The sequence below is a fragment of the Hoplias malabaricus genome, chromosome X1, assembly GCF_029633855.1.
Source record: "Hoplias malabaricus isolate fHopMal1 chromosome X1, fHopMal1.hap1, whole genome shotgun sequence".
NCBI classification, from domain to species: Eukaryota; Metazoa; Chordata; class Actinopteri; order Characiformes; family Erythrinidae; genus Hoplias; species Hoplias malabaricus.
In genome coordinates, this window is record NC_089818.1 from 16,880,607 (window position 1) to 17,009,691 (window position 129,085).

General features: G+C 38.7%; 2 protein-coding genes and 1 pseudogene across 6 annotated transcripts; 2 read left to right on the forward strand and 1 right to left on the reverse strand.

Annotated features, from left to right (window-relative positions):
• Positions 1 to 2,836: 2,836 nt before the first annotated feature.
• On the forward strand, positions 2,837 to 34,778 carry LOC136675461 (polymeric immunoglobulin receptor-like). Its single transcript, XM_066652014.1, has 14 exons — positions 2,837 to 3,095; positions 7,121 to 7,435; positions 7,538 to 7,828; positions 7,983 to 8,010; positions 8,274 to 8,365; positions 10,631 to 10,677; positions 11,054 to 11,104; positions 12,553 to 12,624; positions 12,727 to 12,744; positions 26,687 to 26,999; positions 27,102 to 27,433; positions 32,033 to 32,189; positions 32,392 to 32,517; positions 34,669 to 34,778. Exons 1-14 carry the CDS (start codon positions 2,837 to 2,839, stop codon positions 34,776 to 34,778), a joined length of 2,211 nt encoding a protein of 736 aa, XP_066508111.1.
• Positions 34,779 to 44,939: 10,161 nt separating this feature from the next.
• LOC136675463 (polymeric immunoglobulin receptor-like) lies at positions 44,940 to 54,346 on the forward strand (annotated as a pseudogene).
• Positions 54,347 to 73,250: 18,904 nt separating this feature from the next.
• Positions 73,251 to 101,759, reverse strand: LOC136675641 (putative transporter SVOPL). Of its 5 annotated transcripts, none has more exons than XM_066652303.1 (16): positions 101,621 to 101,750; positions 96,525 to 96,691; positions 95,798 to 95,889; positions 95,566 to 95,664; positions 95,362 to 95,433; positions 91,626 to 91,750; positions 91,418 to 91,481; positions 91,196 to 91,321; positions 89,469 to 89,597; positions 89,315 to 89,379; positions 87,544 to 87,740; positions 80,898 to 81,009; positions 80,339 to 80,420; positions 76,806 to 76,895; positions 76,597 to 76,710; positions 73,252 to 74,988 (listed from the first exon to the last, which is right to left on the reverse strand). In XM_066652303.1, the coding sequence occupies exons 2-16, from the start codon at positions 96,670 to 96,672 to the stop codon at positions 74,977 to 74,979; spliced, it is 1,527 nt and encodes a 508-aa protein (XP_066508400.1). In that variant the 5' UTR covers positions 96,673 to 96,691; positions 101,621 to 101,750; the 3' UTR covers positions 73,252 to 74,976. The 5 variants fall into 5 exon arrangements, 4 of the variants coding, with proteins under 4 accessions (XP_066508400.1, XP_066508401.1, XP_066508399.1 ...); XM_066652304.1 differs by having other exon boundaries at positions 73,254 to 74,988; positions 89,306 to 89,379; positions 96,543 to 96,691; XM_066652302.1 differs by having other exon boundaries at positions 73,254 to 74,988; positions 89,306 to 89,379.
• Positions 101,760 to 129,085: the final 27,326 nt, after the last annotated feature.

A 129,085-nucleotide genomic window follows, 5' to 3' on the forward strand; every position in this document is an offset into this window, starting at 1 on the left:
TCACTAAGACAAAGATTTTTTTTAAGTATTTGCATGAATAACTACCCTTGAAAATTTCCTTTGATAACAATAATATTTCCTAGCTAACAGGCACTTTTAAAGTAAGGTGAACACTCATACCAGCATATTGGATCAAGTCCAATAAAGGTTTATTCCAATATTAAATAATCCCAGAAAGGTATCAACCCTGAGTGTATGAGCGAATGTCTCCATTGACCTTACCATAACCATTCATCTCCATATTTTTTGGTCCGATATTTTCTGAGGGAAAATATCAAATATATGTAGTGGATATGATGAATGTGTATTAATTTCTAATAAGAAATTTTGACTTTCTGAATATGTGATTTTAAGTACCCAAGCTTTCGCTAGTTTTCAGAGACATCTCCAAACCAAGATTGGAATTTCAGATTAGCATCCAGAGCAGGCTCGTAAAACCTCAGGACGTTTACGACCCAAGGTCCCAGGGTCAAGAGGAGAATCTTTGCAATATGCAGAGAGACACACAGACTCAAACTTGATTAAAACTGTTTTCTCACACATTTTGAAAGATTGTTAAACAAAACAATCACAAACCTCAATTCCCATTGGTTTAAAACAATTTGAAGTTACATATGTGCACAACTGTTTGAAATTAATTCCATTTGGACAATCAAAATGGGTGGGATTGAATTACATGTGTTTAAAGTCATTTTTGCTTTATATGAATTTATGTAGAACCAAGATAGCCACATACTATGTGTGTAGTTGGTTAATAATTGTGTAGAACATAGTTGTCTTAATGATATTACTTTGTGTTAACATCTAATCTTTTATATTGCAAAAGTATGATTCAAAGTCTTGGACATTCATTCAAAGGAATGGTCTTCAAGCCTTTTGTCTTGTCAATGGTCATAATTTGTATGTGATGTCACTACCAAGGTACAGGAAGCAGCCAATCAGGAGCAAGAGATGCTCCAATCTTATCCAATCGGTAGTAAAGGCGGGTCTAAACTCTGGTTAAAAACCTGTGGCACCAAACGACAAGGGCTTCTTCCTGCTTTCACGGCTGCTCGACTCTTCACTTCAAGGCTCCAGACACTTCGGGCATTTGAATCAATTTTCGAAATGACTCTGCAGGCCCCTTTGTAGACGTCAGACTCGTGGCTTTCTTAAACAGTCTTGGGCCCCTTAAACGTAGTCCAAATATACAAAAGTTCTATATTAATTTTGTCCAGATAGAAACTATAGATTAAGAAAAGCTATAGTTTAACCCTAGCGAAATTTCAATGCCACACCCAGAGCATGGAAACCTTATACCTCTGACACTCAAAAGGACGACAACGCCTCCGGACCAGTGACGGAGAAGGCTGCACGCACCTTCAGAATGACCTTCTGAGATGAGGAGAAACCTGCCCAGGAGAGACCTGCATGTATGTGTCTCTCTCTCACAAGGCGGCAGATCAGCGACGACGAAGAATCCCCACAGAGACCTTCAGAATGCCACCAGCTCTGACGGCTGCGTTGGAAAGTTGGTACTGAAATGCTTGCTGGGATAAACAATACCCTTTCTTAGAACTTAGAGTAATAATTATCATAGAGAACTTCCCTTATACATTAATCTCCCTGTTCCCTCATGTATCGCAGTAATCCATTTCTTTATATGAAGGTATAATCAATATTCATTATCCTATTTTACAATTAATAAACCAATTGTGTGATAAAACCAATCCTTGGTTATTTGTTTGTGTGTTATTTATTTGTTATCTTTCTTGTATGGAATTATAACTTTTAGTTCAGATTCAATTTCAGAGTCAAGAACCCACAGTGGGTCTATGAGCAAAATTCATTAATAATAGTTAATTCTAACTAATTATGCTGTATAATATGTGAAGATAACCTTATTGTCTAAACTAAAATTAGACTGTTAAAGACACTGCATATTATTTAATGGCTCCCAAACATGGAGCTTAGCAAAATGAATTCAATAATTAATTATTATTTTATTATTTATATATTTTATTAATTATCATTGACTCCACAATGTAGTGCTTATGCCACCGCAATGTGTGCATAACTATTTCCGCTAAACCTGTCTCTTCAAGTAGCAGACTAATTACATTGGCTCCAGAGTATGACACAAAAGCCCAGCTGATACGAGTTGGTGGATGGCTCCGCAGATGTGATGCACTGGATGAAGAGACACTACATCCAACTGTGCTGGACCCTCATCATACCATCACCAATCATTCAGGACTTTGATAGTCGGCTTGCAAACCCAGGACCTGAGAAAGTGTATGCTGAGCTACGTAGGTTCTGGATACTGCAGGGGAGATCAGCCATCAGAAAGCATCAGCACCAATGTCTTGAGTGCCAGAAGTGGTGTGGGTTCCCAGTGATCCCCTGGATGACTGACTTGCAACCGTCCTGCTTGCGCCTTCACCACCCAGCTTTCTACTCCACTGGGGTAGATGGTTTCGGACCATCTCGGACCATCTCGGTAAGGGTGTTTCGGACCATACCTCATTAAGATTGGTCGACGCACAGAGAAACGGTGGGGTGTCATTGTCAAATGCCTGATGACTCATGGGGTGCACCTGGATCTCCTAACCAGCATGGACATGGACGCCTTCCTGATGGCGCTCCGATGCTTCAATGCTCGATGACGCAAGCCACACAAATTGCTTTCTGATCAGGGCACAAACTTCAGAGGTGGCAACTCAAAACTCCGGGAGACATTTAATGCTCTCACTCAGTCTCTACAAGACACTCTAGCCAGTCAGCAAATACATTTCAAGTTCAATACACAGTAACAGAAGATGTGCTGATGACAGTGTTGATAGAAGTAGTAGGCATCATGAACTCAAAGCCACTGGGATATGCTTCGTCTGACATCTCAGATCCAGATCCTATCATACCCAACATGTTGCTGATGGGGCGGCGGGTTCCAACCACTCCTCAAGTTGTCTACTCAGAAGCAGAACTACTCAGCCGGCGCAGATGGAGGCAGTGTCAGGTCCTTGCTGACCAGTTTTGGACCAAATTCATCAGAGATTATCTGCCTTCACTCCAGATCCACTCAAAGTGGCAGCAAGAGAAAGAGGATCTCGTCCTTGGTAGTATTGTTATGATCGTCAACCATCTACAATTACATCGGGCCTTGTGCCTGGTGGGCAACGTCTCAGCTGTCTTTTCTGGAGCTGATGGCAAGATACGGACTGCGCAGATCCAAGTTAAGCACCAAACCTACACACGGCCTGTTACATGACTCATCAGACTCCCAGCTCTACCTCAGGACACACATGATTGACTTCATTAACAACTTTACTCCGCAAAGTTGGGGTCGGCTGTTCAAAATGCAGTCACCCTAACTTGCAGTGCCCAGCTGCATAGCCCTTGTTGTGTGGATAGTGGATAATATGCACTGTTCACGTGCTGAGCTGGTGGTCGGACACTGATCAACTAGAGAGAACCAATAAGAACACTCTGTCGGATGCCTCGTAACTGAGTCACCTGGACCTGCTGCTGTGCGGAGTTGGGAGCAGTGCAGCGGAGTGAAGGATATTAGCACAGTGTGCTCTTGGATACTGCGGGCTTTGTGACGGAAAATTTATTTATCATTGTTTCTACCGTGCGTCCATGAGACTGTAAGTTTTATGTTAACGTTCTTTACTCAGTTTAGCATTAATAATCACTGTTTAGTTAGCGGAAAGAGAAGGAGAGTCAAACTTGTTTTTTGTTAGCCACTCTGTGCATCTGTCGCAGCAGTACGGTGCTTCCTGTGCTGTTAGAGAGGTGGCCTTTGTGGGATTAATGCAACATAATGACTCGTGTAGTCTTAAATGGACAGTATCGTATTTAGCACTTTAGCAGTAATTATAATAGTTCTGTATTTCTAATGTTAATAATTTACTAATATATCTGCAGCAGGTAAGCTTTCTAGTGAGTGGTTAAAAAACGCTGTTTATTGTTATTGTATGTGCACAATATTATTTCCATATAATTGTTTATTGCACTGATTGATACTTGTGTATATTCTGTTGATTTCTGTTCACAGAAACCACAGGTTAGATTTAATCACAAAGCTTTCAAACTGATATTGGGTGGCATGCATATAAGAGCGTGTTAATAAACCAATGGTTTGGAAATGACATCTCCTTGTTCTTACCGGACAACCTGAGGCTATTGCTTAATAACTATATCAGCACTAGTCTACATCAGTTACTGGTCGGACTCAGTCACAACACCCTCCAAAACAAATACATTTTACTGGTTTAAATAATGATTTTACAACTACGGCAGTTCACACTCAGGCCAGCAGGAGGCAAAACACTGATGATATGGTCTTAATTGCACATACATGTCAGTTCTTGTCTGTGGTGTGTTGGTAATTTGGGTGCTTACCTTACCTTCATTACCTTCATTCATTATAGAATGATTCATTCAACCTGACCCTGTGGTATGGAAGGCATGTGATTTATATGATCATGTATATGTTGTATTTATGATGATCAACATCCGTAAGTATCAGAATGAGTCTTGATGCTTTTACAGGGTATAGTATCATAATTATTTATCATGTTGTTATATAGATCACTGAATGTCACAGCACTAAAAGCACTCCAGTGAAAGGTGTGGCCTGCATTTCCTGAAAGAGTCCCTTTTAGTAAACAGTGAGCTTGAGCCTGTGACAATCTCATACAAGCTCAACAGAATATCTCATCCTTCTCAAAATCACACTTAAGGCACATACCCTCTTTCTTTCACTTGCCCCTGAAACATAAAGCCATAGTCATCACTGTTGGGAAGGAAGTAATGCTCAAAACTTGTAGAAGTTTACTTAGCTCATGTCATACAGTTGAAAAATACTTGTCAGTTCTTGTCTGTGGTGTGTTGGTAATTTGGGTGCTTACCTTACCTTTTTTTTTTGAGGAACTATGAATGGAACCATGAGTCATTCAACCTGACCCTGTGGTATGGAAGGCATGTGATTTACATGATCATGTATTGTTACGACCCAGTCTAGGGTTGAGCCGTAACAGAAAGAGGGATGTGTTGGAATTAATATATGTGAAGGAAATAACTGTAACAGAGATGTAAATGGTGAAACAAAAAGGACACAAACGGAAACACAGAATGGATAATGAATAGAATATATATTGTAAATGTGATATATACAATGAAACCAAACACCAGTGAACTTCAGGATGGCCTTTAGCCGACAAAAACAACAAACAAACACCCCTCCTAACTGACCCACAAACAACTCTAACTTAAGTGTAAACAAAAGACAACACCTTTCCTTCCTCCCTGTCTATACACAAAAACACACACAAAACCCACTCCCAAAACAAACGGCAGCCAACCCTACTCTGGTGAAATATATACACAGTGTTTACAATAATTTACAAAAGATATATCTAGCGTCAGTAATCAAAAAGGGCAAAATCAAACTCGTAGTCGACATAGGAATGGAGCAAAGTCAAAACCAGGTAAACAGAATTCAATATACACAACACAAATCACAGCACAAAACAAAGCTTCCTAACAGCGTACACAGACTCGTATTTATGACTCCCGCCGAGATGACCTAGACGAAGTGGTGACAGACACAACACATGGACTGGATGACGGACCGGACTCTGGACGATGTACAAATACACAAACTGGAATATGGAATGAACTCTAGACGGATGAACAAACATGGACTGAGAGAGAGAGAGAGAGAGAGAGAGAGAGAGAGAAAACACACACATACACAGCGCACCATAACAGTATATGTTGTATTTATGATGATCAACATCCATAAATATCAGAATGAGTCATGATGGTTTTACAGGGTATAGTATCAAAATTATTCATCATGTTGTTATATAGATCACTGAATGTCACAGCACTAAAAGCACTCCAGTGAAAGGTGTGGCCCGCATTTCCTGAAAGAGTCCCTTTTAGTAAACAGTGAGCTTGAGCCTGTGACAATCTCATACAAGCTCAACAGAATATCTCATCCTTCTCAAAATCACACTTAAGGCACATAACCTCTTTCTGTCACTTGCCCCTGAAACATAAAGCCATAGTCATCACTGTTGGGAAGGAAGTAATGCTCAAAACTTGTAGAAGTTTACTTAGCTCATGTCATACAGTTGAAAAATAACACTTGACTCATGAAGCATTTTTATTGGTCCATTCATCAAGCAATTTGCACACAACATAAAGGGCAGCTCATCCTTCATTCATTCATTGTCTGTAACCACTAATCCAGTTCAGGGTCACAGTGTGGCAGGAGCCTACCTGGAATCTCTGGGTGCAAGGCAGGAATACACCCTGGAGGTCCCTGGAGTTGTGTGACTGCGACACTACCTGCTGCACCACCGTGTAAAGGGCAGCTCCTAAATTTAAATTAACATGAACATTAAAAAACAAAAACGGACATTAAAGATTTTGTGTGGACAGTTTGTAAACTGGATAACACTGAGTGCGGCTGTATCTGCAATCATAGAAGTACCTGCTGATCATAGAAGACTCCAACAGATGCAGAAAACAAAGTAATAGACATAGCCAAAGGCTTAGGTTTGCTCTTGACATTGGTGGTGATCTGTGAATCATGTTTATGAGCCCTATCTTAGTTAAATAAGTCAAAACCATTGATAAATAATATTTTTCCAAATAACAGAAAATCTTATGAATTAAATCTAATTATTAGAGACAACTAGCACTTAAGTATTTTTAACCAATCTATTCAGAGCAGGAGAGGTTCAAAAACAGGAAGGACACTTCAGTCAAATGTACTTCACTCAGACGCAGGAAGATTATTTGTGTCTGGAGACTCTTACAGAAAGATGCACATTTACTCCCTAATGAGTTCTTTAATTCTCTCTGTGTTCTTCCTCTACATCTCAGGTAAGATCAATGCTGCATCATTCCTGTGCACTGGAGGTGTGTTCTTCACTCTCTCACTGCTTTAAATACACTTTGATTAACTCACCTGCTTCAGGGTGCAGAGTGGATACTGAATAATAACATTTAGGACGAGGGTGAAATGTGTTTGCTCAGTTTTGACCAGTTTATTCCTCTGATATAGTTCTGAAGCAGTTCCTGAGTCAGAGTAACACTGTTGTACCATTTGACTTCTTCTCTGTAGAGTCTGAGAGTGTGAAGACACTGAAAAATTTAGCTGTAAAAAGAGGAGGATCTCTCACCATTCCATGTTTTTATGATGAACAATACAAATCAAACCCTAAATACTGGTGTAAGGGGTCTCACTGGAGCTCCTGTGGAATAGTAGCCCATACAAACACAAGTGGAAGAACATCAGTCACTGATTATCCGACCCAGAATATGTTTACTGTGGAACTCAACAGTCTCCAAGACTCTGACTCTGGAGATTATTGGTGCGCTGTGGAAATCAAAGGCGGTTCAGATGACGGTGATTATTTGTACCTGACGGTCAGTGCAGGTAAGAAGTCTCTCTGTGTAAAGTAGAACCTGTTCACTGTGACTTAAAGCTTGTTTGATGGAGGACGTGTTTACAGCACTCATTCTCTGCCTCTTTATTCAGATCCTGCTGTGTCTGTGATAAACAGCATAGTGAGTGGTCAGGAAGGGAGCAGTGTCAGTGTCCAGTGTCTCTACAGAACTGATTATAAGAATAAACAGAAGCAGTGGTGCAGATTTAGAGACTGGCGCTGCTTAACATCCCAGAATTCAGCAGTGCAGATCAGTGATGATGGGAGAGGAGCGGTCAGTGTGGAGATGAGTGGACTGAAGAAGAGTGATGCTGGCTGGTACTGGTTCAGTGCAGGAGAAGTGGGAGTTACTGTTCACCTCACTGTCACTGAAAGACCTACAAGTAAGATCACATCTATCAGAAATACTGCCCATATCTGCTGACCGTCCTGCTGTAAATTTTCTTGAATTATAAAGCCAAAGTGACTATTTTGTGTGTTGCAAAATCATTAAAATACTGTAATTCATTTGTGTAATTGGCCTTCCATATTCTACAGCTACGACAAGAAAATCAGGGACTACACTGTAAGTAATGACCTTCTTTATGTGACATTTACCTTTAAAAACAGCTGAATTTCACACTTTCCCTTTGTTTGCTTTTAACTGAAGAACAGCCTCCTTTTCTGCAGTGACTTCTGACAGAGTAAATGACTCGAGCAAAAGCAAAACAAAGCAAAACAAGTAATTCACTCAAAGAAAAACAAAGATGTGTTTCCTTCAGGTTAAATGTGCCCAGGATGTGTAAGCAATGCTAGTTTAATCATATCATGTGTCTTCATTCATTGCAGAAGTGGAAACACCATGTTTCTCTGGATTCTACTGGCTGCAGGACTCGGACTTTTGGTCAGCGTTGTGACCTACCTTTTGAGAAGAATGTTCAGTAAGTACTCCCTGTCTTCTATTGTCATAGGAGCTTTTGAGATTTTACCAAAAGCATTCCATGAATAGATTTCTGAATCCGGTTTGATCTGTATTTGAACAAAAATAGTACGACATTTATCAACTTTTATTTGGAAATCTCATTCTGAAATCGATGCCTGCAATACATTAGACTAATTGTGGAACAGGGTCAGTTCTAGAAAATAATGCAGCTAACCCTAACACCTGCTCTGTGGGTGGTGGTGGGGGTTGGCATTGCCCACCAAAATATCCTCTCTGCCCACCCACAAAGCACGCTGAGCCAGCTGAACCTTTGCTTATTTCTGATTGGCTCTTTGAGTCGACAAACTGTCACCTGTAGCTCAGCAGAGCAGACGAGTTCTGACACTGTGAACAGGAGAGGAAGTGATGTAATAGGACTGACTTTAAGCTCAAACCCGCATGGTAGAGTTGGCTTAATTTTTGGTGACATTTTGCTTGTTATTTCTTTCACAATATCATTCTGGTTTCTTAGTGGCAGTTACTCTCTGTTAGTTCACATTGTAATTGAAGTATTTTACAATTTATTTAGATTATGCATATAATCTATACATTTAATTGAATTATAACAACAAGAAAACTTCTCACGTGTTCCCAGTTCAACTACAAGCACCCTATTCCTGAGTCTGTGTCTGTGTGCTCTCTCAGGAGCTTGTGTTGAGTCTCTGCTTTTATTAGGATCCTTTCTATTTAGAAACCTGTTAAACTGTCCAGACTGTCTAATAAAAGTATTATGGGGCCAATTCTTTCAAGGTTTGTTTTCTGAATCATTTACTTTGTGAAGAAAAACTCGAGTGTGTTTAGATAGAGCTAGCTAAAGAAATATTATGTTGTCAGCTACAATGTGTGATGTAAGTCCTATTATGGATATGTAATGCCCGGATTTAAGGTGGAAACCAATAGAAGCATGTAAACGTGTTCTTTTTTAGTCACAAATCATGACAAAATTTTACATGTCTTTCATAAGAGAAACACTTGAAACATATACGCACATGAAGCGTGTCTGCCTGTATAGTGATGATTTAAACAAACTTTCTGATACACAGACACGAAAAAGACTCGATTTTTAAAAATGGAAAAACGTGTTCAGAGTAAAAGAAAATGGGAAATGGTTCTAGTGCAGTAGTTTTTCTTGCTTGTTGTGACATCTAATGACGTGTACACTATTTGCAAGGTCTGGATGGATTTTTTTTTTCTTGATAGTTTTCTCAGACACAGAATTACAAACAATGGCGGATGGTAACACTTTACATCCTGCTCTTGCATTTGTGTCTAAGCTCTCCTCAGTGAACCTCGTGTACTATCGATACTGGTCAATACAAACCTTCTAAAAAAATAATCCTAATGTAAAGGCTGAGGTTTTCTGCTTAAATGTAATCTATTCTGGATGCATTTGTCAGCCACATACGAAGGAGTCATGGAAATGGAACAGAATAACTACACTCCTTTGACCCCAACCAAAGCAGTCTAGAACCAGGCCTGAGTAAAACAGACTGCAGTGGTGTGGCAGACTGTCATGGAGTCACTCAGATTGGCAGAGGACCATCTTCAGTGATGAGTCCTGTTTTTGTCTTGGTGGAGACAACCAATCAATCTGTGTGTGGAGGCAGCGTGGCCAGTGCCAAGCTGAACGTGTCACATGTCCAGAAGGTCTGGTGTCATAGTGTGGGGTGCGATAGCGTATGATTCTAGATCACCTTTTTCTCTGATTACAGGCATGGGATGGTGCAGTACACCATTAGGTATCTCTACAGTTCCATGCAGAGAAGTCTGGCATAGTATTAGCATACTGAGAGACACTAATTCTGTATGTGTAGCTCAATAAATATTGCCCATATCAGTCTAAATACTTAATAATGTATTGCTCCTGGTTTTCTTTATTTTCCTTCAGAACATCATTGTAATCTGACCCTTCTTGGGAGAACAATGTTTTTTGATGATGAGAATATGTAACTTTCCAAATTCTTAATGGCACATGAATCGTTTCATATGATGCTACACATTTTCATGCCACCTTTTTTGAAACATGTTGCAGGAATTATATTGGGAATTTATTAGGAGATATATTTACAAAAATCTATGTTCATGAGGATAATAGTCAAATATTTGTTCTGATTTTAATCCACACATTTCAAACTGTACTAACCACTGCTTATAATAATAAACTTTTCTATTCTATATTATGTACTTTATTCCGTTCCATCACTACTTCACCAACTACAAACAGATCCAGCCGAGACCAGAGAGAGGATCAGTGACATCACAGTTCACAAAGTCAGTATTAATGCTGATAAGTGGCTCTTTTGTGCTCTTGTTGATTCTCTTGGATACTCCCCTGCTCAGATAGATTTATTATTTTTGAGCTATGCATCTTGCTGGTGTGCTTTCCTTTGCCATGTCTTTGTTCTCTTTTTTTCATGTTATTAAAGTTTATTAGCTATAAATGCAGATTGATGTAATGTTTACAGCTTTTCTGTGTGTATTTGCCTTGCTCTCAGCTCTCTCATAGATTTGTGCTGTCACTGCTGTTCTTCTCTGGCTTTAGATTTGCAGCTTTTGAAGCCAATGATTTTGTTTTGTTTAAACAATAGTAAGGCTGGTGTTTGTGTGTGTGTGTGTGTGTGTGTGTGTGTGTGTGTGTGTTTAATAGCCATCTGAAGATTCAAAGACATACACTGAGATGAAACCCAAAAAAAGGAAGGTAAGACCATTAATCTGCCTTTAAACTTTATTTGATCACTGAAACATTAAGAGACTGAGAAAGGTGTCTGTGACTTTATTGTATCATGTTTTTTTCTGTTATTGTGGTTTTATGCATGTTTTTTTTTAGAAAAAGCCAGAATGATTCTATAAATTATCTTTGGCCTGTTTTACACTGAAAAACCATTAAAAAAGCACATTATTTCATATTATACCTAATTAAATATGTTGTGTTTTCAAAATAAACTAATTTAAATGCTACAACAGATTATAGAAAAAGGTTTGACAGCAAAGTGTTCACAACTTCAGAAATCTGCCTTTCTCTTCCACAACAGCTGAAATACATGCAGTAAATGGCACCTTGTGATAAATTGTTTCAGGTGTTGGTTTTGTGTTTCCTGCAAACCAATCTTAGCCTATGCAGCAGTATATAGATCTTGCTTGTCTTTTCTTGTGTTTCAGAATGTGTCACACATTCTCTTTTGGGAACAGATCAGTTTAAAAGAAAGTCAAGTCAGCCCCTGCACCTTCTTCTTTCACAGCTGTGGCTTTGAGCGTTGTGTTGTTGAAATGAGCATTGACGTCCTTAAAAAGATCTCTTCTAGGAGGCAGCAGTTTGCATCTTTTAGCATTACAGTTAATGCTAGAACAAAGTTAATGCTAAAAAAAGAGTGGTTATATCCACTCTTAAAAACAATTCTTGTCCCTCTATACTCTCCCTAAAATGCCCTAATCACAGAGTGGATGCATGAAATAGTAGAAACTAAAACATGGATCTTTTGTTCACAAAGTCTGTGCAAATTTAAAAATGACATGGTTCTTATTTTGAATTCTCCACCCAGTGCCAGCTTTTTCTGATTTACAGGTGTATGGTAGAGGACAGTAACCAGAATGAACTTTGATCCAGTTCTGATAATAATTGTTCCTCACAGGCATCAGACTAAGAGCGGCATGGTGGTGCAGCAGGTAGTGACACAGTCACAGGTTGTGGGTTCAAGTCCTGCTCCGGGTGACTGTGTGTGAGGAGTTTGGTGTGTTCTCCCTGTGTCCGCATGGGTTTCTTCTGGGTGCTCTGTTTTCTTCCCACGGTCCAAAAACACACGTTGGTAGGTGGATCAGGACTCATAAAAGTGTCTGTAGGTGTGAGTGAGTGGTCTACAGATTGTAGGATTGGGAAGGAGCAAGGCCAAGCAGTTAGTGAAGTACTGCTCTGTCTTAGCAGTTACAGGGAGCCTGTGCTGTATATATGGAGAAGACAATGTTACCTCTATCCATGAGAAATGTGTATTGTGAATTTAATCATAAACTTTGTAAAGGTTTTGGATTTTACAAGTCAAATCCAAATTAAGTATTAAAATGTAACAGAATTCTGCAGTTGACACCTCAATAATGTATATGATTACTGAAACATTATCAGACTGACTTATCAATAGTAATAACTATCCACAGCCTTCATATGCAGCAGCTCAGGAATCTGACTATATCTACATCAATGTAGCCTCAGCTTCCAAAAATACAACTGTAAGTGACTTTAATGTCATAAATTAGATTTCAGTTTAGATTTAAAGCAAGCAGAGAGATCCTTTTATTCCTAAAGCGTTTCCATTTTCCAACTCTCTCCAGCTGCCGGGGGACGATGCAGTGATGTAAAACTCTGTAAGAGGTGAGTCAAAATACAGTACAATTTATTATCTGATGAGTTTATTACACTTTTTAGAATTGTTCTAATTGTTTCTGTGCTGATTGCAGTTGTGCATGGCTATATTTCTGAACAAAATACCAGACCACATCATTTGCAAAGAAGAAGGATGTTGCAGTTCAGTTCAAACAAATCAAAGAATTCATCACAAAACACCAAAAAAACATCAGTGAAGTGGATGTAAAGATTACTATGATATACCCATGTGTAATTTTCATATATTAAATTAAATATGTGCATTGCTGAATACATTAATTCATCACATATTTTAGGAGAGCCCATAGTCATCACCTTCTATTCCTTCTGACCACTGCAGGGTCTTGAAACAGTTTTCTGTAAATGGCCCATTGCCTCTGTTCCGCAACTCTAGTTTTAAATTCTGTGAACTTTGTGCATTTATCATTTTTTAAAACTTGCTTTTAAAATAATTAATAAAATATTATTAACATATTTATTCAGTACTTGAAGCTTACATTAAACAAAGTTTAACATTAAGTGTGTAAATGTGTAGAAGTGTGCTTTCTATTCCTCCTGAGATGTGAACACAGGGAGTGCCAAACTCAACAACTCAAATACTATCATTTACATAAAGCTTCTCTGCTCTTTACCTACTGCAACCAGCAACTACACAGCTGTTAAGGGAAGTGCAGCTGAATTCAGAAAAACACAGAGAGATTTGAAATAGAGATGAGGTGCAAAAGAGCAAAATATAAGTAACAGTACAAGCAGGTTTTGATGGCTGTTGATTTGTCTCAATGTTGTTGCGTCCAGCTGCTGCTATTCTGGAGATTTCCACACTCAGGTACAAACACCTCAGAGAACACTACATTACGAACATTTGTTGTTCACAAGTTAATGTGCTCCCAACATCACAATGTTTTTAAATTTCTGTGAGAAAACCAGCAGTAATTTAGTGAGTGAGGCAGAGGCATTTTTCCCCTTTTTAGCTTCATTTAACACAGAGACCAAAATAAACATAGCACAAAAAGTAAGGAAATTTGTGTTTAGTAGATTATTTCTTTATTGAAACAATGCTTCTTGGCAATGAACCTGATACCTTTGTAAAGCCTGTTAATTTCCCTAAATGGTGCCACATTTGTAAGGAACATGCATTTGTGGGATGAACAGCAGAGCTGAGATTGGGTTGCTAAATCTTTTCTGCCAATGCCAAACATCTTATTAGTCACACGCACATTTTTTACCCTATTTTTCAATAGTAGGGACCCCAGAAGACCACCACAGAGCCCTCGTAATCTTTCAAGAGGCTACTCAAGGGCTGGGCTGACTGCTATGCTGTCTTTGGCCACCAAAGATCGACTCCCCATTAATTGTGTTCTTCACCTACACCGGATCACTTCCCTATATAAAAGCTACTTACAACCCCTTTCGTGGTTGCATACAAAGACAGTCATTTTGGGAGGTAACTTTAGTACGGTCTCTTTAGCCTCTTTTCTTACACTCCTAGTGCCTTTTCTCTCCTGAGAAGATAGAACCAAAAACCAAATTGTTCATGGGCTCATCCCACAAATGCATGTTCCTTTCAAATGTGGTGCCATTTAAAAGGGAAATTAACAGGCTTTCCAACGGTATAAGATTTATTGCCAAGAAGCATTGTTACAACAAATAAATAATCTACCAAACACAAATTCCCTTAGTTTTTGTGCTATGTTTATGTTCCTGTAACGAATGTGTCACAATGTGGTGGGATGGAACCCAGCTTTTTAAAATTGAGGCTAATCATCAGCAAATTGACTGGCTCAAAACCAGACAGCAAAAGAGAACTAAAGCTCTTTAAAGACCTACTTTCACAAACAAAAGTCCAGGCTACTACTAAAAAAACATACACTCTTTTATGGAAGCAAATCTGTCTCATCAGACTTTGAAATACTACCACCTTTGAATTTGTAGCACTGAATATTTTTGCACTGAAATTATGCATCTGAATTTTGTTGCTTTTTAAGTCTTCAGATTTCTACCTTTGAATATTTTGCTTTGCAATTATGGGTCTGAATATAATTGCTATTGAATGGAAGTTGAATTGAATTTCAAGAACACGTTTACACTATTATTCAAGGTTAATGAATTCAGATAAAAAATTCAAGCTCAAAAAAATTCAAACAATATATTTCGAAGTTGTTCAAATTCGATAGACCAAATTCAGATGCCAAAACACGAGTTACACTTCCGGGATACGAAAGATGATCAATCAATTCATTTGGATTTTCTGTTTCACCTTAAAGGCTAAGCACCAGCTATATGAAAAGTGTCAAACAAATAAATAGAGTGGAATTTGAGTTTCTAACTTGTGTTTATTGATAGTCAGAAAACATGTTATTTCTTACTAATTCAAGGAATAAGGTTTAAAAGACCGTTGGTCGCCCCCTCAACGGTGTTCGGAAACTCTAATAGGCGTCTTGCCTGTGACGTAGATGGTGGACAACAACTCTAGAAGTTGCATTTAATTTAATGCAAAATGACAAAAATGTGTGTTGTTTTTGGCTGCAATCATTCAATCTACAGTGGGACATCTGTGCACAAATGGTCCAAAGATCCCAAAATATCCAGAAAATGGACTAAAATTGTCAACTTTAAACGGGCACTTTGGAAAGGACAATCCGCTCACTCCGTTATCTGTAGCTCATTTCACTGGCGCTTTTCCAACAATATGGGCATGACTCGCTAAACTTGGTGACTCATTATACTATAGCAGGCTGCGTAGCTGCATTACGGAGGTTTATAGTGTCGGATGAATTCGATTTCGGCTTCGATCACATTTACAAAAATAACGGTACCTCTAAATTTGAGTTTAGCTTATTGCTAGGCTATTGTCATGAATAATGTTGGTTATTTAGCTAGATACTGTCATAACAGTCAGTCATAACGGTGTTTTACCGCGGCGTTGTTCAGCTGTTGTCCACCAGTGACGTCACGGTTGCGTTCAAGAATTTCCGTAGCGAGCTCGGGTTTTTTCGTCAATTTAATAAGATTGTCAGTTTTCAAGCAAATTAAGCATGCTATTTTTATTTTAATTCATACTCATATTAGTCAGTAACTAAAGTAATGTGAAATATTGTGAATATAGCAAGTGACATTATGAATAGGAACAACTTCGAAATATATTGTTTGAATTTTTTTAAGCTTCAATTTTTTTATCTGAATTTATTAACCTTGAATAATAACAGTGAAAACGTGTTCTTGAAAATTCACAAGTTCAATTCAAGAGCAATTATATTCAGACGCATAATTGCGAAGCAAAATATTCAGAGGTGTTAATCTGAAGACTTAAATTCAAAAGCAATAAAATTCAGATGCATAATTTCAGTGCAAAAAAAATTCAGTCCTACAAATTCAAAGGTGGTAATATTTCAAAGTCTGATCAGACAGATTGCTTCCATACTTTTTCTTTGATTTTTGGTTTTTATCTTCCCAAGAAAGAAAAGGTGCTAGGAGTAAGAAAGCTTATCTGCCTCCCAAAACGACAGTCTTTGTATGTAATAAAGGCCAAGCACGAAAGTGGTTTTAAGCAGCTCTTAAATAAGGAAGTTATCAGGTGTGGGTGATGAACGCAATTACTGGGGAGTAGACCTTTGCCTCCCTTTAGTGGCCAAAGTCAGTCCAGCCCCTGAGTAGTAGTGATGAGAATTTCGGCTCCTAAATGGCTCTTTGTTTTACCACTTATTTCCACTGGTACAGAACAATATTACCTACATTTTACATGACTATATGGACAAAATATTATTGTTCAATATTAAAAATAATAAATAGTGTTGCAATGGCCAATTGTTTTTATGGCTGTCTTGTAATAACTCACTGATTGCACTCACACATTCAATTGTTTAAATAACTGGATTTTTATTTAAACACCTTAATAAAAAGTCACTTGTTGAAAACTTTGAAATATAGCCAATGGAATCCAACAGGTAGGTATTACAAAATAGCTTATTAAATTAAATAATCATCCATTTCTGGGTAATAAAATAAACAAATACTCTGCAAAGTGCAAAACAGCAGCATTCAACGGTAGTGATTAAAACAACCACAACTGTCAACAAACATTTAACTGACTTAACATATTCTTAAACTATTTTTTGGAAGGCAGATTGGCATTCAGGATAACCAAGTGTCTCAGGTTGTAGGGTTGGAGCTTGTTTGTTGTTCTCTGATTGGTTGAATGACAAGCCTTAGAAAAAAATGGCTCGGTCTTAGACGGGAACCGGCTCTTTCGTTCACTTACAAGAGCCGGCTCTTTGAACCGGTTCGTTCGCGACCGACTCATCACTACTGAGTAGCCTCTTGAAAGCGATCTTGAGGAGGGCAGCGCCCCGGCCACGAACATCATGCCCGCTCTGTGGTGGACTTGTGGGGTCACTGCTATTGGAAAAATAGGGTAAATACTGACAAACAACCTGTGTGTGACTAAAGGTCCTGTGTGATCAGTGAAGCTGGGAGTATGGACAGAGTGCAGAAACAGGAATGTGTTCATAAATTTATTAAGATAAAATATATTTAATTTCACTGTATGAACATGATGAGACGTTGTGTGATAGTCTGTAGATTGTTATTGAGTTACATAAATAGTGTATATATATTTATAGTCATTTGCACATCACTTTGTTAAAAACATTGTGTTGTTCAGGACAACGCACACACATTTTTAACATAAATCTCATGCTACAAACTATTAAACCTCCTTTTTAATTTGCTCACCTCATGTATTCTGCCACTGTGACTCTATTGGTGGCAGAACTGCTTTACAGATACTTCTTTTTAGAAAATGAGTTATGACGTCCCTCTGTAGATCACTATATTACCAAAAATAACAATAAATAATTTCAACATGAGAAAAAATATTTTTGCATGAGTGTACAAAGGGGAACCAGGCTTGTGCAGAAATATGTACATTAAGAAGTATGATCCAGTATGCCCCTCCAGTAGCTTTATTCACACTTCCTTTATTATTAACCCTTTATTTATTAGTAAAACCACATCAGTGTCATTTCACAGTGAAGAGTATGGATCTGTTAGACTGAAGCAACACTGCAATAAAATGTTTATGAAGCACATTTAAATCAGTGAAAGACTGAAAAACACAAAGAACACCTCCAGTGCACAGGAATGATGCAGCATTGATCTTACCTGAGATGTAGAGGAAGAACACAGAGAGAATTAAAAAACTCATGAGGGAGTAGAAGTGCATCTTTCTGTAAGCGGCTCCATAGACAAATACACTTCCTGCCTCTGAGTGAAACAGCTCCACTTCAGAACTCTTCCTGTTTGCAGCTACTGAGGTTCAAACAGGGTCCAACACTAAATGACCACTATGTTACATTTTCACCCTAAAATTACATCTTCAAAATCATTATGATGCTCCACTGAACTGTAATAGGGCGAACAGACCCTGATTTCTCATTGCTACTCTGGCCTCAGCACTGCAGAAACTGCACTGTGTAACTTTTGGAGGAGGTTAACATTGATAATCAGTTCACAGGGCTTACTCGCATTTATACACAGCATTCAACTTCACATATCAGCTACAAAATACACACTTGTTTAATACAAACCGGATTCCAAAAAAGTTGTGAATAAAAATATATATATTCAGAATAGAACACAAATCACAGATTAAACTGAGAGAATGTATCATTTTAAGGGAAAAAAATATGTTGTTTCAAAATTTCATGGGTGTCAACAAATCCATTATAAAGTTGGGACAAGGCCATTTTTTACCACTGGTAATCCCCCTTCTTCTTACAACGCTCACAGACGCCTGGGGACAGAGGAGACCAGTTTCTCAAGTTTAGAAATAGGAATGCTCTCCCATTCACGTCTAATACAGGCCTCTAACTCTTCAAGTGTCTTGGGCCTTCTTTGTCGCACCTTCCTCTTTATGATCCGCCAAATGTTCTCTATAGGTGAAAGATCTGGACTGCAGGCTGCCATTTCAGTACCCGGATCCTTCTCCTATGTAGCCATGATGTTGTAATTGCTGCAGAATGTGGTCTGGCATTATCTTATTGAAAAATGCAGGGTCTTCCCTGAAAGAGATGACGTCTAGATGGGAGCATATGTTGTTCTAGAACAGGGGTCCAACCCGCGGCTCTTTGATCCCTCTGATGCGGCTCAGCTTTTGAAAATAATTACTGATTATTTAATTAAAATGTATTTTATTTTAGTTCGTTCATTTTCAAAATGTAATTCTATGAAGATTATGGCGATCTTGTAACATCTAAAACATTTTAATATTTAAAATATTTTGTCGCTCTTAATACACGTCACAACTTCCAACGTGCGACACCCGCCAGTGTGCGGTTTCTTGAACTGTTTGACAGCTGACTGACTGGAGTCAAGCTATCCGCACTTTGGAAACTGACGGTCAAGCCATCCGCACTTCAAATCCGAATGCACGTATAGGCGCGTCATTACGGTTTTTCATTGCGGAGAACACCACGTCCGCTTTGGGACAGATAGAGAGTCTGAAAGCCGCGTTTGAGCAGCGATGTCTCTGTTACTAAATAAATGCACGCAATGCTAAAATGGACTAAAATGAACAAGCCATTAGGAATATATTTCGTTTTAAATCACTTTAAAAAGGCAAAACATGCTTTGATTATTTCATATATTTACGTATTTTTTACTTTTCTATAAACACTTAACTGGCTTTGAATAGTAATCCTGGTGGACATGTAGAAATACAGATTATATTTTACTGTCATTAAACAGAGGGAGCTCACTATAATATTCTCATGGATTTATACTGAATACTTAGCAATATGGATTTCTCAAAAACTACCCATAATGCCTAAACCATTCCACTGTCATTAAACAGAGGGACCTCTTGGTTATTACCTGTATGATTTTGGTAGAATTTCACTGTGTACTTTTCTCATAAACTCATACTGAATATTACTAACATGGATTTCTCAAAAATTACCCATAATGCCTAAACCATTCCACTGTCATTAAACAGAGGGACCTCTTGGCTATCAGCTGTATGATTTTGGTAGAATTTCACTGTGTACTTTTCTCATAAACACATACTGAATATTACCAATGTGGATTTCTCAAAAATTACCCATAATGCCTAAACCATTGTACTGTCATTAAACAGAGGGACCTCGAGGCTATTACCTGTTTGATTTTGGTAGAATTTCACTGTGTACTTTTCTCATAAACACATATTACATACGTACTGATATGGATTTCTCAAAAATTTCCCATAATGCCTAAACCATTATACTGTCATTAAACAGAGGGACCTCTTGGCTATCAGCTGTATGATTTTGGTAGAATTTCACTGTGTACTTTTCTCATAAACACATATTACATACGTACTGATATGGATTTCTCCAAATTTACCCATAATGCCTAAACCATTCCACTGCCATTAAACAAAGGGGCCTCCTGGCTATCGGCTGTATGATTTTGGTGTAATTTCACTGTGTACTTTTCTCATAAACTCATACTGAACATTTACCAATATGGATTTCTGAAAAATTACCCATAATGCCTAAACCATTCCACTGTCATTAAACAGAGGGACCTCTTGGCTATCAGCTGTATGATTTTGGTAGAATTTCACTGTGTACTTTTCTCATAAACACATACTGAATATTACCAATATGGATTTCTCAAAATTTTCCCATAATGCCTAAACCATTCTACTGTCATTAAACAGAGGGGCATCTTGTCTACCAACTGTATGATTTTGTTAAGATTTCACTGTATACTTTTCTCATAAAGTCATACTCAATATATACCGATATGGATTTCTCAAGAATTACCCATAATGCCTAAACCATTCTACTCTTATTAAACAGAGGGACCTCTTGGCTATCAGCTGTATGATTTTTACAGAATTTCACTGTATATGCTTCGCATAGATAAGAAAGATATTTTCTGAAGCCCATGGGAAAGGACCTTGTGCATTTTCATATCATATGGCAAAAGCATTTGAGTTACAGTTGTTTTTCTGTGATGCTTGGAAGGCAGACTGCACAGCTGTTTTTAAACAGAATCTGGAAATACACAGTAATTCAAGTTCTTCATAATTTTGATAATTATTAACGTTCAAGTTGTTAGGATGTTGGAGTTGGGGGCGTTAGAGGTGGTTTGGTATTGGTTGGAAACTAACCCTAGCTGTCTATGTTTTTGAACATAACCTACATGACAACCAATCAAATGAGAGCATCCATCCGCTACAGAGCAACCCAGAGTACAGCATGCCATACTTATGTAACTGTAGGGAAGAGACCACTGATGCAACAGCAGAATATATAGTGCCTTGCGAAAGTATTTGGCCCCCTTGAACTTTTCAAACTTTTGCCACATTTAAGGATTCAAACATAAATATATGAAATTTTAATTTTTCTGTGAAGAATCAACAACAAGTGGGACACAATCGTGAATAAAATAAAATATCAAATAAAAAACTGAAAAGTGGGGCATGCAATATTATTCGGCCCTCTTAATAATATTGCATATTTTATTTTATTCACGATTGTGTCCCACTTGTTGTTGATTCTTCACAGAAAAATTAAAATTTCATATATTTATGTTTGAATCCTGAAATGTGGCAAAAGTTTGAAAAGTTCAAGGGGGCCAAATACTTTCGCAAGGCACTATATATTCTGCTGTTGCATCAGTGGTCTCTTCCCTACAGTTACATAAGTATGGCATGCTGTACTCTGGGTTGCTCTGTAGCGGATGGATGCTCTCATTTGATTGGTTGTCATGTAGGTTATGTTCAAAAACATAGACAGCTAGGGTTAGTTTCCAACCAATACCAAACCACCTCTAACGCCCCCAACTCCAACATCCTAACAACTTGAACGTTAATAATTATCAAAATTATGAAGAACTTGAATTACTGTGTATTTCCAGATTCTGTTTAAAAACAGCTGTGCAGTCTGCCTTCCAAGCATCACAGAAAAACAACTGTAACTCAAATGCTTTTGCCATATGATATGAAAATGCACAAGGTCCTTTCCCATGGGCTTCAGAAAATATCTTTCTTATCTATGCGAAGCATATACAGTGAAATTCTGTAAAAATCATACAGCTGATAGCCAAGAGGTCCCTCTGTTTAATAAGAGTAGAATAGTTTAGGCATTATGGGTAATCTTTGAGAAATACATATCAGTACGTATGTAATATGTGTTTATGAGAAAAGTACACAGTGAAATTCTACCAAAATCATACAGCTGATAGCCAAGAGGTCCCTCTGTTTAATGACAGTACAATGGTTTAGGCATTATGGGTAATTTTTGAGAAATCCATATTGGAATGTATTCAGTATGAGTTTATGAGAAAAGTATACAGTGAAATTTTGCCAAAATCATACAGCTGATAGCCAAGAGGCCCCTCTGTTTAATGGCAGTGGAATGGTTTAGGCATTATGGGTAATTTTTGAGAAATCCATATTGGAATGTATTCAGTATGAGTTTATGAGAAAAGTACACAGTGAAATTTTGCCAAAATCATACAGGTAATAGCCAAGAGGTCCCTCTGTTTAATTGCAGTGGAATGGTTTAGGCATTATGGGTAATTTTTGAGAAATCCATATTGGTAATATTCAGTATGAGTTTATGAGAAAAGTACACAGTGAAATTCTACCAAAATCATACAGGTAATAACCAAGAGGTCCCTCTGTTTAATGACAGTGGAACGGTTTAGGCATTATGGGTAGTTTTTGAGAAATCCATATTGGTAGGTATTCAGTATAAATCCATGAGAATATTATACAGTGAGCTACCTCTGTTTAATGACAGTAAAATGTAATCTGTATTTCTACATGTCCACCAGGATTACTATTCAAAGCCAGTTAAGTGTTTATAGAAAAGTAAAAAAAAATACGTAAATGTATGAAATAATCAAAGCGTGTTTTGCCCCTTTAAAGAGATTTAAAACGAAATATATTCCTAATGGCTTGTTCATTTTAGCCCATTTAGTCCATTTTAGCATTGCGTGCATTTATTTAGTAAGAGACATCGCTGCTCAAACGCGTGCATTTATTTAGTAACAGAGACATCGCTGCTCAAACGCGGATTTCAGACTCTCTATCTGTCCCAAAGCGGATGTGGTGTTCTCCGCAATGAAAAACCGTAATGACGCGCCTATACGTGCATTCGGATTTGAAGTGCGGATGGCTTGACCGTCAGTTTCCAAAGTGCGGATAGCTTGACTCCAGTGCTGACTGCACGGCCCCAGTAAAAGGATGACGGCACGCAGAGAGAGGACAGCATTTTTTGTTTGCTGCCAGTGGATAATTTAAGTTCGGCGTTTTTTCCCCATTACTACAAGGACTCAAATAGACATTGAGTTTTTTACTTAACCGTCAACCCAACGTCTTTTTTTCGGAGTTAAAAATGTTTTGTTGCATGTGTTACAGGTACCGTATAACAGCACAGAAGTAACAGTTAATTCCTGAAAACAGGAGAGAAATAATGAGGCAGGGAGGCAGGTCTTAGCGTTACCGAGTTCTCTTGAGCTATGCTTTATTAAATTATTATATTTTCTTCACGTACATACATGGTCTTAATCCCTCAATTCACTTAATCTTCAAAGCGTCTTTATAGAAACAAAAAGATATTTCCAATATTCACATTGAATGCAAAAATATGAAATCGATTCTAACCACACGTTCATGTCTTTGTTCTTTTTATCACATATGCTGTGTACTATTTTAATACATTAAGTGACCATCCGGTGAATTCACCAATTATCTAAGCTCTATTTAATATACAATTATGAACTGTACTTTTAGCACTTAAATATTCAATGTTTTTCATACACTTCAGATGTATTAAGATTAGTTTAACAGTGTACTGCAAGAGATTCTCTGTACTAACATTGCTTCTGTAAAATTACACATCAAATGTTTTTTTTTATATTCTACATGAAAAACAGTTTTCCTATAAATCTCACAAAATAGCAAGAAACATATAACGTTTGGTGGGAGACTCGTGACCTATGCTAACTTCAGATTCTCTAATAAAAGAAATTTGTGGCGCCATTAGCCAGCTACACTCGGCAGAGCTTAGTTTTCTCATTCCAAAAAGAAGCGTATATTGCAACAAAATGATCTAAATGCAAGTTATTCCATGAAAAGTGCTGGCTCACAACTCAATGTGTTTTTTATGGCATCTTTAAAGAGATATTTCACATGACCAACCCGAAAACAGGAGAGAAATAATAAAGCAGGGAGGCAGATCTTAGCGTTACCGAGTTCTCTTGAGCTATGAGAGAATTTCAGTAATAGTGATGTGTCGGTCGCGAACGAACCGGTTCAAAGAGCCGGCTCTTGTAAGTGAACGATGAGAGCTGGTTCCCGTATAAGACCGAGCCATTTTTAAGGCTTGTCAATTAACCAATCAGAGAACAACAAGCAAGCTCCAACCCTCCAACTCCTCCGAGCTGAGACACTTGGTTTTCCTGAATGCCAATCTGCCTTCCCAAAAATAGTTGAAGAAAACGTTAAATCAGTTAAATGTTTGTTGACAATTGTGGTTGTTTTAATCACTACAGTTGAATGCTGCTGTTTTGCACTTTGCAGAGTATTTGTTTATTTTATTACCCAGAAATGGACGATTATTTGGGTTCCATTGGCTGTATTTCAGAGTTTACAAGTGATTTTTTTATTGTGTTTAAATAAAAATCCAGTTATTTATACAATTGAATGTGTGAGTGCAATCAGTGAGTTATTACAAGACAGCCATAAAAACAATTGGCCACTGCAACACTATTTATTATTTTTAATAATGAACAATAATATTTTGTCCATATAGCCATGTAAAAATGTAGGTAATATTGTTCTGTACCAGTGGAAATAAGTGATAAAACAAAGAGCCGTTTAGGAGCCGAAAGAGCCGACTCTTTATGAAGAGCCGAGCCAAAAGAGCCGAAATTCCCATCACTATTCAGTAACGTGCAACTCTCCATGTCACACTGCCCCCTACTGTCGCTGAGTTGGATCTACTGGCAAAACCTTCAAGCTAGAAATGCTCACATTGCTGGCCAAACATTAACATATGAATAATGAGAATATGACCGTATTCTCCCAAATTAAATACGTTCCACCCCACAATTCAGAGGAGTACAGCAAATAAAACATTATATACAAAAAAATTTAATTATTCACCAAAATGAATGTGACCACACTTTTGTCGGTGTCACACATGCTGAAATGTTATTTCATTTTTCTGCAGTTGTTCATTAATTTTATAAATGTAACACAGTATAGTTTGTTTATACATAGCACAGAGGCAAAAAAAAACCCTGTTATATGCAGTGTTATTTCATGTAAAATTTAAAAAGGATTTTGTGGCTCCCAGTGTTTTCTTTACTGTGTAAAACGAGTTCAAATGGCTCTTTGAGTGGTAAAGCTTGCCGACCCCTGTTCTAGAACCTGAACATAGTTCTCTGCATTAATGGTGCCTTTCCAGACATGCAAGCTGCCCATGCCACAAGCACTCATGCAACCCCATACCATCAGTGATGCAGGCTTCTGAACGGAGCATTGATAACAACTTGGTTTATCCTTGTCCTCTCTGGTCCGGATGACATGGCGTCCCAGTGTTCCATAAAGAACTTCAAATCGTGACTCATCTGACCACAGAACAGTCTTCCATTTTGCCACACTCCATTTTAAAAGACCCCTGGCCCAGTGCAAACGTCTGAGCTTGTGGAGCTTGCTTAGAAATGGCTTGCTCTTTGCACTGTAGAGTTTCAGCTGGCAACGGCGGATGGCACGGTGGATTGTGTTCACTGACAATGCTTTCTGGAAGTATTCCTGAACCCATTCTGTTATTTCCTTGACAGTGGCATTCCTGTTTGAGGTGCAGTGACGTTTAAGGGCCCAGAGATCACGAGCATCCAGTAGAGTTTTACGTCCTTGACCCTTATGCACAGCAATTGTTCCAGATTCTCTGAACCTTTTGATAATGTTATGCACGGTTGAAGATGATAACATAAAAGTCTTTGCTATTTTACGCTGGGTAACACCATTCTCTTATTGCTGCAGTTTCTTTCTGCGCAACAATGGTGGAATTGGTGATCCTCTTACCATCTTGGCTTCAGAGAGACACTGACACTCTGAGAAACTCTTTTTATACCCAATCATGTTGTCAATTGACCTAATAAGTGTTAATTGGTCTTCCAGCTGTTCGTTATATGCTCAGTTTCCTTTTTTCCAGCCACTTATTGCTACTTGTCCCAACTTTTTTGGGATTTGTTGACACTGTGAAATTTTGAATCAAAATATTTTTCCTTTAAAATGTTACATTTACTCAGATTAAACTTTTGATCTGTCAACTATGTTCTATTAAGAATAAAATATTGACATTTGCCATCTCCACATCATTGCATTCAGTTTTTATTCACAATTTGTTTAGTGTCCCAAATTTTTTGGTATCTGGTTTGTACATACAAAGCAGAATTTAATGCATGGCAGAACTCCTAGTAAAATCAGCATTTGCATTTAAATGACTGGTATTTTTAACCAGTCTATTCAGAGCAGGAGAGGGTCAGAAACAGGAAGAACACTTCAGTCAAATGTACTTCACTCAGAGGCAGGAAGAGTATTTGTGTCTGGAGCCTCTTACAGAAAGATGTACTTCTACTCCCTCATGAGTTCTTTAATTCTCTCTGTGTTCTTCCTCTACATCTCAGGTAAGATCAATGCTGCATCATTCCTGTGCACTGGAGGTGTGTTCTTCACTCTCTCACTGTTTTAAATACACTTTGATTAACTCACCTGCTCCATAACATTTAGGATGAGGGTGAAATGTGTTTGCTCAGTTATGACCAGTTTATTCCTCTGATATAGTTCTGAAGCAGTTCCTGAGTCGGAGTAACACTGTTGTACCATTTGACTTCTTCTCTGTTGAGTCTGAGAGTGTGAAGACTCTGAGGAATGTAGCTGTAAAAAGTGGAGGGTCTCTCACTATTCCATGTTTTTATGATGAACAATACAAATCAAACCCTAAATACTGGTGTAAGGGGTATTACTGGAGCTCCTGTGGAATAGTAGCCCGTACAAACACAAGTGGAAGAACATCAGTCACTGATTATCCGACCCAGAATATGTTTACTGTGGAACTCAACAGTCTCCAAGACTCTGACTCTGGATATTATTGGTGCGCTGTGGAAATCAAAGATGGTCCAGATGGCAGTGATTATTTGTACCTGACGGTCAGTGCAGGTAAGAAGTCTCTCTGTGTGAAGTAGAACCTGTTCACTGTAACTTAAAGCTTGTTTGATGGAGGACGTGTTTACAGCACTCATTCTCTGCCTCTTTATTCAGATCCTGCTGTGTCTGTGATAAACAGCAGAGTGAGAGGTCAGGAAGGGGGCAGTGTCAGTGTCCAGTGTCTCTACAGAACTGATTATAAGAATAAACAGAAGCAGTGGTGCAGATTTAGAGACTGGAGCTGCTTAACATCCCAGAATTCATCAGTGCAGATCAGTGATGATGGGAGAGGAGCTGTCAGTGTGGAGATGAGTGGACTGAAGAAGAGTGATGCTGGCTGGTACTGGTTCAGTGCAGGAGAAGTGGGAGTTACTGTTCACCTCACTGTCACCGAAATACCTACAAGTAAGATCACATCTATCAGAAACACTGCCCATACCCAGAGGGCAATGAATTTGGCCCAAATGTGGCCTACATCTGCAGATCCCATTCATTCATTCATTATCTGTAACTGCTTATCCAGTTTAGGGTCGCGGTGGGTCCAGAGCCTACCTGGAATCATTGGGTGCAAGGCAGGAATACACCCTGGAGGGGGCGCCAGTCCTTCACAGGGCAACACAGACACACACACACACATTCACTCACACGGATACTTTTGAGTTACCAATCCACCTACCAACGTGTGTTTTTGGCTTTACACTAGAGAGAACATTGCTGTAAAAACGTGATTTCCTTTAGTTACAAGAATATTAGTGAGGTCATGTTCTGATATTAGATTATTAGTTCTAAAAAACAAATTCCACTTTAACATATCTATTTTTTTTACCTAATTAATAAAACATTTGTGCAGGGCAGTCTTTTTGTTTGTTCGTTAGTCTTTAAATCCTGTATTTCATTCACACCACTGTACACCACTTTTTTCTTGCAGAACAACAGCTTTTTCTTCAGTAAAAATGTCCTCCTCTGCAGAAGCAACTGCTGAACATATTAACCACTCAACTAACAACAAGAGCGTGGACAACAAGTAATTATCACATCATGAGACATATTTATTAATTGTGTACTTTAGTGACTGATAAAGCAGTTTCTTTGGCATGTAACTCTTAATAATATGATATTTTTGTGTGTTAGTGACTCTTATATGCTTCATGGTGGGCCTCCTTTTCTTAATTAATAACTTACACAGGTCATGTGACTTAACTGACTGCAGCAATGGAAACTCAAAGCTTATCTGGAAACTACACAATTCCTTATTATGTAATGGGTTTATAAACACCTTTCAGCCAGTTTTATTTCTGTTCTGCCCGATCACTGGTGTATGCAGCCCTATTTATTCATTCTTTCATTGTCTGTAACCGCTTATCTAGTTCAGGGTATTCTTGGGTCTGGACCCTACATGGAAACACAGCGTAAAGCAGGAACACTTCCGCGCCAGTCCTTCACAGAATGACACACACACTGACACATTCACTCATACCTATGGACACTGTTGGGCAGCCAATCCACCTACCAATGTGTGTTTTTGGACCGTGGGAGGAAACCAGAGCAGACAGAGGACACCCACACCGACATGTGGTGAACACACCAAGCTCCTCACAGACATTCACCCGGAGTGTGGCTCGAACCCACAACTCCAGGACCCTATTTCTAAACCAAAACCAGGCCAGACCAAAATGAAGACTCTGCCCTTGCACTTCAATAAAACATACTCACTTGAACAAAAATGACTTTAGTGAGGTTTAAAGCTTTATATATTTCTCATCTTAGTGGTCAGTAGGGGAACTAAACAGTACGGTAAACCCACATGTATTTCTCATACACTGATGTAAGTACGTCATATCTGCATTACTGACAACCTTGCTCTAATTCATTGGATGTTTTAGGAGTCACCTTCAGATTCCAATTTGTATTCTCTCTCTGATCACTGTATGGTCTTTTATCAGTTTTTTACAGTTGGCCCATGATTTTGTGCTGCAACTGTATTTGTAATATGTTTTAGTTTTGTTCATTTTTCATTCCTGAATTAACACATGCTTATAATAAAAATGTTATTAATATTATTATACTAGACCAGACTTTCTTAAATAATAATGTTGAGTTTAACACATTGAGGGAAAGGTATGTCCTCTTTCACAGCCCACATTTAGGGTTTGAGCAAATAAATATGGAACAGTGCATTAAGTGTAAATATGCAGAAATGTTCCCTGTAGAGGGTGTGAATTGCATTTGAGCATTTGTCTTTGTACAAAATTGTAAATGTCAAATATTCCACCTTAGAAGGGAAGATGTGTGTCACATTTCACGTGTGCTGAAACATGTCACATGACTTGCGTGCCCCACCCCCCCAACTCACACACACACACCTATATCTGATAGTCAGAAGGCTAAGCAGAACACTTTTCAGTGACCCCCAGGATGACACTGAGTGCTTCTCTTCAAACTTTATGATTACCGGATGACTAATAAACCAAAAGATTACTCACCAGAGCCTTGGGAACGGGATTATAAAACTCTCCCAGGGGGAAGACCCCAGGACCCCCGGGCATTTTTATCACCCTCATCATCGACTGTCGATCCGCTTATCTTATCGCAAAATCGGCAGATGGCACCGGACTGCCTAATGATGACCTCTTTCAACTCGAGTTCAAACCAAAACAACAGCATGGACCAACATGCTGTCCCCCAAGTGGACGTTGGCGAAATCATATACCACCCTAATCATTTTCTCTCTCTCCCTCAAAAGAGAATTATCTTCTGTTTCTGCTGAATCTAAGCATGTATTATGCAATGTGTCATTAATGTTATCCTCTGTTATTCTCAGGTGACTGTCTACTAAGTAATCGAGTGATGTGAATTAATGTTTTAATCACGAAGAAAGATTCCTGTCTCAATTTAGAAGAATGAATTAATCTCTAACATATAGAATAGATGGTAATATACTCGATATATAGTTGATAAATATACTCCAGTATACTCATTATGTTATATTCAAGTATGTACAAAGTATTAATTCTAGGATGTTCTATTTTCGCCAAACCATAAGTGATCTTTATTTCTCTGGAACTTGAGACGGTCACGTGGACTCCCCAAACCCAGGAACCAATCAGAGGATGGCGACCTCCCAAGTGGGCGTGACCGCGCCACCTATCAAAAAGGAGTCGCTTGGCTTTTGGACTCGCTCGTTTTTTTCTTCTGATACTCTCTCGGTTTTTTTCTGACACCCTCTCTCTGCTTTTTCTTCTATGCTGATGGAGCTGACTCTCCCAAAAGACACTTAAAAGGACCGATCTTCATGCGAACTAACAGGGGATGCCTTGTGTCAGTTAGCATTGCAATACAGAAGTTAAAAAAGTATCAAGGTCGATTAACTGTCAGTAACTTTCAACTTTTAATTTGTGTTTGTTGTTTTTGTAGCCCAATCAAAGTTTAATTTTATGACTGAACAAAGCAGGTGAAACTTATTTTGGCCAGAATAAGAGCCACCGCTGAAATTAGTTGGAAATTAGGAGGACATCGCTTCTGAGGATCGGAGGAAACAGCACCGTCTAAGGACACCGAAAGTGTCTGACTCATCTGGGAGGGAATCTCCTCCCTAATAAGCCTACCTTCATCTGTGACAAGTCAAGACCCGGAAGAATGGAGATTAAAAATCTGCTGGACCCATCGGCTTGGTAATAATAACAACAAGAGTAAGCAAGTAAATTCCTCATTTTCGGAAGCTGATGCCGAATTAAGTCATTAATTAAATCATTTAGCATTTAGCACCTAGTATTCACAAGTCATATAGCCTAGCCAAATATTAAATTTGAACTGGTTTCACCTGCATTGATTCCATGAGATTTTTATGATTTTCCTATGTTTATCAACTTATTATCATTCCTCTTAATAAAGTATTTCCATTATTTGAAATAATATAGTGTATGGAGTTTATTCCTAAGAGTCTGAAAATGCTGAGAACTCACCCCTAGCGTTGACAGTATTTCAATCTCTGATAAATTATAAATATTGTTGTCATCTAAATTCAATAATAATAATAATAATAAAAATAATTATAAGTGATAATCACCATTAAACATAACTAACTCAAATACTGTTACTATGCTACAGCGTGAATGCAGGTCATTTTTACAGTGCACAATTAATAATAATTTTTTTTTTTTTTCACACACGCAGTCTGTGGAATGCAGGGTCCTGTCCCAGGAAATCCTTATCAAAGGGGGAGAGTCTTTTCATTCAGAACCTTTCATTCAGGACACGTTCCTGTGACCCCCTCCGTCGTCTTCAGAAATGGAAAGACAACAAACCCAGTTTATGATGCTCTTAGGCAAAAAAGATCAAACAAAGTGGTGAAGACTATGATTAACCATCCAGCTTTATGGCCTTGGCGCCTAAGTGGCTCGGTGGTTATCTCTTGTAGAAATCAACAGATGGCTAACAGGATTGACCTCGGTCTGAGCTCCTGTTAACCCACCTGCACAGGACGAACGGCATGGACCAACAGCGACCCCAAGTGGACGTTTGCGAAATCATGTTTCGCCCTGCTGCCTTCTAAATGCATACCGAACGCAACGAGTGTTTATGAACATGTTTTATGCAAATATGTATTAATATCACCCCCAGGTTATTCTCAGGTGAACGTCTACCAACCAATGAAGTGATGTGTATTACTGTTTCAATCATGAAAGAAAGTTTCTGTCTCTGATTAAGAAAACGAATTAGTATCTTCTAGCATAATATTGTAGTGGGATGTAATCGTAAAAAATACCCAAGATATATATACGTAGATGTTTGATATTAATAATCCAGGACACTCATTGTGCTATACCACAAATATGTATAAGTAATTTTTGTGTATACGTGAATCTTTTCTCTCTCTCTGAAACGTGAAACAAGTCACGTGAGCCTCAGACCCAGGATCCAATTAAAGGAAGGATATCTCCCAATTGGGCATGACCGCGCCACCTTTGAAAAGAGAGTGCCCGGCTCACGTCGCACTCTCTAGCTTCCGCCCTTCGCTCTCTCGCTTCCTCTTCTCGCCCTTCTAGCTCTTCTCAGAGCTCTTCTGCCGCCCTAAAGCGACCTCTTCACGTTGCGCTCACTCTCTTCAAGTGCAACGCTCTTCATTCTTCCTTACGCCGACGAAACGACTCATCAAAGACTCTAAGAAGGACCGCACTCAGCTCCAAGGGACGCCTTGTGCCAGTTAGCAGTGTGAGACAGAAACTACAACGTAACGTCGAGTAACTCTAAGTAATCTTTGTGTAATCGTGTTTATGTTTGATCGTTAAGTTTAATCTCACGACTGATCAAAGCAGTTGAAACTTATTCGTGGCCAGAGTAAGAAACACCGCCGAGATAGAAGGAAATCGTAAAATAAGTATAAGCCTATTGACTCGATTTTCAGTTCTGGAGACTGAAAGAACCAGCGAAAACTTCTCGTCCAAAGCTTCCATATGGTTTAAACCTCCCACTCAGGACAGTGAGCCAGAGGGAATCCTTTCGTCTACGTCACCACGCTCTGAGTACGCCCGTGAGTGACTAACTCCACACTGACCCAGCCTGAAAACTTCCACGGAAGAACTGCGGGACTCCTCTTTTCCATAACCTCACAGAGCCTCTGTACCCGTCGAGTGGTTGAGATTGACGAAAAGTAAGCTAAAACTACGCACTTCCAGAGCTGAAAATTGAATTAAATCTCTTGATAAATTTATACGTTAAATAAATCTCAGTTAGCAACACATTAGTCACAAGTCATATCGCCTAGCTTATCTTTAAATTCGAATCGGCTTCACCTGCATTGATGCCGTGAGATTTTGAGATTATGCTATGTTAAGTAAATATTCTTTTTTCCTAATAAAATATTTCCAATATTTGAAATAACAGTGTGTGGAGTCTGTTCATTAAAAGTCTGAAAATCCTGAAGAACTCACGTAGCAATGCCGGGAATTCCCTCTCTAACTACTTGTTAATGTTTTTGTCATTTAAGTCAATCATAACAATAACAATTATTATCATTAGTCAAAACGTCAGTAATCAGAAGAGTTTGAATAAGGTCAAACGCTACAAACACAATATATAAATATATATAATATATATTTATATATATATTACAGTGTATACACAACATACACTACAAAATCATAGATTTACCTTACAAATATGTTTGTTAAATTGGATTTAACCACGTTGTAATGAGTCATTCTTATATTAATGGATGAAAAAAAAGGATGTTCCACAAACTGAGCTGAAAGTGATCATAGGAGATTGCAGTAACCCTGAGCTGAGCCGGTGGTCTTGATTATAGCTGTTCTAAAGCATAAACAGATCAGTAATTTATGCCAAAGACAGGAGATTATGAAGCAGTTGAGTAGTTTACAAAATCTCCCATTTTTTAAAAATCTTGACAGCTCTATTATCACAGCGTGTGTGGAATCATTTGTGTGCCACACAGAAGCACTCTGACGCCCTGAAACAGAAAACACACCAGGGATAATAAAGTAGTGAACCAGCATTCATATCAGACTTACATCAGTTTAAAATTATAAACTCTATAATGTTATGAAAGTCTGATCTCTTCAATAATTAAGGAACCAGTGAAGAATATGGGCTTATTTTAATAAATATTAGCATGTTTCAGAACATATAAATGTGCTGTAAAGTAATAACAAACCCTCGTACTTACACATTGACACCAGAACATGTGTCTGATGCTGTCAGAAGAGTCGAGAAATCAAAACAAGTCAAAATGCATTCTACTGTTTTTAAAACACAAACAATATTTATTAATATTTATATAGATATTATAATATTTATTACAGGTTCAGGTTTTGTTGATCAAAGAAAATTGTTTGTGATCGTACCTAGAGTGTCCATCATTCTCTCAGTTTGTTTGCAACTGAAAGATATATTTTTAGCTGCTTCTGTTAACATAAGAAATCAGAGTAACCCTTTACCAAGGAGGAAACAGGACGCTTACATATCATGAGGAGCTGAAATATACCTCAATAAACATATATAAAGTTTTATCACAATTGGCCTCGACTGTCACAGCAGCTGCTAATATCCAGTTGAATGTTAATATTTAAGATAATTTTTAGATTTCTTTCCAGCATTAAGTTATAACATTGCACTTTGTGGAGTGGAGTGGAGGTGTCTTATAAGCAAAACTGAATACATAACAGTGTTATAAAATATGATACAAGATACAGCTGTTAGAGTTGAACAAGGACACAGTGTCACTGATGTAAACACTGCTCTCTCAAAGCACTAAAATCTACATGAGTTCTAACAGTGTCAGTGGTGTCCAGATTTTTAGACTCATTGTGAAAGAAAGCATTAACAAACATGTTTAATAAATCAATATTGGACTCAGGTATGAAATACAGAAGAAATGTGTTATTATTCAATTGTATTACAACAACAGATCAATTCTACTGCCATGTTTCTGTTCGTAAATGTTGTAGAAGGTCAGGGTTAGTGCCAGTTTATTTAACTGGTTTATTTCTAACATGCTTTGTGATCATACCCAATGTGGTCTCACTGATGCTGGGTTTCTCAGACGTTCCTGGATGTGAGTTCAGAGACTGTTGTTGCTGTTGAAAAGAAATAAACTGGTGCCAGTAACACAGTTACAGCAGGACGGTCAACAGATATTTTCTGATAGATGTGATCTTACTTGTAGGCCTTTCGGTGACTGAGGTGAACAGTAACTCCCACTTCTCCTGCACTGAACCAGTACCAGCCAGCATCACTCTTCTTCAGTCCACTCATCTCCACACTGACACTGACTGAGCGCCAGTCTCTAAATATGCACCACTGCTTCTGTTTATTCTTATAATCAGTTCTGTAGAGACACTGGACACTGACACTGCCCCCTTCCTGACCACTCACTCTGCTGTTTATCACAGACACAGCAGGATCTGAATAAAGAGGCAGAGAATGAGTGCTGTAAACACGTCCTCCATCAAACAAGTTTTAAGTTACAGTGAACAGGTCCTATTTCATGCAGAGAGACTTCTTACCTGCACTGACCGTCAGGTACAAATAATCACCATCATCTGGGTTCACATCCCCTTCAATTTCCACAGCGCACCAATAATATCCAGAGTCAGAGTCTTGGAGACTGTTGAGTTCCACAGTAAACATATTCTGGGTCAGATAATCAGTGACTGATGTTCTTCCTCTTGTTTGTACGGGCTACTATTTCACAGGAGCTCCCCTGAGACCCCTTACACCAGGGTTTGATTTGTATTGTTCATCATAAAAACATTCAATGGTGAGAGATCCTCCACTTTTTACAGCTACATTCCTCAGTGTCTTCACACTCTCAGACTCTACAGAGAAGAAGTCAAATGGTACAACAGCGTTACTCCGACGCAGGAACTGTTTCAGAACTATATCAGAGGAATAAACTGGTCATAACTGAGCAAACACATTTCACCCTCGTCCTAAATGTTATTTTTCAGTATCCACTGACAGACACAAATACTCTTCCTGCTTGTAAGTGAATCAGCTACACTTCAGAGCTCTTTCTGTTTTCAGCTCTTGCAGGATACTGACTGTGGATTAATGCAGAGTTCTACACTAAATCTGAAGAATGGATGAAAGGATGGATCAGTTTAAACACTCATAGGCACAATGTCACAACACTGTAATAATGGGGTAAGGAAGGGTCACCATTTAGCATATAGTAGGGTAACATTGTTGCCTTTGATACAGAAGACCGAGGTTCAATTCTCAACTTTTGAGGAACACCATGTCATTGAGGAACACTGTATTAGCCAACATTTGTAACTTCTTGAACTTCCTTAACTCCAAACATAACTGCATTACAGCTGCAACCATTCCAACAGAGGGCAGCAACAGCATTGTGGTAGATCACACACACGCTTTTCAACCTACTGCCGTCTGGAAAAAGGTATCGAAGCATTTGAGACCTCACATCCAGACTCCGTAACAGCTTCTTCCCACATGCTAACAGACTCCTGAACATCTAGAGTCTGAGACTGGACTGAAGAAGCACACACACACACACACATACACACACACACACACACAAACTTCACAAAACACTGGTTTGATGGACTGAAAATGATATACTGAAAATGAGTGTACTGTTTACACATATCATGTTTACATCATGGTTACATCCAGTTACCGTTTACAGCACAAATACACTTTGCAGTGTCTCTCTCCCTCAGCCCCCCCTATTTATGGTTTTTGTATTGTCTTGTATTATCGTGTTGTATTGTATGTATTTTGAATTGGTATTTTTCTTAGCCATGTCTTTTGCACTTTAATGTGTGTGCACTGTTTTCTGTTTTATGTATGCACTAGCTTTGCACTAGTTGCACTTTAATGTTGTGTATTTCGTTTCACTGTGTACTGTAAACACTGTATACTGCTGAAATGACAATAAACATCTTGAACTTGAATAGTCTATAATTTGTTCATCAGCATAATGAATAGGGTGATTGGTTCAGCTGCTGCATTTTGGACAAATGCCTGTTTTCTGCAGGCACCTGGATGGACTTGTGTTTTTAAATCAGGTAAAGCAGTCTCCTACAGCAGTGCAGTTCAAAGTCAAGTCGAGCACATCTCAGAAACAAGTTCAGTGTTCAGTTCATAAACAAATATATATGTATTTACGTTTTATTACCTTTCTCCCCACCATGTTGTTCAGAGAGCTACAAACAAAACTGTTCATCTTGATTGGTCCTTGCATGCGGTTCATGGAGCTTTGAATAATATGTCTCTGCTGAGCCTGGGTCTTTGCAGCTCTCGGGTGTACAGGTGCCCAGAAGGCGGTCCTGACCACACTTTAGAATACTGGGACACCTTAAGGTCAGTGGCGGATGCTGGTCTTTCAAGGAGGGGAAGCTCAATTTTGGCCTACATCATAAAATGTGTCGGTTTATTTATACGTAAATTCTACCCTCTGTTCCTTTTTAAGAAAATGATCTGTGACCCTGTCGTACCAACAAGGCGTCTTTTCCAGGGACTTGACTAGTGTCCTCTCAATGGCCAGCAGAGCTAGGCTGCTTAAACAGCCTTGGTCCATGTGAAGTGTGTCCACCTGTGAGTGATTTGTGACGGTGGAGGGGCTCAGCAGCACCCGCTGGACAGAAACTGCGATAGAAGTCAGAAAGAGTGATAGAAGTCAGTCTCCAAACACAAGCAGCTACAAAAAAACCCACCAAAAACAGAAGCTCGATTTGTCGCTAGTTGTTTTTAACAAAGAAAATGCCGCTAAGAGGTTTAAGAAAATCTCCGGTTCAACTCAGAACAGAATGAAAATTTAATGCTCCCACGGATCTTTACACCAAAGGATCACTGATTCGCTCATTTCGCTGCCAATCAAAATGGGATTCAGCCTCAGACTGATCATCCAATCATCATGCAGAAGCTGAGCATCCGGGCCAGCCGAGGCCAGCCCACTGCCCCATAGACTCCCAGAGATGCTAAGCGTCTGATGGGCGGGACGAAGCCCAGCATTTTTCCAATGACTCGTCTCGTTTCGCTGCAGGAATGATTGAGAGGAAAGCCGCGTCTTTACCAGTGATAAGAAGCTGATTCTGAACAAAAGTTGAGCACGTTGTAGTGCATATTTATTCAATGACATGCACACACAACAGTATATATTTGATCACTTATTTTTTGACATTTTAGGGCATTTTAAGCTGAGCTTCCCTTGCAGTCTTAGAGCAATCGCTTCTGCTTGAGGTTCTCAGGGACATGGCCTGATATGTACTGCCAGATCAAAAGTTCTCAAGTTTATAGTGCCGCAGCAGTAATGTAATAAGGCAAACAAAGTTCAACAGAGTACAACCTTACAGATGTAGTCTCAAAGTGTTAGTCTTTCCTAAGGACTCATATTGGTGTAGCATTTTATTACTGCTCTAGCTGGAAACTTAAAATGGAGTCTTATATATGGAGTGTTTAATCAGCCTGTAAATGATGATCCCTGTGATTTTGGGCTAAGAATCTACTTTAATGTAACAGGTGATGACATCCAAACTTTGTATACTGAAATGAAACAATAACACTTATTTTACTGGGCTTATTCTCACTTCTGCACAGCCATAAGCTTCCCATTTTCTAGTTTTCTAGTTTTAAAGTGTCCGTAGGTGTGAATGAATGTGTGAGTGTATGTGGCCCTGTGAAGGACTGGCACCCCCTCCAGGGTGTGTTCCTGCCTTGTGCCCAGTGATTCCAGGTAGGCTCCGGACCAACCACAACCCTGAACTGGATTAAGCGGTTACAGACAATAAATTAATGAAGTACTCTTAATAAAATGTCATCTTCTCATTTGAAGTAAAATTAATAAATAAACCAATGCTTTTAAAAATGTGCATATTAAAATAAAATGCCTAATGACTTGTAGTTGTGGTTGACTTTACTGCTTTTCCCTACAGGCTTCACAGTGTCGTCAACCCTCATCCACTCATAACCAGCAAACTGATCATCTTTTTTTGCTAAAGAGCAGAACTTTATCTGTAAACAGACTCCATTCAGGTAATATTTCTTGTTTTACCACAAACAATACTGTCAAAAAGCATTTATCTCTTTTAATAGTTGTGGACTACTTTTATTGGCCCCAGGACAGCAGCGTCTGGAGCTTTTTTTGGGCTTTGAGCTTTGCATTCAGAGGAAAATCAGATGCAGGTTCCACCTGTTCACTGCAGGTTTTATCTCCAATATGACCCACATATGACAGTGGGTGGTTGACAGTAATATGACAGTGTATTTATAATTAAGTCTAGCTTATCATGTCCATTAAGAGAGAACAAAGTTGACCATGTAGAGGAACAGAGTGGGCTGCCTTTAGACAACAGGTCTTGAGCCAAATTCAAAAGTGGCTGACTAGTTGTCACATTTGGTGTTCTGTTCTGCCCCTGTTCTGTCCATCTCTTGTTTCATTCCTGTTTTTGTCACATCATTTCTCCCGAATTTTGCTTTCCTTGTTCGTGTGGCTTTGTGGTTTGTACGTTCACCTCAGCCCTGAGATGGTTTCAAGTTCCATCTGGGTGGAGTTTCCTCTCCCTGTGTCTGCATGGGCTTCCTCTGGGGTCTCCAGTTTCCAAAGACAGTCCAAAAATATAGAGGTTAGGTTAATTGACTTAAGAACTGTCTTTGTGTGGGTTTGTGTGGATGAGTGTGTATGTGAATAAATGTCTGCATGTGTGTGAATGAATGTGTGTATGCCCAGATATGGATTGGCTCTCTATCCTGGGTGAAACTCTAGTGCCCAATGCAGTTCTCCAGGTGGATGGTCGTTTTTGGTTGAGGATATGCTGTGTACATTTGGTTGCTGCTACTCACCAGTGTGTGTGTTTGTGTGTGGATTAAATGTTTAATAGAATTGTGTTCTGTGCTGTGTTAATTGTAAAGTGGCTTTGGGTTTCTAGAAAGGTGCTATATAAGTGTAACAATCTATTCAGAGCAGGAGAGGGTTAGAAACAGGAAGAACATTTCAGTCAAATGTACTTAACTCAGAGGCAGGAAGAGTATTTGTCTCTGGAGCCTCTTACAGAAAGATGCACTTCTACTCCCTCATGAGTTCTTTAATTCTCTCTGTGTTCTTCCTCTATATCTCAGGTAAGATCAATGCTGCATCATTCTTGTGCACTGGAGGTGTGTTCTTCACTCTCTCACTGCTTTAAATACACTTTGATTAACTCACCTGCTCCAGGGTGCAGAGTGGATACTGAATAATAACATTTAGGACGAGGGTGAAATGTGTTTGCTCAGTTATGACCAGTTTATTCCTCTGATATAGTTCTGAAGCAGTTCCTGAGTCGGAGTAAGACTGTTGTACCATTTGACTTCTTCTCTGTAGGGTCTGAGAGTGTGAAGACACTGAGGAATGTAGCTGTAAAAAGAGGAGGATCTCTCACTATTCCATGTTTTTATGATGAACAATACAGATCAAACCCTAAATACTGGTGTAAGGGGTATTACTGGAGCTCCTGTGGAATAGTAGCCCGTACAAACCCAAGTGGAAGAACATCAGTCACTGATTATTCAACCCAGAATATGTTTACTGTGGAACTCAACATTCTCCAAGACTCTGACTCTGGATATTATTGGTGCGCTGTGGAAATTGGAGATAAATGGACAGTAGATGACAGTGATTATTTGTACCTGACGGTCAGTGCAGGTAAGAAGTCTCTCTGTGTGAAGTAGAACCTGTTCACTGTGACTTAAAACTTGTTTGTTGGAGGACGTGTTTACAGCACTCATTCTGCCTTTTATTCAGATCCTGCTGTGTCTGTGAACAACAGCAGAGTGAGTGGTCAGGAAGGGGGCAGTGTCAGTGTCCAGTGTCTCTACAGAACTGATTATAAGAATAAACAGAAGCAGTGGTGCAGATTTAGAGACTGGAGTTGCTTAACATCCCAGAATTCATCAGTGCAGATCAGTGATGATGGGAGAGGAGCGGTCAGTGTGGAGATGAGTGGACTGAAGAAGAGTGATGCTGGCTGGTACTGGTTCAGTGCAGGAGAAGTGGGAGTTACTGTTCACCTCACTGTCACTGAAAGACCTACAAGTAAGATCACATTCATCAGAAACACTGCTCATATCTGCTGACCGTCCTGCTGTAACTGTGCCACTAACATCAGTTTATTTCGCATTTTCAACAGCAACAAAAGCAGTGACTACAACTTCCTCAACTGAGAAAACCAGCATCAGTGAGACCACATCAGGTTTGACCAGAAACCATGTTTGAATTGATCAAATTAAATGAATTAACAGAAAAAATGAATGTTTGTCTTTTTAGATTCCACAAGTCTGAGCAGAAATTCAGGGTCAAAAACAGCTAATCAGTAAGCACTGAAGTTCTACTACAGCTACACTTTCATACCTTAGTATAGCATGCTTTGCCCCTTGCTATTTGCAGAAAAGCAACTCTAAGTTCTACAAAAATACATCTGAGAATGTACAAGGTCCAACCAAGTGTGAGATGAAGCATGATAAATATGAATATGCAAAACACTCCCCTTATTTTCTCACTGTCCAGTTAAAAAAAATACAATGATCTCCCCGTGAAAGGCAGCTGCTGTGTTCAAATGATGTAATTAAATAAAAATCCGCAAAATGGAGATATGGACCGTAAGGATTTTGTAGTGTATACTCTCACAAGCCAAAGACACATTACTAGATAAAAATGCAATGTGTTCACTTCTAGTTCAGTGAGTACAGAAAATACAAGCAACTCTAAGTTATATTTTGTACATCTAAACTTTGTAGACCACTTCTCATCCAGTGTTTCTCCTGAAATCATGTTTTTGTTGTTGTTTGTTTGTTTTAAAAAGGTGTTTGTTTTCTGGGAAACTTTTACAACTAAAATAAAATTGCTCTGCATCAAGCTTTTTTTTGTCTAGGGCCATTTTTGTTGTTATCTTTTAAAAATTAATTTTAACAATTTCACTTTCACATCTCAGAATATCACTGCTTCCTCTTGCTACTTGCAGAACAGATCCTGTTTCTACAGTAAAAGAGGACTCTGAGCAGGTCAACAACTCAAGTGGCAATGCAACAAAGCAAGACAAGTAAATAGAAAAAAAGCACATTCCTATTGTTGTTCAGATTCTGGAGAAACCAAAAGATTTATTATAGGTACAATTATATGTGTGTGGGGGGGGGGTGCGTGGGGTGGCGGGGCGGAGTGCTTCATGGTGTCTTCCTTTTGTTTAATTAATGGTTTTGTTGAATTATTTGCAAAAAAACATGTGCCTACATTCACTGCAGCAATGAAAATGCCAAACTTATCTGGATTCTACTGGCTGCAGGCCTCAGTCTGCTGCTCCTCTTGGTCTGGGTTATGACCTTCATATTGAGGAAAAGGTCTGGTAAGTGTTAGTCTGACATTTCCTTAAAGGCTTTTCAATCTCATTTACACTGATTTACACTTACCTCTCTGTATAATGTGCTCCACTCACTCTCTCACGTCTCTCTCTCTAACAGAGACCAGAGAGAGGAGTAGTAACTCTACAGATCAAACTGTAAGTGCTGTGACTGATGGGTGGCTTCATGTTGTGTAGAAATTGTATCCCAGACTGGGATTAAGCCTAGCCCTGGACTACATATTAAAGAGGATATACTCAAATACTAAACTTAATCCCTGAGAAACCAGCCCAGAGTGCAGTAGGTAGTATTGTGTAGACACCGGATTTTATTATCTGTGTTTTGTGTGTGTGTGTGTGTGTGTGTGTGTGTGTGTGTACGTGTGCTTGTATCAGGAACCAACACCTGAAGATGCCACACCATACAGCACTGTGATTAAAAATAAGAAAAAGGTAAGACTTCCTTATTCACATTCACCTACGCATCATTGGCACCAAAGATTATTATGAAAATGATTTACCCTCTCCATAAGTCTCGTGTTCTTTCTCTGAAAATTAGTACATGTGAAAAACTTTGTTTCCATATATTCTCCTTAATCATATGTAATTGTTAAATCAACAAAACATTTGATTTTTAACAAGGTCTTACTGCCCAGATAAATAGATACATTGTGTATCTTGTTTTCTCAGGTGCCTAAAATGTGTGCACAGTACTATAAACATAAAAAACTATTTCATTACTGAAACCAGACTAACTTATCCTGAGTATATAATATCCACAGCTTTCATCAGAAGTGGCTGTGGAAACTGATGCGATCTACATCAATTTAGCCACAGATGCCACAAATACACTTGTAAGTGAACTCTTGAACACAAGCTGTTGTCAGTCACACCTCCTTTTTACCCAAAGGAAGTACCGTTGACATCACATAGCTGAAAGTAGTGCTTTTGAGGTTCCTCAGCCTTTAGTTTACGTGCTGCAGGAGCTGAGACCCTCCTTTATTTCTAAAATTGTCCCATTTTACAGCTCTCACCAGCTGCTGGAAATGATGCAGAGATCTACAGCAACATGTTTTGCTAATAATCTGTGAGTCACAATACACCATTCTTTATTATTTGTAACACTTTTATGCATTCTGCTCATTGTTTCTGTTTTGTCTGTGTTCATTCCAGATGCATTCAGAAAACCACAATATAACCATTTGTTAATAGCCATGAAATATGTTCAATAACAACGCTGTCACATGTTACCAACATCTTAGTGTTTTTAACATTATAAAGTCAAATGTATTAAATATGATACATGATCTTTAGAGGTGGCTCTTTCATCATCTAATGAAGAGAAATACCAAAACAATCTTTTATCCTTTTGGGCGAAGAGTTCTGAGTTCTCAACTGAACTGTGAATGAAGTGGAATGAAATGCTTTTCCATGCATTTACCAAACCATTACAAAATTGTTGCTATCATCATGAAAACACAGGAGAAAATATTAAGATATACTTTTTTGCTCATCTGAAGCAATTCCATGTATGATTTCACAGATGTAGTGTATTCTACCTGTCAGATGCTAATCAATAATAATAAATATTCAGAAAATTCAATTTGTTATTTACAGAAGGAAAACACATTTAGACAATTTCACCAAGTCTTTTTATGAAACCAAAATGTATTTTTAATTTTCTGAAAGCCTTTTTTGTTCAAAATGTTTTGGTTCAGTTGTCGACATAGATTTTTTGAGACAGATTTAGAGGAAGATGATGATGATGATACAGGAGTGTGGGAGGTCTGTTGAATGATTTCACACCTAAAGCCAAGTTTCAGACAGTAACAGAAACAACTGCAGTACCTCTGAATATGGAAACATGGTTGTGCAGATAAACAAAAAAGAGCCTTTGTGGTTTTGGTGTTTTATTACCACCAGTATATGAAATGTAAAAGGTCAGAGAGAAGAACAGAGTACTCATAGACCAATGACCTCTGGAGTTTCCCATCAACTCAATGTCATGTTTTCCTGAAAAGTTCTGAACAGAGATAATCAATTGCTATCGAAAAAAAATATTGGTAAATGTCTAAATATGATGCATTCAGAAATTATATGATCCAACATTTTTTGTTTGATTTTTTGTTAAAGAGCCACATAACATGTGATTTTCAAACAAATCTGTTTAACTGTATTATTATTTTATATGTCAGGCTTTAAAGGGTTAAAATCCTGTGAGAAAATGAGCAGTAGTTTTCTGAGTGGCATACTTTAACCTGGTTTGTGTTTGTAGGGTAGAAAATGGCACAGTTTGTTTGTACTGTAATTTAACACACAACTCAGATGTTCTGTTATAAAAAGAAAACAATATTGACAGAATTTCTCAGAAATGTTCAGTATGTTTTTACTATTTTACAAAGTACAAATATTTGATACATGCCCCAGTTGTTAAATGTGGTCCTTTTGTGGAATAAAACACTTTTAACCAAAGAAAACTGGTTACGTTTCTAAACTCAATTAAGAAGATTTATTTTCTGGAAAATGCATGAATTTACTATGATATATACAGAGCGTCAAAGTTTAATTATTGGTTTTATTTTTGGTAAAACACACGCACCTGGCTGCCCACATGATGTAAAAAATGTCAACTCATTAGACCAGGCTACCATCTTCCATGGACAAGTACTGGAGGTCTGAGTAAACACTTTCAGCAGGGTCAGAGGTCAGCACAGGGTCTGTATATTTGAAATAAGGTAAAGTGACTTACTCTATTTACTCCCCAACTTTTGTATTTTGAGGGCAATAGGGAAGCGTGGGTTAAGATGAGCCAGTGGGTATGTTGACTCTCCCACTTTATCTAGAGCTGCTTTTTTTTGCAAGGTGAAATAGGAGTGGCCAGGTAGAACCAGAATTAAAATGCAGGGATATGTATCCATGCATTTTAATTGTCATGTGACCAAACATTTCTTCCAATCTGTGAAAAGAATAAGCACAGGGGAGCTATGCTAGTAGGTATGGTTGCTACATAAAAGTGAATGTTTTTGGTGATTTACTAATGCTAAAAATCATGCATATCGTTTAACTAAATATTAGCCTGAACTGCTAACAATGTTTTTTCATAATGATGGCTATGGAGCAAAGTGAGTGGTAAATTGAGCCAGTGGGGTGTTGTGCTGAAGATCATAGCAGCAACTCAAATGCTGGAAGCACTGCAAAGATGGCAAACATTGATTGAATGAAATATTGAACAGTCTTTTTCACTGGTCTTCAAACTGTAGCTATTGGTTTGTTGACAAGTTTCCAAAAATAAACAAGGTTGGTTTATATTTCACAATCATCGTGGCAATGTTAATTTTGGCAGCAATGTTAATTTTTGTTTAATTTTAGTTTTACACTTTATTAATACTAATTCACTTCTTATTTAGTTTTATTTAACAAATATATCTTATTAATCAGTTTCTGAGAAGGTTAAAACGTTGTTGTTATACAAATATTTTCAGAAAAGCAAACATTCATTCATTCCAACTGCTTATCCAGTTCAGGGTCAGGGATGATCCAGAGATTACACGGAATCATTGAGCTCAAGGCAGGAACATACTCTGGACATAGCGCCAGTTCATCACAGGGCACCACACACTCACTCACACACTCACATGGATGCTTTTCCACAACCAGTCCATCTATCTGCGAGTTTCGAGTTCTACCTACAGCCAGTTTCAGACACCCATTTTAAACTACGCAGCCTGCGGAATTCACCTAAAGAAAAAGAAAACACACAAACATTGACAGTGTCATTGATGCGCTGCACAATAGCGTCCCCGTGTGGAGCGATCCATAAATGTGTGTGACTGTGAGAAATGCAGCCGTTATGTTGCCCGCCTGCAATAACACACACACATATAGACATTATCAGCACCGAGTGTACACGAAGAAAATACTTTTATTATTTAATGTTTCTCTTCCACTTTAAATTGTACAGAATTTACTTGCTATATTATTATATATGGAAAGATATATTAAAATAGAGAACAGGAATGTAAAATGGATTCAGTCTCCTATAAAAAGCCACCTCAGCCCCAGAATGTATCCAGAAGGTGAAAGTTAAACACTGATTAAAATGTCAAAATGCTGCACCATTTAAAGCGGAAGTAAATTTAGCAAATCTCTGTAAATATTGAAGCACTAAGCTGTGGAATATCAGCTTCATTCAATAAATCAGTTCTGCTAATGATATTAAAGATTTAAATTCACTGTAAATCTGTTCAGTGTCGTAAACATCCATGATTAAAATTTTATAAAAATAATATAAAATATATGTAAATTCTCTGCAAAACATAAACTGGAATATTTTGATTATTCTGAACATTTTAAGGGGGCAAAACATTGGTAGCAGGTAGTGTCGCAGTCACACAGCTCCAGGGACCTGGAGGTTATGGGTTCGATCTGTGAGGAGTTGGTGTGGTGTCCGTGTGGGTTTCCTCCCACAGTCCAAAAACACACGTTGGTAGGTGGATTCGCAACTCAAAAGTGTGTGTGTGTGTGTGTGTGTGTGTGTGTGTATAAAACAGAACACTACAGGTGAAGATGCAGAAATGTACACTACTGTGTGTAAGAAAAAGAAGGCAAGTCTTCATTTTTCACATTGACAAACATATAAACATGGTTCTATTACTGAAACATTACCAGTTTGACTCATCCTGAGTAAATAATGTCCATAGCCTTCGTCTGAAGTGGCTCTAGGAACTGATGTCATCTACAGCAATGTAGCCACTGATGCCACAAATGAACCTGTAAGTGAACGTTTATAAAGCTGTTGTTAAAAAGCACACCTCTATTTTAACCTGAAGTAGGTGAGATGTCGTCATGTATCTGAGGACAATAAGTGTTACTTTGATGGAGGTTCCTTAGTCTGACCATGACTTTAGCTGCTGAAAAAGCTGAGATGCTCTTTTATTCCTAAATCTGTCCCATTTTACAGCTCTCACCAGATGCTGGAGGTGATGAAGTGCTGTACAACAACATTTTGCACAAATAAGAAGTGAGGCAGAATACACCATATATTATTATGGGATTTTTAACACTTTTCAGCCTATTGCTCATTGTTTCTGTTCTGTCTGTGTTGATTCCAGTTGTACTCAGCTGTATTTCTCAACAAACAACCTCATGAGATCAACAGCAAAGACACAAAACAAAGTATTCACCTCAAAATAATGTCCTTTTGTGTGATTTCAAAGGTTGGAAAAATAATCCTTGTTAATGTAAATATGTCATATGTGCACTGCTGAAAACGCATTCATCCTATTTTGAGATCATAAGAGATCATTAGTCGTCCTGTTGTATACTATCTGCTTTAAAAGGAGCAATATATTATTTATATATTATTTTTAGTAGACCAGTCTTTTTTAAATGCTCTGTTGCATTCCACATACTTTTCTACCAATATGTTCCACATTTCATGTTTTAAATTCAGCCAATAAACTGTAACCGTGCTTTAACTGTGTAAACATTCAAAATATATTGGTTGTGTATTTATTAGCACTTAAAAATCACAAAAGAATTTGATTTTTCCACACCACAGTAACATCAAACATTCCTCCTAATGTGAACACAGTGAGTGCCATATTAACCCAAATGCAGTAGTTTACATACTCTGCTCTTTACCTAACCATCTCACCTTACAGTCACTGGGGACAGATTGCCATTTCTCTGCTCTCATCCCCTGCAGCGATATTAATCCCAGGTTCGCTTTATAGATTTTTCGTGAAGTGAAGCAACAGCAGGGGGAGACACTCCGTGTACAACTAATCCTGTCCAAACAGGGAGTCGGACAGACATTTGGACTGCAGCCTTGGATTTCACCCAAGAAACCAACTAACAAATAAAACATTGACACAGAGTCATACATTACCTGTACAATACCGCCCCCTGGTGGATCAGTGAGAAATAACTAGGAAAACATTTTTCTTCCCCATAATCTCCACATAATCATGCTACATAGTAACAGATTTGGTCTTGATCTCGATCCCACTTTCTTCATCAGAAATCCGATAAAGAGTAAATTCCCGTTTTTCTTTCCATTTTCTACACAGACCCTCGGTCCTCCATGTTTGTTTTCTGTATGAGGCGCTCAGTCACTGAACCCAGACAGAACCAGCATTTGAGACTCGTAGCCACATATTCGAGCGGGTGTAATCATTGACCTGTGTTTGTGCGACAGATATTCCCTTAAAAAAACCTAAATAAATAAATAAAATAAATAAATACAGGTGTGTAACTCGCATTGCACAGATTAATTTCCGAATGTGCAACTTTTGTGCAGGTTTTATACGAGTGTGTGAATGTGTTTTGCACCATATTCTCTGCTGCAACTCTAGCAAAACTGATCATTTTGCACTGGTGTGTGTAGAATTGGATTTGTGCACCTACAATGAAGAATTTGTGAAGGTGTAATTTTCTACAACTACAAATGTCACTGTTGTGATGACTTGAGGGGAAGTTACAGATGAGGCAGAGAGAGACTATCTAGATTTATTTTCCCTGGAGCTATGTGACCGTGACACTACCTGCTGCAGTTAAAACATATTCTTTAAAACTTTATTAGATTTTTTATGTAACATTAGCCAACATTGTTTGTGCTCCAGTATTATCCCTTACACCAGTATTTAGTATTTAATTTGTATTGTTCATCATTTAAAAAAACCTTCACTTTTTACAGCTACATTTTCAGTGTTTTCACACTGTGATGCAGTCAGAAGTAAATTTACACAATTATACAACAGTGCTTTAAAAATGTAGAAAAAAAATATCTTCAATGAAATTGTAAATATTTAAACCTTTAGTAAGGTTAGATACTGGTGTTGAATGACTAGTTATGGATCACAAACACCACTTCAACACATCTGGATGGTGCTCTATCCACCCAGAGTTCCACTGCTCCTCAGCCCAGAACTGATATACTGGTCTATTTGACCACTTGACTTGAGCTACTTTAGACAATCACAATCTGTTGGTAGGGACGAATGCAACAGCATCACAATTTATTACAGTCTGTCAATAGTCTAAGACCGTTTCATCAGTACAATGTCTCTTATTTCATTAAACAGCTGCAGTTGTCTTGTGAGCACTGACACTGGTCAGAAACCTTTATGTATTGCTTTACTGATAATATTTTAGAACATGTTTTATTACATCTCTCTGTAGATTGTCTTTAAACACAGTGCTACCAAAAACAGAAGTTTCATTCACTATATAATTGTTCTAGGAATATGTTTATGGGAAGCACATTTTTGAGGTCAGACAAGGTCCCAAAGGCTATCTGTTTGAGGTCATGACTCTGTGCAGGCCAAGTTCTTCCACACCAAACTCGCTCATCCATGTCTTAATGAACCTTGCTTTTTTCACTGACCTGTAACAGGAAGAACACAGCCTCTGTCATTGCTATTCTGGGCTCAGCACTACAGAAACTGAACTATTTACATTTTGGAGAAGGATACACATAACTGTCCTAAAGTCAATCTCATGTCAGTTCACTAGTTTACTCCCACTTGTGCACAGCCTTATACCTCACATTTTGTATTTTTGTCAGGTACAAAATACACCAAATACACACTTTCCTGTTTTAATACACACAAAGTAGAATTTAAAGCATGATTCAATTCTTCCTAGAAAAAATTATGAAATCATTTGCATCTAAATGGCTAGTACTTAGCCATATGACTTATCTATTCAGAGCAGGAGAGGGTCAGAAACTGGAAGAACACTTCAGTCAAATGTACTTCATTCAGAGGCAGGAAGAGTATTTGTCTCTGGAGCCTCTTACAGAAAGATGTACTTCTACTCCCTCATGAGTTCTTTAATTCTCTCTGTGTTCTTCCTCTACATCTCAGGTAAGATCAATGCTGCATCATTCCTGTGCACTGGAGGTGTGTTCTTCACACTCTCACTGCTTTAAATACACTTTGATTAACTCACCTGCTCCAGGGTGCAGAGTGGATACTGAATAATAACATTTAGGATGAGGGTGAAATGTGTTTGCTCAGTTATGATCAGTTTATTCCTCTGATATAGTTCTGAAGCAGTTCCTGAGTCGGAGTAACACTGTTGTACCATTTGACTTCTTCTCTGTAGAGTCTGAGAGTGTGAAGACACTGAGGAATGTAGCTGTAAAAAGAGAAGGATCTCTCACCATTCCTTGTTTTTATGATGAACAATACAAATCAAACCCTAAATACTGGTGTAGGGGGTCTCAGTGGAGCTCCTGTGGAATAGTAGCCCGTACAAACACAAGCGGAAGAACATCAGTCACGATTATCCGACCCAGAATATGTTTACTGTGGAACTCAACAGTCTCCAAGACTCTGACTCTGGATATTATTGGTGCGCTGTGGAAATTGGACAGGGTGAGACCCTAGATGACAGTTATTATTTGTACCTGACGGTCAGCGCAGGTAAGAAGTCTCTCTGTGTGAAGTAGAACCTGTTCACTGTAACTTAAAGCTTGTTTGATGGAGGACGTGTTTACAGCACTCATTCTCTGCCTCTTTATTCAGAGCCTGCTGTGTCTGTGATAAACAGCAGAGTGAGTGGTCAGGAAGGGGGCAGTGTCAGTGTCCAGTGTCTCTACAGAACTGATGATAAGAATAAACAGAAGCAGTGGTGCAGATTTAGAGACTGGAGCTGCTACATAGTGGGGAGGACCAATACATCCCAGAATTCAGCAGTGCTGGTCAGAGAGGATGGGAGCGGATCGGTCAGTGTGGAGATGAGTGGACTGAAGAAAAGTGATGCTGGCTGGTACTGGTTCAGTGCAGGAGAAGTGGGAGTTACTGTTCACCTACAAGTAAGATCACATCTATCAGAAACACTGCTCATATCTGCTGACCGTCCTGATGTAACTGTGTCAATAACACCAGATTATTTCCCTTTTTCAACAGCAACAACACCTGTGACTACAATTTCCTCAACTGAGAAAACCAGCATCAGTGAGACCACATTAGTTATGACCACAGTGTGGTTTGATGATTGATGAAATTAAATGAATTTGTAGAAAGAATGAATGTTTGTCATTTTAGGTTCCAACAACAATGGAGACTCCAAGTTTATCTGGATTCTATCTGCGTCAGGTCTTGGTCTCCTGCTCCTTCTGGTCTGTGTTATAATTTTCATACTGAGAAAACAGTCCAGTGAGTATTAATCTGACATTTTCTTATGGGACTTTTTAATCACATTTACACTCTTTTACACTCATCCATCCGTTTAATATAGGGTGACCAGACCTCCTCTTTTATCCGGACATGTCCTCTTTTTTAGACTTAAAAAAAACGTTTCACAAACGTTGTGTTTTTCTATAGCTTACATAGAATTTCGAGAGGCGTTTCGTCAACAAAGTAGTCCCGTCCTCCCCTACTCCGATTGGTTCGCTTGAGTGAGAAGGGGGCGTGGTGAAGTAGCCTAAAATCTTCTGATTGGACGGTCTGACTGTAGAGCTACCGTTACTGGTCGATAACCTTCTCTGTAAACATTTAATTGGTCAGTCAGCACGTCAGTAGTCCTTGTTTACGTCAGGCAAAGCTCATGTACCTACCCTCATCTCGAGCACGAAACGTAAATGTAAGTTCTCGGATGAATTAAAAAAGACATTTCCATGTTTTGTGTAGCAAATAAAGGTGTAAAGGACTTCAAAACACACACAGGTTCAACTAAGCATACAACGGCAGCGAGGGACGTGACCTCATCAGACCACCCTCCAAGACGTGTCCTCTTTCTCACCATCTCAGATCTAGACACCCTAGTTTAATATGCTCCATTCTCACCATCTCTCTCTAACAGAAGCAAGTCAAACAGAGAGCAGAGAGAGGAGCAGTAACTCTGCAGTGTAACTGTCCTGATATTTTGGTATTTTCTTTACTGTAAATTGGTTCATAAGTGTTTGTTATTTTGCTGCAGCGGTGACGCGGCTGGTGCTTGAAAGGGCGTACAATAACTGTGGAAAAACGCAGCAGCAGCGCGAACTCAGGTGTGCAGAGAGAAGTTGTGCTCCACGATTAAGGTTGTAAAACGGGATTGTTATGGAGTAATTCTGCATTGCTAATGGTTCTTTAGCACCTGGTTGATGAGAGAACAAAGTCGGTATTTACGTTTTGTTGTGGCATTGCATGTTTAGTTATATTTCACTGAGCATACAGGTTATTAAATGATGTAATTACGTTCGCGCCCATCAGAGGGTGCTCATGTAAATATCTCATGAGTAGCGATACAGATGCTCATTCATTCATTCATTATCTGTAACCAATTCAGGGTCGCGGTGGGTCCAGAGCCTACCTGGAATCATTGGGCGCAAGGCGGGAATACACCCAGGAGGGGGCGCCAGGCCTTCACAGGGCAACACACACACACGGACACTTTTGAGTTGCCAATCCACCTACCAACGTATGTATTTGGACTGTGGGAGGAAACCGGAGCACCTGGAGAACACACCACACTCCTCACAGACAGTCACCCAGAGCGGGAATCGAACCCACAACCTCCAGGCCCCTGGAGCTGTGTGACTGCGACACTACCTGCTGCGCTGAGAAAACAGTCCAGTGAGTATTAATCTGACATTTACTTACGGGACTTTTTAATCACATTTACACTGTTTTACACTCATCCATCGGTTTAATATGCTCCATTCACTCCATCTCTCTGTAACAGAAGCAAATCAACCAGAGAGCAGAGAGAGGAGCAGTAACTCTGCAGTTCACACTGTAAATGCTGTGAGTGTTGGGTGGTTTCATGTTGTCTGAGTTTGTGTTCAAACACACAGAGCATTTATTAGTATTGTACCTCTTTGGCATGAGATTTTGTCATCTGGGTGTATGTGTGTGTGTGTGCGTCAGAACTTTACTGTTTAAGATAGAGCAACGCACTATAATGTACATACCATGCAAAAAAAGAATGTAAGATTTTATTTTTCACATTCACACATATGCACACAATACCATTACTGAAACATTACCAGACTGACTTATCCTGGGCAAGTAATGTCCACAGGTTTTGTTTGAAATGTCTCAGGAAACTGATGTGGTTTACAACAGTGCAGACACAGATGGTATAAATACACCGGTAAGTGAACTTTTAAAAATAAAGCTCTTGCCCTGAATCACACATCTGCTTTGACCACATGAAACAGAGACATGGGTTGTCTGAAGACCTACGTGTTCATGAGGGGTTCAGGTTTTACTAATGCTCTTTAGCCTTACCAATCATAGAGTTCAGCTGTTGAATGGCTGAGATCTCCCTTTATTTCTAAAATCGTCTCATTTTTCAGCTCTCTCCAGCAGCCGGAGATGATGAATTAGTTTCACATGTAATAGGTCAGTCAGAATTTCCCATACTTTATATAATTCTTTATTATATGAGGTTCTTTTCACACCTTTTGGGTTTCTGCTTATTGTTTCTGTTCGGTTTGTGTTGGTTCCAGGTGTAAACAGCTGTATTCCTGAACAAACAGCCTGACCAGGCCAAATGCAAGAAGAAACTTCACCAAAGATCAAGCGAAACAAAGCCTTCTCTAAAAAAACATTTAGTGATTTCAGCACTAGAACAATAGAATCTTCATATTGGCCAGTGTAGGTCACTGTATATAAATGCACATTGCTTTAAAGTTTCCTGTTATTTATATGCTTTAAAAGAGCCATTATTCACTCTCAGATTCAGTCTTGTTTTCTATTCTTGACAAATATATGGTGTAAATTGTTTTTCTGTAGATTGAACTGTGCTGCAACAGAACTTTTATTTAAAATATAATGTATTTCATGTTCAAATTTTGACCATTTATTTTCTTTCATTAACGCCCATTATTAAATTGTTAATAAAATATTAACTAGTTATTCAGTAGAACAGAACAGGAGAACAGGAGCAGAGGAGGGAGGAAAACACTGTTTTACAAATCACAATAAATCATTTGATTAATTAATTAAAACTTTGGCATCAAAATGACTTTGGTATTTTTGACAAATCTTTTCAGAGCAGGAGAGTGTGTACTTCACTCAGAGGCAGGAAGAGTATTTGTGTCTGGAGCCTCTTACAGAAAGATGCACTTCTACTCCCTCATGAGTTCTTTAATTCTCTCTGTGTTCTTCCTCTACATCTCAGGTAAGATCAATGCTGCATCATTCCTGTGCACTGGAGGTGTGTTCTTCACTCTCTCACTGCTTTAAATACACTTTGATTAACTCACCTGCTCCAGGGTGCAGAGTGGATACTGAATAATAACATTTAGGACGAGGGTGAAATGTGTTTGCTCAGTTATGACCAGTTTATTCCTCTGATATAGTTCTGAAGCAGTTCCTGAGTCGGAGTAACACTGTTGTACCATTTGACTTCTTCTCTGTAGAGTCTGAGAGTGTGAAGACACTGAAGAATTCAGCAGTGCTGGTCAGTGATGATGGGAAAGGAGCGGTCAGTGTGGACATGTGTGGACTGAAGAAGAGTGATGCTGGCTGGTACTGGTTCAGTGCCACTCCTTTTCAACAGCAACAGCAGCTGTGACTACAATTTCCTCAACTGTGAAAACCAGCATCAGTGAGGCTACAGTTATAATTACAATTCACACTTCTTGCAGAACAGCCGCACACAAGTGACAAGGAGATTGGGCCAAACAAGTAATTGTGAATATAGTGAAGAGTTTACTGATTCTGTATGTCAGAGACTGGTTAAACTGTGTGTATGGCAGCGAGTGCTTGGAAACACTTTAGTTAAAAATAACATTAATGTTTTTTCATATTATAGGCTTCAGGATGGTTCTCACTTTTGTTTAATGAATAACTTACAAAGGTCACAGGTCATTCACTGCAGCAATGGAAAATCCAAGCTTATTTTTATTTTACTGGCTGTAGGCCTCGGACTACTGCTCCTCCTCTGCGTTATAACCTTCAAGGTGAAAACAACAGTGTTCAGTAAGTGTTCATTATAAAGTCATTATTTTACAGGCTCTTCCATCAAAACTAAACTGTTTACCTCAGACGTTATAAATCAGCCATTTTTTTATGCTTTGCATTTTTATTTTAGTGATGGGGTTTGATGCTAATGTTGCTAAACTTAAACATGCGTTAGTATTTATACAATTCTGTTTATGTCTAAGCCTTTAATTGGTGACTAATAATGTGTAATGTGCTCCACTCCATCTCTCTCTAACAGAAGCAAATCAAACAGAGACCAGAGAGAGCAGCAGTAACTCTGCAGTTCACACAGTAAGTGCTGTGACGGATGGGTGGCTTCATGTTGTCTGAGGTTTGGTGTTTTAACACATAGTCCAGTAGTAAGTATTGTGTATTTGGCTTTGGATTTTGTCCTGTGTGAGAAATAGACCCCCACAGCTGAAGCAGAAGACTCAGTGACATACAGTACTGTGACCCAGAAAAAGAATGTCAGTCTTATTTTTCACATCTATCTAATTTAAACTGTATTTGATCACTGAACCATTAAGACACTGAATCAGGAGTCACTGATGTGATGGTATTTATGTTTATATCCATGGGTTGAATGTGTGCATAAACAATAATGAATGACATTAACTGTTTTGGATCATAGAGCTTTGAGTTAGTAAAATCATGTGTGTGTCCATAGCCTTCGTCTGCATCGGCTCAGGAAATTTCTCAGGAACAGTGAGTCCAAATGCACCTTAATTTCTTTTTTTTTTAAAACACTTTTCAGCCTTCTGCTCTTATTTTGTTGTCTGTTTTGATTACAGATGTATACAGCTGTAATTGTGAGAAAAAAAAATTGTGACATGAGGCAAGGTCTAAACCCACAACTCCAGGACCCTGGAACTGTGTGACAGCTATAAACCTGTGGCCTATTTTACATACATCAATGGAAATGTGTTATATATACATTGCTAAAAGCTTTACTCTTTGTTTAATTATAAACTTGGTCACCCTCAGAGCTCATCGTTTATTCTTCTTCAGACCACTGTAGCGTAGTAACAGTATTTGAATGTTATGTTTAATGGTGATTATCACTTATTCATTCATTCATTCATTATCTGTTACCGCTTATCCAATTCAGGGTCGCGGTGGGTCCAGAGCCTACCTGGAATCATTGGGCGCAAGGCGGGATACACCCTGGAGGGGGCGCCAGTCCTTCACAGGTGATTATCACTTATAATTATTATTATTATTACTGAATTTAGATAACAACAATATTAATAATTTATCAGAGATTGAAATACTGTCATCGCCAGGGGCGAGTTTCAGGATTTTCAGACTCTTAGGAATAGACTCCACACACCATATTATTTCAAATCAGGAAATACTTTATTAAGAGGAATAATAATAAACTGATAAACACAGCAAAATCATCAAAATCTCAGTGGGATCAACGCAGGTGAAACCATCACGATTTTAATAATTGGCTAGGCTATATGATATGGCTATATGTGACTAATATGTGTTGCTAAATGAGATTTAACTAATGTGTAAATTTATCAAGAGACTTAATTAGGCATCAGCTTCTGAAAATGAGGAATTTATGCTTTTCTTACTCTTGTCACTGTTATAACCAAGCTGATGGGTCCAGCAAATTTAATCTCCGTTCTCAGGTTCTTAGCTTTCTGTTCTCCCATATGTCACGGCTGAAGATAGGCTTACTATGGAGGAGATTCCCTCCAGGATGCGTAGGCCACTTTCGGCGTCCTTGGATCAGTCGGGGATTCCCTTCATAGAGAACTGCTGGCTTGGCTGGATAGTCCCCGGAGTGAGGGGGTGCGTCGAAAGGAAGCTCACTCTTTCCTCAAATTCTCAGAAGCGATGCCCTCAGACGTCAGAGTATAACGCTAACATATCAGGCATCAACTAATCAACTATCAACTAATCTCATCTTATTCTGGCCAAAAATAAATTTCACCAGGTTTTATTAGTCATAAAAATAAACTTTGATTGGGCTACAAAAACCACAAACACAAAATAAAAGATAAGTTGGAAGTTGCTAACAGAGCTAATCGACTTTTTCGCTGTTTTAACTTCTATATTGAGCAATGCTAACTGACCCAAGGCTTCCCCTGTTTGTTTGCATCAAGATCGGTCTTTTAAGAGTCTTCTTGCGAGTCGGCTCCATCAGCTTCAGAAAAAAGGAAGAGCGGAAAAAGTGAAAAAGAGGTGAGGTCAAAAGGAAGTAAAAAGAAGAAGTAGTGGGTCCTTCCGATCGAACTCCTGGTTTCATAGGTGGTACGGTCACGCCCACTTGGGAGGTCGCCGTTCTCTGATTGGTTCCTAGGTTTGGGGAGTACAAGTGACCGTCTCAAATTCCAGAGAAATAAAAATCAGTTATGGTTTGGCGACAATGGAACATCCTATAATTAATACTTCGTATACTGATATAATTACCAACTATTCTAGTTATTAGAGATTAATTCTTCTAAACTGAGACGCGACCTGTTGTGTCAGACAGTAGATGCAGTCCCTAGGGCTGACCTTAAGGTGTTGCAAGCGGCTGACCCATGTATTGCCGCGTTCTTGCAGTATTGGAAGCAAGGACGGAAGCCTAAGGTACTAGAGCTAAGAAGGGAGACAGAGGGGTTGAGGGAGTTGGTTAGGCAATGGCCTAGGATTATAGAGAATGAGGGTGTTTTGTACAGACAAGTTAAATTTCCATCAGCAACCAACCCAGTCTTTCAGTTGTTGTTGCCTAAGGCACTGCAGGGTGAGGTGCTCACCGGGCTACATGACCATCACGGTCACCAGGGTATAGAGCGCACTACGGACCTTGTGCGGCAGAGGTGTTACTGGCCTGAGATGTGGCAAGATGTGAGGGATTGGTGCCTTCAGTGTGACCGATGTTCCGTGGCTAAGACCACACGCCCTAAAGTAAGAACTTTATGGGTAGTTTATTGGCCACTCGAATCGTTCTTCATGATTAAAACATTAATTCACGTCACTTGATTAGTTAGTAGACAGTCACCTGAGAATAACAGAGGGTAACATTAATAACACATTGCATAATACATGATTAGATTCAGCAGAAAACATATGTGTCCGAGATAATTCTCTTTTGAGAGAGAGAGAGAGAGAGAGAGAGAGAGAGAGAGAGAGAATATTTCGGGTGGCATATGATTTCGCAAATGTCCACTTGGGGGCACTGTTGGTCCATGCTGTTCGTCTGGGTTAAACTCGGGTTGAGAGTTCACTATTAGCGCAGTCCTCGGGCCATCTACTGATTTTACGATAAGATAAGCGTTTGACAGTCCAACGCTGGAGGGTGATAAAATGCTGGGGGGTTCCTAGGGTCTCCACATGTGGTGAGTTCTTATGACGAAGTTCTCAAGGCTCTATTTGTGTTATGTTGATTTAATGATGCTTTCTGGAGTCATAAAATTGGGAGTACCACATAGTGTCGGTCTGGATTCTTCTTTGAGCATCTCAGGGTCACTGACGAAGAGGGTTTTATAATCTTTAGTCTTCGACAGACTAGGTATGTGTGCGTGGCTGCTAGCAGACACACATTCTGTGGAATGTGGGGTCTTGAAAAAGAAAGTCAAAGTTTGAATCTTAGCGTTTTTTCATTTCTTGATCTGGATCCATTCTCCACTACACCACTCTTTGGTTTTTAATGGGTTTCTGTAAATGGATCATGAATTCTGTTTTGAAAATGTTGAAAGATTGAACACAATAATTAACAAAATATTATTAATATATACAGGGGTTGGAAAATGAAAATGAAACACCTGGTTTTAGACCACAATAATTTATTAGTATGGTGTAGGGCCTCCTTTTCTGGCCAATACAGCGTCAATTTGTTTGGGAATGACATATACAAGTCCTGCACAGTGGTCAGAGGGATTTTAAGCCATTCTTCTTGCAGGATAGTGGCCACGTCACTACGTGATGCTGGTGGAGGAAAACGTTTCCTGACTCGCTCCTCCAAAACACCCCAAAGTGGCTCAATAATATTTACATCTGGTGACTGTGCAGGCCATGGGAAATGTTCAACTTCACTTTCATGTTCATCAAACCAATCCTTCACCAGTCTTGCTGTGTGTATTGGTGCATTGTCGTCCTGATACACAGCACCGCCTTCAGGATACAATGTTTGAACCATTGGATGCACATGGTCTTACTGGTGCAGTTTCATTGTCTAACCCCTTTATTTGTAGACCATATTTTTTCAACTACTTTGTCTAACACATTAAGGGAGGTATGTGTTGTATAGATTAATTTCAATGTTTGCAGATAAAATATAATACTGAAATAAGTGTGTAATGTCACTCCTCCACTGCATGGGTCTGTCTCTACATGACTCGACTCGGCTCACTTAAAGCTTGTAGCTTTTCCACTGGCAGGGCTCCTCCGAGAAATGGAGCCGGTGACTTTGCAAAACCTTGTCTCTAACAAGAATCACTTAAAAACCACAACAATAGCAGCAGTAAAGTTCGGCGCTGTTTACACCTTGTGTATTCAAGTATTGTTCTATTTTTTGGACTAAACACGGCTCTGCGCCCCAGTTCTCACAGATCAGTTTTACTTGTTGCACTTTTGGCTTTCACTGGAAATTTCGTCGGCTATTGGTCCAAGGAGCATATAAACCTCTTCAAAATACCTCATAGGATAAAGTTACGAGTTGCCCCTTTGAGTCAGATAAAAATAAATGTGAAAACTGCTGTAACTTTGGAGATTTTACAAGCGACGGTTTGTGCTGGATTTGAATGAGCTCTGCATTTCTTGGTGATTGACAGGGCTCTGGCCAATCAGCGCTCTGTGGGGTTTACACATCACCATTTAGTACCTACTTGGCATGAGGGCTCTACTGCTACTGAATATGAACACAGGGCATTTTTACACTTCACAATAATAATAGGTATGATGCTTTAAATAGTTTTTAATAATTTTATAGGCACAATAGTATTACAAACAACAGAACACAAGTAATAAAAGCAAAGATACTACAGGTGCTGGTCATAAAATAAGAATATCATGAAAAAGTTGATTTATTTCAGTAAATCCATTCAAAAAGTGAAACTTGCATTTTATACTCATTCATTACACACAGACTGATATTTCAAGTGTTTCTTTTAATTTGATTATTATACCTGAAAACTAAAAAAAAAAAATCAGTATCTCAGAAAATTAAAAAATCACTTAAGACCAATACAAAAAAATGATTTTCAGAAATGCTAGCCAAAAGAAAAGAATAGTGGTCTTCAGCTCTTCTGTATTGTTAGGTCTGACGTATTGCATCTTCCTCTTCACAATACACCATATATTTTCTATGAGGTTAAGGTCCGGTGAGTTTGCTGGCCGATTAAGAACAGGGATACCATGGTCCTTAAACCAGGTATTGGTAGCTTTGGCACTGTGCAGGTGCCAAGTCCTGCTGGAAAATCAAATCTGCATCTCCGTAAAGTTGATCAGCAGCAGGAAACATGAAGTGCTCTAAAACATCCTGGTAGACGGCTGCTTTGACCTTGGACCTCAGAGAACACAGTGGACCAGCACCAGCAGATGATATGGCACCCCAAAAACATCACAGTGGAAACTTTACACTGGACCTCAAGTAACGTGGATCCTGTGCCTATCCTCTCTTCCTCCAGGCTCTGGAACCTTGATTTCCAAAGGAAATGCAAAATTTACTTTCATCAAAGAACATAACTTTGGACCACTCAGCAGCAGTCCAGTCCTTTTTGGAAGCGCGATGCTTCTGACACTGTCTCTTGTTCAAGAGTGGCTTGACACAAAGAATGCGACAGCTGAAACCCATGTCCTGCATATGTCTGTGCGTGGTGGTTCTTGAAGCACTGACTCCAGCTGCAGTCCATTCTTTGTGAATCTCCCCCACATTTTTGAATGTTTTTTTTCCCCAGTCCTCTTCAGGATGCGGTTACCCCTATCACTGGTACACTTTTTTTCTACCACAGCCTTGACTGCTGTTGAGTCAGCAGTCTTCCCTGTGATTGTGTAGCCTATAGAACTAGACTGAGAGACCATTTAAAGGCCTTTGCAGGTGTTTTGAGTTAATTAACTGATTAGAGTGTGGCACCAGGTGTCTTCAATATTGAAACTTTTCACAGTATTCTAATTTTCTGAGATACTGAATTTGGAGTTTTAAATAGCTGTCAGTTATAATCATTAAATTAAAAGAAATAAAAACTTGAAATATATCAATCTGTGTTTCACTTTTTGAATGGAATTACTGAAATAAATCATCTTTTTCATGATATTCTAATTTTATGACCAGCACCTGTACTGCCAAAAAAGAAATACTTTAGCACACATTTATAAGTGCAAGGATGACAACGGTGTGTTAATAAACATTTACAGCACAATAACAGAGCACAGCCTAAATTAAGCCAAAAAGCATATATTTTCCTTAATAAACATGTATCAGCTTATAAAGGATCTTCCACAAACTGAACTGTAAGTGATCATAGGAGGATGCAGTAAACATGAGCTGATCCGTTGGTTGTGATTATAATACGTTATAAAGCATAAACAGATCAGTAAAATATCCCAGATACAAGAGATAATGAAGCAGTTGAGTAAAGTGGTTCATCTAAAGATATCAAAATACATTTTTAAATTGCTGCTTATTGCTTAACAGCTTCAGGATCACAGCGTGTGTTGAATCAGTTGCGTGCCACACAGAAAGGTTTTGACTTTCTGAAACAGAACATAGAACAGGAATTTATGCAGGAGACTGTGATAGGTTTAAGTTCTTTTTCAGAGCGTCTGTATGCACTGTACTGATCAACACTGACCTTGTTACCCTCAGTATTTTCACTGTGTTCGTACTTACGTGTGCAAACATGTCTCTGTTGCTGTACAAAGAATCAAGAAATGAAAAGTTTGTCATGAACACAGTCAGAATGCAGCAAGAGCAACCATAAAGCTACTGTTTTAATACACAAATATCTAATACTTGTAGAAATATTTAAATACTTATTACAGGTTCGGGTTTTGTTGATAAAAGAGAAATGTTTGTGTTTGTACCTGGAGTGTCCACCATTTCCTCGGTTTGTTTGCCTTTGACAGCTGTCGTATCTGTTGCTGTTAACATAAGAAATCAGAAAAACTCTTTACTGAAGTGCTGCGAAAGACACAACACTTATATAAAGCTGGAATAAACGTCTATACCCATTTATAATGACTTATAACAGGCCACAGCTATCTCTCAATGTGCATCACACAGTCATTCACATCTGCACATCTGTGGACAGTTACACAAACTCACTTTATTGTTCAAACACTTAATATCCAATTAACATACAACTGTTGTGAGGAAAAACTTGAGTGCAAAGAATAAATCCACACAAACACAAGGAGAACACACCAAAGTCTTCACAGACAGTGACAGGAAGTAGATATTGAACCCACAACCCCAGAACTCTAGCTGTGTGACAGTGTCATTACCTGTTTCACACTTTGCTGCCCTTGTGTCTTTAACTTCCACTATTTACTGATAAGAAAAAAATGACTGCCTTTACCTCGACTGATCACAATGTCCTCTGTTTTCGGGCTGCCAGAAGCTGCCATCACAGTTGTTAATGATGGAATATAAGACAGAGGAAAGATGTTAGTGGGATATTGTTACAGCAGGACGGTCAGCAGATATGGGCAGTATTTCTGATAGATGTGATCTTACTTGTAGGTCTTTCAGTGACAGTGAGGTGAACAGTAACTCCCACTTCTCCTGCACTGAACCAGTACCAGCCAGCATCACTCTTCTTCAGTCCACTCATCTCCACACTGACCGATCCTGTCCCATAATCACTGACCAGCACTGCTGAATCTGGGGATGTGTTAGTCCTCCCCGAATCATAGCATGTCCAGTTTTTAAATCTGCACCACTGCTTCTGTTTATTCTTATAATCAGTTCTGTAGAGACACTGGACACTGACACTGCCCCCTTCCTGACCACTCACACTGCTGTTTATCACAGACACAGCAGGATCTGAATAAAGAGGCAGAGAATGAGTGCTGTTATCACATCCTCCATCAAACAAGCTTTAAGTTACAGTGAACACGTTTTACTTCACACAGAGAGACTTCTTACCTGCACTGACCGTCAGGTACAAATAATCACAGTCATCTACGGTCCATTTATCTCCAATTTCCACAGCGCACCAATAATATCCGGAGTCAGAGTCTTGGAGATGGTTGAGTTCCACAGTAAACATATTCTGGGTCGGATAATCAGTGACTGATGTTCTTCCTCTTGTGTTTGCATAGGCTACTATTCCACAGGAGCGCCAGTAATACCCCTTACACCAGTATTTAGGGTTTGATTTGTATTGTTCATCATAAAAACATGGAATGGTGAGAGATCCTCCACTTTTTACAGCTACATTCCTCAGTGTCTTCACACTCTCAGACTCTACAGAGAAGAAGTAGCAAAAAAACAAAAACAAAAGGAAGTTTATTTAAAGCTCTATTTTGAAAAATGTTTTCTCAGGTAAATATACAATGTGTTGTGTGTGTGTGTGACTAAAACAATTAACAAAAATAAATGAGATTAAAAAATTTAATCATTGTTTGATTTTAACCCAGTTGTTAATAATTTTAACTTTGTAATAAAAATTCCTGAAATTGATGAGTTAATAAAAGAATGTTTAAAGAGGTGAATGTGTACAGAGCACAGGAATGATGCAGCATTGATCTTACCTGAGATACAGAGGAAGAACACGGAGAGAATTAAAGAACTCATGAGGGAGTAAAAGTGTGTCTTTCTGTAAGAGGCTCCAGCGACAAATACTCTTCCTGCCTCTGAGTGAAGCAGCTCCACTTCAGAGTTCTTCCTGTTACTTCAGTTTCTTAATATTTCTCATCACAGAAGCTAATCATAATCAGCAGTAATTCCACTTCTTGTGCTCACTGTGATTGTGTACTAGGTGTACTACCTTCTGTAGTAGATATAAACACTAGCTTGGCAACTAGTATGGACATAAAGCTTCAATGCACAGTGTAATCTTTACACACACACACACTCAAACACACGGTTGTCTCAAACTGTGTTTTAACACTAGAATGACCAGGATTCCGTAACTACTAGAACAAGCACCATGTCTCATTTTGACCATCTGATATTTGCATGTGTATTGATGATATCTTATATATAATACATTGTATTAATGAGTATTTATATATTGATAATATTTAATGTGCAGTACTAGTTAGTCTACTATTGCAATATATGGATACATGTTTTACATCTTATATAGATTTACTGTGAAATAAAAACTAACAATAAATATATATATCAGTTGCGGATGCTGGTCTTCCAGCTGTTCGTTATATGCTCAATTTCCTTTTTCCAGTCACTTATTGCTACTTGTCCCAACTTTTTTGGGGATTTGTTGACACTGTGAAATTTTGAATCAACATATTTTTCATTTAAAATGTTACATTTACTCAGATTAAACTTTTGATCTGTCATCTATTTTCTATTACGAATAAAATATTGACATTTGCCATCTCCACATCATTGCATTCAGTTTTTATTCACAATTTGTTTAGTGTCCCAACTTTTTTGGAATCCGGTTTGTAGAATCTCGATTTGTCGCTAGTCATTTTTAACAAAGAAAATGCCGCTAAGAGGACTTAGAATGTCTCCGGTTCAACTCAGAACAGAATGAATATGTAATGCTCGCGCGGATCTTTACACCAAAGATTCGCTGATTTCGCTGTCAAAAAAGGGATTCAGCCTCAGACAGATCATCCAATCATCAGGCAGAAGCTGAGCGTCCGGGCCAGCCGAGGCCAGCCCACTGCCCCATAGACCCCCAGAGACGCTGAGCGTCCGATGGGCGGGACAAAGCGCAGCATTTATCCAATGACTGGTTTCGTTTCGCTGCACTTCGCTGCTTCGCTGTTGAACTCTGTGGACACAAATCACTGTGAAGTGTGGGAATGATTGAGAGGAAAGCTGCGTCTTTATCAATGATAAGAAGCTGATTCTGAACAAAAATTGAGCGCGTTGTAGTGCATATTTATTCAATGACATGCACACACAACAGTATATATTTGATCACTTATTTTTTGACATTTTAGGGGAAGCTGAGCTTCCCTTGCAGTCTTAGAGCAATCACTTCTGATATATATATATATATATTTATAATGCCGAAATGTGGAGTGGAGCACTGCTTGAGCATTCTTTGCATTCATGCGATTCGTCTTCATGTCCTGGTCCGCGGTTTATGTGCTCAGAACACTTTTGTGATTTGTAATATTAATGTATTAATTTCAAAACAATGCTAGATTAATATATACTACAATATATCAAAGTATGTATAAAGTCACAGCTCTTTGGAATTGGTGGGTTTATTACTATGTGAAAGTTATTATAATCTCAAGATTTGAAAAAGGTCAAAATGACTGTCTCTTCCTTTCTACTGTTTAATAGTGACCTCTAGCGTCTGATGTAGAGCATAGAACACAAAAGACATGGACCTGAGCTTCCTCAGAATGTCAAGTCAAACTCAAAGTGAACTTTTTTTGTCATTTAGACAACACACAGCCGTGCAGAGCTAAACGAGATTCCGGTTCTCTAAATTCCAATGTGCTATGTAAAATAAGACAATACATCATTTAAAAAGTCTGGATTGTAATAAATACAATGATAGTGCTGTGTAAAGCTTTTTATTCAAACAAGATTCCGCCAGAGGACATGTGAATTTTCTCTATATCTGGAAAATCTGTACATAGCAAAAAATATATTTATGCAGTTTGCCCTTTGTACAAAATAAATTAAGAGGAAAAGAGGAAACACACTCAGAGGCAGGAAGAGTATTTGTCTCTGAAGGATGCACATTTGCTCCCTCATTAGTTTTTTAATTCTCTCTCTGATCTTCCTCTGTGCTCTTCACTCTCACTGCTTTAAAGACATCTTTCTTAAGACACCTATTTAATGTGAAGTGTGAATGTGGAAATCTGTCTGTTTTACTTTAAAAAGCTTTTATTTTTAACTTTCATTTCATTGTCTAACAATAATTCATGTTCAATTTTAAAAACAGTATTAAGGGGAAGTTTGACCAGCTTTGCTCCAATAATAGCTTTTGCTTTTCCAGGAAGGCTAGACTAGACTAGGCTTTAGACCAGAGGCTGTATACCATGTTTACTTTATCTGTCTATGTAACATAAAACTATACTTAGTAGTTTCATAATTACAAGTGAGTGTGGCTGCAGAGCTGTGAATGATTAATCCCTAATAATACCTGAGGTGGTGGTGGAGCCTTGTTTGTCTGGCAGAAACAAAACCTTACTGAGTTATTAAAAACAATACAGCTGTAAAAGCAATAATCTGAAATTTGTTAGATCTACAAAGGCACTGTAAATGGTTTGCTATGATGCAGAATGGGATGGAAAAATATGATGAGGCATGATATAGAGGGAGGGGGCGGAGGAGAAAGGAGAGGAGATATGGTGGTCAGATCTGCTTTAACTCGCATTTAATTAGTAGCCAGAGTAACAGTGTGTTCTACATTAAAAAGTGAACTTCATGTCCGAGTGTCTTTCTCTTTCAAGCCTCCCTGTCCAAACCACGCTACCCTTGACCAGTGGAACCGACCTACTATTGAATCAGGGTAGGACAAAGAACCCACTTTAATGGCCGCACAAAAGATATCGCTTTTACACTGGTGGCAGCTGCGGTCGGCGTCTCCTCCAAGGCATCGCCGTGACAGGTACTCTATTCGCTCCCCTCCCAGGGAAGGCCATTCACACCCTAGTCACCACTCCTCTTATACTCATCACAAGTCACATAGAACCCGTTCACCATCCCCTGCTTCATACCATACACATCTCATCCCTCACCTCACTGTTCCCCCTTACGCCGTGTCCTCACCAAAACTGTTGACACTAATGCTCACACATCCCCTGCTCCGTTTATACATGTTATCCTTTCAGGCTCTGAACAACATGCCCTGATTGACACTGGTTCCGGTCTTTCCTTTATTGCGGATGAGTGTTGTAAAAGTATTCCTGCCCTGACTTCTAAACCCATTAGTAAGTCCTTTATCCTGGCATCCTCAGTGACTGGATATTTACTGGATATGATAGGTTGTGTTACAACCCCAGTGCATATTGGTGATGTTACTTTAACCCACACTTTCCATGTTGTGCGCAGCTCAAGCCACCCTGTGATTTTAGGATGGGATTTTCTCACTCAACATAATGTGACCTTGTCTGTACCTCACGCGCACTTACAGCTGTACGACACTATTGTGCCTTTTGCCCCATTGCAACATCCCATTGCACTACAGTGCACGGCAGTTGCCGCCTTTCCTGTCACTGTACCACCTTTGTCAGAGATGTTGGTTGCTGTCACCATGAATGGTAGTAATTCAATGGTTGACTCGTATGTAGGCATTGTTGAACCACAATCTCCTCTGACTTTGATATTGACTGTTGTTAGGACACTAAGCACCATACATAATGGTCAAGGACTAGTTAGGGTTATCAATTCTTCCCCAGAACCAGTCTCCCTCGCTAGCGGTTGCCCTTTAGGTCAAGTGTTTTTCATTTTGTGCCGCCCACACAAAGAATACACTCTGGTGTCAGTCGAGTCTACTTCCAAAGACTCTGATTGCCCTATCCCTTCAGTGGATTTGTCTGACACATGTCTCACCCCAGCTGAAGTATCACAATTTCAAAGTCTTTTAAAAGATTTTAGTGATATTTTTAGCTCACATCCTTATGATTATGGCCAGATTGACCTGGTCCATCATAAAATTAACACAGGTGATGCTACGCCCATTAAGTTGAGACCCTACCACACATCTCCAGCCTTGCAGGCTGTGCTGCAGCAGGAAGTTAACAAGCTTTCGGAGCACAGTATCATAGAACAATCCCATAGTCTTTGGTCTGCCTCAGTGGTGCTGGTCAGGAAAAATGATGGCACTCACCGGTTCTGTGTAGATTACCATAAGCTAAATTCAGTCACAATATAGGATTCCCATCCACTTCCACGTGTTGATGACACATTAGATAAACTGGCTGGTGCCCTTGTCTTCAGCACCATCGATCTCACTGCAGGATACTGGCAGATCCCACTCCATCCACATGACAAAGAGAAAACAGTGTTCTCTACTGGTGTTGGTCTCTTCCAATTCCGAACAATGCCTATGGGAATTTCAAATGCCCCTCCAAGCTTCCAACGCTTAATGGAACTTGTCCTGCGTGGCCTACACTGGAATGTTTGTTTGATCTATCTCAATGACATCATCGTGTATAGCACTGATTTCTCCCAACATCTTGTGCACTTGAAAGAAGTCTTTCAACATTTTTCGCACTGCAGGCCTCAAACTAAAGCCATCTACATCGCTCATTCTTCAGTCACCTTCTTGGGCCATCGCGTTTCTTGTGAGGGTATTCAGCCGGACCCTTCTAACACTGAGAAAGTTGGAGCATGGCCGACGTCCACCTCTTTGGAAACTGATAAATGCATCGCCATTCCTTCGCAAGTTGTGGTCACAGTTCCCACGCCTTATGGTGTGTAATGGCCTCCTATGTAGATGTGTGCGTCACATCAAACTTTTCACATCACCCTATCATGCACAATGTGATGGTGCAGGGGAGTGATACAATCGTACCCTCAAGGAAGAACTATCCAAGTTCCTGTTTGACCAAGGCTATGAGTGGGATGATCATCTTCCTCAAGTTGCTCTGGCTTACTACGCCACAATTCATGCCAGCACAGGATTTACACCTTTCTACTTAGTCCACGGCCGGGAGGCTCGTTCCGGTGGACACCTTACTAAACAGTCCTGATTCGATCTCAGCAGGTACAGCCACCACCTCAGCTGCTTATGCCACTTGTTTGTGAACACGGCTTAAGAAAGCATATGAGTCAGCTACCGCTTTCAGGAATGAAGCTCGGGACCATCAGCAAAAGTACTATGATCGCCGTCTAAACTACAGGCCCTATGAAACTGGTGATTTAGTTTTAGTGGACGACCCAGCACGCCAACATAATAAGCTTGCCCCATGCTGGATTGGCCCTTATAAGATCTTAGGCCCTGTGACACATACTGATCAACTACCTGTTGATTTTCAGGTTCGTGACTTGACTCGCCCACACAGTAGGCCCAAAGTCCTTCACTATAATCACCTCAAACCATTTGTTTCCGGGCCCCAGAACATTGTCTTTAGAGCCCCACAGTCTTTTCCCAAGGCCCCTTGAATTTGTCCTTTGTGGCCCCTCTTGCCTGTATCCCCAGTCAGACCTCTCCCATCCTATCTCACCCTCTACATTCCAAACTCCCTACCGCACCTCACATTCCCTTCCTCCAGACCCATTGCCACACACTCCACAGGCAACACCTCACTGTGCCCCACAGGTTCAACTCAGTGCCCCTGCAGGTCTAAGTTCTGCTTCACCTAGGGGGACCTCTGATAACACAAGTCATTCACAGCGTCAGCATCAGATGCCAGCACACCTCAGAGACTTTCATCTGTACTGAATGGACTAAATGTTGGTTCTCTTTTGGTTGGACGCATTATTATTTTCAACAAGTTCTGTTAGGTACAATCAAGTTTGTATTGGGTTTTTGCTGTTACCTTTCTTGCTTGTTTTGCTAATTAGATATACATACAGGATTCCAAAAAAGTTGGGACACTAAACAAATTGTGAATAAAAACTGAATGCAATGATGTGGAGATGACAAATGTCAATATTTTATTTGTAATAGACCATAGTTGACAGATCAAAAGTTTAATCTGAGTAAATGTAACATTTTAAAGGAAAAATATGTTGATTCAAAATTTCACAGTGTCAACAAATCCCAAAAAAGTTGGGACAAGTAGCAATAAGTGGCTGGAAAAAGGAAATTGAGCATATAACGAACAGCTGGAAGACCAATTAACACTAATTAGGACAACTGACAACATGATTGGGTATAAAATGAGCTTCTCAGAATGTCAGTGTCTCTCTGAAGCCAAGATGGTAAGAGGATCACCAATTCCACCATTGTTGCGCAGAAAGAAACTGCAGCAATACCAGAATGGTGTTACCCAGCGTAAAATAGCAAAGATTTTTAAGTTCATCAACCGTGCATAATATCATCAAAAGATTCAGAGAATCTGGAACAATTGCTGTGCGTAAGGGTCAAGGCCGTAAAACTCTACTGGATGCTCGTGATCTCCGGGCCCTTAAACGTCACTGCACCACAAACAGGAATGCCACTGTCAAGGAAATAACAGAATGGGCTCAGGAATACTTCCAGAAAGCATTATCAGTGAACACACACATCCGCCGTTGCCAGCTGAAACTCTACAGTGCAAAGAGGAAGTCATTTCTAAGCAAGCTCCACAAGCTCAGACGTTTGCACTGGGCCAGGGGTCTTTAAAAATGGAGTGTGGCAAAATGGAAGACTGTTCTGTGGTCAGATGAGTCACGATATAAAGTTCTTTATGGAACAATGGGACGCCATGTCACATGTCACTGCCGTGCCTGCATTACTGATGGTATGGGGTTGCATGAGTGCTTGTGGCATGGGCAGCTTGCATGTCTGGAAAGGCACCATTAATACAGAGAACTATGTTCAGGTTTTAGAACAACATATGCTCCCATCTAGACGTCATCTCTTTCAGGGAAGACCCTGCATTTTTCAACAAGATAATGCCAGACCACATTCTGCAGCAATCACAACATCATGGCTACGTAGGAGAAGGATCCGGGTACTGAAATGGCAGCCTGCAGTCCAGATCTTTCACCTATAGAGAGCATTTGGTGCATCATAAAGAGGATGGTGCGACAAAGAAGGCCCAAGACGATTGAACAGTGAGAGGCCTGTATTAGACATGAATGGGAGAGCATTCCTATTTCTAAACTTGAGAAACTGGTCTCCTCTGTCCCCAGACGTCTGTTGAGTGTTGTAAGAAGAAGGGTGGATGCCACACAGTGGTAAAAAATGGCCTTGTCCCAACTTTTTTGGGATTTGTTGACGCCATGAAATTTTGAAACAACATATTTTTCCTTTAAAATGATACATTCTCTCAGTTTAAACGTTTGATCTGTGATTTGTGTTCTATTCTGAATAAAATATTAGATGTTACCACCTCCACATCATTTCATTCAGTTTTTATTCACAATTTGTTTAGTGTCCCAACTTTTTTGGAATCCGGTTTGTATATTTGTCCTTCTAGCTACAGAAATGAGGACATTTCTTGCTTGTAACAGCAATAATCAGAAAATTGTTAGACCTACAAATGCACTGTAAATGGTTTTCTATGATGCAGAATGGGATGGAAAAATATGATGAGGTATGACATAGAGGGAGGGGGCGGAGGAGAGAGGAGAGGAGATATGGTGGTCAGATCTGCTTTAGCTCGCTGTTAATTAGTAGCCAGAGTAACAGTGTGTTCTACATTAAAAAGTGAACTTCATGTCTTTCTCTTTCAAGCCTCCCGGTCCAAACCACGCTACCCTGGACCAGCAAAACCGACATACTATTGAGGGTAGGACAAAGAACCCACGTTAACGGCACAAAGTATATTGCTTTTACACGGCCATAAAAGGTTGTGTAAAATACCTCACCAGTATGGATATTATCTCAATTAAAAGTGGTATAAACTATATTCGCCTCTGCTTGATCTCATTTATTGATAAAAGTACTCTTAGTTTTGTTATAAAATAGTCATTTAAATCTGGGGATTAAACACATCATGCTTCTCGAACAAATATAAATGCAATCAGTTTTAATAAGGTTTTTTAATTTCATTTATTATTTTATTATGCAGCAGTTATTGTCATGGCAACACAGCTCCAGGGTTCTGAAGTTGTGGGTTCAGTGATTACCTTCAGTCATTGTCTTGGAGGACATTGCTTGTTCTCACTGTGTCTGCCTGGGTTTCCTCCTTGTGCTCAGGATTTCTCCCAGAGTCCACACATATATTTAAACATTAAATATGGATTGACTGTGGGTGTGAATGTGGGGTGTGTGAAATGCTCTGTGTTGGTCTTGAACGCCCTTTTAAGACTACACCCCGCTCCAGAGGATCCAGAGGTTCAGGCTGCTTCCGAGGACGTCTCCGCAGGGTCCCCTTCTTCCAAGAACGTGTCCCCAGGGCTTCCTGTTCCTGCGCTAGCGGTGTCCCCTGACGGTTCTGTTTCTGTCCCAGTGTCCGCTGCTTCCTCTGTCTACGCATGTTGATTATCTTTTGTTAAAATAAATCTGCTGTGTTATGGCGTTTGTGTCCTCCTCCGTCAGTCCACCCAGTCATGACAGATTAATAACCTTTTAATATAGAATGAGTCCAAATGTGGTTACAGTGTTTTTTACTGCTAAATAAAGTGCTTCATGTTAATAGTTTGATCTGTCCAGCAATAAACAGGATATGACAAAGAGTAAAACTATAATATAATAATAAAATACTTCAATTAATCTTCTGACATATAATAGTGAAAATGTTGGACTTTTTTTTGCAGTATTAATATATTCTTTTCACTTTATTCACAGTTTGACTTTTTCTGCTGACTACACACCTAAGACTGTGTGTATACTGAATGCCTAATAACATTAACAGAAAGTACAACACTTCAGATACCTTACAGAAAAAGCTTTTAAGCTCCCACTCCTGGTGACTGTTTGGTGTGTTCTCCCCATGCTCCAGCCACCACCACTTGCCTTGGACTAGCTGCCTACCCTTCAATGAAGTTTTCACGGGCTCCTAACTATTATTACCAGTAGATTGACTGAAGGCCCTTCTAGTGAGCCTTTCACTAAATTGTCTACATTCAATCTACTGAAAGATTAAGTATTCTACTGAAATATTAACAGGTATCCTACTGACGGTTGATAGTTTGTAGCACATCTACAAAAATAACACTGATAGTGTGACGATATATGAGAGTGTCAACTGAATGCCTAAAATAATATGTACTTAAATAAATTAAACTGACAGCCTGCTGATGTGTTCATTAATGGTAAATTAAATCTTTCAAACACTGTCTTACACCTAATCAACAGATTAGCACTGTTAACAGGTTACTCAAAGTATGTTGAATATCTACAGGGAGGACCATCAATATAAAATGTTACCAAAAAATGTTTTTTCCCCTTTTCATCTGGGTATGAGAAAATGTTTTTTTTTAATCCACCCCCTGCTGGTCAAAGCTGGAAAAGCATGCTAAATGTTAACGGGTTTTTGTTGTTGTTTAAACCTCAAAAAAAATTGTGGAAGGAAAAAACTTATGCTTTTGATGGCTAAAATTTTATAAGTTATGCTAGAAATAATATGTCAACTTTTTTTGGTGTGTATAACAGACAGAGAAAAATAAATAATGTGGAACTTTATACATTCAAAAGCATATATTAAAATGTTTTAATTCAGCTTGACCTTCAAGGCCTCTGTATAAACAAACTTAAATAATTGTCTAATTTCACTCGTGTTGTTTTATCGTGTAAAAGGCTACAGACACAAGCACAGGCTGAGTGGGACAACAAAACTGGCTCTGGCATTTTGGACCAGACTGGTCCACCACATTCTATAACGCACACCTTTATGGTCTTTTCTATGTCTTGAATGTACCAACTGTGTGACACTTTACCACATACCTTAAGCCATGCAGTGAGTAAATGGGAATCAGTGAGCATGGACGCATTTAATACTTCCAAAAATTGTCATTTATTAACACTATAAAAATGTATACTCTACAAAATGACTTATAAATAGCTGCTAGTGGTAAGGACATAATGCATTTGTCAAAAAATCAGTGCAAGTGTTTGCTTCCTAACCAACAGCCCTTGAAACACGCAGGTCTGCAACCTGATGGTTATCTTCTTTACTGACACATGGCTGGTCCAATCTTATCATGAAACACCTCCTCCCTTTGGCTGTGTGCTGGTGTGCTGTTTAATGTACAATAAATGCAATGTTATCTGTTACAATCTTCTGAGAAAATGCAAAGGAGGTGCAGAGAACCCGCAAGAAATAAATAAACTTGCTCTTCAAGCAAACACTGCCAAATGTGCCAAAATTACAGACATGTTCGCCACAGCAGGGACTTCATTACCTCCCGTGGCAGACGACAGTGGTGGTGATGATGATGACGGTTCTGGCAGTGGCACTTACCGTGAACGGGAACATTTAGTAGGACCTGCAGTAAGCTGGACTGCTTTCAAAACACTTAGGCTATGTAATGAGCAGGCTAAAGCAGCCCAACCCTGAAAATCTGATAAAATGATAAAACATCAATAAAATAGTTTTGGCAAATTTTTTATAGCCAAGTAAGTTTGTATTGTCAATGCAGGTAAAATAAGCATTGAAGAGCAAGTTTATTTGCTGATATGATTGGGCTAGCCCTGTGTCAGTAAAGAAGATGTCTAATGGGCCGCAGACCAGCCTGTTTCAAGGGCTGGTGGTTAGTAAACCAACCCTTGCGCTGATGTATTTTTGGGGGCAAATGCATTACGCAGGCAGGACCAACATGATAGGGGTTGGTGTTTAACAATGTGATTGGGCCAGCCCATTGTCAAATGGGCCGCTATTCTACTGGTTTTATGGGACGGTCAGATAAAAACATGTTGGGACTGTCGGCACAAATAGTACTTTGGCCCACCAGGAAAATACTTGGTATGTCAGATGGCCAGTCCATCCCTGGACAAAAACCATATGTCAAGTGGAACAGATTTATGGAGGATAATGTTTTATTGTGACCAATTACCTAAATTATTTCTCTGGTTTGGCTTTAAATTTAATAAAGTAATTCTTGTCTGAAAGTGTGAGTGATGTTTCCACACTGCAGCAAAGCTGAGGCTGAATTTTAAATGTCCTCCTACACCCTCTGAAGGGCACAGTGTAGGTCATAAAATAACTTGGCTTCAGCAATAAGCTCAATGTAGTTGTATAAAATAATTTTTGGGAGAAAAGTTCAAAGGTTTTGTGGGAGAGGAGAATATTGGACCAAATTGTGGGAGTCTTCTGGCTAGTACAGAATAGTTGGCAGCCCTGATTTAAGCCTAGCCTAAATACTAATCACCTCAACTTTCGTACATTTGTAGGAAAATCTTTTAATGAAAATAAAAAAGAGGACAAAAAAGGAAGAAGAAGAAAATGAATTATGTCTTGAACTGCATTGTGCAAGATCACAAGATGTTCTGCTATGAGCTGTAAAAAAAAAAAAAAAAAGGCTTGGTGTCTTCATCTGATGGACATTATATGTATAATGCAAGTTTCTTCTTCACCAGGAATGTGTCATTCATTTTGCTGTAAATGAAATTAAAAATTAAAAAATGGATTATTAGAGAGAAAGAATACAAATTAAAAATAACAGATGTGCTATTATTAATTACACATTCCAATAAATTAACTTGATGTGGAAGTATGAACATGATCCCAGGTGAATGGCATTATGAATGGCATCTTGTGGTAAAACAGAGGTGCTTCATACCCAGATTTTGGCTCATTATTAAAAAAAAGATACTATAACAGAGACCTGAACTCTTGAGTAGCTGCAATATTGAGCAAGAGTGGGAAAACGTTTCCCTTTCAGAACTAAACCAATTGGTCTATTATGCAAAGTGTAAATTAAAAAACAAAATGCACTGATGTGCAAATAATTTAAAGGCAACATCTATGGTTGTGGGAAACTGCAGTTATTTCTTGTTTAATTTGTAAATTTTATTCACTGTTTGAATTACCACAGAAACTTTTTGTAACTCGAGTTGTTTAGTATTGTACTGTTTTCTGCATGTGTCTCCCAAAAATTTGGTAGGAGTGAGCTCCTACCAAAATAATCTAAAACAGCAAAAATAAGTGAGGATTACTATGGAGCAGAAATTAAGCAATATCCGCATCTCTTTTCATGATTTTCTAAATTTTAGGATCTCTGCTCTTTTTAAGTGAACTTAGCTAGCTGTTTCTAGCATGCAAACAGACTGGAGAGCTAGCAAACGGTGAGGAAATCTAAAAAAAAAAGTGTTACATCACAATAATGAATGTTGCATTTAAAACCTATATGTAATTGAAAACAGTACAAAGACATTATTTTACATGCTGAAATTGAGAAGGTTTATTGCTTTTTCAAAAAATATTTCCCCATTTTGAATTAGAAGTTAGTAACACATTCCAAAAACATTGGGACAGGGGCATGTTCACTAGTGTTGAATCGCCTCTTTTAACACCACTCTGTATGTGTTTGGGAACTGAGGAGACCAGTCGCTGTAGTTTTGAAAATTAAATGTTTTCTGACTCTTGCTTGTTACAGGATATATATTAATGCTCAACAGCTTGGGTCTTTGTAATAGTGTTTTTTGCTTCATAATGCACCAGCTGTTTTCAGTGGGTGACAGGTATAGACTTGTTTAGTCATGCTTGTTACAATAATAGAACCCTTTTTGGTGCCATACAGAACGGTGCTATAAGGGACCATCTACAGCACATTCTCCATCAATCTGAAGAACCTATTAATGATACACAGAACCCTTTTATAATACAAACGTTCTTTGAGTGCTCCAGGTTCTATATATCGTCATTTACTTTACTATAGAACCCTAATAGAACCATCATTTTTAACTGTGTACAGTACCCAAAGTTTTCATAAGATGAAATTAAAATGTTTTTAAAGACTGGCACCTTATTTGTGTGTCACGGGTACAATGAATATAAAAACATTTGAATTTCATCTTGCATATAATGAGAACGTTAAACCAGATCCTGTGGGAACAAGGTCCAGCAACTCTCATTGGGACCTTCTTATCTAGAACCTACAATACATGTGCTCCCATAAGAGGTGTTTGACCTTGATCCCACAGGATCTGGCTCAAATTAAGCAATGCACACATTCACAGACACACAAAATTATGAATAATTTACCAGTAACGCCCGTCCTCTTGTCTCTATAGGTAACAGGACAGTTCCAGCAACACACAGGCAGCATGCCAGTGAGAATGGAGACAAGGCTAACAAGACAGACTTAGACATCAAGACCTGACACACACACACAAAGAGTAAATTCAGGTGAACACTTATAAATACACACTTCAAAGGTGCATTTTCAAAGACACAAAAATCCACAGAAGTACCTGGGCAATAAATGGAGCAATCATCCCTCCTATTCGACTGAATGAAGTGCAGAAACCCATTCCTAAAGAGCGCACGGATGTAGGATAAACCTATATGTAGAATAAACCTATTATGAAAAAAATATATAATACACACATACACACTATATATATATATATATATACATAACTGCCAAATATTGTGAAATCATGATTAATCACATTGTCCCTTCTTAAGACAGAAGCTAAATGATTCAACGCAAGATCAACTGCGGAGTGACAGCCCCCATTGAGAGGGTCGTGCTTGGACTGGCTGAGACCCATGGAGGTAAGCTAGCATTTAGCAGTGTCACTTATTTCCATTTTCACCATATATTTTGACTAACATGCTCACTCCACGCACTTAGGCTAAGGAGTAGCATTTAGACCCTAGACATTTTATGTTTTATGTAGTTAAATTAAATGTTAAGTTAACTAAATGGAAAATTAAAATAAGTGGTGTTAATAGTTGTTGGGAAAAAAAAAATATATATATATATATATATAGTACTAGCAGGTATAAGAGCAGAGTCTATTCTGTGGTTGGTATGGTGTGCTACTAGAGAATTGTGTGCTCAAGTTAGATTTGGTTGTGAAGGTGTGGTAGGAAAGATAATTTTTTCAGGATACGTGAACTTTGGATTCATTATTATGGCAGCATTTGACGTACAAGAATTTTGTAGTGGTGATTTTTAGTACTTTGAGATTTCCTTGAAATGTAAAGTGCATTACTAATAAAATGTACAGACATTTTGAACATAATGACTTACATAAATTAAAAAAGGAACAGTTGGTTGTAGTGGCACAGTATTAAGAAATGGAGATTGACATCTATTGTATTGTATTCCGGTTAGGGAATGTAAAGAATTGGTAAAAGAACCAGCAAAGTGGAAGGAAAGGAAAGCTCATCAGACATGGATAGAGCAAGAGAGCATGTCAGTTTAGTTAGAGTGAGCTCAAATAGCGTTGGAGTAAGACAAACTTAAAGCTACAAATCCTCAGCAGCAACGGAAGCACTTAAATCCTAGATTTTGTGAGGATAATGTGGTTTTTTTATTATTATTATTTTGAGAAAATAGCTAAAGAATTGTTTTGGCCAGAAGAAAAATGGCATTGCCTGGTTCAAAGTGTTTTGGTGGGAAAAGATTAGGAAGAATATGCTGCAGTAGATGTTACCCAGTCTAGAGAATATGAGAAAAGAGGTCTTGGTTTCCTATGAGATGGTACCAGAAGTTTATCATTAATAGTTTAGAGTTCTTCGTTAGAAGCAGGGTGATACATATATGGATATTGACCGACAACAGGAAGGTGGTTAGGAGCCTGTGAAGTATATACTTTTCAGGAATTAAGGCAGCTTATGTTAATGGAGAAGTTTAGGGCAAGGGTACCAAAGCACCTGGAAACATACCTCAATAATCAAGGGGTGTAAAAAGTGAAGAAGGCAGCTGATTTTTATGAGTTAGCTCATAAAGAGATTTCATGGAAAGGAAAGGTAACAGATAGAGAGGATGGTAGATCCTTTTTTGAGAGTCCTAAGTATATTGTGGCTGAATTTATGTTAGGGTGGCCACCAGGATAGCCTACTATCCCTGACGAGGATAGATAAGTTATATCCATCTCACACAGGTTATACATCATTACTGTCAGAGGCCTGGCCATATAAAATCAGGGTGTCTGGTCTTGGTTAAAAAGGATTTGGCAAATGTGTAGCACTGGTTGTGTGTCAATCAGGAGTGAGGTTGAAGGATGCTTCCAGCCCAGTGCCTCATATATAAGGAGTCGTTTTCGGTTGGTTGCAGTTTCACCAGAGAAGGAGGCAGTATCAGTGACCATATCAAGGGATACTGGTGCTGTGTTGTCCCTGGTACTGGATAAAGTTCTGAACAGGCCTGTACCTGGTTCAGCTGGGACATTACTGAAATCTAATGTGGTGTAGTGCAGTATGATGAACACATTAATTTCTAATAAAAGAAATTTGACTTTTTGGGACTTAATCTGCCGAAAGTTATCAGTGACCTCCCTTCACTCTGAGTTACTCTTCTCACCCCCAACCAAGAGATAGCACTCAGAGAGGATTGTAAACCACACTAAAGGCCACTCCAGGGACTGTTTATGGCACAAGGTCTTAAAGGCTCAAGCAGCTCTCCGCAAATGGATTTCAGATAGACACACAGATTCAGATAATATTCCACTTTGATTCAATGTCCTCTGACACATTTTAAACACTGTTAAAACTAAGAGAATCAGACATTCCTTAATTACTAAGTTTCTTATATGGTAAACAAGATTGCACTTGATTGCACAAGTTAATTCCAGTTGGACTATCAAAATTATTATCATTATCATAGCTGCACCTTGGAGAGGATTATGAAACAAAACCCATTCAAAAAAGTGAAGGAGATTCACAAAGAATGGACTGCTGCTGGAGTCAGTGCTTCAAGAACCACCATGCACAGCCTTGTGCAAGACATGGGTTTCAGCTGTCGCAATCCTTGTGTCAAGCCACACTTGAACAAGAGACAGCATCAGAAGCATATCGCCTGGTCTAAAGACAAAAAGGACTGGACTGCCGCTGACTGGTCCAAAGTTATGTCCTCTGATGAAAGTAAATTTTGCATTTCCTTTGGAAATCAAGGTCCCAGAGTCTGGAGGAAGAGAGGAAAGGCACAGAATCCATGTTGCTTGAGGTCCAGTGTAAAGTTTCCACAGTGATTATTTGGGGTACCATGTCATTAATCCATGTTTAATTTCCATTTTAGTAGTAATATTAGAAAGCTATAGTTTAAATCCAGCAAAGCTCAATGCCACTCTCAAAGTATTAAAGAGACTTCAGACCTCTGACCTTCAAAGTGGTGACAAGAGCTTCAGGATCAGCGACGAAGAAGACCACATGCTCCCTCAGAATGATCACCTTCTGAGGTGGTGTCTCTGAGCATATGCCCAAGAAAGACATGCATGGATGTGGCTCTTACACGGAGGAAGATCAGCAAGGAAAGGAGAATCCCACATGCCCCTCAGAATGCCACCAGATCTGACGGAGTGGTCGCCATGTTCAAGGCTGTGTCTTTGACCAAATGCCAAATGGAAGAATAGGTGCAATGCTACAAGGCCTATGTCTACGAGAAGAAAGCCCAGCACGTCTGTGATGTTCTGCAAGCCAACTCCACTCCTCTCCAGGGATACATAAGGTCACATAGTTTAATTTCTTTCATAGCTCAGGTGCTATGAAATTGGGGTGAATTTTTATAGCCTGTGTCTGTGTGTTTTTTAGTTGTGGGTCATTGTTTGCAGTTAGTTTTCTGTCTATGCTTTGTGGTTCTGTGTTTGGTTCTTTTTATTGTGTTGTGTCCATGCATAGATACAAGGTAGGTGTTCCCAATCCAGTAATTGTTCTGTGTATATCAGTATATTTTCTCTCCACAGAATCTAACTAAAATTAATACAAACTCTTGTACCTCCAATTTGGAAACTAGAAAAAACAATTTACACAAAAAGTCCACTATACCGGGTCTCACCTCTGCAGTGTAAATATAAACCACATTAAAATACATTGAGACAAGCGAGCGGAGCAGGAAGAGCAGCAAGGTAAATCCAAACCTGTAGAAAAAAAAAAAAAAAACAGAAACTCACCAATAGAACAGTAGAGGGTACTCTATGGCCAAATGTTTGTGGACACCTGCTCATTCAAGCCTTCACACTAGATGTTGGAACTTTTCTCTATGAATTTGATGTCATTCAGCTTTAAGAACAAACATGAGATCAATATTTGATTTTGAGTAATTATTTATAGATAACAAACATCCTCCAACTCATCTCAAACATACTTAATGGAGCTCCACCACTACAGAGACTCCGCCAATACAGAGATTATACACACTACGTGTTCACATTTGAAATGTCTGTGTCCACAATGGGTTCACCCATTAGTAAAGTAGTTGAATTCTAGTGGAAGAATTTTAACCGGTGTCTACAAACATACGGTGTAATAGAGGTAAATTAATACATTTCATCAATGTACAAATCATATATAAAACAGCCAATATTTTTCAAAACAATTCAAGCAGCTTTATTTACATAGTGGTGCAGACGTTCACCAGCATGAAGAAGATGGCCGAGAGAAGTAGCAAGATGACCATGCTGCACTTCCTGCCCACCACATTCAACAAGCCAATGTTCAAAGGGATGACTACAGAAAAACAACAAAAATAAAAATTCTTAAAAACACTTACAATAAAAATATAAATCAATCAACACTGTTACAAATTATAAATTCATTTATTCATTGTCTGTAACCACTTGTCCAGAAACTCCTATACCACCACACCAGCCCCCATTTGCTGGCAGCTTTGATATGACCACTGGGGAAAAGCCTCCTCTACTAAGATATGCCAGTGTCCAAACTGCCAGATTTGCTCCCTTCAAACACCACAGCTGCTCTGTATCCTGTGCATAACAGGGGAATCTGCACATTGGAACTGGCCCAAGCTCTGAACTTTTTGAAGGGACGAAGCAGCCAGCATCTGGCCATCCTTGCTCTTCTCCTGTTGTTCATGCTGTTTCTTCACCCCCTGGCATAGAGACTTGGTTTGGGGCTGAAGAGGGAGGCTTCTTGAACCATGTAGCTTGTGTGTCACTAGGCTTGGGTTGCACCAGAGGCCCAGCTTGTGGGCGTTTTCACACCTGTAGTTCATTTGTTCGGGTCCAAATAAGTTAAGAAGCTCGTAATCTTGGAGCGTTTTACCTTTGGTTTGTTTTCACGCACTGGAAATTCCAAGTGCACCAAAATGTGTCACCACATACCATGTGAGAATGTTATCACCACTGATTGGTCAGACCTGACTGAGGCACGAGCAAGAATGTAAACACAGGAAGAACGTCCAAGTTTTCACACGTGCCCAAGTGAGGCGAAGACTCTGTTTAGAGACATCGGAGTGGATTTATTTTTGTAGACAGCAGAATTTTTCATGCTTAGAGCCTCATTCAAGGGTTAAGGAATAAGGTAAATACCACTGCACTCACAGAGAGTGCCTGGTGACCACGTTGATTACTTGGGCTATGGTTGTTAAGGTTATGCTCTGAACAAAGAAGACTTTGAATAAATACTGAGGAGAGAAGGCTCTTCCCCCTCGCACACATTAAGCTTGCCAGAAAATGAAAGCTTGTGTAGTGGTATGGAAGCTTCTGAGGACTACACAGAAAGGTATAGCTAGTCAAGTCTTGTAGTACCCCTCTTTCCCATCCCACTGATTTGGCAGCAAACATTTACAATGCCATGAAACAAAAAGCAGAAGCTAAGATGCAACAATAGGAGTCTAGTGTGTTCTCCCCGTGTCTACATGTGTTCCCTCTGGGTGCTCTGGCTTCCTACCACAGTCCAAAAACAAACATTGGCAGGTGGATTAGATAAACAAGTGTCCATAGGTGTGAGTGTGAGTCTATGTCACCCTGCGAAGGTCCAGGGTGTAAACCTGCTTTGTGCATTGGGTTTGGATAAGCGGTTACTTACAATGAATGAATGAATGAATGAATTTTAAAGATTTATTTTACCGGCAGTGCAATGCAATGTATATAAACTTATTTTAACTAAATAATACTTGAAACCCTAATAATAAATGCAGACTATGTATGTTTCAGCCAGTCAGATCTTAAATGAACACAGACACATAAAAGGAAGAATGGAGGAGAGTCACACACACTAGAGAGTCTCAGACTCGAGTCGCACTTAAGTCACTTAAACAGTGACTTCTGACTCAACTTGACACTCAACCTGGACTTGAGATTTGGGACTTGTGAACAATCTTTGTGTTAAGCAATTATTATTATTATATCTTTCATGTTTGTTTGGTGACCTGCGTTCTGTTCCCTCCCTGCCATGCACAATGTAGCTCATGGGCGCAGACACAGATATCAGCACTGATATTTGCTATGTCATCTGCAGCAAAGCGCATCCTACCGAATTAAAGGTACCATATTTCCATTCTTGGAATATCTTCCTCTACTTGGTGTTTATTAAAAATAAACAGCCTATTTAACAATAAATTAATATTCACTTGCAGTGATGTAGTCCAAACTGGTCCAAGGCCCCCTCAGCTCTCAGCCAAGTGCAATATATATACACACACACACACACACACATATACACACACACACATACATACATATACATATATATATATATATACATACATACATACATACACACATACACATATACATTATATATATATATATATATATTTTTTTTTTTTTTAGGTCTGGTGTTCTGTCACGGTTGTAGGGAGGATACAGGAGGTGAATGTACATGCAAGAAACACTTTACTTAAACAAAACGAAAATAAACACGAGCAGGACAGATATGTTTACAAACAGAGCTAAACCATCCACATAGAAATAACTGATCTGCTGTTACACGAGGTTCAAAGCATGCTGTATGAAAACCTCCTCTTTGAAGCTCAAAAACGTCAACCCCTGGGCGCATGGGCTGGAACAACTTTTAGATGTTTTCATGAAATAGTGTGGTCCTGTCAGGGTCAAACATATGTCTGGTAGAAAGTTAGCCCTAAACATAGACAGTGCTGTGCTTGCCAGAATGACATTTTAAAATGTAACCACCTGTCCTAACGACAGCACAGGCTTTTCTTATAACAGTCACATAGTTCTGATAACATACAGGGGTCTCTCATAACCATCAACTTATTTCAAGAAATTATTATTTTTAAGAAAAGGATCATCACTGACGTCAAACTACAAGTTTGCTCAAATGTTTGGCTTTTTTTCCCCCAAAAATCTCCAGTTTGCATACCAACTGTACATTTAAAACCAATGTGTAATCCCCCAAAACTTTTTCATTCGACTGTATCAGTTTCCACATTATTAAGAAAAAGTTCAGCATCCAGTTCCCAGACTTCCCAAACTTTCACTGTTTAATGTTAATTTAATTATATCATCAAAACTTGTGGACACATCCTTGGCTCTCTGAAAAAAATGTTTACTTGACCATGTAAAAGTTGTGTTAATCGTATCAAACTCCTACCAGAATATCTCAATTCTATGTGAAAATTAAACTCAGTGTTATTAAAATGTGGACGTTCATTAACCAAAGAACAGGTTTTAAATGAACTAATCATCCTCAAGGTTGAAGAACATGATGTTCTTCTGTAGAAGAAGATGATGATCACTGTAAAAATCCAATGGATTTTCTGGACACTGGCCCTCTAGGCACTGTTCACGTGATACATATTCGTCATCGCTGAAACCATTGGCTCTTGGATGTTTTCATCCTCAACGTCTGATAACTCATGATCTGTAATTGGACTTAGTCACATGGATTTCTAAGTATAACAATCTATTTCTGAGCAGGTGATGAACTCTGACACGTTAATAATGACACTTCTTCAAGGAGCGTCTTCAGAAGATCTAAAAAAAATGTAATACTGGGTACGCTGGGTCTTGATGGACGAATCTCATCCATACATATAATATCATTATCACTATCCAATCCCTCCTATTCTTTTCCAGGTTGGTGGCTGAGGTGAGGGAACGTGGGTAGCAGACATATGTAAGACCACTGGAGATGTTAGGGGATTTGTAGTCAAGTCTGCCACATCCCTGCTTGTGCAGTCCGGCATTAGGGGCTGGAAACTAAGGGCAGCTGTGATGAAGTTATCAGAAACAGCTGAAAGGTCTAGTCAGTGGTTGTGGATAAGAAGAACACAGAAAAGTTGGGAAAATGCACTGTAGAGGTGCTGTTGTGATGGTTGGTACTGTAGCACGTAAAGATCACATGGAACTGGTGGCACTGAGCATGCATTAACGGTGCCAGTGGGGCTAGGTACAGCCTTAGTCACCAGGGAGGCCAGTGTGGATTTACATCTATTGATGGTTAAGGGAAAGGACTGTAAAGCTGGCTTGGAGTGGACTGGGTCTGGGACACCAGACTTCACTGTTGAGTCTTCTAGAGGTGTTATGGGCTTAACCCTCCTTGTATGTTATGGGTCATATTGACCAGTTTTAAAGTTTGGTGATCTAGGAAAAATAGTTAAAAGTATTTTTTCAGTATGAAACTTCTTCTGCTTGCCTTAATTAGCGTAATCAACATATAATATTAAAATGGTTCATCTCACATATTTGTAACCACCCCCTGCATGTTTATATCACATAAATAATGCTTGGGTCAATTTGACCCAACAGTCAAACTGCAGGTAAAGAAGTGTCAAAAATGTCAGAGTATTTCTTTGTTTGCAACTGTGAGACATACTTCACCTGGATCTCACACACACACACACACACATACGTGTAGATGACTTTTGACATGAACCATTTATGTTCTCTTGGGAAAACTCCACCCATATTCAGTGGATACATAACAGGGGAGGGGCAAAACATAAATTCTCTGCATGGGAATCCTACCAACATTTCACTATGTCAGGCAGACCTTTACAAAATGAGCAGCCGAAGGAAAAGGATGACAGTCCAGGAGGCTCTGGAAGTCATCATTTATCATGACAGTGAAATAGAGAAGGATGTGTCTGATGTCGAAGACTATTTTAAATTCTGATTCTAATGATTCTGATCTTGGGGTGACACTCACATATGATTCTGATCATCTCCGGTTTCCTCCCATGGTCCAAAAATAAACGACCCACCGCGACCCTGAATTGGATAAGCGGTTACACAAAATGAATGAATGACAAATCCTCCGGGGTCTCCGGTTTCCTCCCACAGTCCCACAGTATGTTGGCTTCTCTCATAACTGTCCTGGTGTGTGAGTGAATGAGTGTGTATGTGAAAGAATGTGTCTGTGTGAGTGTATGTGTATGTGCCCAGATATGGATTGGCGCTCTATCCTGGGTGAAACCCTAGTTCTCCAGGTGGATGGTCATTCCTGGTTGAGAACACGTTGTGCGCGTTTGGCTGCCGCTTCTTGCCAGTGTGTGTGTGTGTGTGTGTGGATTGAATGTTGAGTGTTGATTGTAAAGCGTCCTTGGGTTTCTAGAAAGGCGCTGTATAAGTGTAAAGTCAAATAAAACACATTTAGATGCATATTTGGGGCTCCTCATCCTGGCAGGTGTGTACAAGTCAAAGGTTGAATCAACAGCCAGTCTTTCAAATATAATAAAGTAGAGCAACATTAAAAGAAAGTTGTATTTTTTTTATGCAAAATGAGTGAATTATCCTAATTGTACCATTACCTGTTAGAGGTAAGGAATACCACTGCACTAAATATTGATAGAATAATTAGTAATGGAGTTAGTAATGAAATATTCACACTGCTTGTTAGGATTTTTTTGGTTTCAGACATCTTTTGGATAATTAAACATGCACCGGGTCAAATTGACATGGGAACCTGAACATTAAAGGAGGTTTAATTCACTGAAAAACTGACGAAGGGAGGTGCCTACCTGATGACCCTTGTGAAGAGCTAGTGATGCAGTGGGTGGTCTGGGTACTCAAATGTTGGGCTCAATGATTAACTATAGATGTTAAGGGTAGCTGGTTGCTGATCGGATCATAAATGATGCAACCATAGGGTGTAGCTGCAGGATTGGAACAAGGAAAATTGTGTGGCTGTTGGTAGGAAGAGTGTGGGGTGGGCCCTGTGTGAAGCTCTAAAGGATTGGCATAGAATATTTTACATCTTACCTTGTGTATTATTATTATTATTATTATAGTTGCTACTTTAACTTCAACTCTCTCCAACTCAAAATCCACACTGTCCATATGTTCCTTAAATGTGAGTGCCTGTCCTTCTCCTCTGAACTATGAACCCTCAAAATCATGGGGTTTTTAAAGGCAGGGTCAAACCCTAACACATGGAAAAGCGCACACAAACATTTATTCTTTTTAACCTGGACTTGCTCCTCAAAGACGTGAAAGTTGACGTCAAAGACATGACATGTACTCGGAAAAAAATTACTTGTGACACACACACACACACACACACACACACACACACACACATATATATTTCATGGGGTTGTCATGTCAAGTTGCCAGTTCATTTTGACTGGTTTAAACTCTCATTAGCCCACACATCACAGTAAAGCCCACATTTTGTGTGGTCCATTTAATTTTTGACCTGGCATGTGAAGTAATTTACATATTCTTTCTGAAAATGTCAATGCTTGGAAGGCTTTTTTCTATTTTATTTTCCTATTCTATGATTTTTATGATTTTTATGCACAGCCAAAAATAAAGATGCTTTTGTAGAAACAGACATACATGAAGATGACTCATCTGAACCTTTTACTAGCTCTTTCTGGATCTGCAAATAGATGGAACGAGTTTGTTCTATTTTTTTGCCAAACCAAGCCTTTATTTTATTTTATTTTTTTAATAAAGTGGGATAGGAGTTTACATCCAGTCATTTTTTTTTACTTTGGGGGAAAAGTAAGGAAACAAAATTGTGATCCTCTTACCTGTTGACCAGCTTTAACATTGATTACTTTAAATATTAAAAAATTATTTAAATATGGTTAAATACATAGATATATATAAATATAGACAGAAAATTATCTTGGGATCCTCTTATTATTTTTGGTCATGCCCCCAGTTTAAGAACAGCTGATCTAGATTACAGTCAGTGGTGTACAAAAGAATTATAAATTACTTCTTTTTATACTAAATTAATTATTTCCCCTTATACCAATATTATATTAAAATACAGGCAGACAGTGACACCAGTATTAAACAAAAGAACTTGTGTTTAGATGGCACTTACGTGCTACCTCTCCTAGGCAGCTGATGAGGAGGGTCTGGTAGTCAGCCTTGTTGAATGGAATGCAGTAACACAGTGCCTCCTCCTGGTTGTATTTGATGTCATGTTCCACATTAGCATTAGTCACACACAGTAGGTTCTTTTCCAGGAGCTCTGAGCTGCTCAGGACTGAGCCATAATAGCAAAATGAGGCCACAAACCTGAAGAAAACAAGTCACTGACAACTGAATGTTCTGATTTAGTATTGACTGTAGGTCAGTCATGCCAATTTTTCAAGGAAATAACAGCGATCAGTCTTTAATTATAACTGGAGGTCAGTTTAGCTACTGCTTGAGTATAGTTTTAGTATTAGGGCAAGGGTTGGTCTTTAAAAAGACATTTTCAGTGTTGTGGCCATAATGTAGTTCCAAAACAGTAACTGTTACAGAAAAATGAAAAACATATTTCGCTGGAAGAAAACTCAGCAAATCTACACAATTTTCACAGTTTTAACAATCTCTATTGAAGCCCTGAAGTGTACTATAAAAAAGTGCATGAATGGGCTTCATTCTACTTCTTTCTAGCATCATCTTGCTATCAAAAACATGATTTTTTTTCTACTAGCGAGCTGAGTCAGAAGGGTGAAATATACAAAAGAATACTTGCTAACATCTAGCACCAGGAGCATGAAAAGCACCATTTTTTTTCATAAGGTAAAGATCAACCGCACCTAGGGATGGGACCAGCCAATACCAGGCATTTTCCCGGTGAGTGGATATGCTACTTTGGTTGACAGTCCCAACATATTTTTTTATCTGAACAGCCCATAAAACCAGTAGATCAGTGGCCTGTGTCAATCACATTGTTAAAAACCCACAACTGATAAAACATGTAAAACAATAAAATACACTTTTGTTACTGTTTTGTTAAGTATGAGTGCTAAGCAGGGGATGGGGAGGGGAGTGACAGGTGGCAGATTTTGTATTATACTCTGCAGTCGAAACATTGGCTCCAGCAGAGTGGGCCGATTCTGTAATAAACTCAGCAGCCAGCACTTCGGAACAGGTGGTGAAGGCTGATTCTGTATTTTACTTGACAGCTAGATGTGGTTAACATAAAACCAGCCCCAAACGCTGGGCACGGCAGTTGAAGTTTGGGAACCACTGGTAAAACCTATGTGAGGGTGGGGGGAGGGGCCCATGGCAAATACTGTACCTGGGGCCGAAAAATTTGGTGCTAGGCCCCTGCATAGATGAGACATAATTATTCTGCTTTTCTCTTTGATTATAATATATATATATATATATATATATATATAAAATTAAGAACAGCTAAACAATTTGTCTCACCTGTGGCTGTATTATGGCCAACTTACTTGCTTGTATCTGTAGAGTTAGACTGCTGGTACAGCATGCTAATTAGTACCTAGCCCCTCAGAATTTTTCTCATTTTCCACTTAAGCCTGAAGGGACAGTAGAAAAAAATTGGCTGGTCAAATATGGTGTAACAAGCTAAATGTTTCAGTATATTTTACCCTTCTGGCTCACCTCACTAAGAGGAAAACAAATTGAGGGAGAATTTTTTTCATGGTCTTTGATGACTAAAATTCAACTGTTTTTCATGTGTTTTACAGGCAGAAATATAATAATATTATAAATATATTATATATAAATAAATAATGTGGAACTTAGACCCAGGAATGCATTTCTATGTTTTTTTCACAGTATCCTTAGGGCTTCTGTAAATCTCACAAAGAATAATCCAGGAAAAATGCGTGCAATGTTACCAAGAGTACCACAGCAGCAGGGATGTTCTCCTGAAGGCTGGACTGATGAGGGTAACAGCTTTTCCTCTCTCTGTCTGAAAACACCCAACACAGGTGGATACAGAATAATGGATATGTATCTGTGTGTGTGTGTGTGTTTATATATTAAAGGAAGTGAGCTCACCACTACAGATTCCCGTAGCTCTCCCTCTGGCAAATTAGCTCCGTTCATCTGAGCAATCCGTTGTAATGTAGCAACAGCACCTTGTACATTACCTGCAGAGACCTGGAACCTTGCTGACTCAGGGATGAACTTAAATACAAAAAAAGCATTAATGATAAATATGTCTAGTTATTAATCTTTAATTAATGTGCATAGTTTGACAGTTTAAATAAAAATTGTTAGCTATTTGAAATTGAATAAAGTAATGAATATGCCAAGTGAAGTAGCTCATAACATTAGGTTTTTATACTTTTTATAATGCTCATAATCTGCCAAAAACAATGTACATTTTAGGGCAGTATTGGGGTAGAATGGTCTTTTCTAGGATATTCTAAATGAGTACCTGTTGTTTGTTCCATGTCATTACATGATTACTACATAATACTATGAAGGTGAAAGAGTGAAAATTAGTATAATAGAATGAACCGAGTTACTTAAAGTGCTGCCATATGTTTCAAACTGCCACAAACACAGCATCACAGAGCTTCTCAACATGCATTGAGGAGAACATGATCTGCTGATTCAGCACTAACTAGTAGACTTCTGGAATAGGTTGGGACACCCAGAGAATGCGAGGCAATTAATGCCCTTTGAACTCAAGGTAACAGATGACTGGCATCACCACTGAAATCATGATATTCATGATAAAAGGGCCAACACTTCCGTGCCATTATTTAATTTTGCAAACTTTTTGTAACAAGCTCTTGACTTTACAAATGTGTGTTTAAGGGAATTTCATTTCACAACGAATTATTCAAATGCTTTGACAACTTTTGCAACTGAGACTTTGTTTTTGCCTGTTTTTGGTTTTCTGTGGGAGTTTTTTCTTTGGAAGAATCTTCTTCACTATGCTTGCATTCTCATTTTAAATATAAACTCTGCTCAGCTGAACAGCTTTAGAACCAGACTTTTAAAAAAACATTTTAAAAATTATATTTCAGAGTAATATCTGCCACATGTCACAGGTCTGTGAGGAAGAAAGTGAGTTTTTTAAGGTAGAAATAGAGTTGACTCATGCCAATTTAAACAAAGTTCTCCTCAAAATCTTATATATTTTAAAATATATATAAATAACCAATATTTGACATTTTTCAAGTTTACTAGACTAAAAATAGATTAGAATATTTTAGCAATCATTGGCCAAAATTAACTACAATTAACAATAAATTAATGACTAAAATGAGAATAATACACGTTTTAGTCAAAATAATAAAACTAAATCAAAATCAGCTGCCAAAATTAACACTGCATTATAACAATGTAAAACCCTGATGCATGTGGATGTTACAAACATTTAAGTGTATGTTTGTCATTTTTGATATTATTTTATGTTAAGTAGTGATTTATGATCCATTCATCCTGTAATTTATTCATTTATTTATTCATTATATCTTGTGTAATTGCTTCAACATAATCAGTGTTTGATAGTTTCAGGCCCACCTGGAATCACTGGGTGCAAGGCAGTAACACACCCTGTAGAAGGCACAAATCTATCACAGGGCCATGTGTTTTCTGAAGCACTCTTAGCATAGCCAATTCTGCGAGTTTTTAATGACAGTTTATGCATTTTATTTTTGCTAACTCAATTATATACACATTCTGTACATGCAATGAGAAAAATTTTATTTTCACCATCTTGAGCAATATATTTCATCAAATCTAGCTGATTCAAACATTTAAAAAATTACCTGGAAGAGTCCTATAAGTATGAGTCCAGGGATGACAGACAGTCGAATCATCCACCGCCATCCTAATGTGGGCACTACACTCATGCCAAGAATAATGATAAGCAAAGACCCCACCATCCAGAAGACCTACCAAAATGTACAGGAAGAGGTTTAACATAAGTGTGTAGAATTTCTCTATGAAATGAAAGCACTGCTTTATCATGCCTCTGATTGCACACTCACTGAGGCAAGAGGAAGCAGGATTGCTCTGTGTTTGGCAGGAATGAACTCAGTCTTCAGAACAAACCTTTAAGCAGCACAGAACATAGTCTGGTTTAGACATTTATGACACATTATAACACACAAAAATCTTCCCTGAATGTAAAAGGAATTGTGGAGACTAGTTTAATGATAGTATAATTTGTTTGTTGTGCATGTTTTATGTTTGTACCCCTGTGATGTGGCTGCTATTCCACAGCCTACCATGCTACGCAGGAAAATAAACCAGATGTAAGATGGTGCAAATGATGTGAGCATAGAGAAATATGCAGCCCACACAAAGCCTCCAAACAATACCTGCATGTACATAATAATAAAAAAAAAAAATCACAACCATGAACATGCATATAAATATATACACAAAATATCCAGGCACTATGACTGAGTCTACACTAATGTATCTTTAACATGAAATATCATTCATACAAACGATGCATGTTTCAAAACATTTGGTGAACACTAACCATTAAAAATGCGAGAACACCTAGCTTTTCAAAATGGTTTCCTTACAGGATTTCTTCATCAATATACTATAACAACCTACATCCAGAAAAGATGGGGCACTGAGCAAACTAAGTAAAAACAGAATGGAAACATGTGCAAATCTTATAAACACTAAATTCAATTCAAAATACAACAAAGACAATATTTCGGATGAAACTGGGAAATTTTATTGTTTTTTTAAATCATATTTGCCCATTTGGAATTTGATGATTGATGATTTGATTTGGAAACTAACAACTGGTTATAAAATACAATCAATCAATAAATGTAAGTACAAACCGGATTCCAAAAAAGTTGGGACACTAAACAAATTGTGAATAAAAATTGAATGCAATGATGTGGAGATGGCAAATGTCAATATTTTATACGTAAAATATTGCGCAGAAAGATAGTGCAGCGATACCAGAATGGTGTTATCCTGCGTAAAATAGCAAAGACTTAAGTTATCATCATCAAACATGCATAACATCATCAAAAGATTCAGAGAATCTGGAACAATTGCTGTGCGTAAGGGTCAAGGCCGTAAAACTCTACTGGATGCTCGTGATCTCCAGGCCCTTAAACATCACTGCAACGTCACCTCAAACAGGAATGCCACTGTCAAGGAAATAACAGAATGGGCTCAGGAATACTTCCAGAAAGCATTGTCAGTGAACACAATCCACCGTGCCATCCGCCGTTGCCAGCTGAAACTCTACAGTGCAAAGAGGAAGCCATTTCTAAGCAAGCTCCACAAGCTCAGATGTTTGCACTGGGCCAGGGGTCTTTTAAAATGGAGTGTGGCAAAATGGAAGACTGTTCTGTGGTCAGATGAGTCACGATTTGAAGTTGTTTATGGAACACTGGGACGCCATGTCATCCGGACCAGAGAGGACAAGGATAACCCAAGTTGTTATCAATGCTCCGTTCAGAAGCCTGCATCACTGATGGTATGGGGTTGCATGAGTGCTTGTGGCATGGGCAGCTTGCATGTCTGGAAAGGCACCATTAATGCAGAGAACTATGTTCAGGTTCTAGAACAACATATGCTCCCATCTAGACGTCATCTCTTTCAGGGAAGAGAACATATAGAGAACATTTGGCGCATCATAAAGAGGAACGTGCGACAAAGAAGGCCCAAGATGATTGAACAGTGAGAGGCCTGTATTAGACATGAATGGGAGAGCATTCCTATTTCTAAACTTGAGAAACTGGTCTCCTCTGTCCCCAGACGTCTGTTGAGTGTTGTAAGAAGAAGGGGGGATGCCACACAGTGGTAAAAAAATGGCCTTGTCCCAACCTTTTTGGATTTGTTGATGCCATGAAAATTTTAAACAACATATTTTTCCCTTAAAATGATACATTCTCTCAGTTTAAACTTTTGATCTGAGATTTGTGTTCTATTCTGAATAAAATATTAGATGTTGGCACCTCCACATCATTGCATTTCGTTTTCGGTTTCCCAATTTGTTTAGTGTCCCAACTTTTTTGGAATTCGGTTTGTAAACTAATTGTCCACAGGTAAGTGATTTGGCTGGGTTTAAAAAGAACATCTCAGAGAGGCTGATATTTTCAGAAGTGAAGGACTGCATGAGCAAACAGGGAAATAATTCAAGGATAATGTTTCTCAACTTTAATTAGTAAAGAACTTGAGAATTATGTGTCACACATAATATTATTAAAAGTTTCTGAGAATCTGGAAATACATAAGGGACAAAGTCCAAAACAAACATCAGCTGGCTGTGGTCTTCGGGCCATCATGTCACTTAATTAAAAAACAGTCAAGTTTCTGTAGTGCAGGGGTCAGCAACCTGCGGCTCTTTGATCCCTCTGATGCGACTTAGCTTTTGAAAATAATTAATGAGTATTTAATTAAAATGTATTTTATTTTAGTTCGTTCATTTTCAAAATGTAATTCTATGAAGATTATGGCGATATTTTAATATTTAAAATATTTTGTCACTCTTAATACACGTCACAACTTCCAATGTGCGACACCCGCCAGTGTGCAGTTTCTTGAACTTTTTGACAGCTGACTGCACGGCCCCAGTAAAAGGATGACGGCACGCAAAGACAGGACAGCATTTTTGTTTGCTGCCAGTGGATAATTTAAGTTCGACGTTTTTTTCCCATTACTACAAGGACTCAAATAGACAATGAGTATTTTACTTAACCGTCAACACAGAGTTAAACATGTTTTGTTGCATGCAGAAATGTTATTACATTTTCTCTGCAGTTGTTCACTGATTTCATAAATGTAACACAGTATAGTTTGTTTATACATAGCACAAAGGCAAAAAAAACCCTGTTATATGCAGTGTTATTTCATTTAGAATTTCAAAGGGGTTTTATGGCTCCCAATGTTTTCTTTACTGTGTGAAACGGGTCCAAATGGCTCTTTGAGTGGTAAAGGTTGCCGACCCCTGCTGTATCATTACATGGGCTAAGAAACACTTCCCAAAACCAGTGTCTGAGAACACAGCTCATCATTGCATCCACAAAATGCAAGATAAAACTGACAAATGCATTGAAAAAGCCATCCAGATCCAGAAACACAGCCGCCTTCTCTAGGCCCATGCTCATTTAAGATGGACTGAAAAACAGAAAATTATCCTGTGTCCTGACAAATCTGAAATTCATTTAGCAAATCATGGAAGCTGCATCCTCCTCCGGGATAAAGAGGAGACACATCATAGGTGACGTAAAATAATTGTAAAGATGCCCCTTTCCCAACTTTTTTGGAAGGTGCTGGTGGCATCAAATAAAAAATATGTTTTTGAAAATACTATACACTTTCTCACTATAGTTATATATATATATATATATATATATATATATATATATATATAATCTCATTGTACATCATTGCATTCAGTTTTTATTTGCATTTTGGCCAATGTCCCATATTTTTTGGAAATGGGGTCATATCTGCTTTTCAAAAGTTTTACGTCCTATTAAATAATATAATATTCTAACATATAAGAATATAGAATAAACTGAATTTAATTTTGACAATAATAATTCCAAACCTAAGTAATTGCATTTGAATATTAGTCTCCTAAACAGGGCTGTTTTAAGGAAACCCAAATATTATAATATTTACTGCAGTGCTACATAGAATTCTAGTGCACAAGCTTATATACTTTAAGGCCAAAATATTTTAAATGTGTAATTCTAACTGAAGTTTGGATACGACATCTAAAATATTTAATTAAACAACACACGCTAGCATAATGGTTATGAATAAGGAGAACATCTGAAACAAATGAAACACTGTCCATTTTAATAAATCTTTTGAATATATTTTACTTGGCTGAAAATTAACAATGAGAAAATTTTAAAAGGCAAGGTGTTCTCCCACTTTTAGAACAGAAATGTAAGTGAAGGAGTGATGTGTGTAAAGGTTATAAAGAGGGATCTCTGACCTTCCAGCGACCATATTTATCTGCCACATAGCCACAGAACACGCCACATACCATGAAGCCAAAGAACACCATCTATCAAGTTGCAAAAATGTTATGTACATTAAAATTCTCAGGCATTAATCAGCAGCCACATATTACTGAATTAAATTACATCATATACATGAGTGTAAATAATTCCTCCTCTCTAATTTGCTGAAATCTCACCGTGGAGACCAGTGCCACCTGCCAATCCTCCAGTCGCCATTCACATCGAATCTCAGGAGACACCACAGCCAACAACATGATCTCCATCGCCTCTACTATCTGTATCTCACATATACACACAATAAAACACAAACAAATATGTTAGTAATGTGATATATACTGTATGATTGAATATTTAGTAAGAGAAAAAAAAACAAATTCAAAGATACATTCAGAACAATAAACCTCTTACATTAGCACTGCCCATTATAACAAAAAGTAGAATGTGAAAACGGCCAAAGCCAATGCTTTCCACAGCTTCCTCCACAGTGTAGGACTTCTGATCTGAGAGAGACAAAGAGGACCAAAGGATCACATGTCAGATGATACTGACCAAGAAAACAGATTAACAGATTAAGTAATCGTCATATGATATCCATAAATCACCAGGACAATAATACAGTGAATCACATATAAAAATAAAGAATTGGGGGTTATATTTGGATTTAAGCCCAGCTTTACCTCAATGAGTGCTAAACCAAAACCCCAGATATTTGCCCACAACATCCTTCTGCCTGTTGTAGCATAGTGAATAACATTGTTGTCCAACACAAGGCAAAGTATTGGAATACCATACTAATCCCATAAGAGTCTTTTGGCATGATTCCTATTGCTACCATAGCCCAGATAGTAGATAAGAGACACCAAAAAATACTATTGAAATAATTGCTAGAAATGGGGTAGGACCATGCACGGGTATTGGAAGCAGATTAAACAGCCTAATCAAATAAATACATTTATTTTATGATATTGTATTTTGTATGTCATATGATTGTAAATTATGGTTATTTATCTATAACCTGAAGGATTAAACAACCGACCAAAACAAAAAATAAAAAAACACAGTAGAAAGCAAGACATAGTCTAAGACAGAGAGAAAGAGACCGGGAGAAAAAGTTTGAATATTAGGCTAGCCCCACATAGCTCAGTATTAGTACTCTTTGCTGCATCTCTCCTGATTTTCTCCTTTTCCTCCTGCTTCTGCTGCATCTCTTCTTCTACTTCCTGCAACTGGATGGCATTCACCAGCTGAGTCCTCATAGAGCTCTTACGCTTTCCAGTCATCATCTTGAACAGTCACTCAATCCTCAAGCAAACAAGAGTACACAGTGTCACTAACATGAAGCATCACTCTTCAAAATCATCAAAAACTGAGTTTACCCTCTTGTGAAATCTAGTCTGCTTAATATGAGTGAGTGGCTTAAAATCAGTTTCACTAGGTGCTTTGCATCTGAAACTTGAATTAATAATTTACTATGGCTTACCTTCAGAACTAACAGTAACTTATCAGCAGGCTTGGAGTTTATTTTGTTACCACTTCAGGAGATCTGGACAATTTTAGAAATAGTGTGCACAAAATGAAACAAAGACAATGATTCTCTAAATTTGGTGAGATTTAATTTTTCTACTCCCAATTTTTAACCCTCTTCTTGATTTGCTTTTATTGCTGGTTTGGTGGTAGCACATTCACCTCTCAGCACTGGGATCTGGGGTTCAAGTCCCATCTGGTTGGATGTTCCCTCTTTCTGATGGGTTATCTTTGGGGTTTCTGGTGTCCTCCCACAGTCCAAAAACATGGAGGTTAAGTGAACTGTCCTGATGTGTGTTAATGGGTGTGTGTGCATGTTTGAATATCCAGCTATGGACTGGCTTCTATCCTGAGTAAACAACCTAGTGCCCAATAAAATTGTTCTTGTAAAGATTACTGTAAAGCATGCTTGGTTGTCTACAAATGTGCTGTATAAGTGTAATTATAAATAAATAAGTAAATAAATATATAAAATGAAAAAATGTAACCTTGCAAAAATCATAGAGTCTTGGGTGTAATTATTTTGGTATTTGACATTTTAAGGTAAAATATGCATTGGGCCAAACAAGAATCAAGTAATTTTGCTCTTAAGAGAAACAAGAACCCTGGGTCATTGAAAGCCCACTTCATTTTGAGAAAGCATTATGTCTAGAAATAACATTACTTGATATTTGACTGGCTAATACAGTCTTGCTTTCAAATTCCACCTGGAATACTGCTCATACACACATTCATTTACAAAATATATGAGCTAGTTCCCCATCAAAAGTGTGTTTCTGCCTTGCACCCAGAGGTTCCTGGTAGGCACTGGACCCGCAAGCGACCCTGAAATGGATGCGCGGTTACAAATGACTTAATGAATGAATGATAAATTCTGCACAAGGCTTTCAAACCTGAATGGGCAGACGGGACACTAGTGATATTAATTTCAGGCATCATGTTCTGGCATTCTGTAGTGGGTTTTCAATGGCCCAGTGCCCTTGCTACTGCCTAGTTTAACATGTATGCAAGTAATGTTCGATGGTTGAGTTAAATTTAAGATTTTATATTCATTATTCATTCATTGTCTGTAACCGCTTATCCAGAAAAGATCTTCCCTTCACTTCCGTTGAGCCCTAAATATTTTACCAGTATGTACATGAATATTATTTTGTGGTTGTCATTTATTTTTAAATGTGAATTTAGTTTTCAGTTGTCACATATTTCCCAAACGTGGTACACATTATTTAAACCCAAAGCCCAATTAGTTTTTGAAGGTAAGTCTAAGTAAACGTCTGACCTTGCGTGGTTTTTATTCTTTCTTGACTTCAGCCAAGCTTGCATATATGTAAACACAGCTATTACACTAGAAACAGAAACTAGAAAGATTAAGATGTGCCCTTATTTGCCAGCACTTTATTTAAATTCTACCAGAGAGACGGAGAGAGATTACTTTCTGGCACCTGAAAATATGAATAGACAGAATAACTAATTCGCAGAGGAGCGGAAAATTCGAATAAGCTGGCAAGAAACCAACTCCAGCCTCGTATCATCGAGCATTTATCACAAAAACAAATCAAGCGACATATTAAAGGAGTTCATGGAAGCACAGGCAAGCAGGAAAACTTAATTAAATAGAATGTAAGCGTTAAAAACATTGGTTGTATAGTTAATCTCGCATTTCTGATTAAATACAAAACATTTGTGTACCTGCCAACAGGTAAATCGCGTCACCCTTCAGCAGAGGAAGGCTGGAGAATTTTAAAGGGCCATGTACAGAGCTTTCAGCAACACAAAGAGTTGGGCTGGGCTTGGCTCTACCCTGACTCAAATTTTGCAACCGTTGTTGTAAAACAGGTTTGTTTTAAATGCGGTCACGCCATTCTACTCTCAAATTTCTTGGTCTCGCTATCAGACGCTAAAGGGCATTCAGCTCTCTGAGGCTAAAAAAAAGTCACTTACACGTCTATAAATGGTACAGCATAATGCTGACAGGCCTTAAATAGTTCACATTGTTCTACGATGTGAAGCTAGACTGCTTATGTTGTCACTTTTACAGCACACAACACTACACTAAAGGAAGACGTTCTCTGTTAGACGGCGACTGCCGCTATGGAAGGCCAACGAGCTCAAAAGAGTTGATGAAAAAAGGCGATTGTTCTCCACTGCTTTTGATATCCAACATATTGTATATTTTATTACTGTTATATTTCTATTTGCTTATTGAAAATGTTTTAAATGCTTTAAAAATTGCGGATTTAATTTGCTTATACATAAAAAGAACATGATTCTTAAATTGTAAATGTTTGTCCTTTTCCATTTTTTTTAAATTCCACCTTGGATTTGGTCCCAAAACCCACATCCCATACATCAATGACTATTATAAAATGGCTGTAGTAGTTTTAAAAGTCCCTCATTTTTTACCTATTATATAATTTTCTAGCCATTGATTTCTATTCAACTTATTTTTTAATTTCACTTTGAACATTTTCATTATGTCAATATCATACATTACAGTAGCTACCTTTAAATGACTGTATTTTTTTTTTTTTAAATCCACAATTCCTGAAAACATCCACCACCATCTTAATCAGGAAGGTTAGCCAAGTCTACACACTTGGTATCAAAAATGTTTACTATCAAGTTTTTCTTTTATTTCACTTTGAAGTTTGTCATTATGTCAATATCATACATTACAATATCTATTTTAAATGGCTGTATTTTTTTTTAAAAATCCATAATTTCTGAAAACAATCACCACCCTCTTATTCAGGAAGGTCAGCCAAGTCAATACATTTAGTATCAGAAATTTTCACTGTGAAGCTTTTTTTTTTTTTTTCAATTTGAAATTTGTCATTATGTAAATAACATACATTATAATAGCAATTTTAAATGGCTTTATTAAAAAAAATCCATAATTCCTGGAAAAAGGTGTAACATACATACAAAATAAATATATCTATGTATGTGTATAATAATTATATACTGCTTTGGTAGAAATATAGTAACAGGTAAGCATATAACTGATTATTGGTTAGATATGCAGACAGGTTGATTGTATATTAAATTAGGTATAGACATGGGCCACTCAGAAGAATACCAGAACTGAGCTCGGACAACCAGCAACTCAAGAAATGACTGGGCTCTATTGGACATTAGAAAAGTGCATTAACAATTTATTACAAACTGGTAAGTAAACAAAACAAAACAATATAACTATTTCTAGCCCAGGTAGAAAATAAATATCAACTTGAATAAATATCAACTCTCAATATTTAAAAAAAATCAATGTGAAAATTAAATCAACCAATTAGAAATTACAATTTAAATTCAATTACAATACTCTGAGTGTGTGTGTGTGTGTGTGTAGTAATAATGCCCTTTTCTTTTTTTTTTCTTTTAGTCCCAATTGTGATGGAACTATTTCAGTCCATGGAGTTCGCAAAGGTAAGTGTTCCTCCTACCAGTTTGATCAGGGCTGGGCTCAAGGAAACAAAGATCAGTTCGAAGATGTCCACGGAATGTAGAGAATCCTCTAGGTAGATTCTAGGAGGCTCGCCATCAAATGGATTTATCCAACTTGTTCATCCAATCAAAAAAAACCTGACCAGTGCAAAAAGTAAGATAAACTCGTCGTTCTTCGACGAGCAACTTTACCCTTTGCGTTGTCTTGTTCAGCGACAAGTTAAACTAATAAATAAGCTTTCACCACTTATTTTCAACTTTTATCTAATTTTCTATGCTTTACAGCAGGAGAACCCCCACGACTCATCTGCTGGATGGACGCGAAGAGAGCTGAGCGCTCAGACAGGCACTCGCGCCTCATCAAACCGCCACCCGATTGGCCGGCTGGATTTATCATCAACCAATAGGAAAATACAAAAAAATAAATAAATAATAAAATAAAATATTTTTTCTTTGTTATTCCTGTGTTTACTTATAGCGAACTATTTCATTTTAATTAGCTTAGTATTCAAAATATTTAAAAGTGTTATATTAGTAAACTTTAAATATATATTACTTTTAATTAGCAATTAGCTTATGAATTAAACTATGTTACTCAGGTTTATAACCTACATGTGGACCACCATGTAGTTCAGGAAAGGCAGCCAAGTCTACACACCTAGTATCAGAAATTTTTACTGTCAGGTTTTTTTTTTAATTATTTCACTTTGAACTTTGTCATTATGTCAATATCATACTCTACAGTAGCTACATTTAAATGGCTGTAATTTTAAAATGAAATGTAAAGTGTATTACAGATAAAATTTATTATTATTATTATTTAAAAATATTCCATTTTCATATGAAATTAGCACCATGTTATTCAAAAATGTGAGTCTAGCATATACACTTACCATCACATTTTTACTGTCAACTCCACTTTGAACAGCATATTTTTCAACAAGGTCAACATAGCCAACACACTATAATATAATATAATAATTAAACCCCACAAGGGTAGGATGCATAGGAAAACTACAAATAGGTTTTATTACAAAAACATGCAGATTTTGGCACCATTGTTTTTTTCTATTGTACCATTTATAGACGTGCAAGTGAGCTCAGAGGGCTGATTGCTGATTAGCGTCTGATAGCGAGACCAAGAAAATTGAGTGCCGGATGGTGTGACCAGTTTCCCCCAAGTTTACTTTATTTTCACAGTGGTAAATCAAAGGTAATCAAAATGCGTCACATCAACAATGTGAGGACGTTCTCTTCGCTTACCTGTATGAGACGGGAGCAAGAAAGTTCATACAGGAAGAAGCTCCTGTGTTTTGGAGTCATTGTGGTTCATTCTCCTTCCCCGGTTAACTGCTAAGTTTAGTCAGTTCAATTGTTTACATGTTCTGTTGCATCCCATAATGCAAAGCACACCTGGCTACAGGAGCCGTTTAGCTCAAACTTGAGGAGTTCACATGATATTTGGGACGGATCACATTCTCACCACAAACAAACTGCTGAAGTGTTCGTTAGGGACCAGACCGATCACCTTCTCTCAAAAGTCTTGATGAGGTTGTTTTGGTCCGCATCCGAGTGCGATTACTGCACTCAAACACCTTTACAAATGAATCGCAACAAAGGCGTAGAGTCTGATTTAACAGGAACAGTGGTCAGGAACAAACAGTGTCAGTGTACCTTACATTAATCGGTTTTCCATTTCTAACCCTGCAATATAAAAACGGAGAACGGCCCATTTCTATGGAGAGAGATTCGTCTCAAAATACAGTAAATACAGTTTACAAGTGTGTACATGTTAATTCACAAATTAAACACAACTCACAAATATATTTCACTATTCACAAATGAATAAATCCAAATGTCTTACGGTCTGCAATTTGTACAAATACAGTTACATTCATAAATACATGTTTTTAGTTTTCATTGACATAATTTTATGCGAAAATAAATACATTTGTTTAAATTTACAATGCATATATTTGTAAAGTTGAAGTCTCTAATTTAAAATGTATAATGAATAGTGAAACATATTTATGGGGTCCAAGCACAGCTGAAGCCCCATTGTTTTTGCCCTGTTTCCTCTTTTCTTTTTCTCCTATGAAACGCGATGGGCAGCCCAAACCGTCAGTCCTACCTCAGCTAGCAAGGTAGATCTGGACCGATTCTGGCTGAGGCTCGGAACTGTCGGCTGGCTGCTGTCTCGGCGTGAATGCGGCACCTTGTGTCTGGCCCGTTTCCGGCTGCACGTTGGCACTGTCGGCTGGCGAGGCGATCGTCATTGCAGTTAGCACACTACACTGATCAGAGCATTTTATTAATTACTGCGTATTAATGGTATGTGGCCCACATCTAAAAATAAAAGAAAATACTGGTAACTGTCTGGAAAACGATGTAAAAAATGTTAAATAAATAGAATCATTATTTTAACTTGTTAAATGCCATACAGTTATAGGTAAGCTCTGTAATATTTTAGAATATTGATGTAATGACTGATGTAAAAACACGAACGACAGAAATGATTATGATAAATAGAGTTAATAAGGAGACAGTGCCGTGTTGAAGATTGTGATTTAAGTTTTTGAAGATGACTGGACTGGAACGACAGCTTTAAAATGAATGAACTCTGAATGAGAAAACCGAAGGTGGCAGAAGCGAACCGCTGTAAAAACACAGAAGAAAAAAAATTATGAAGATTCGCGCTCTTTTCTGTGACCGCGGCGCGCGAGCAGCTCTCATCGGCCTCAGGGAACAGCTTCGTCCCGTAAGTATTTCAATTTAACCTTATATTTTTTTGATACATAAGTATTTTGGTATCGCCCAAATGTAGTTAATATCGTTAATGTTATGTAATGTATGTAAAAATCTGCATTTTTCCATTTCATACGTTATTATATGAACTGCTATAGTAAGCAGCTCTCAAATAAGGAAGTGGTCAGGTGTTGGGTGATGAACGCCATTACTGGGGAGTAGACCTTTGCCTCCCTCTAGTGGCCAAAGACAGCAGTCAGCCCAGCCCCTGAACAGCCTCTTGAAAGCCATCTTTTTGAGGGCAGCGTATGGAAGCAAATCTGTCTCATCAGACTTTGAAATATTACCACCTTTGAATTTGTAGCACTGATTTTTTTTGCACTGAAATCTAATATAATTGCTCTTGAATAGAACTCGTGAATTTTCAAGAACACGTTTTCACTGTTATTATTCAAGGTTAATAAATTCAGATAAACAAATCAAGCTAAAAAACAATCTATTTCGAAGCTGACTACAAAAAAATCCACAGTAAAATTTCTTCATCTTCAGGATATCAATAGTCTGTTATATTGTGTCTTTATTGAACACTTTGAAAATAAAGAGATAATATCCGCGGAAGGAAGCTAAACGTGTAGTTTTTCCACGGTATGGAAGGTGTGTTCGTATTTCGTCATCTAGCGGCGACAGAATGCAACTACTGCACAATTTAAGGTGAAAGAGAAAATCCAAATGAATCGATTGCTCATTCTATCTTGATTGCTCTATAGAGTATCTGAATTTTTTGTAACTCGTATTTTGGTATCTGAATTTGGTCTATCGAATTTGAGCAACTTCGAAATATATTGTTTGAATTTTTTTTTGAGCTTGAATTTTTTTTATCTGAATTTATTAACCTTGAATAATAACAGTAAAAACGTGTTCTTGAAAATTCACGAGTTCTTTTCAAGAGTAATTATATTCAGACGCATAATTTCATTGCAAAAAAAAATCAGTGCTACAAATTCAAAGGTGGTAATATTTGAAAAGCTGATGAGACAGATTTGCTTCCATACAGCGCCCCTGCCACCAAAATCATACCCGCTCTGTGGTGGACTAGTCACTGCTATTGGAAAAATAAGGTAAAAAGTGAGAAACAACCTATGAGTGACTAAAGGTCCTGTGTGATCAGTTAAGCTGAGAGTATGGACAGAGTGCAGAAACAGGAATGTGTTCATAAATTTATGACTGATTGGTGAAAGACTGCTCTCTATTAAGATAAAATATATTTAATTTCACTGTACGAACATGATGAGACGTTGTGTGATAGTCTGTAGATTGTTATTGAGTTACATAAATAGAGTATATATATTTATAGTCATTTACACAGTACTTTGTTAAAAACAGTAACAGGACAACACACACACACACACACACATTTTTAACATGACAAATCTCATGCTATAAACTATTAAACCTCCTGTTTAATTTGCTCTCCTCATGTATTCTGCCACTGTGACTCTATTGGTGACAGAACTGCTTTACAGATACTTCTTTTTAGAAAATGTGTTATGACGTCCCTCTGTAGATCGCCTTATTACCAAAATAAATAAATAAATAAAAAATTTCAACATGAGAAAAAATATTTTTGCATGAGTGTACAAAGGGGAACCAGGCTTGTGCCGAAATATGTACATTAAGAAGTACGATCTACAACCCTCCAGTAGCTTTATTCACACCTCTGAGTGAAACAGCTCCACTTCAGAACTCTTCCTGTTTTCAGCTACTGAGGTTCCAACAGAGTCCAACACTAAATGACCACTATGTTACATTTTCACCCTAAAATTACATCTTCAAAATCATTATGATGCTCCACTGAAGTGTAATAGGGCGAACAGATCCTGATTTCTCATTGCTACTCTGGCCTCAGCACTGCAGAAACTGCACTGTGTAACTTTTGGAGGAGGTTAACATTGATAATCAGTTCACAGGGCTTACTCACATTTATACACAGCATTCAACTTCACATATCAGCTACAAAATACACACTTGTTTTAATACATACAAAGCAGAATTTAATACATGGCAGAACTCCTAGGAAAAAAGCATTTGTATTTAAATGACAGGTATTTTTAACCAGTCCATTCAGAGCAAGAGAGGGTCAGAAACAGGAAGAACACTTCAGTCAAATGTACTTCACTCAGAGGCAGGAAGAGTATTTGTCTCTGGTGCCTCTTACAGAAAGATGCACTTCTACTCCCTCATGAGTTCTTTAATTCTCTCTGTGTTCTTCCTCTACATCTCAGGTAAGATCAATGCTGCATCATTCCTGTGCACTGGAGGTGTGTTCTTCACTCTCTCACTGCTTTAAATACACTTTGATTAACTCACCTGCCCCAGGGTGCAGAGTGGATACTGAATAATAACATTTAGGACGAGGGTGAAATGTGTTTGCTCAGTTATGACCAGTTTATTCCTCTGATATAGTTCTGAAGCAGTTCCTGAGTCGGAGTAACACTGTTATACCATTTGACTTCTTCTCTGTAGAGTCTGAGAGTGTGAAGACACTGAGGAATGTAGCTGTAAAAAGAGGAGGATCTCACACCATTCCATGTTTTTATGATGAACAATACAAATCAAACCCTAAATACTGGTGTAAGGGGTATTACTGGAGCTCCTGTGGAATAGTAGCCCGTACAAACACAAGTGGAAGAACATCAGTCACTGATTATCCGACCCAGAATATGTTTACTGTGGAACTCAACAGTCTCCAAGACTCTGACTCTGGAGATTATTGGTGCGCTGTGGAAATCAAAGGTGGTTCAGATGATGGTGATTATTTGTACCTGATGGTCAGTGCAGGTAAGAAGTCTCTCTGTGTGAAGTAGAACCTGTTCACTGTAACTTAAAGCTTGTTTGATGGAGGATGTGTTTACAGCACTCATTCTCTGCCTCTTTATTCAGATCCTGCTGTGTCTGTGATAAACAGCAGAGTGAGTGGTCAGGAAGGGGGCAGTGTCAGTGTCCAGTGTCTCTACAGAACTGATTATAAGAATAAACAGAAGCAGTGGTGCAGATTTAGAGACTGGAGCTGCTTAACATCCCAGAATTCATCAGTGCAGATCAGTGATGATGGGAGAGGAGCGGTCAGTGTGGAGATGAGTGGACTGAAGAAGAGTGATGCTGGCTGGTACTGGTTCAGTGCAGGAGAAGTGGCAGTTACTGTTCACCTCACTGTCACTGAAAGACGTACAAGTAAGATCACATCTATCAGAAACACTGCCCATACACAAAGGCCAATGAGTATTTGGCCCAAATGTGATCTACATCTGCAGATCACTTATGGCACAAATTTGCAATTGAATGATGCCATTTCTCATTTTCAACAGCAACAACAGCTGTGACTACAGTTTCCTCAACTGAGAAAACCAGTGACAGTGAGACCACATCAGAAGTGATCACAATCTTATGTTAGAATTAAAAGTAATGAATAAACTAAAAAAAGTCCAATATTTGTTTTTCTAGGTGTCACAGCTCTGATTAAAAATGAAAAGTCAACAACAGCAAATAAGTAAGTAGTGAACTTCTGTTACAGCTACACTTTCACACTTCAGTGTAGTATACTTTTGCTGTTCTGCTTTTTGCAGAACTGTAACTGTCTGTTCTAAAAAATAACAACTCTGAAGATGTACAAGTTCCAACCAAAGTGTGAAATGAAGTATGAAACATACAAAAAATGCAAATGTCCTCCTTATTTAACAGTGTAAGCTCTAACAGTCTTAGGTCAGAGACTAATTTCTGTAGTAACTATGTTTTAGGAAGGCTTTACACTAGAGAGAACATTGCTGTAAAAACATGATTGCCTTTAGTTACAAGAATATTAGTGAGGTCTGGTTTAGATTATTAGTTCTAAAAAACAAATACTTTAACACACCTTTTTTTTTTACCTAATTAAAAAAAACATTAGTGCAGGGCAGTCTTTTTGTTTGTTTGTTAGCTTTTAAATCCTGTTGTTCATTCACACCACGGTATTCCACAACATACCGGCGTCCTCTGCAGCAACTGCTGAACATATTAACCACTCAGCTAACAACAAGAGCGTGGACAACAAGTAATTATCACATCATGAGACATGTTTATTGATTGTGTACTTTAGTGATTGATAAAGCAGTTTCTTAGGCATGTAGCTCTTAAGCTAATGTTGCATCGGGTGCTCACCAAACTTCAGCTTCTATCAGGGGCTACAATAACAACCCCCAAACCCTTTAACCTAGATGGCACCACAATGGCTCAGAATTCTAGTTTTCCCATCCCCGAGAGAGCCTCACTGAATGAGGGGAGACAGCACAGAATTAGAAGCAAGATTTATACCTTTATTAGATACAATAAAAAAATTAAGAAGTTTGTTAGCAGATAGCATCGATAAATCCTTCACGAGAAAAAAACAAAAAACAAGAATGAACTCAAATCACAATGCCAATTTTACAGGCTGGATCCAATCCCATCATACCTCAATAATAAATAATAAAAAATAAATAAATAAGAAATCACCCCACGCACATATATATTTATTGTGAGTCTTTTCTTGTGAAAAATAAACTTCCAGTTGTCATGGGGATTAGCTTACTAGTATTGCTGTCTTCACACTGCTCACGTAGGGCTCAACGTAGCCATAGGTCAGCGCTTAGCTCACTATGTTATGAATAATTCAGATGAAACATAGGGACTACGTTCACAATGGATTTATGTTTCTTGTCAGCTACAGTGTGTGATGTAAATCCTATCATGAATATGTAAGTACTCCCAGATTTGAAGTTCGCCCATTGGCGAAAACCTTAAGAAGCGTGTAAACGTGTCATTTTTGGTCATGTTATCACAACAAATTTTTTACATGTTAATGTGCATGTGTTGACACGTTTAGAGCCCAGTGGCATTCCATAATAAAACACCGTTCAGCATCTAAAATGCACTGACGTATATTAATCGCACAACACATACCTATAATATCACGTCCCCAACCAGCAGTAAAAGTTCGCTGCAAAGTTCCACCACGCCAAACGAACACTCCTGCCCAGGACAGTACATATAGGCACCTCCCCTGTAAAGTAACACACGTCATCTGACATCTGCCTCCACCTTGCAGGCCCAGGCACCAAAGAAAACACCCCTACCTCCTGCCTGTTACACTAATATGATATTTTTGTGTGTTAGTGACTCTTATATGCTTCATGGTGGGTCTCCTTTTCTTAATTAATAACTTACACAAGTCATGTGACTTAACTGACTGCAGCAATGGAAACTCAAAGCTTATCTGGATACTCCTGGCTGTAGGCCTCGGACTGCTCCTGCTCCTGGTCTGTGTTATAATCTTCATATTGAGAAAACTTTCCAGTAAGTATTTGTTGGCTCAGGCTTTTAATCAAATGTACACTTTATTACACTCATCACCACTCACCCTTTCTCTCTCTAACAGAAGTAAGTCAAACAGAGAGCAGAGAGAGGAACAGTAACTCTGCAGTTCACACTGTAAGTGCTGTGAGTGATAGGGAGCTTCATGTTGTCTCAGGTCAGGTGTTTTGCAGGAGATAGTACTGTGCCTCTTTGGCATCAGATTTGGTCATTTGTGTAATGTGTGTGTGTGTGTGTGTGTGTGTGACTGAAATAGACCTCTACAGTTGAAGCTGAAGACTCAGTAACATACAGCACTGTGATTCCCAAAAAGAAGAAAGTAAGACTTTATTCTTTACCTTCATCTCCTTTAATGTCTGAATGTATAGAACACAAGGGATTCTTTTGGTTTACCACTCTGTCACTGATTACTTCTCTCAGACGTGTTTTACTTGAAACGTAAAGTACTTTCAGAGAAATGAACATTTAGGTGTAGCAAACTGTAATGTATGACGTTAGTCATTTTTGATAATATACTTTTTTATATATTATAAGATTATGAGATCGTGTGTGTGTGTGTGTGTGTTTGTGTGTGTGTGTTTGTGTGTGTGTGTGTGTGTGTGTGTGTGTGTGAGAAATAGATCTCTACATCTGAAGTTGAAGACTCTGTGACATACAGTACTATAATTCCCCAGAATAAGAAGGTAAGACTATATACATCACAGCCATCTATTTAAAAGCTGTATCACTGAAACATTAAGGGATTGAGTAGTGTGTTACATACAGCACTGTTAAGAAATAAAAGTGGTTAAGATTTTATTCTTCTCAATCTCCTACATATAAACAGCTTTTGGTTACTGAAACATCTCCAGCCTGACTTATCTAAAACTGTCCCAATTCACAGCTCTCTCCAGCAGCTGAAGATGATGCAGTGATCTACAGCTCTGTGCTTCACAAATAAGAGGTGAGTCAAAATACACAATTCCTTATTATGTAATGGGTTTATAAACACATTCCAGCCTGTTTTTTTTCTGTTCTGCCTGATCACTGGCGTATGCAGCTCTATTAATTCATTCATTCATTGTCTGTAACCGCTGTCTAGTTCAGGGTATTCTTGGGTCAGGAGCCTACACGGAATCACTCGGCGTAAGGCAGGAACACATCCGCGCCAGTTCTTCACAGAGCGACACACACTCACACATTCACTTACACCTATGGACATATTTGAGCAGCAAATCCAGCTACCAATGTGTGCTTTTTGGACCTTGGGAGGAAACCAGAGCAAACGGAGGACACCCACACCGACATGTGGTGAACACACCAAGCTCCTCACAGACAGTCATCTGGAGTGTGGCTCGAACCCACAACCCCAGGACACTATTTCTAAACCAAAACCAGGCCAGACCATTCAAAATGAAGACTCTGCCCTTGCACTTCAATAAAACATACTCATTTGAAAAAAAATGGCTTTAGTGTGGTTTAAAGCTTTAAATATTTCTCATCTTAGTGGTCAGTAGGGGAACCAAACAGTACGGTAAACCCACATGTATTTCTCATACACTGATGTAAGTACGTCATATCTGCATTACTGACAACCTTGCTCTAATTCATTGGATGTTTTAGGAGTCACCCTCAGAGTCCAATTTGTATTCTCTCTCTGATCACTGTATGGTCTTTTATCAGTTTTTTACATTCGTAATATGTCTTAGTTTTGTTCATTTTTCATTCCTTAATTAACACATGCTTCTAATAAAAATATTATTAATATTATTATATTAGACCAGATTTTCTTTAATACTAATGTTGAGTTTAACACATTGAGGTAAACAAATGTCCTCTTTCACAGCCCACATTTAGGGTTTGAGGCTCAGCAAATAAATATGGAACAGTGCATTAAGTGTAAATATGCAGAAATGTTCTCTGTAGAGGGTGTGAATTGAATTTGAGCATTTGTCTTTGTACAAAATTGTAAATATTCCACCTTAGAACGGAAGACGTGTGTCACATTTCACGTGTGCTGAAACATGTCACATGCCTAATATACCCCACCCCAGATGAGACACGAGTTATACTGCTACTGAGTGTGAATGCAGGTCATTTTTACAGTGCACAATTAATAATGATCTTTTTTTGCTTAGTTTAATAAATGTATCAGCACAACAGAACAGAACACAATAATGATCAACATTAAAATATTTCTAACAATAATAATATATCTCTATTTCTAGAGCATTTTAGATATAAAAGCACATTACACACGAATATGAATGCAACACTGGAAAGGTGAAAAATAACAACACAGTAGCAGAACACTCAGCAACAAAGCATAGATTTACCTTCCAAATATGTTTGTTAAGTCGGATTTAACCACATTGTAATGAGTCATTTATATAATTTATAAAAACCTGTAAAAAAAGGATGTTCCACAAACTGAGCTGAAAGTGATCATAGGAGATTGCAGTAACCCTGAGCTGAGCCGGTGGTCTTGATTATAGCTGTTCTAAAGCATAAACAGATCAGTAATTTATGCCAAAGACAGGAGATTATGAAGCAGTTGAGTAGTTTACAAAATCTCCCATGTTTTAAAATCTTGACAGCTCTATGATCACAGCGTGTGTGGAATCATTTGTGTGCCACACAGAAGCACTCTGACGCCCTGAAACAGAAAACACACCAGGGATAATAAAGTAGTGAACCAGCATTCATATCAGACTTACATCAGTTTAAAATGATAAACTCTATAATGTTAAGAAAGTCTGATCTCAGTGTTGTTCCAGTGTAAATATTTTTGTACATTTAATAATTAAGGAACCAGTGAAGAATATGGGCTTTTTTTAAATAAATATTAGCATGTTTCAGAACATATAAATGTGCTGTAAAGTAATAACAAACCCTCGTACTTACATATTGACACCAGAACATGTGTCTGATGCTGTCAGAAGAGTCAAGAAATCAAAACAAGTCAAAATGCATTCTACTGTTTTTAAAACATAAACAATATTTATTAATATTTATATAGATATTATAATATTTATTACAGGTTCAGGTTTTGTTGATCAAAGAAAAATGTTTGTGATCGTACCTAGAGTGTCCATCATTCTCTCAGTTTGTTTGCCTCTGAAAAATGTATTTTTAGCTGCTTCTGTTAACATAAGAAACCCTTTACCAAGGAGGAAACAGGACACTTACATATCATGAGGAGCTGAAATATACCTCAATAAACCTATATAAAGGCTTATTACAAATGGCCTCGACTGTCACAGCAGCTGCTAATATCCAGTTGAATGTTAATATTTAAGATCATTTTTAGATTTCTTTCCAGCATTAAGTTATAACATTGCACTTTGTGGAGTGGAGTGGAGGTGTCTATAAGCAGAACTGAATACATAACAGTGTTATAAAATATGGTACAAGATACAGCTGTTAGAGTTGAACAAGGACACAGTGTCACTGATGTAAGCACTGCTCTCTCAAAGCACTAAAATCTACATGAGTTCTAACGGTGTCAGTGGTGTCCAGAATCATTCTACAGGAGCACAGACTCAACCACTTCAACTGTAGAAACACACCAGATCCACACCATCAGCTCATTATCATGCTTCAGGAAAGGAATGTATTTATAACATTGAGTTGGTGGATGGTGGGTTAGTGAGGGTATTTCTTTATTTGTTCCTTTGTGTTTTTCTAGCACAGTGTTCCTGTCTGTTAGTTTTAGACTCAATGCGAAAGACAGCATTAACAAACATGTTTAATAAATCAGTATTAGGCTCAGGTATGAAATACAGAAGAAATGTGTTATTATTCAGTCGTATTACAACAACAGATCAATTCTACTGCCATGTTTATGTTCGTAAATGTTGTAGAAGCTGAGGGTTAGTGCTTTTTTAACTGGTTTATTTCTAATATGCTTTGTGATCATACCTAATGTGGTGTCACTGATGCTGGGTTTCTCAGACGTAGAGACAGAACTCAAAGCGGTTGTTGCTGTTGAAAAGAAGAAATAAACTGGTGCCAGTGACACAGTTACAGCAGGACGGTCAACAGATATTTTCTGATAGATGTGATCTTACTTGTAGGTCTTTCAGTGACAGTGAGGTGAACAGTAACTCCCACTTCTCCTGCACTGAACCAGTACCAGCCAGCATCACTCTTCTTCAGTCCACTCATCTCCACACTGACCGCTCCTCTCCCATCATCACTGATCTGCACTGATGAATTCTGTGATGTTTTAGTCCTCCCCCCTATGTACCATGTCCAGTTTATAGATCTGCACCACTTTGTATGTACATATTTCTTATCAGTTCTGTAGAGACACTGGACACTGACACTGCTGTTTATCACAGGCACAGCAGGATCTGAATAAAGAGGCAGAGAATGAGTGCTGTAAACACGTCCTCCATCAAACAAGCTTTAAGTTACAGTGAACAGGTTCTACTTCACACAGAGAGACTTTTTACCTGCACTGACCATCAGGTACAAATAATTACCGTCATCTGGTGTCCCATCCCCTCCAATTTCCACAGCGCACCAATAATCTCCAGAGTCAGAGTCTTGGAGAATGTTGAGTTCCACAGTAAACATATTCTGGGTCGGATAATCAGTGACTGATGTTCTTCCTCTTGTGTTTGTACGGGCTACTATTACACAGGAGCGCCAGTACTTCCCTTTACACCAGTATTTAGGGTTTGACTTGTATTGTTCATCATAAAAACATGGAATGGTGAGAGATCCTCCACTTTTTACAGCTACATTCCTCAGTGTCTTCACACTCTCAGACTCTACAGAGAAGAAAGGTTACATGTCTCAAGTAAAATAATAACGATCATTTAAATGAGCACACACACACACACACCAAGCTCATGTTACTATTAAACCAACTTTTTAATGCTGCTATATTCTGTCTCTCTTAGTGGCAGCAGTAACAACTCCAGCTCTTCAGAGGCTTTACACTAGAGGCTGGAACAATGCTGCTAGATTTGATTGTATTTGGCCACCAAGAGCTTTAGTAAGGCAAGATACTGATGCTGAATCATTAGTTCTGGATAACGAACACCACTCCGACACTTTCCAAAAGGTATTGGGTGGAGTTCCATCTGCCCAGTTGTTTGTTATAAAAGGAACAATGTTACAGTTTATTACAGTCTGTCCCTTTCATCAATACAATGTCTCTTATTTTATAAAACAGCAGCAGTTATTGTGTGAGCACTGCCTCTGATCAGAAACCTTCAAGGACAGACACGTTATTCAATGCCTGCGCATGCATTATGACGTCTCTCTTTTTGTTGCCAGCAGAGACAGTGTTACTAAAGCAGACGTGTCTTTCAACTAAAAACTATTTTTGCCTGTGTGGTTGGTGCAGAAACATGTACAGAAAAATCCCCTCCAATAGAGGACAATACAGGGTGTCTATAGGTTTATTCACACTTCTTCTTTTATTATGAACTTATTAATTAACACATCAGAAAACACATCAGTGTCACTGTAGAGTGAAGAGAATGAGTCTTTTAGACTGAAACGACACTGTGATAAAAGGGTATTAAAGCACATTTAAAGAAGTGAACACTGAACAACACAAAGAACACCTCCAGTGCACAGGAATGATGCAGCATTGATCTTACCTGAGATACAGAGGAGGAACACAGAGAGAATTAAAGAACTCATGAGGGAGTAGAAGTGCATCTTTCTGTAAGTGGCTCCAGACACAAATACTCTTCCTGCTTCTGCAGCTCCACCTCAGAGTTTCTTCCTGTTTTCAGCTCTTGTTGCTGCTGACTGGATCAGTGCAGGGTCCTACATTCAAACACATGAATGAATATTTCAATTTAAACACAGTATTTACCAGAGTGTCACAGCATTGTGCTGGGGAAAGATCATCATATAGAGGTTATATAGAGTCACACTAAAGTGAGATCTTGTGCAAGGCTCGTAGTAATGTATTAGCCTACATCTGTAAACGGTACTCTCTTAAACTCCGGTTAATTGATTACATTACAACTGCAACCGTTACAAATCACCAACAGGGGGCAGAAACAGACTATAAAACTGAAGTATTTATTTCTCTTCAGACGCTGCATTTGGGACAGACGTGTAATATACAGGCACCTGTTTGTATTTTTACACTGGTTTTCTACAGTAGCTCTGTTCAAATTAAAAGCAGAACACATCTCATAAATAACTAAGCAGAACTCATCTGATAAATATATTTACATCTTTATACTTTTCTCCGCCATGTTTGTCACACAACTATAAATAAAACTGTTCATTCTGGTTGGTCTTCACCTTCCTCTCATGGAGCTTTGGATAACAGGGTCTTTGTGGTCCTCACGGAACACTGCAATATCCGCCAACTCTTTTAAATGGCAACGTGCGAAGTGAGGCACATGAAAGCACTGTAGTCTTCATGGGCAGTTATGGACTGTTGAACAAAGAGTGCGTAAATTGATGATTTAACATTGAGGTTTTCATCAAACCTAAACCTATCACAATATTGGCTTAAAATCAACTCTCAATTCCCCTACAGCCAATCACAGTCATTTCACAGAGCTTACTCACACTCACACAACCTTAAACTACACACCTTCTTTATCAAGTGCAACATACACCAATTACAGAATGCTCCGTCCTCTCTAGGCTTGAACACAGTGAGGTCACTCTGAAATGTGTAACTGTTTTTCTGGGTAGTGTTCACTGATGTGTCCTTCACTGGAAGCTGCTTCAGTGGGATTTGAGCAGCTTCTCTCATCTCCTCCAGTATTCAGACACAGGACTGAGGAATAGAGAAGGGTCTGTAGGAAAATGCAGTAACATTTAAGGTTTCTGGACACGGCCTGTTCCACAAATCGTGATAAACCCTCTCACTTTATTCCTTCTGTAAGTGACGGAATTGAGACAAACACAGGAGCAATGTTTTCAATTTCTGATAATGAGAACTCTCACAATCATTCATTTCTTATTTTTAAATAAAATATATAGATCAGAAACTAGGGTAACATTTTAAACCAGTTCAAATGAACCTGAATTAAGATTTTATTTATTTATGTTTTTAGAATTCACTTAAAAAATTAATATTTTAATTAACTGACTGTAGGCGCCAGATGCCTATTTTGTGCCTAGTTTTTGAATTTGCCCCATATTACGTGTATTTCATATTTTATAGTATAATGTCATATTGATAAGATATTTGATTTAAATTCATGCTTGATATATTTAATAATTTAAGTTAAAAACATATGTAAAAGGTTAAAAACGTGGATTTAGAATAATTACAGGAAGTTAGCAGTGCACAGGAGACAGTTTGGTTAGATTGACACGGGAGAAGGAAGGTTGGTGCCTCACGGTTTTCTGACCATGCCATGTCGTGTTGTGTCCGTAGTCATGCTACGGAGTGATTATAATTTACAATAGTGGAAGCTTAAGAGGCACAATTTCGTTTGTATTCGTTTTTTTTTTTTTTTTTTGTTATCTTTTTTGTTTTAAATAAAAATACAAAACGTGACTTTGGTTGGGGATATCGTTTTGTTTTCTTTTTGGATCCTGAAACACGCGTCAGCCACAAAGCTCCAACCTAGAAAGATTTTGTTTAGAATACCCTACAAACTTTAGTCAGAAAACCTTCTGCTTCGTGTGGAGAAGGAATTGGAAAGGACAACGGACTCGTGGAAACTGTGGAAACGTTGGACAACGTTTTATCAAAGCGAGAAGAGTAGCTGTGAACACTGGATGGACAGTAACTAATCACGAGACGAGTGGATGATCATGCTGGTAAACTGCAACTTGTGTGCTGTTTCGGAAGTTTGCCATTATGCATGAAGTTACTGAACAGTTAACTAGTGGAAAAAGAGAATCGAAAATGACAGAGAAAGCCGTTGAAGACAAGCTACACCGCTTAACACAGTCAAGGAAAGCTAAGCTAGGCCATCTAACTAGCCAAATTAACCGGATTGAAACGCTAATGGAATTCGATGGTAACGTGGACACAGTTAAACAGAAATTGCGCGTGGACTTTAAAGATTCATTCGGTGAGTTGTGTAAGATAAACGATGGTCTGCAACAATTAATGAATGAGGAAGAGTTTAAGAAGGACCAAAATTCGTGGTTTAACCCAAATGCGAGCCGAATGCAGGGGTTCATTGAACATGCGGAAGTGTGGATTAAAGCAGCTGCGGCTCGCGCTGAGCAAGCAAGACGCTGTGACGCCGAAATCCGTCCTTCTGACAGCGCGTCTGCTGTATCGGTTGCCTCGAGCAAGAGGAGTAAAGGGCGCGAGACAATAGCTGGAAGCAGAGTATCCACCACTTCTTCAAAACTTAAGCTTAAAGCAGAGATGGAGAAAGCTACATTGCTCGCAGAGGCAACAACTTTGCAACAAAAACAAGATTTACAGTTGCAAGAAGCTGAATTAAAAGCAAAAAGGGAACAAATAGAAGCTGAATTAAAACGCCAAGAAGCTGAAATAAAAGTTAAAAAGGAACAATTAGATCTGCAAACACTTATTGCAGCAATGGATGCAAAAATAAAAGTTTTTGAAAATTATGAAAATGAACGCTTTTCACAAGTGAGCCATGCGTCACGCCATTTATCACGTCATTCATTAACAATTGAGTCTGGATATATTCAACTGCCTGTAAGTCGAAATCCAGACACTGACAATACAAGTGCACATGATCAGTTCATCCCACTGCAGCCTCAGCCTATTGCTGCACAGCACATTCAGTCCATTGGTGCACAGCAGCCACAGCTTATTGGCACACGGCAGCCTACAGCTACACCTGTAGCAGATGACCATGCAGTTGAAACACTCTGCAGTGTTATGACTCGTCAGAATACAATAACTGAGTTGATGGTGAAGCAACAGAAAATGATGACCCTGCCACCATTAGACATTCCCACCTTTAGTGGTGACCCCCTTGAGTACAACGCATTTGTAAGGGCATTTGAACATGGTGTAGAATCACGCACTGAAAGCCCTAAGGATCGTCTCTATTTTTTAGAGCAGTTTACGTGTGGTCAACCTAAAGAGTTGATAAAGAGCTGCCTTCATATGAAGCCAGACGAAGGCTACCCGAAAGCAAAGAGGTTACTGAAGGAACACTTCGGCAACGATTACAAGATTGCTGTAGCCTACATGAACAAGGTAGTAAACTGGACGCCTATCAAGCCGGAGGATGTTGACTCACTGAACGCCTTTTCACTCTTTCTGACAGCATGCCTCAACACCATGACTGAAGTGAGTTACATGGAGGAGCTTGATAATGTTGCGAATTTAAAGGCCATTGTTTTGAAGCTTCCTTATAAGCTACGTGAAAGGTGGAGGGGTGTTGTATTTGGTGTGCAAGAGCAAGCTGACAAGAGAATCAAGTTCAAGGATTTGGTGGAGTTTATTAACAAACAAGCCAAGATCGCACTGCACCCAGTCTTCGGAGACATAAGAGATAGCACAACATTTAAAGCACCTACACCTAAGCAAAACAATAACAAAGAGCAGAAGAAAGGCATAATTAAGAAGTCATTCACTATAAGTGCTAAACAGTTGGACAAACAGGAGGAAAACACAAAGTCAAAGGAAAACATGGATTCAGGGATGACTGCCACAAATACGTGTTTCTTTTGTGACGGTGAACACAACTTGGACTCGTGTACTAAGCTTAAAAGCAAGCCACACAACGAGAAGATAGACTTCCTGAAGAGCAAAGGATGTTGTTTTGGCTGCTTAAAGCAAGGCCACATGAGTAAATCCTGCAAGGCAAAAGTCAGCTGTCAGGTGTGTTCGCTAACGCATCCAACATTGCTGCACATAAAGAAAAGGGGCATCGGTGCTGAAACAAAAAAGGAGACACAGAGTTGTGAAACACAAACTATCCTCAGTGCCTTCATTGCTGCAGAGTATGAAGGTGGTGAGCTGATTGGGGCCGGGGAAGACGACTGTACGCTGGCTATTGTTCCTGTCCAGGTCAAAGCCAAGAGGAGAAACGCAGTGGTGCGGACGTACGCCTTCTTGGACCCAGGAAGCTCCGCCACATTCTGTACCGAAGCATTGATGAAGAAGTTGAAGCTCACTGGAAGAAAGACCAACATACTGCTGAGAACTATGAACGAAGAGAAACCTGTTTGTACTCACATAGTGTCAGGCTTGGAAGTCAGCAGTTTGTCCGGTGAGGAGTTCATCGATCTTCCAGACGCTTTCTCGCAGAAAGCCATACCTGTTGAAAAAGAAAACATACCGAAACAAAAGGATCTTGAAAGGTGGACCTACCTTAAAGGAATACACTTACCTCATATCGAAGCCGACATTGGATTGCTCATAGGAGCAAATGTGCCCAAAACTATGGAGCCATGGGAGTTGGTGAACAGTGTCGGTGAAGGGCCATACGCCGTGCGAACCAAGCTAGGCTGGACTGTAAACGGGCCTTTGAGGGAAACATGTAGCGCTGAAAACAAAGGAAGGCTAAAGAGGACAACAGCAAACCGCATATCAGTCAGCAGTTTGGAGAACCTGTGGCTACAACAGTTCAAGGTGGATTTTCCGGAATGTGGAAAACATGAAGAAGTGGAGATGTCCAGGGAAGACCATCAGTTCATGGACATGGTCACGGAATCTGCTACACTGATTGATGGTCACTACTCCTTATGTCTACCACTCAAGAACAGATTGGTTCACATGCCAAACAATCGACCAATAGCTGAACAGCGAGCACAAAACCTAAAGCGGAAGTTTCTCCGAAACGACAGCTACAGACAGGAGTATACAGACTTTATGGAAGACCTGATAAAAAAGGGCTATGCAGTGCAACTTTCAGAGGACGAACTGATACACAAAGAAGGGAAGGTGTGGTATATACCACATCACGCCGTATACCACCCTGTGAAACAGACACTAAGGGTTGTGTTCGATTGTGCAGCATCGTATCAAGGCACATCCCTGAACAACCAACTCCTTCAGGGTCCAGACTTGACCAGCAGTCTGATTGGTGTTGTGATACGATTCAGACAAGAGCATGTTGCGATTATGGCAGACGTGGAAGCAATGTTCCACCAAGTTAAGGTGTCTGAGGAAGACTCTGACCTGCTCAGGTTCCTCTGGTGGACAGACGGTGACTGCAACCGGACGTTGACGGAGCACAAGATGACTGTACATCTATTTGGGGCCACATCCTCACCGAGTTGCGCCAGCTTCGCTTTGAGGAGGTGTGCTGAAGATCAGAGTGGGCAGTTCAGACCCGAAGTAGTTCAAACTGTCTTACAGAACTTTTACGTAGATGACTGCCTCAAGTCTGTCGCTACAGAGGAGGCAGCTGTATCCATATGTCAAGACCTCATGAAGATCTGTGCCAAAGGAGGCTTCCGTCTCACCAAATGGGTGAGCAACCGACGGAAAGTGCTTGACTCCATTCCCAAGTCTGAATTGGCAACAGAAATAAAAACGTTGGATCTGGATCATGACGAACTACCTATGGAGAGGGCTCTCGGTCTCAACTGGTGTGTTGAGTCAGACGTATTCAAATTCAAGATCAACATAAGAGATCGCCCATTCACTAGGAGAGGATTTCTCTCAGTCATTGGTTCAGTTTATGATCCATTAGGCTTTTTGACACCCGTAGTCTTGCCAGCGAAAGCTATCCTGCAAGAATTATGCAGATTGAAGATTGGATGGGACGACGACTTACCTGAGCATGTGAAGAAGCAGTGGACGGACTGGCTAGCTAGTCTTCCTGCCTTGGAGGATTTCTCAGTGGCCAGATGTCTCAAGCCCGAAGAGTTTGGAAGTTGCGTATTCGCGCAATTACATCACTTTGCGGACGCGAGTGAGGATGTGTACGGGTCGGTTAGTTACCTTCTCCTGCGCAATGCAGACAATAAGACGCACTGCACATTCATGATGGGCAAGTCCAGAGTAGCGCCTCTTAGGCCTCCTACCATTCCCCGGATGGAATTGATTGCGGCTATGTTGGCCATTAAGATGGATGGTGTTCTAAGAAGAGAGCTTCAACTGGATCTTGCAGAATCAATATTTTGGACTGACAGTACGGTGGTACTCCGGTATCTGCAGAATGAGAACACACGTTTCCGCACATTTGTGGCAAACAGAGTTTCGGCTATCTTAAAAAACTCTGATGTGGAGCAGTGGAGACATGTCAGCACTGACGTGAATCCAGCCGACTGCGCCTCTAGAGGGCAAAGAGTGGATCAATTCTTGAAGAACACCACATGGGTGTTTGGTCCTGAGTTTCTCCATGGTCCCGAAGAGAATTGGCCCAACACTCCATTGAGCCACACACAACTTCCATCAGATGATCCTGAGATCAAAAAGGTCATAGTGAATCGAGTGGAAGTGGAAGAGAATGTAACTCCATTCAAAAGACTAATCAACCACTTCTCATCCTGGATCAAATTGAAAATAATCATGGCGTGGTTCCTAAAGTTGAAGGTCATGCTGCGAAGCCTCTGTCAAAAATGCAAAGAGCTGCGTGCAGTTAACACTGAGAACAGTACAGTTCAATGTGAACAGCTGATCCGAAGCCAGATTGACCGCTTTAAGGTGAGCATTAGACCTACTCAGCTTTCAGTGGAAGACTTGGAGCAAGCAGAACTTGACATAATCAAATTCTGTCAGAAAGAGAAATACTCAGAGGAGATTGCGGCTTTGCACAAAGGTCAGAGCGTGAAGCGCAGTAGTCATGTGTACAAGCTAAACCCAGTACTTCAAGATGACCTGTTGCGAGTTGGCGGAAGATTGAGTCGGGCAGCTATGCCAGAAAGTAGCAAGCAGCCAGTCATCCTGTCCAGAGACTTTCACATAACAGACTTACTCCTTCAACAGATTCACTTAAAGACTGGACATGGAGGGCGCAATCATATGCTCTCTGAGCTGCGTCAAAGATTTTGGATTCCAAGCGCCAACATGGCCATTAGGAAAGTGATTGGGAAGTGTGTGATGTGCCGCCGCTTGCATGGGAAAGTTGGACACCAACTTATGGCTGATCTTCCACAAGAGCGAGTGATCCCTGATGACCCACCTTTCACGCGTGTTTGCGTGGATTATTTTGGACCACTGGAGGTCAAGTGTGGAAGAACCATCTTGAAGAAGTATGGAGTCATATTCACTTGTTTAGCCATTCGCGCAGTGCACATTGAGTTGGCCTCGTCATTGGACACTGATTCTTGCATTAACGCGATTCGGCGCTTTATAGCGTGCAGAGGACAAGTGAAAGAGATTCGCTCGGATAATGGGACAAATTTTGTAGCTGCCAATCGTGAGCTGAAGGCAGCCATTGCTGATTGGAACTCCTCAGATTTTCAGCATCTGTTCCACCAGCATGGGATCAAGTGGACGTTCAACCCTCCCACCGCATCGCATCACGGTGGAGCATGGGAGAGGTTGATACGATCAATACGAAAAGTGCTAAATTCAACTGTGAGAGAACAGATCCTTGATGAGGAAGGCCTTCTTACGGTCCTGTGTGAGGCAGAGTCGATCATCAACAGCCGTCCGATCACCAAGGCATCCAACGATCCGAATGATTTAGAGGCTTTGACGCCTAATCATTTGTTGTTGCTGAAGACAACGCCCTCATTGCCTCCAGGATTGTTTGACCAGGACGACCTCTACTCTAGGCGCAGGTGGAAACAGGTGCAATATCTGTCCAACTTGTTTTGGAAGAGATGGACTAAGGAGTACCTACCTCAACTACAGGAGCGCCAGCGCTGGGCCACAGCATCCAAGAACTTTGAGGAAGGAGACGTTGTACTTCTTGTGAATGACTGTGCGCCTAGAAACTCCTGGATTATGGGCAAGATCATCGAAGCAATTCCAGACAAGAATGGACTGGTCCGCAGAGTCAAGATAAAGACAAAGACTAACATCTTGGACAGACCCATTACGAAGATCTGTCTGCTTGTGGAGTCTGACTGGGCCAGTGGTAAAGACTAAGCCCCTACGATGAGCCATGTGCTAGCAACCTCTGGCTCTACTTTCTCTCTTTATTTCTTTACCTTTCTCTCTCTTTCTTTTCTTTCTTTATTGCAGATGGAGTGATTATGGACTTTATATCCTTGAAAGTTTTGACAATAGAACAATAGACATTTAGTGTACATTATTAATAGTATCTTGGTTATGGGACAGAAATTTGCATATTTCTTATACGTGGATATGATTCATATTTTACTTAGTAAGAAGAAGTTTGGTAATTGTTCTATGTTACTTTGTTATTAGAACAATTAGGGGCCGGTAATGTAGGCGCCAGATGCCTATTTTGTGCCTAGTTTTTGAATTTGCCCCATATTATGTGTATTTCATATTTTATAGTATAATGTCATATTGATAAGATATTTGATTTAAATTCATGCTTGATATATTTAATAATTTAAGTTAAAAACATATGTAAAAGGTTAAAAATGTGGATTTAGAATAATTACAGGAAGTTAGCAGTGCACAGGAGACAGTTTGGTTAGATTGACACGGGAGAAGGAAGGTTGGTGCCTCACGGTTTTCTGACCATGCCATGTCGTGTTGTGTCCGTAGTCATGCTATGGAGTGATTATAATTTACATTAGTGGAAGCTTAAGAGGCACAATTTCGTTTGTATTCGTTTTTTTTTTTTGTTTTTGTTATCTTTTTTGTTTTAAATAAAAATACAAAACGTGACTTTGGTTGAGGATATCGTTTTGTTTTCTTTTTGGATCCTGAAACACGCGTCAGCCACAAAGCTCCAACCTAGAAAGATTTTGTTTAGAATACCCTACACTGACTGTATCATCACAGAATCATCAAATGATCAAACAACAATCAATAATTTTTTAACCGGACTATTTAGAGCAGGAGAGGGTCAGAAACAGTCAATTGTACTTCACTCAGAGGCAGGAAGAGTATTTGTCTCTGGAACCTCTTACAGAAAGATGCACTTCTACTCCCTCATGAGTTCTTTAATTCTCTCTGTGTTCTTCCTCTACATCTCAGGTAAGATCAATGCTGCATCATTCCTGTGCACTGGAGGTGTGTTCTTCACTCTCTCACTGCTTTAAATACACTTTGATTAACTCACCTGCTCCAGGGTGCAGAGTGGATACTGAATAATAACAGGGCAGCACGGTGGCTTAGTGGTTAGCACGTTCGCCTCCCAGCACTGGCATCTTGGGTTCAAGTCCCATCTGGGTGGAGTTTCCATGTTCTCCCCGTGTCTGCGTGGGTTTCCTCCGGGGTCTCCGGTTTGCTCCCACAGTCCAAAAACATGGAGGGTAGGTGAATTGGCTTCTGTAATAACTGTCCTGGTTTGTGAGTTAATGAGTGTGTATGTGTGAGTGTGAGTGTGTATGGATTGGCGCTCTGTCCTGGGTGAAATCCTAGTGCCCGATGCAGTCCTCCAGGTGGACGGTCGTTTCTGGTTGTGCGTTTGGCTGCCGCTTCTCGCCAGTGTGTGTGTGAATTGAGCGTTCTGAGCAGTGTAGATTGTAAAGGGCTCTTGTGTATCTAGAAAGGTGCTATATAAGTGTAATGATAACAAGACTCTGACTCTGGAGATTATTGGTGCGCTGTGGAAATTGGAAATTGGGGAGCATGAGGTGATTATTTGTACCTGATGGTCAGTGCAGGTAAGAAGTCTCTCTGTGTGAAGTAGAACCTGTTCACTGTAACTTAAAGCTTGTTTGATGGAGGACGTGTTTACAGCACTCATTCTCTGCCTCTTTATTCAGATCCTGCTGTGTCTGTCATAAACAGCAGAGTGAATGGTCAGGAAGTGGACAGTGTCAGTATCCAGTGTCTCTACAGAACTGATTCTCAGAATAAACAGAAGCAGTGGTGCAGATTTAGAGACTGGAGCTGCTTAACATCCCAGAATTCAGCAGTGCAGATCAGTGATGATGGGAGAGGATCGGTCAGTGTGGAGATGAGTGGACTAAAGAAGAGTGATGCTGGTTGGTACTGGTTCAGTGCAGGAGAAGTGGGAGTTACAGTTCACCTCACTGTCACTGAAAGACCTACAAGTAAGATCACATCTATCAGAAACACTGCCCATATCTGCTGACCGTCCTACTGTAACTGTGCCACTAATATCAGATTATTTCTCCTTTTCAACAGCAATAAAAGCAGTGACTACAATTTCCTCAACTGAGAAAACCAGCATCAGTGAGACCACATCAGGTATGACCAGAAACCATGTTTGAATTGATCAAATTAAATTAATTAACAGAAAAAATGAATGTTTGTCTTTTTAGATTCCACAAGTCTGATCAGAAATTCAGAGTCAAAAACAGCGAATCGGTAAGCACTGAAGTTCTACTACAGCTACACTTTCATACCTTAGTATAGCATGCTTTGCCCTTTGCTATTTGCAAAAAGCAACTCTAAGTTCTACAAAAATACATCTGAGAATATACAAGGTCCAACCAAGTGTGAGATGAAGCATGATAAATATGAAAATACAAAACGTTCCCCTTATTTTCTCACTGTCCAGTTAAAAAAAAACAATGATCTCTCAGTGAAGGGCAGTTGCTGTCTTCAAATGAGGTAGTTTAAATAAAAATCCACAAAATGAAGATATGGATCATAAGGATTTGTTAGTGTATACTCTCACAAGTCAAAGACACATTACTAGATAAAAATGCAATGTGTTCCATGGTGTCTTCCTTTTGTTTAATTAATGGTTTCACTGCAGCAATGGAAATGCTAAACTTATCTGGATTCTACTGGCTGCAGGCCTCAGTCTGCTGCTCCTCTTGGTCTGGGTTATGACCTTCATATTGAGGAAAAGGTCTGGTAAGTGTTTGTCTGACATTTCCTTAAAGGCTGTTCAATCTCATTTCATTTACACTGTTTTACACTTACCTCTCTGTATAATGTGCTCCACTCACTCCATCTCTCACTCTAACAGAGACCAGAGGGAGGAGTAGTAACTCTACAGATCAAACTGTAAGTGCTGTGACTGATGGGTGGCTTCATGTTGTGTAGAAATTGTATCCCAGACTGGGATTAAGCCTAGTCCTGGACTACATATTAAAGAGGATATACTCAAATACTAAACTTAATCCCTGAGAAACCAGCCCAGAGTGCAGTAGGTAGTATTGTGTAGACACCGGATTTTATTATCTGTGTTTTGTGTGTGTGTGTGTGTGTGTGTGTACGTGTGCTTGTATCAGGAACCAACACCTGAAGATGCCACACCATACAGCACTGTGATTAAAAATAAGAAAAAGGTAAGACTTCCTAATTCACATTCACCTACGCATCATTGGCACCAGAGATTATTATGTAAATGATTTACCTTCTCCGTAAGTGTCGTGTTCTTTCTCTGAAAGTTAGTACTTGTGAAAAACTAAGTTTGTTTCCATATATTCTCCTTAATCATGTGTATTTGTTAAATCAACAGCACATTTGATTTTTAACCAGGTCTTACTGCCCAGATAAATAGATACATTGTGTATCTTGTTTTCTCAGGTGCCTATAATGTGTGCACAGTACTATAAACATAAAAAACTATTTCATTACTGAAACCAGACTAACTTATCCTGAGTATATAATATCCACAGCTTTCATCAGAAGTGGCTGTGGAAACTGATGCGATCTACATCAATTTAGCCACAGATGCCACAAATACACTTGTAAGTGAACCCTTGAACACAAGCTGTTGTCAGTCACACCTCCGTTTTACCCAAAGGAAGTACCGTTGTCATAACATAGCTGAAAGTAGTGCTTTTGAGGTTCCTCAGCCTTTAGTTTACATGCTGCAGGAGCTGAGATCCTCCTTTATTTCTAAAACTGTCCCATTTTACAGCTCTCACCAGCTGCTGTAAATGATGCAGTGATCTACAGCTAATAATTTGCTAATAATCTGTGAGTCACAATACACCATTCTTTATTATTTTTAACACTTTTATGCATTCTGCTCATTGTTTCCGTTTTGTCTGTGTTCATTCCAGGTGCATTCAGAAAACCACAATATAACCATTTGTTAATAGCCATGAAATATGTTCAATAACAACGCTGTCACATGTTACCAACATCTTAGTGTTTTTAACGTTATAAAGTCAAATGTATTAAATATGATACATGATCTTTAGAGGTGGCTCTTTCATCATCTAATGAAGAGAAATAACAAAACAATCTTTTATCCTTTTGGGCGAAGAGTTCTGAGTTCTCTACTGAACTGTGAATGAAGTGGAATGAAATGCTTTTCCATGCATTTACCAAACCATTACAAAATTGTTGCTATCATCATGAAAACACAGGAGAAAATATTAAGATATACTTTTTTGCTCATCTGAAGCAATTCCATGTATGATTTCATAGATGTAGTGTATTCTACCTGTCAGATGCTAATCAATTATAATAAATATTCAGAAAATTCAATTTGTTATTTACAGAAGGAAAACACATTTAGACAATTTTACCAAGTCTTTTTATAAAACAAAAATGTATTTTTAATTTTTTAATTTTGTTCAAAATGTTTTGGTTTAGTTGTTGACATAGATTTTTTGAGACAGATTTAGAGGAAGATGATGATGATACAGGAGTGTGGGAGGTCTGTTGAATGATTTCACACCTAAAGCCAAGTTTCAGACAGTAACAGAAACAACTGCAGTACCTCTGAATATGGAAACATGGTTGTGCAGATGAACAAAAAAGAGCCTTTGTGGTTTTGATGTATTTATTACCACCAGTATATGAAATGTAAAAGGTCAGAGAGAAGAACAGAGTACTCATAGTCCAAGGACCTCTGGAGCAGCTCAGTGTTATGTTTTCTTGAAAAGTTCTGAACAGAGATAATCAATTGCTATCGAAAAAAAAAATATTGGTAAATGCCTAAATATGATGCATTCAGAAATTATATGATCCAACATTTTTTGTTTGATTTTTTGTTAAAGAGCCACATAACGTGTGATTTTCAAACAAATCTGTTTAACTGTATTATTATTTTATATGTCAGGCTTTAAAGGGTTAAAATCCTGTAAGAATATGAGCAGTAGTTTACTGAGTGCCATACTTTAACCTGGTTTGTGTTTGTAGGGTAGAAAATGGCACAGTTTGTTTGTACTGTAATTTAACACACAACTCAGATGTTCTGTTATAAAAAGAAAACAATATTGACAGAATTTCTCAGAAATGTTCAGTATGTTTTTACTATTTTACAAAGTACAAATATTTGATACATGCCCCAGTTGTTAAATGTGGTCCTTTGGTGGAATAAAACACGTTTAACCAAAGAAAACTGGTTACGTTTCTAAACTCAATTAAGAGGTTTTATTTTCTTGAACATGCATAAATTTACTATGATATATATACAGAGCGTCAAAGTTTAATTATTGGTTTTATTTTTGGTAAAACACACGCACCTGGCTGCCCACATGATGTAAAAATGTCGACTCATTATACCAGGCTACCATCTTCCATTGCTCCATGGTCAAGTACTGGAGGTCTGAGTAAAAACACTTTCAGCAGGGTCAGAGGTCAGCACAGGGTCTGTATATTTGAAATGAGGTAAAGTGACTTACTCTACCCCCCAACTTTTGTATTTTGAGGGCAATAGGGAAGCGTGGGTTAAGATGAGCCAGTGGATATGTTGACTCTCCCACTTTATCTAGAGCTGCTTTTCAGTTTCTATTTTCACTTGCCCTTGCACACTTCATCTTTCACTTGACCACTCTGACGTGCATAGCATAACATGCAAGCCACTCACAGTACAAATGGAGAAAGGGGCAAAAAGCAGTTGGTTATTCAATGGGACAACACTTGCCCTACGGAACAGTGTCCCACTGAACTTATTTCTTTGTTGATTTGCACATTAAATTTGCTCACACTTGAAAACTGCTTTGTCTAACATTGTTTTTAGTGTTGCTATGAAAGTTATATCAAACTGCTATGCATTCTGGGTAAGATTTAATTTTTAAGCTGACATCAGTGTTGATGTCTCTCTCATCGCTTCAGGTAGGTTAGTGCAATGAACAGCCCTTAAGATGAAGTCAAGGGGAACGAGAAGGGGCAAGGTGAAATAGGAGTGGCCAGTTAAAACCAGAATTCAAACGCAGGGATATGTATCCATGCATTTTAATTGTCATGTGACCATGCATTTCTTCCAATCTGTGAAAAGGATAAGCACAGGGGAGCTACACTGGCAGGTATGGTTGCTACATCACAGTGAATTTATTTGGTGATTTACTAATGCTAAAAATCATGCATATCGTTTAACTAAATATTAGCCTGAACTGCTAACAATGTATTTTCATAATGATGGCTATGGAGCAAAGTGAGTGGTAAATTGAGCCAGTGGGGTGTTGTGCTGAAGATCATAGCAGCAACTCAAATGCTGGAAGCACTGCAAAGATGGCAAACATTGATTGGATGAAATATTGAACAGTCTTTTTCACTGGTCTTCAAACTGTAGCTATTGGTTTGTTGACAAGTTTCCAAAAATAAACAAGGTTGGTTTATATTTCACAATGGCAGCAGGTTTGTTTAAATTGAGTTTTACACTTTATTAATACTAATTCACTTATTATTTAGTTATATATATATATATATATATATATATATATATATTTATTTATTTATTATTAATCAGTTTCTGAGAAGGTTAAAACGTTGTTGTTATACAAATATTTTCAGAAATGCAAACATTCATTCATTCCAAC

Excerpts from the sequence above, each read along its gene's own strand:
- LOC136675641 (XM_066652302.1), bottom strand. The coding sequence starts at position 96,672 with ATGATGACTGGAAAGCGTAAGAGCTCTATGAGGACTCAGCTGGTGAAT. Across the intron at positions 95,665-95,797 it reads TTATAATGGGCAGTGCTAAT|ATAGTAGAGGCGATGGAGAT; the intron begins GTAAGAGGTTTA and ends TGTGAGATACAG. Across the intron at positions 80,421-80,897 it reads GTGAACGTCTGCACCACTAT|GTTTGGATTTACCTTGCTGC; the intron begins GTAAATAAAGCT and ends TTTTTTCTACAG.
- LOC136675461 (XM_066652014.1), top strand. The coding sequence starts at position 2,837 with ATGAACTCAAAGCCACTGGGATATGCTTCGTCTGACATCTCAGATCCA. Across the intron at positions 7,436-7,537 it reads GTACCTGACGGTCAGTGCAG|ATCCTGCTGTGTCTGTGATA; the intron begins GTAAGAAGTCTC and ends CTCTTTATTCAG. Across the intron at positions 27,434-32,032 it reads ACACTGCCCATACCCAGAGG|CTCTTCTCAGAGCTCTTCTG; the intron begins GCAATGAATTTG and ends TCGCCCTTCTAG.